At 44.1% G+C, this 144,179-nt stretch overlaps 1 protein-coding gene across 3 annotated transcripts; it reads left to right on the top strand.

The window, feature by feature from the left end:
• The first annotated feature begins 53,713 nt into the window (after positions 1-53,713).
• NOL8 (nucleolar protein 8) lies at positions 53,714-120,889 on the top strand. 3 transcript variants are annotated; one of them, XM_030207111.1, is made up of 18 exons: positions 53,714-54,054; positions 59,226-59,352; positions 60,690-60,867; positions 61,945-62,007; positions 62,676-62,754; positions 73,121-73,268; positions 76,839-76,907; positions 77,410-79,389; positions 81,975-82,094; positions 85,052-85,177; positions 91,273-91,363; positions 102,547-102,667; positions 107,933-108,016; positions 109,395-109,696; positions 111,716-111,839; positions 112,572-112,642; positions 112,833-112,915; positions 119,023-120,889. In XM_030207111.1, exons 3-18 carry the CDS (start codon positions 60,729-60,731, stop codon positions 119,074-119,076), a joined length of 3,654 nt encoding a protein of 1,217 aa, XP_030062971.1. In that variant the 5' UTR covers positions 53,714-54,054; positions 59,226-59,352; positions 60,690-60,728; the 3' UTR covers positions 119,077-120,889. The 3 variants fall into 3 exon arrangements, with proteins under 3 accessions (XP_030062971.1, XP_030062970.1, XP_030062972.1); XM_030207110.1 differs by lacking the exon at positions 59,226-59,352; XM_030207112.1 differs by lacking the exons at positions 53,714-54,054; positions 59,226-59,352 and adding an exon at positions 58,984-59,001.
• The last annotated feature ends 23,290 nt before the right edge of the window (positions 120,890-144,179 follow it).

Genomic DNA, 144,179 nt, shown 5'->3' with positions numbered 1-144,179 from the left:
TCCAGCTTTATCTCTCCACACCAGAAATCACTGCGGATACCCAGGCCAAAGTCTCGGCCTGCTTATCCGACATTGCTGCCTGGATGTCCAACCGCCACCTGAAACTGAATATGTCTAAGACTGAACTTATTGTTTTCCCACCCAAACCCACTTCCCCTCTCCCTTCACTCTCTATCTCAGTTGATAACATCCTCATCGTCCCCGTCTCATCTGCCCGCAACCTCGGTGTCATCTTCGACTCCTCCCTCTCCTTTTCTGCGCACATCCAGCAGATAGCCAAGACCTGTCGCTTCTTCCTCTATAACATTAGCAAAATTCGCCCCTTCCTCTCCGAGCACACCACCCGAACTCTCATCCACTCTCTCATTACCTCTCGCCTTGACTACTGCAACCTACTCCTGACCGGCCTCCCACGTAGTCATCTATCCCCCCTTCAGTCCATCCAGAACTCTGCCGCACGTCTTGTATATCGGTTAAGGCGGAAGATAAGACGTGCGCCTCACCCCATGCCTGGAACAAACTCCCTGAGCCCATACGCCGTGCCCCCTCCCTACCCATCTTCAAATCAATGCTCAAAGCCCACCTCTTCAATGTCACCTTCGGCACCTAATCACTACACCTCTTCTCAGGAAAACTTATCTACCCCAACTTGACATTTCGTCCTTTAGATTGTAAGCTCTTCCGAGCAGGGACCGTCCTTAATTGTTCATTTGTACAGCGCTGCGTAACCCTAGTAGCGCTCTAGAAATGTTAAGTAGTAGTAGTAGTAGTAGTAGTAGCAGCATACGATAGCCATTGCTGTGGGCCTGCATTAACGGTCAGTACATGCTAAATCCAAAACTAACTGCTTTCTACACTTTAGTAAATAGGCCCTTACACTTTTTTTGTTCTGGATCAGTGCGACATAAAAAATACATGCTGAAATGTGTACACTCGCAGTGTAGCATAATTGTGAACTTCCCTATCCTCCATTTGCAGATTTCAACATGTCTGTGTGGGGGACTTGGTTTCAACCCACAGCCATAGTAAAATGTCTCTGTTTAGGATAGCAGGGGATGTGTGGCTGGGTGGGCATAGAGTTAGCATTAGTGTTAGAGTGAGAGTGAGCGTGTGTGTCAGTCGATGGTATGATGTTCATATCTATTTCCACAGAGAGAAATTTAGCTGTTTATCTGTGAAAAATGTAAGGCTGGGGTGGGGGGGAGTATGTGTGTGTGTGTGTCTGTATGCCTGCCAACCCTCCTGCATCATTCCCTCAGAAATATTAAGTGATTAAAAGTTTAAGGGATATGTTACACACAGAACTGGTGTTCCAGGAAAAAAATGCTTAACTCAATTCACTCATTTACTCAATTTCTTTAATTGAAATAAACTCATATCAGTACATTTGACTAGAAAATAATCTAAATACTACTGTGATCATCTTATTTGAAATTGCGGTATATCAAGTATTGTAATAAGAATAAACATTTTAGTAAACAATGAAAGAGAAAATGACAGCCGAAAAAGACCACACAGCCTATCCTGTCTGCCCATCCAAACCAACAGCCCAGTCTCTATAGTCCTTGTCTCTTATCACCATGCATAACAGAATATTCCTGAGACTGTCCCACTACACCCTCATCCTATGACCTCATAACATGGCCTTGCTTCCACTGAAAGAGGCCTGACTCCTGTGTACTTATTCCTCTCCTCATTTCCTCCTTATTATCCACTGGTTTATATCTCCTCCTGGCAATAAGCATGGCATGAGCATTTCTTTGCCTTTGAGAAGACTAGCAGGTAGCTGGACTAGACCTGTGCCGAGCTAAGCATGAGTCTCCCTTTCTCTTGGAGATCTGTTCCCATCTCTTCTGTGTTTCTGGGGATGGGTATGTCCTCTTCTCTTTCCTGCCTTGTCTGTCTGTTGGGGGTGTCCTATCTGATAGGCCTTACTAGGGCTAGTCCAGAGATAGGGGGTTTATCTGCCCTGTTTTTCGGCTGGTCCAGCACTGGGTCATTATCTGAGTCTTCTCAGTGTACTAAATTCCAGCTGGCCTGGTTTCATACTAGCTGTTCATCTGTGCTACCTGTTTCCATGTTTCTGATCTGTGAAGTCCTGGTCCATACATCAGAGTTCAGCTGGCCTCGGAACCCAAATTACAGCTGGCCCTGTTCATTGTTCTCCTAGATATCTTGTCCTATGCCTAATCTCCCTTATGCGTCATGCTTTGTCTCTTTGTTGGACTTAATAGGGTCCTGAATGAGTGAGTGAAGTGCACTTGCAGTTGATTCCTAAGATTAGCATGTATTAAACCAGTATCTTGCTCAGGCTCAATGAAAATTACACTTGCCTTAAAAATATCTCTGTGGTGTTACTATGTTTTCATTAAAGGGACCATTACTGTAGCCACCCATGTCCCAGGTGGTTCTCCTCACACCCCAGTACCTTTACTTTCTGAATCTCAGAGATGCTGTTGGGATTTCTGCTCCCCACCCCCCTCCAATTATTCCCACACAGGAGGGCAGTCCAATTAAGGATTCCCTTTAGCACAATTCACTGCACAAGATCCTAATACCTGAATATCCTGTTTTCTGAAATGGTTCTGATGCCCTAGACTACAGGTAAGACTCTCCCTCCTTCCAACTGGTTGTACCAGGTGTGTACGTTCAAAGTATGACTTAACCACACTCTCCCTCTCTCTCTTTCATTCAAATAGGTATTCAACTTGATGTTGCTTTGGAACTCTACTACTGACTATCCAAAGGGTCACCAGACTCCTCTCCAATCTAGGAGAACTCTCTCATTGTTCTTCCTCTGGAACCAATAATTTTACATTTTCAAGAGGACAGTTCCTGCTCTCAACTTCTTCCCCACGACTATCTCTGGTAGGACTTTCTGCATCTCTCACCATGGCTTTATTCCGCTCTGACCATTCCATTCCATGGTTACCCAAAAAAGAGTAGCTTTAAGTACAACTGATTTTAGCAGACAATCTAAGGGATCCCTAAAAAATGAAGGATCCATATATGAGAGAAGTACTAAATCATCCATAAGTGGGCTTGATTTCTAATTTGTATTATTTATCCAAGAATTCTAGAAGTGGATCTAGTAGAGAAGGGAAGTTAGACCATCTAACTAGAGTTGATAGCTTAGAATTAACATCTTTTTTTTTTTAGTACACAACTCTTAAGGAAGGTTTTCCTCCAGTTGAAACTTCAAGTTGTAACAGCAGGAGCCACTTTTCTTTTCTTTTCTTTTTTAATGCCTTTGTAAATGGCTGGTCTCATTTAAAGGAAATTGCTATGTTTTCTTTTATCCCATTCAGTTGGAAAATTTCCTAGGGGAAAAGTTACCTCAATTATAAGGTTGAAAGAAACGCTATAGAAGTTCTTTTCTCTTTTTTTCTTCTCTTATACATAAGACTATGGGATTTAGTTTTCCTTTTCTTTTTTTTTATGGGGGGGGGGGCTTTGGGTAATATTGGTGTATTATCAGTCCCAATCATGTTTTCTGCTTCACATACTGGGTCAATGTCTCCCCCTCCCCCTTTAAATTAGGCCAGTAGTCTTATGATGATAATTTTCTTTTTCTTAGGTTGGATTGATTTTTCCTTTTATTGTTTTTCTTGTATTTACATTTTTGATGTGTAAAATCTTTGGAATTGTAATTTTTTAAAAAATGTAGGATCTAGCAAGTTAACATTCTCAATGACATCCCGCCTCAACTCAGGAACTCACTTGTAGATCTTCTTTCCCTTTATCATTTTTTCTACATCAAGCTTTGCTTTTATTTTTAATTTCCTTCAAAATCTCATAATTTAAATTCCTTTTCAACTGTTTTCCATTTACAACCTTACTCTCATTGAGCTCAAGATTGCCTCAATTATCTCAAGACTCTTATTTTAACAAGGTTCCCAAGGATGTGGCAGATCTTAAGAATGCCACTTCTACATTACTTGGCAATCCTGCCTCCTACATTTCCCTTTCCCGAATTTGGTCTCTGAGATGTAGAGGGGTATGGCTACACAGTATATTCCTTCTAGCCCCTCCCTTCCCCCACCATTCACTCCCATTTTTTCACACTCTATTCATCCTTTCCCTTCTCATCACTCTCAAGACTCCTACCCTCCCTTACCTTTTCTTCCCTCTAACGCCTCCTCCTCTCCCACTCCCATTGTTTCTCTTTCCCTAATCTATAGGCTAAACCTTCAGTGCTACCTTCATAGAGCTGGACTTTCCCTTTTCAGCAAGGAAAACCGCTCAAAGTAACATCTTTGAGCAGGCGCTGCAACCAGATGTCTTAGCTTTCTCCCAAACACTTTTAGCAAACTTTGGGCCCTGTTTACTAAGCCATGCTATGGTAGGCCCAGGGGATACAGCTTGGGGGGTGGGAGGCAGGCACAGGTCCAGAAGCATCGAGGTGAGGCTTGGTGGCCCAATGCTCCTAGGAAGTTAAATTTGACATGATATACAGTGACTTGAAGCACGCACCTGCAGTATAGCATCTGAACTGCAACTCATTACTATGTTGTCTGAAGTGACTTACAGTAAATAACGCTGCATTAGGGGAAGACAAATCTGAGTTAACACCCTTTAAATCACGGTAAGGGGCAAATAAGATGGGTTACTACCCAAATACAGGTTGATAACTTCCCCTTAAATTTCAGAGATGCTCATTTTATATTAAAGAGAAGAATCATGGTGAATAACAAACTTCAAAGTTCAAAAAAGCCCAAAATACTTTTTCTGGTACAAACTAAGTACCTGAATATATGTAAACCACTTTGAATGTAGTTGCAAAAACCTCAGAAAGGCAGTACATCAAATCCCAATTCCCTTTCCCTTACTTAATGTATGAAGCTTTTTTTAAGTGCAACATAAAAATATTTGCAAAAATACAAACAATCTCTGTTTTCTGGGACAAATATTTAGAACACAGGAACACTAGCATTTATTATTCATCATGATTGTTCTTTAAATATGAATGCTTTTTTACTCAAATATTTTCTGTAGATACATATTAGTGAATCTATTAGGCACTACTGAGTGGATTATGTGTTTAGAGATTGAGTCATATCTTCTTAACACTGGATTACCCATTAAGAGCAATTTATTTTTATTTGTTTTCAGACATTTGCTATACCGCAAATTGAGCCTATACAGGTGACTAGGCAGTTTACAACAATAAAAACAAAATTCTTCTTATTCTGAAACTGTGGGTGGGGGAAGGAGAGAGAGAGAGAGAGAATATAGGAGAGTACAATTAAGCAGCAGGAAAAGCGGAAGAGAAGAGGAAGGTTTTCAAGAGTATTTTGACTGAAAAGGCACTTCAATTCTAAGATAAAGGTGGGGGGGGGGGGGGGAGGTTGTTCTATAACCTGGGGCCTAAATAACTGAAGGAAGTATCACAAGAAAGCGATAAGTAAAGAGCAGTAGGTGAGGGAACACAAAGCAGACTGCCTGAAGAGAATTGGAAGGAATGTGAGGGAGTATAGGGAACAAGAGGCTTGTGCGGGTAAGTGGGAGTAGTAGGGTTGCAGCCCTTAAAAGCAAGCATAAGAAGCATGTGTCCGGTCTGGGTAGTGGTGAGCCCTTAGGTTCCCTGAGGCCCGGAGGACCTCAGAGGACTGCCGCGCACCCCGGATCTTCACCCGCGGCGACCGCCGTTCACCGAGGGTTGAGCCCCCAGCTGCAGGCGGCCAGCGGGACTGCTGGAACCGCGGGGTGACGGCCGGCCTGGCTGGACGCCAGCAACACAGTCTCGAAAGAGCAGCTAGCAGGGACGGCTAGCGCTGCAAGAGCACAGTCTCTGAAGGCGGCTAGCAAGGACGGCTAGCTGAAGGGAACACAGTCTCTGGAGGTGGCTAGCAAGGACGGCTAGCTGAAGGGAACGCAGTCTGTGGAGGTGGCTAGCAAGGACGGCTAGCTGAAGGGAACGCAGTCTCTGGAGGTGGCTAGCAAGGACGGCTAGCTGAAGGGAACACAATCTCTGGAGGTGGCTAGCAAGGACGGCTAGCTGAAGGGAGCACCGTCACTGGAGGTGGCTAGCAAGGACGGCTAGCTGAAGACAGTCACTGGAGATGGCTAGCAAGGACGGCTAGCTGAAGGGACGCAGTCTCTGCACTCCACGACGTCGGCTTCTGACAATCGAACCGGAAGCGCTGGGCCCTTCTTGCTTCGGGGTTTAAATCCCCCGCCCATCTCTCCTCTTCCTGGAAAGGCGCCAATCCCGCCGGCCCTGATAGGCAAGGAGCGCCCGGATTGGCGGTCCTGCCTACCAGGCGGAGACTCTCCTACCACGCGCCAATCCGGCGCGAGTGGGCGGAACTTGCCTGCTGCTGCTCTGGACGGGGAGACGACGACGCCGGCGCCGCCATCTTGGCCGGCGTCTCCCCTTCCCCGAGGCCGGCGTCCGCTCCCGCCGGTCGCCAGCCTCGGAGCGACCCGCGGTAGCGCTGGCCCCGTCGGGGACTGATCCCTGCCGCCCTGGAGCCCGCGGCCCCCGGCGATCATCGCTCCCCGCCGCGGGAGCACCGGTAAGGGCCCGGGACGGGACAGTATCCTCCCCGGATGCCCCCTTTTCCCCGGGCCCGGGTTTGGACGGATGCCGGGTGTGGAAGGCTTTGATCAGCTCCGGAGCATGTCCATTCGCCGCGGGTTCCCAGGAGTTGTCCTCGGGACCAAAATTCTTCCAGGACAATAAATAATATAGCTTTCCCCGCCGTTTCTTGGAGTCCAGAACCTCGTCCACTTCATACTCCGGATCGGGGTCAGCTTCTAGATCTTCGGTCTCCTGCTGTTGGGGATGCCATCGAGACCCTCGGAAATTCTTCAATAAGGAAGTATGGAAGGCGTTGTGCACCCGCAGGGTCCTGGGTAGTCGCAATCGATAGGTCACAGCTCCAAGTCTTGATTGGATTGCAAACGGTCCAATATACCGAGGTCCCAATCTACGAGAGGGCACCCGGAGTCGGAGGTATTTTGTGCTTAACCTTACCTTCTGCCCTGGTTGCAAGACGGGAGCAGCTCTCCGGTGACGGTCTGCGAAGACCTTGTATCTGGCAGCTGCCCTCTGCAGTTGCTCTCGGGTCATCTCCCAGACTCTTTGCAGGTCCGCCAACGTTACATTCACCATGGGGGTTGTAGATCCAGAAGGGAAAGGTGCTGGCAGTCGAGGATGTCGTCCATATACCAAGAAAAATGGGGAGTCTCCCGAGGCTGAGTGGACACTGTGATTATATGCAAACTCGGCTCACTGAAGTAGAGAAACCCAGTTATCTTGGCGCTTGTTGACAAATGCTCGTAGGAACCCTTTTAAGGTTTGGTTCGCCATCTCGACCATGCCATTGGTCTGGGGATGGTATGCTGAGGAAAAATGGGTCTTCACCCCCAAAGCGGAGCACAAGGCCCTCCAGAAACGCGAGGTAAATTGGGGACCTCGGTCACTAATAATCCGAAGAGGCAGCCCATGAAGTCGAAAAATGTGTTGGATGAAGAGTCGGGCCAACGCGGCCGCCGACGGAAGGCCCGGCAGGGGAACGAAATGGGCCATCCGGGAAAAACGGTCAATCACCACCCAGATCACCGTGTGTCCGCGGGAGCTGGGGAGGTCGGTGATAAAATCCATGGAAAGCTCCGTCCAGGGGCCTGTCGGTACGGACAGTGGTTGCAACTCGCCCATGGGGGTCCCGATCGTCGGTTTAGTTCGGGCGCACACAGGACAGGTGGTGACGAAGTGAAGAATGTCCCGCCTCATCTGAGGCCATCGATACTGTCTGGCAATGAGACGCAGGGTCTTGTGATACCCAAAATGGCCCGCCCACCTGGACGAATGCCCCCATTGCATTACCTTCGCTCGATCAGCGGCCGGCACTAGTGTTTTCACAGCCGCGACCTCCCCTACAGCCGCGCTGAGGCATGCCGGGTCCAACATGGACTGGATCTCCCTTGTCTCCTCTGGAACCTCAAATGCTCTGGAGAGAGAGTCCGCAGGGGTATTCTGAGCGGCAGCCCGAAAGACCAGTTGAAAATGAAATCTGGCAAAAAACAATGACCACCGGGCTTGTCGAGGATTGAGCCGCTGGGCCTCCTGCAGATACAGTAGATTCTTGTGGTCAGTGATCACCGTGAACCGATGTTCCGCTCCCTCCAGCAGATGTCTCCACTCCTGCAGGGCTAATTTCAAGGCTAAGAGCTCTCTATCCCCCACGGTATAATTACACTCCGCCGGGGAGAATCTACGAGAGAAGAACGAACAAGGCTGGCGCCGGCCCTGGAGTTCACCTGAGAGAGGACCGCCCCGGCTCCCAACGCGGACGCGTCCACCTCCACAATAAAGGGTTTCTCTGGATCCGGGGCTAGCAAAATGGACGCTGATTTGAAGGCCTCTTTCACCTGGCCAAAGGCCACTTGCGCCTCGGGCGGCCAGTCCCGGACATTAGCGTTTTTTCTTGTAAGGGCTGTCAGCGGCGCCGTCAGTTGTGAATATTGAGGAATAAACTGGCGATAGTAGTTCGCGAATCCCAAAAAACGTTGTAGTGCCTTCAATCCCAGCGGCTGTGGCCACTCTCGAATTGCCCGGAGTTTGTCCGGCTCCATCTGTAGCCCCCCGGGTAACAGAATGTGTCCCAAAAATGGTAGCGACCTCTGATGAAAAGCGCACTTACTGAGCTTAGCGAACAGGCGGTATTGCCGTAACCGTTGCAGCACTGCGCGAACATGGCTCATATGGTCCGTGGGGTTTTGGGAAAACACCAAGATATCGTCCAGGTACACAATCACTGTGGAGTTCAAAAAATCCTCAAGCACAAAGTTGATAAGTCGCTGAAACACCGCAGGGGCATTACACAGGCCAAAGGGCATCACCCGATACTCGAAATGTCCCTCGTGGGTGTTAAAGGCCGTCTTCCATTCGTCCCCTCGCCGAATTCGAACTAAGTTGTAGGCCCCCCGCAAATCCAACTTAGTAAACATTTGGGCTCCTCGCAACCTGCCGAAGAGTTCGGGGATGAGCGGTAGAGGAAAACGATCCTTTACCGTGATGGCATTTAACCCCCGATAGTCAATACAGGGCCTTAAGGAGCCATCCTTCTTAGTGACGAAAAAGAATCCGGCCCCGGCCGGGGACGAAGAGGGCCGGATGAAGCCTTTCCGCAGATTCTCCCGGATGTATTCCTGCATTACCTTGGACTCTCCTCGGGACAGGGTATATAGGCGACACCGCGGCGGCACGGTGTCTGCCATCAAGTTAATGGCACAGTCAAATGACCGATGGGGCGGTAGAACCTCCGCCTCCATGGGACTAAACACATCTGCAAAGTCTCTATAGTCCATAGGCAGGGAGCCCAGCTCTACCCGTGCCCCCCCGGGCACCACCGCCAGGGCAGGGCAGCTGCCGGTCCGGCCCTTACAACAGTTCCCCCGACAGGCACTACCCCAAGCCTGGATGCTTCCCCGGGTCCAGTCAATAACAGGGCAATGACTCCGTAACCATGGCAGTCCTAGGACCACTGGATGAATGGTCCGGGCTAGAATCAGGAATTGGACCTCCTCCCGGTGGTCCTCCCCCACCTGTAGTCCCAAATAGGGGGTGATCTCTGTGACCGGCTGCGGTAACGTCGTTCCCTGGATGGAGGTTATTTGCAGTGCCGGCCGCCGCGGGAGCGTGGGCCAGCCCATCTGTTGCAGCAGCTCGCGCCCAATGAAGTTGCCCCCCGACCCCGAGTCCACCAGGGCCCGGGTCTGGATCATGGTCTCGTGCCATCGTAGGGTTACTGGCAGAGTGATCAAGGCATCCGGTAGGGGAGCGGAATGCCCCAAGACCCCTCCCCTCAAGGTGCCTTGGGGGAGACGTTTCCCGCCCGAGAGGGACAGGCTCGGATAAAATGTCCAGCCTCGCCACAATAGAGGCACAGTCCTTCCCACAGGCGTTTCTTCCTAGCGGAGGAAGCCAGCCGTTGCCGGCCCATCACCATCGGCTCCTCCCCACTCTCCTTGGAGTCCCGGTTCCCACGGCGAGGAGACAGCCCCTTAGCAGTCCGGGACGTTCCCCGCGTCCACTTCTGCCGTTCTGCCCGGGCTCTGGCTCGCTCCTGGAACCGGGTATCTACTCGGATACAGAGCGAAATCAGGGCATCCAACTGGCCTGGGACCTCTCGTCCTGCCAATTCGTCCTTGATTCGTTCTTGTAACCCTTCCATAAAAATTGCCATCAAGGACTCCGGGTTCCAACGGAGCTCCGTGGCTAAAGTCCGGAAACGAATGGCATAATCGGCCACCGTCCCCTCCCCCTGATGAATTCGCAGCAGTTCCGACGCCACGGAAGATGGTCTCCCAGGAAGGTCGAACACCATACGGAACCGGCGCTGAAATTCACTATAGTCATCCAGGATGGGGTCCTGTTGTTCATTCAGTGGGGCCACCCAGGCCAGGGCCTTCCTTTCACATAGGCCCATGATATATCCCACTTTACTTTGGTCTGAAGCAAATGTCTCCGGTTGCATCCGGAAGGCCAGGTTGCACTGATTGAGGAACCCCCGGCAACCTCCGGGGGCCCCATCATATCGTGCCGGCTCAGGGAACCGAGGTCCCGTGCGGAACCCTCCCAAACGGGGAGCTGCTGCGGCCCCCGGGACCGCAGCGGCCTGGTTCTGTACCTGAAGCGTTGAAAGTTGAGAGCAGACGTTCTGAAGCGCCCCTGACAGGGCGTTCAACTGCTCCTGCTGCTGCTGAAGTACCTTGGCCAGGTCCCGTAGATCAGGCTGCGTCGGCGAGCTCATGGCTTCCGGTTCCTGTCCGGTCTGGGTAGTGGTGAGCCCTTAGGTTCCCTGAGGCCCGGAGGACCTCAGAGGACTGCCGCGCACCCCGGATCTTCACCCGCGGCGACCGCCGTTCACCGAGGGTTGAGCCCCCAGCTGCAGGCGGCCAGCGGGACTGCTGGAACCGCGGGGTGACGGCCGGCCTGGCTGGACGCCAGCAGCACAGTCTCGGAAGAGCAGCTAGCAGGGACGGCTAGCGCTGCAAGAGCACAGTCTCTGAAGGCGGCTAGCAAGGATGGCTAGCTGAAGGGAACACAGTCTCTGGAGGTGGCTAGCAAGGACGGCTAGCTGAAGGGAACACAGTCTGTGGAGGTGGCTAGCAAGGACGGCTAGCTGAAGGGAACGCAGTCTCTGGAGGTGGCTAGCAGGGATGGCTAGCTGAAGGGAACACAGTCGCTGGAGGTGGCTAGCAAGGACGGCTAGCTGAAGGGAACACAGTCTCTGGAGGTGGCTAGCAGGGACGGCTAGCTGAAGGGAACACAGTCACTGGAGGTGGCTAGCAAGGACGGCTAGCTGAAGGGAACACAGTCTCTGGAGGTGGCTAGCAGGGACGGCTAGCTGAAGGGAACACCGTCGCTGGAGGTGGCTAGCAAGGACGGCTAGCTGAAGGGAACACAGTCTCTGGAGGTGGCTAGCAAGGACGGCTAGCTGAAGAGAACACAGTCTCTGGAGGTGGCTAGCAAGGACGGCTAGCTGAAGGGAACACAGTCTCTGGAGGTGGCTAGCAAGGACGGCTAGCTGAAGGGAACACAGTCTCTGGAGGTGGCTAGCAAGGACGGCTAGCTGAAGGGAGCACAGTCTCTGGAGGTGGCTAGCAAGGACGGCTAGCTGAAGGGAGCACTGTCACTGGAGGTGGCTAGCAAGGACGGCTAGCTGAAGGGAGCACAGTCTCTGGAGGTGGCTAGCAAGGACGGCTAGCTGAAGGGAGCACTGTCACTGGAGGTGGCTAGCAAGGACGGCTAGCTGAAGACAGTCACTGGAGATGGCTAGCAAGGACGGCTAGCTGAAGGGACGCAGTCTCTGCACTCCACGACGTCGGCTTCTGACAATCGAACCGGAAGCGCTGGGCCCTTCTTGCTTCGGGGTTTAAATCCCCTGCCCATCTCTCCTCTTCCTGGAAAGGCGCCAATCCCGCCGGCCCTGATAGGCAAGGAGCGCCCGGATTTGCGGTCCTACCTACCAGGCGGAGACTCTCCTACCACGCGCCAATCCGGCGCGAGTGGGCGGAACTTGCCTGCTGCTGCTCTGGACGGGGAGACGACGACGCCGGCGCCGCCATCTTGGCCGGCGTCTCCCCTTCCCCGAGGCCGGCGTCCGCTCCCACCGGTCGCCAGCCTCGGAGCGACCCGCGGTAGCGCTGGCCCCGTCGGGGACTGATCCCTGCCGCCCTGGAGCCCGCGGCCCCCGGCGATCATCGCTCCCCGCCGCGGGAGCACCGGTAAGGGCCCGGGACGGGACAGCATGTAACTAATACGACTGGAACACCGGCTTCCAGTTTCCTAACAGAGAAGAGGAGTAACACGATCAAAACGATGCACACGATAAATGAGGGAGGGTAAAGGCAGTTTGTTGCCACTGATTTTCTTCTGTTTGGGTGACTGCAGAGAAGAACAAAAACAGCGGCTGTGCTGGCTTTTAAATGCTTGTGATGGAAGGGTAGGGTATTGGAATTGGGGTTATGTTATGGTAAAATGTATCGACCCTGCTATTCGTACTAGTGTGTTAATTGTACAAGCTGAGAATTGTAATTTGTTTGTTCTGTTGACTTTGGCGTTGGTGATAATAAAAATACAAATAAAAACCATGTATGCATATACTTCCAACAGCTCTCACAGGGATCCTTTTAGAAAGGCTCGCTAGTGGGTTTTTTTTTTTTGCAGTGCTAAAAATAAGCATGTGTTAAATGTTAGAAATGTCCATATAGTTCTATGCTACAAACAGAACCAAGACTCTACGCTTGCTACTAAAACGCATCAATGATGTAAATCCACACATATAAGCACCAGTGTGTGTAAATTTTCAAAATATTTTACTTTAACAAATTCTTTTTCATTTTTAGATTTTTTTGAAAACATTTTTTTAAAGAGTGCCCTCAGCAACAATCACTATTTTTAGGCAATACTGTTAAATTGTGAATTTTGGCTCTGGGATTTGCAGCACATTCCCTATTCGGAAATACTGTTTTATTGCCAAGTGGCACAGCACCTCTTTCATTGGGCTACTCTCATATATTCTTGAAAGTGCTACAATACGTGTGCCAGTGTGCAAAGTGCTACTCAAATAGCTAAAATAAAAAATACAAAAATGAAAAACAAAAACTTATCTGAACAATATTGTTTGACGACTATTACTTCGCCCTCATTTGCTCATGAGTAAGAACAGTTGGTCAGCTTCCCCTGGCAGCTAAATATCAGCAGCATAAGAATGTTACATACTGTAATGCCAAACCATTCAACAGCAGCAAGAACTGGATGTAGAAAAGTAAAAAGCAAAGGACAAAAGGACAGAGCCCTAAGATAAACCACATAAAAGTGGACTGGAATCTGATTTTTCCATTTTCCACACACTAGTTTGTGATCTCTCCTCCTCCAAAAAAGATTGTATCCAATACGAAGCTTTCACCTGAATGCTAATATGAGTAACTCACTGCGAAAAAAAAATGTATGAACAATAGCATTGACTGTTGCAGATGTTTGTCACGGTTGTGCCCATGTTTCGTGCTCTCCTTCCTCTCGCCACCTGGTGGCCAGACCTGGTGGCTGCAATGAACTGTCTGGTTATTGTCACCCGTTCCAGATTTCAGGCCAGTCCGGTCTGGATCTTCCAGACTTGCTCTGTTTGTTTGAACCTGCACAGCCCCTGTTGTTGCCTGGTGATTGCTGCAGCTGAGCCTCAACTGCTGCTGGGCTTATTAGTCAGTTGGAAATTCTCTGCCTTTGCATCGCCTAAGGCCCTGAGGTTTGTTGGGGTGCTGGTTGCACTTCTGCTCAGTCTGGTTCTTGCCTTGCTTCTTGTCTGTTTTAGTTAGTCAGTGGGTAGTTAGATTAGGTTGTTTGCTAGTCCTATGTTTAGTCTTTGTCTGTTTGTGTCTTAGTGGCTGTTCTGCAGCTTTCAGTTCTGTGTCTGGTTATTCAGTGTTTTGTTCCCTGTTTTAGTGGCTGCTTGCAGCTTTTAGTCTTGCCCTTTAGCTTTCCCTTCCTTGCCCTGCTGTCCCTGTATGTTCCTTTCCCTTCTGACCCTCAGTCCTGGTTCAGCCTAGTGAGTATCCAGTCCTGCCTTGCCCAGTAAGTCCTGCCGGCCACTTACAGCCAGGGGCTCAACTCTTGGTGAAAGGTGGCCATGTGCAGGTGAAGTCTCACTGTTCGTCAGAGTTCTGCCTTGCCTCTGGTGTGGGGTGGTTTTGCCTGCCGCTGCCGCTCCTCAGCAGTGGTCCAAGGGCTCACAAACCCAGTTCCTGCTTGGAAAACGTGACAATGTTCCAGAAAAACAATTAAAATGCATCCCTGCCTCCATCTACAACCATTCATACCCATTCAAAAATGATACTAAAATTGTGTCTGTCTTGTGCCTATGACAAAATCCTAGTGGGAAGAATGGAGCGAGCACTCAATGAAAGCAAGCACTGTTTAAACACAAAACTGAGTTGTACAGTATATACATGAATTCTGCAGTGTTGGGGAAAACAAACCAGAAGAATACAATCTGTTCATATTGTAAAAGAGGATGCTAGTTGTGGAGCAGGGCTAGGGAGCTTGAAGTGGCTGGCTAGCTAAGGGAGTGGCTGTGGCCTAGAAAAGTGGCTGGAGTGGAAAGGTGTATGGCGAGATTTGGGAGGGGGCTGGGGAAAGAAGGGAATAGTGAGTTGGGAGCTAGGAATGAGGATTATGAGCGAGGGAAACTGATGGACAAGAGAAGGAAAGAAAGATTTGAGACAGATACTGCAGAAGCAAAGCGGGTACAAATATGCATTATATATACATAAATATATATTTTTTTAAAAATCCTCACCTGGATACAAACGTGCTTAAATCAGAACATTCCAGTGACTCTAAGATTATACTGAGGTCAGTGACAACCGATGATGTACTTTCTTTGTTCTAATTTGAATGAAGAGAAATATTTGTAAGTTTCTCAGTTCTGGACAAAAGTTCAAAGAAATAACAAGTTACTTGTGCTCTATCAGTAGTATTGCTAATTGCACAGGATGGCAAAGATGATTAAAATAGCACAAAACTGTGACACCTGAATGTAATGTTACACTGGCAGCTAGTATAACAATATTTTCTTCACAAAGTGTTCACAAAGGCTTACTATTTACAGGAAAATAGGAACTGCTGTGATTAGCCTCAGTTACATTAAGAATCGCTTTACCTTTTTAACTCTTAGAAGAATGGTAAGCAAGTATCAGTAACTATCTGTATGTACTTTAATTCTCCTGCTTACACTTAATACCAGTAACCTTAAGACAAAAAGACCTGATTAATAAATATTTAATTTTCATCACACCCATAACACAGAATGGGAGAAAAATCATTCATTCTTCAGGTGTATAGTTTGCAAATATATATATATATATTTTTTTTTTAATCTGCAGGACAATAACCTTTATTTCTGTGCACAAAAAGAGGAAGTAATAAAAACAACATAAAGTGATATCTTTTTATGGGACTAACTCAGGCCTTGATAAGTTTGTTTGAATCTAGAAGCCAGCAGCTGAGACCACTTTCACATTCCCCCCTTCAAAGCTGAAGAGCTAAGGGAGAGAGGAGGAGGGGAAGCAAGATCTACTCTGAGGTTTGCTGTAGCTCCTTTAGGACCTAAATTTACTAAGATTTCTTCCCTTTCAATCCAGCATGGGAAAACAAAAACAAAGTAAATTCAGGCCTTTAATGCATCTTTACATGGTGCTAGTAAAAGCACAGAACCAGCAGCTCCCATCCTCTCCCATCCCTCTTTTTCAATAACTCCATCTCCCTTCTTGTCCAGTCTCTTATAGCCTCCCTCCCCCATATCCACAGCACTCACCCTCTCTCCTGCTTCAGTATCTCAAAGCTTTCTTTCCTTCCCTTGTCCATTAGTTTTCCTCTCTCATAACCCCGATTCCTAGCAGTTTCAGCTCCCAACTCACTATTCCCTTCTTTCCGCAGCCCCCTCCCAAATCTCACCAAACACCTTTCCACTCCAGCCACTTTTCCAGGCCACAGTCACTCCCCTAGCTAGCCAGTCACTTCAAGCTCCGCCCTGCTCCAGAACTAGCTGCTCCTCCCAAATCTGTTAGAAATTGCTGGTTCTAAGACAGGAGCAGTCCTTCCTGTAGGCACCACACAGCTCAGTTTGGACTGTGAAGTGCAGGAACTTCAGCACTGCAAGGCACAAATTCAAAATGAAAGCCTAAAAGTGCAAATGAGAAAGCTTCTGTTCCAACAGCGGCTACTAGAGATAAGGGCATGAAAATTCTGGGTGGTGGGGGAAATTTCTAGCCTTGGACTAACCTAATACATTTCTGACTTGAGGAAAGCTACTAAACAAATGTATTCTTTTTAATTATCAGCCTTTATCTCTGCATTCATGTGGACTAATAGTAAAGTACATCACTATCAGGCTCATTTTCAAAGCACTTAGCCTCCCAAAGTGCTTCGAAAATATGCCTCAATATCTGCTCTTACAAACTACATACTGCCACCTGGTGGTAATTGAAAGCCATGTTTTCCAGGTCATGAATGTACTGAAAAAAAATGCACAATATAGTTAAGTTTGGGGTCCATAAACCCGGAGCTATTAAACCCTTTTTCTCCCAATTCTTTCTTTATTCTGTGTGTCTGTAGTTGTACTAAGAAGAAACAGTTGCAACTTGTTTGAACTTTTCTTCCACAGGACTGGACTTGGCCACCTGATTATTATGGTATAAGAGGATATTTTGTGTTGGGTAGAACAAAGAGGCTCTTTAACAAGTCAGCATTTGGTAGATTCTGATTCACCAAGGGCCTCTTTTACAAAGCTGCGCTACCGATTCTCGGTGCGGCAAATGAAAAGAAGCCCATTCAATTCATATGGGCTTCCTCATTTGCCACGTGGGAATCGCGCTGCTTTGTAAAAGAAGCCCTAAGTTGTTTTTTTCCTCATAAGCAAAGGATGGAAGAATAAACCTTAGTAAAAGAGAGACGAGGCCATTTATGAATAGTTAACATGTGTAACTATGCATTATTTACTACAGAGACCAATCCACCCAGAAGCGGGTTGTGCCATCTTTTTTGGGAACGAGGACTACAGGAGAAGCCCAGGGACTATGAGACTTCTTGATAACACCTAGGGCTAGCATCTCATCAGTCTCCTGCTTCATTTACCTCCCCACCTCAGCAGATATTCGATAGGGACCCTGTTTCAGCGGGTCATTGCCACCTGTGTTTACATTGTGATTAGCCAAATGGGTAAGTCCTGGTTTAGTGGAAAACACATCAGCATACTGTCTGTTTATCTGTCTTATCTAGAATGTAAGCTCTTCGAGCAGGGACTTTCTTTTTGTGTATGGTGTACAGCGCTGTGTATGCCTTATAACATTATAGAAATGATAAGTAGTAGTAGTAGAAATGAGTGCAGTTACTAAGTAATCCCCTTAATGCATTATTAATGGAAACACTGAAATAACTTAGAAACAGCTATTTTCGTTAAAGAGATCTGTATGGTTTATCAACAGATTTCATTTAAGTGGATTTATGGTTGAAGGATACATTGGATAGTCTGTGGGCCAGGTATTCTTAAGTTCTATGTCATGATGAACTAATATTTTAAAGAAACATTAGTTTGCTTAACATGTAACACTTTGTAGTCAGTATTTATGTAGTCCATTGCACACTTTGTGGATACAGGAGTCTACAACCTTACAAACTATTTGCTTTTGTGTTTGACAACAGTATGTCAAGCCACAACATATGCATGCATATTAATACACCCTCATACAGGACACAAATGTATATATGGTTTGGTACACTTCGTCTAATGACAGGTACAGGTGAACTAAGGTACAGTTCGCCTAATGGACAATTGGTCAAAGGATACAATTCGTCTAAAGTCCAATTTCCCCAAAGAGACAATTCTTCTAAAAGTTAATTTGCCCAATGGACAACTGAGGAGGCATATTTTCAAAGTTCCATAGGTTTCTATGGAACTTTGGAAGGCTAAGTGCTTTGAAAATATGCCTCCAAAATTAGTCTAAAAATTAAATAATCAAGATGAAGATGTGAAGTCATACATTTGTCACGTGGCAGATCACTTTTTTTTAAAGTCAGCAATGAGAATACACCACATGCTATAATCTAATCAATATATATTAAGAAACCAATCCAAAGATATAAGCACAGCCCTGAAGTTTGGCATAAAGACTGGAACTGCATGACTTCTAAAGTGAAGATTTCTCGTCCCCGAGGAAGGATTGCTTTGTTGGACGACGCAGATTACTTTTCGTCTATAATCAAAAGATAAGAACCAGCTTTTTCATTTTTTGATTGGATTATTGTGAAGTTGGGCTTTAATCAAGGGTGGAGAAACTCTATTTACAGATATGGAATGTTGAACCGTCTATAATTCAAGCAAGTGGCGAATTTAAATTGTTAAAATATAAAAAAATATATATACACGGAAATTTCACCCTCAGAGGGAATTAATAATGTATGTGAGAAATTATGGCGGATCATATTTATGACAGTAGATTCCAATTTGAGCCCTAGGAGCTGTGGTGTCATCCCACATGCTGAATATTCCCGCTTTTCCAATATAGAGAATTTCGTCAAAAATAACTGTGTTTATCTTTGGATTGGTTTCTTAATATATACTTTTTAGTTACCTCTCCTTATTTGGGGGCTGTTATAGTTTGATTAATCTAATCAAGGCATTACCCCGGAAGCCAATTGGTATTATAATACAATAGGTAAAAACTTAACTGAATGCAACAAAGGTATAAAGTCACAAGTGTTTGATGTGGAAGAGTAAAGACTACTAAAAAATTGTTTAGGAAGCCAACTATTAAATATGACTGTGGATCTGAAGTAGGCCTGTTCATGAATGAGATGAAAACAAAAGCTGTGCACTGAAATTGTATCTTACAATTCTATACAAGATAGAAACTGTTATAAAAGTTTATGCTTCCAAGTATAAAATCAGAACTACAGCTGATGTTCAGTTGGAACAAAAAGTGTTTGTTTTTTTAGGTAAAATATTTCAGTTAAATCACAACTGTTACAGTGGATATATTAAGGAATGGAATTCTGAGACTTGGTAGATTCAGAAAAGAGAAGTTATTTGTCCAAGGTTATCTTCTGTGCCTGCGACTTAAGTGTGTCAGAAGGATGACAGGAGAAACTGATTACTACTGGAGATGCGAAGACAGAGACTGTAATGGGTTAGCAGTCACAATAATCATTAGCAGGTAGTCCCTAGAACCAGAGGTTATATTGCAAAGGGGAATAGTTATTAAGGGCTGCATATAATCAGGTGATCATGCTATATAATATTTGAAAGACCAAAACACAATTTAAAAATAATCCTGGCTTTAATGGGCAACCAGTGTAGCTTGCATAATAATAGAGTGGCTCTATCAAAACGTGATACCTTCAGGACGAGCCTAGCTGCTGTATTTTGGGCCATTTGCAGTCTTTTTAGGACACTCTCCTTACATCCAACATAGATGCAATTGCAGTAACTGAATCGAGTTAAAACCAAGGACTGAACTAGCAATCTAAAGATGTCAGGTGAGAAATATGATCCGATTCTCCTCAGCTTCCAAACAGACCTGAAAGGGTTTTTTTTCCACTACTGAGGAAACCTGAGGCTTGAATGTGAAGTGACTATCAATAATACACCAATTGGAGGCATATTTTCAAAGCACTTAGCCTTCCAAAGTTCCATAGGTTTCTATGGAACTTTGGAAGGCTAAGTGCTTTGAAAATATGCCTCCAAGTATCCTACGCGTAGAGTCTAGGGGATATGGCACATTGCCAATTGTAAAATTATTATATGTAGTACGGTCAAAGGGGTTGGTTACATCAAGAAATTTAGTCTTATCTCTAACTTAAACTCAAATTCGACAGCCCAGGATTCCAACAAATCCAAACCAAGCCTAATCTTAGGGAATCTTAGAACCAGACGCTGAAAAGTGTATCCATCCATCTGCTGAAGATACAAAATACTAAGGAGCAGGACTGGATGCCAAGAGAGATATAAGTACATAAGTATTGCCATACTGGGAAAGACCAAAGGTCCATCAAGCCCAGCATCCTGTTTCCAACAGTGGCCAATCCAGGTCACAAATACCTGGCAAGATCCCGAAAAAGTTCAATATGTCTCAGCTCAGTTTTCAGTTCTCTATCTCCACCTGCTGGTTGATAGATACCATTCCCACAGGTTCTGAACAATGGGAAGCTACATAATGGAAGGTGTCATAAAAATATTGGAGGTTGATTTAACTGTTAAGGCAATGTTTTTCTTCTGCATTATTAATTTGCTTGATTGCTTTAATAAAGATCACCTTTAAATTAAAAAAAAAAAGCTATAAAACATGTGAACAGAACACAGTAATAGAGTAAGTTGTATCGAATAACATTGAAGTGTCCTTCAATAGGTGCAAAAACCACATCAAAATGAAACATCAATCTGTATTAAGGACAGTGTTAGCATGTCCCATGCTTACCTGAACTTTCCTAAGTACAAATTCAAGCTGAAAAGGCATCAAGTAACAATTTCCTGTAATTCTGTGCTTCTCCGTACACTTATTTTCTTCTACAAGAAAAAAAAAAGTTTATAAAAATAAATTAAAAGCTATATACAACATAAAATGAAGATCAGGGTACACCAAGGCTATCTTTTTATCAGGGTTAGCTATACTGGAAAGTTTCTTAATCTTTGATTAATCGACCATGCATGATGCTGATATAAGTCAATAAAAACTAGTATATAGGTAACCACGCAGTAGTTAACGGTAAAATTATAGTTCATATACTGTCCTGGACATAATACTGGGGCAGATTTCCAGTAGACAGAGTAGGTAACCACCTGGGGGCAGATACCTTGCCATTGGAAATCCACCCCAACATGGTAAGTGACACTCCTGCATGGCCCTATCATTACTGCATGACTGTTGCCCATCTTAATTTTTCACTGAGAGACCCACAAGCACCACCATTTCCCCCCGCCAGCCATGATCTCAGAAAAGAGCAGTCAAAGGGTTAAAGCAGCCTCTACTGCCATTTACTAAGCTACGAATAAACATTATTAAGCAAAATGCAAGTTAAAAAATTCAAATGACAAAACTGCCTACATATTAGAAGTTAAAAGGATTTACTCAAAGCACAACATACATCTTTCTATCCCGGCACTCAAATGTCCAAGTCTCGCTCTTTCACTCCCTCTCTCAAATGTCTTGGCTTATCTAGAGTTCCCCAACCCATTTCCATTTTTATACTAAATTCTTAGATGTGATTCCACTCCTTTCTAATTATTTTTATTACATTAATTATAGTAAACTGCTTAGATAAGCGATTTATAGGTAGTTAATTAAAATGAAATGTATTCTTATAAGTATCATATCTAAACACACCAATGTTTTATGACCTACTCCAAGCCTAACCTCTAAGCCAAGACACCTCAGTTACTCTTGGTCAAAAGTGATAACCATAAGCAAAGGCAATCCATGCAGAGGGTGCTGATGCAATGAACCAAAGAGGACCACAATTATTCTTGAAGTTTTACTAAAGATGTACAAAAGAAATGCCTGCATTATAACAGTTTCTACAGCAGAGTGATGACCTGTAGGATTCTAAGTGGAACTTGCTTTTCTAGAACAGCCGGTACAGTAAATATTTAAATCCTCCCCTCTCCCAGTCCCAATGTATACACTCACCTAAAATGGCTTAATCATCATCCTCTGACTAGCACATACCAAATGTATACAGCATTGTACAAAAATATATAGCATGTTATTTCATAAAACGTGCCCAGGCTGACAAGGTACATACGAGTCTTTATAAAATAACCTACCTGAAAGCCTCTGGACGCAGTATCAATTAGGCTTGAGTATTTTGCTGATAGGAAACTGCTACATTGTGCATATTTTTGTAGAATACATTCATACATGCTGATCCCATCCTTGCTCTCTTTCTCTCAGGAAACACCAGTACTTATTGCATAGAAACCATAGCCACTGCTTCTGAGTGCCTACTTTTGTGTGTACATGCCCCTGGGCAAGTTTACAAATATTTATTTAAGCACATAAAGCAAAGATACTTACCTGTAGCAGGCATTCTCCGAGGACAGAAGGACTTATATTCTCACATATGGGTAACACGGTCCGTGTTGCCCTGTCCAGTGCTCGTAACAAACTTTGCAGAGCTCTTTTTGAGCACAAGTCTTGCTCCACTGCACGTGCACGAGTGCCTTCCCACCCACTGCGAGAGCGCGGGACCAACAGTACAATACTATAGCATATTTCAAAGAGGAGAGAACTCTAAGGGGTGGGAGGGTATGAGAGTATAAGGCCTGCTGTCCTCAGAGAATACCTGCTACAGGTATCTTTGCTTTCTCCGATGACAAGCAGGCCTATAATTCTCACATGTGAGAATCCCTAGCTACCAGGCTCACCAAAAACGACGACCGTCAATTGGACCTCGTAACGGCAAGGGCTAAATACAGATTAATCAAACTATATACAAACTGTGTGACAGTGAAGCCTCCCAAACGAGTCTAGTGTCTGAACCTCTCTACCTGGGGGCGTTGAGGTATGAGTCTTGGAGCTCCTAGCTCTTTTGAGGGTAGATTCGACCACCAGAGAGTGGTGTAGCAGTTGAGCCCTCTCAAATCAGGCAACCTTCTGGATACAATACAGTGTATCTACCTTCTTAGGTGCTACCTGCACTGACAGGGGAGATTCCTACTTCTTTGCAGTGCATCTTTGAAGATAATGCAATGGTACCATGACCCCTTCCTAGGAGACTTGTAGTCCAGGAGAGTTAACATTTCTGCCCTGGGCTCTACCTCCATCTCTAATTTAAATGGGATGGCAGAAGCCATCTCCCTGACAAAACCAGTGAAAGAGAGACCCTCTGATTGAGATTTACATCTCTCTTGAGGTGGGAAGGGATCAGAAGATCCCATAAGACTCTTCCTCCGAGAAGTAATGGGGGTCCTCTTCTGAGTCCCATGAACGGTCCCATTCAGACTCCTCACTGTTCTCAGATCGGGCTGAGTGAGTCTGTGCCTGCATCGGCTCAATGGATCCATGTCCATGCCCCAAAGAATGCCAAGGCACAGCCCTACCCTCAGAATCCAGGGAAGTTTCTTCCCACAACATTGAAAGAAGTACTGTATGTGTCAATGTCAACACCCTTCAAGGTGCCGGCATCGAGGATCTCTGCACAGGTATGGATGGCGCCTCAGAAAGAATTTGGGGCTGACCCGCAGCTGGCTCAAGTGCCCTTGATGCCTGAATAGTTTGAAGCTGCAGCATCTGAGCCAGCTCCTCCCTGAGCATGGCTCAGAACTGCTCATCGAAGGTAGGCATCAGCAAAGACGGGGGAGCTGGGAGAGAGGCATTCTGAGAAGGATTCCATGCCAGACTGGTAGCAGTGACCTAGCTGCCCGGAGACTTGTGCACCGGCACTTCTTCCAGCAATGCTGATGTCCCAGTGCTCCCAGCACCATGCGTCGATGAGGACTGATGCTTATCTTCTTGGGCTTCCCCTGATGCTCAGTATCGGTGAGGATGACATTGAATCTGTACATGCCCTCAGTGTCAGGTCCGATGCTGACCGATCCCAGGGCCCACTCTCAGCGCCTGATGTCGAGAGAGGTGGAGACCTTCTCAATACTGGTGAACTCCCAGTGGATGCTGAAGTCTTGAAAGCCATCGAGGTCGATGCTTCCAGTGCAGATGTCAAGGCACTAGTCTTCAAGAAGCCAAAAAGTCTCTCCGGTTAGACCTGCCACACCCTCTGTGTCCTCAACTGCATTTTCAAACAAACAGAGAGACAGTCTACTCCTTGATACGCTGTCTTCATTTGGATTCCAGGGCTCTGTTCTTTCCTGGTTCTCCTCCTACCTCTCGCTTCACACCTTTAGTGTACACTCTGGTGGATCCTCTTCCACTTCTATCCCTCTACCAATCGGTGTACCTCAGGGTTCTGTTCTCAGTCCTCTCCTGTTCTCCATCTACATTTCTTCCCTTGGCTCTCTGATATCATCCCATGGCTTTCAATACCATCTCTACGCTGATGACTCCCAGATCTACCTCTCTACCCCCGAAATCTCAACCAGCATCCAAACCAAAGTTTCAGCCTGCCTATTGTAACCAAGTACCTCTAGGTGCAGCCAAGGATAGAGCAATCTCCTCCAGCCACAGGCTCCTGGTACAGTCAAGAAATAAATGTCCACCAGCAACTTCAATCTTAAGGACTTTATTCCATGCAGGTTTCTAGTAGACCTGATACACAGTTCCAACAGCAGCATTCACTTTCCATTTTAAGCCCATATAATCCACCTGAAAGTGGGTGGCAAATAGTCCCCTTTAAGCAGTAGGCTATCAGCACATATCAGGATTCAATACAGGCTCATAGTCAGCTCCAGTCTGGGCTCTTTATCCAGAGCACAATAAGCAGTAGTTCAATTCCAAATAGAAGCAGTTCTTTCAGTTCATCATCACAGTTAAATCACAAAACAGCAGTTTCTACCTTCTACTCTCTTTACCTTCATGAGAGTTCAATACTTTAGGGACTCCTCATACCCAAGGGATTTCACCCGGCATCAGCTTCACTGGTAAATTCAATACTTTAGGGACCTCTCTTACCCAGGGATTTTCAGCCTGCCCTTATACCCAAGGGATCTCACCCTGCAACTGCTTCTCTCCCTCTGCTTCTCTTCCCTGGGACTCCTTCCCACCTGCCTAATCAATCCCTGGCTTCTGCTCTCACAACCGATCATTCTTCTTCCATTAGCTTCCCCCACACCCATACCAGCTAAGTATTAGACTAATGATGAGCTCCTGCACACAGGGTTTCCTATCTCTCTTTCCCCCTAGTGGCAGCCAATCTACACATCCTGCCAGCTTACACCCTTGTCTTCCCCTATTGCAGTCCAGTCCGGGTTCTTCATCCCACCCCCTGGCTCCTTGCCTGCAATGCCTTCTGGGACTTGTATTTCAAACTGACACTGCTTTAACTCAACTATCCTGGATGTGGCTTTATCACACTATCTGATATCGCTGCCTGGATGTCTCAACGTCATCTGAAACTTAACATGGCCAAAACCGAGCTTCTCATCTTTCCTCCTAAACCTACCTCTCCTTTCCCCCCTTTCTCTATTTCTGTGGATGGCACTCTCATTCTCCCTGTCTCATCTGCTTGGGGTCATCTTTGACTCCTCTCTCTCCTTCTCTGCTCACATTCAGCAGATTGGCAAAACCTGTCGTTTCTTTCTCTATAACATCAGCAAAATCCGTCCCTTCATCTCTGAGCACTCTACCAGAACCCTTATCCACACTCTTATCACCTCTCATCTTGATTATTGTAACCTGCTTCTCACCGGCCTCCCTCTTTAATCAGTCCAAAACTCTGCTGCGCAACTCATTTTCCGCCAAAGTCGCTATGCTCACATTAGCCCTCTCCTTAAGTCACTTCACTGGCTCCCTATCCATGTCCGCATTCAATTCAAACTTCTCTTATTGACCTATAAGTGCATTCACTCTGCTGCTCCCCAGTACCTCTCCAATCTTGTCTCTCCCTACGCCCCCCCTCGAGTTCTCTGTTCTGTAGATAAATCCCTCTTATCTGTCCCCTTCTCCTCTACTGCTAATTCCAGACTCCGTTCCTTTTATCTTGCTGCACCTCACGCCTGGAATAGACTTCCCGAGCCTGTACGTCTAGCCCTGTCTTTGGCCGTTTTCAAGTCCAAACTTAAAGCCCACCTCTTTACCACTGCTTTTGACTCCTAACCACTACTCACTTGCGGTCCTTTTATCCTCACCTCTTTATTCCCTTTTATCCTCACCTCTTTATTCCTTTCCCTTATTGTTCTGACTGTTTATCTGTCTTAACTAGATTGTAAGCTCTTTGAGCAGGGACTGTCTTTTGCTTATGCCTTGTAGCGCTATAGAAATGATAAGTAGTAGTAGTAGTAGAGAAGAGTTAGATTCATGGTTAGGCCCAAAGCACCCGATGCACCAAAAGTGCGGGTCCATCACAGAAATCACCCGATTACACTGGGCACACCTTTTGAAGTCACAGGAGGGGGGTGGGGGGTCTTCTAGTAGCCTAGTGGTTAGTGCAGTGGACTTTGATCCTGGGGAACTGAGTTCGATTCCCACTGCAGCTCCTTGTGACTCTGGGCAAGTCACTTAACCCTCCATTCTCCTGGTACAAAATAAGTACCTGAATATATGTAAACCGCTTTGAATGTTGTTGCAAAAACCTCAGAAAGGCAGTATATCAAGTCCCATTTCCCTTCCCCTTTCCCTTCTGAGACACTGAGAAAAGAACTGTGGACAAACTAAACTCCTCAATTGTAAACAGTAAAAAGGGGCAGCGTTCAAATTGAGGTCAGTGCTCTGGCCTAAATGGGCTTAGCTACTCACGAAGGAAACCTTAAGAACCAAAAACAAAACTACTAAAATTAAAGGGAAACAAAATAAAGAAAAAATGAAAAACTCAAAAAACAAATGCCCACACGGGAAGGCACTGCGAACGAGAGAAAATACGCACCGAGAGGAGAACATGATGGGACGCTGCTAGAAAGTTCTAAGTTAATCTCACTAGTCATTGTCCGCACAGGGCTCCATCAGATGACATCACCCAGCTATGTGAATACAATGACCTGCTTGTTCTCAGAGAAAAGAGGATTCCGGCACTAATCCTCTGCTTCAGTGAAATAGAGGTACCCTTGTCCGGAAATGTGATATTGTACAGAATATGGGGACAGGGCTATGATACAACTGGCAAGATAAGTAAAAATAGATTTGATACATTGACTGTGGTGCCTTTTGAAATTATTCATGTGGACTTCTGGTTGAGCCTCCATGCTGAGTTGACATGTGTAAGATCACTCTGTATCCCCCCTGTTGTATTCCCTGCCACCTGATGGAGATGGAAAAGGCTGGAAGTGTAAGACACTCTTCTGGGAGCTACTAGAAAGCTGTGGGTGCTTAAAATGAAAAGCACTCCTACTAGCAGAGAAATGTACGTGAGCAAAGCCCTGAAGCATGGTGCTCCAGTTGGAAAGAGTCCTGCCCAAAGTGCTTCCCTGGGGCACTTGCAAACCCCACCATACCTGGAGGAGAAAAAAAAAAAATCAAAGGATGTACTCGCACTTGTTCTTCAAGGGGTAACAGTGGTTAGTTATCTGGGTTTTAAAAAAGTTTCAGACAAGTTCCTGGAGGAAAGGTCCATAAACTTCTATAGAGATAGACATGGGGAAGTCACTGCTTCACCTGGGATTGGTAGCATGCAATGTTGCTACTATTTGGGTTTCTGCCAGGTACTTGTAACCTGGATTGGCCACTGTCGGAAAAAGGATACTGGGTTAGATGGACCATTGGTCTGGCCCAGTATGGATATTCTTATGCTCTTATTTGAGATCAACTAAGATGGAGATTGCAGACATGGTGGTGACCAAGTTGGAATCAACGTTGGATTCTCTTACAGAAAAAAATATAACTAGAAAGCCGCATGCACACCTTAGAGGTAGGCCAGGAGAAGGACATGGAACAAGTCATGGCGTGTCATAAACAGCTGGTGCTGATGTCCAAGTTTGAGGACTTGGAAAATCAGAATAACCTTAGAATTTATGGCATACCTGAAGGAATAGAAGGCTCTCAGCCTGGACAGTTCTATGAAATACTGAGAACATGCTTTCCAGAATCATCGGCAACTCAGAGATATGAGATTGAGCAGGCGGACCGTGAATTGCACCCGCAGCCTGAGCCCAACCTTTCACTGCAGGCTTTTATTATAAAGCTACTTCATTTCACTGAAGTGGATTGTGTTTTTAAAATGGCCAGGCAGCTCAGAACCTGTAAATTTGAAAACTGGAATATTTGGATTTTCCTGATTTGAGTGCGGAGATTATGCAGAAATGGAAAGACCTTTGGGAGTATAAGCAAGCACTGACGGCATACAGAATTCAAGCAGTGGTATGGTACCCTGCCAAACTGGTTATTTCAAGAAGGGAAATGCAGATTGTTTCAATCAATTCCAGAAATTGAAAGTTTTATTAAAATCACTGGATAAATATATGTCGGGGCAGCAATTGGCTCATGTAGATTTCCTGCAGGGGGCCACATGTGTTAAGTGCGGCCACTACCCACATACATTATATCATGCCTTCTGGGAATGCCCCGGAGTGAAGGCTTTCTGGGGGGGAGATTACTAAGTTCTTAACTCAACTGTTGGGGACCCCTGTGATAGGATCCTGGGACCACTTTGTACTGAATACGCAAGGGGCATTTAGTAGGCAATCTAAGACAGCTCGACTCCTGAGCCGTAAATTGTGCTTGGTGGCCCAGAAATGCATCTTACAATACTGGACTGTACCGGAGGCGCCAGCCTACTGGCACTGGAGAAATCAAGTACATTTGCTGGCTACTTGGGAGGCTAGGGGGGCTAAGGGGTCCCTGAAGTGTTTAGCGTGTTTTACACAGATTTGGGGCCCTTATTTACAGACATTGAGTCCAAAGGGGCGAAGCTTGCTTCTGAATAAGGGGTAAGATGATACTATCAGGAGCCCCAGAGAGCGTCCATACGATATATATGGCTCCACTAGGGGGAGGGGGGGTGCCCTAGGACTATCAGAGTCCAAGCCCTGGGGCACGAGAGGGAGGGGAGAGGGTGAAAAGGAGAAAGCAAAAAATGGATGACAGACTTTTTCACTAGCTTTTTGTTATGTATTCTATGATGTGGCTGTGTTATTTAGGCCAGATATGGAATATGTCTAATTTTGATTGTCATCAATAAAAATGTTGAAAATTAAAATCACTGGATAATATAAAAAAACCAAGGAACCAATTTGGACACCAACTGCATCAATATCAGTAGGATTAAAAACAGTGCAGCTCACAACCAAAAATAATATTTCTCCCACACTAGCGGTTTTAATAGCTAAGCAAAAGGCTCTGACCCAATTACACTCTGCAAAGCATCAAGCTGCTAAAGATAAGTTTTCAATTTTGAAAGCTCCCCTCAAGCAGACTGGGGGAAAATATCCTGATCTCCTCTACTCGGATACAGTTTCTCAGCTGGATGGCACAACAGAGGAGGAGGATAGATCCCAAGTAACATAGTAAATGACGGCAGATAAAGACCCGAACGGTCCATCCAGTCTGCTCAACAAGATAAACTCATTTTACATGATATGTGATACTTTATATGAATACCCGAGTTTGGTTTGTCCTTGCCATTCTCAGGGCACAAACCATAAAAACTGCCCCAGAACAGGTTCAGACCCTGAAGAGAGAGAGGGAGGAGATGGTAACACTCCAGGTTCCCAGCTTAAACTGGTGGATGTAATGCTTTAAGCACCAATGATTTGAGACTTGTACTGTGATACTCTCAAGACTAGAAGCGGCGAACATACAATCACTTATGGTAGGATTGCCCAAAAATCCACAAGTATAGGCGAATGGTATGGAACAAAATCAGAACTTGGACTGGCGATAACTGGAGTTTGAACAAGCAAACATACCTGTTAGGGCCGTTACCAAATTGGTCCATCAACGCTGGGCCACCTAAAAGGGTGTCTCATCTGCTCAAACTGGCTGCAAAAATGGGAATTGCCAGATCATAGAAAGATGAATCAGGCCCCTTGTTGACACTGTGGCAAGGGGTTATAAGAGAACTCCAATTATATGACAAGATCTGACCATGTTTCTGAGTTATAGAACAGACTATTGTTGATCATGAACAATAACTGCCAGTACAATAGAACTAACTGGGTTAAACCCCCCCCCCCAATACGATCAGGTTGTGTATTATTTCCTATGAAATTATTATTTATGACAGCACAGTTTGTTATCATACTGGATGCTGCCACTGTTGCAGGATTGCTTTCTGTTTACTTTGTTTGTATTTGGGTGGGATAATGTGGACTTGGGGTGAGCATTTTGTATTATCGTCATCTTAACTGTTCACCCATTGTATTCCAGTGAAACTGAATAAAGAATTAAAGTTTAAAAAAAGAAAGTATTCATGTGAGTTAAAGGTGTAATAGGACTTTTATTTGATAGTTATTTAAACCTGGGAATTTTATCTTTTTGTATAAAGTGGAGTTTTCTGACCTATGAATAAATGCTTCCACTCATACAGCCAGATGGCCACAAGTGTGAAGTTTTTTTTCTGAGGATCTTTTTCTCCACTTTTAAGCAAATAATAGGAGTGATTGATCATATACTGTTTCTTAATGAGATATGGTTAAGATGAGTAGTTTCTTGGTGGGATCTTCAATTTTTTTCTACTCAATTCTCCTATTGCGAAGAATAATGAAAAGGGACCTCCCATAAATACTTCCAACCAGCCTCTGAATTTTGGTTCCTAAAGTTACAGGGCTTCTCCAACACCATTACCTCTTGAAAAGAATGAAATTGCCTATCAAGTCTAAGATGATCCTGTCTGCCACCCTATGCAGGAGACCCAGAGATACGTAGCTGAAACACTGTGGCCCTATCTTGAACTAGTCCCAATCAGGCCAAAGGCGCTCTTGGTATCACTTTACCAGGCCACACATCTTACCATCTGCTGGAGCCAGAGAAATACTGAAGAGCTGAAAGCACCACCAGCTCCCTCTAAGGGAAGTGAAATCAGCTCCAAGCTGTTTTTCTCTAGCTCCATCTGCTGGCAGAGGGATTTAACCTTCTTGTCTGGACAGGCATGGCATGAATGATAAAGTATTTCTCCCATTCTTTTGGTCTCCTTCCATTCCAATTGATATGACAACTCCTTGGCCTTGAGCTTTTTATTCTTCTCAGATTCAATGCAATGTTGCCACTATACCAATACAACCAAGTAACAATTATCAAGGTGGAACCTTAGCTTGCTTCAAAATATGGGCCATGGAATATTTTATACTGTGAGAACAAACTTGTCAATACAACTCATTACTGTATGTATTTAAAAATAATCACTAGTATATGTACCTTTATCTATTGTTTGCTTGGAGTACCTTGTGAACTCAATCCCAGAAAGTTTTGTTAAAAATGAAAGTTCAGACTCCAATTGCTCAAGCTCAATTTTCATGTCTGCTATAGATTCAGGTGTTCTTGATTGGAAGTCTGTCTTTACACCGAGCCATTTTCTGGAATGAAAAAATTTTTTTTGCTAAGATGCATAAAAACTTTGACAGAGCTAGTAAATGAAAGGAAAACATAATTGACTCTTCAGGTCAGCCAACACCTAAATTTGAAACAAGTTATTTAGGCAGAACAAAGGGGGGAGGGAGGGAGGGGGTTTAGGGTTTGAGCATATTTGCAGTGCCTGGGTTACCTGTTATATTATACCAAAGAGTTATGGTATGACTTTTGTTTTGAATGCACTTTATATGTTGCTCTGTTGACTTTTTAATGAAAAGAAAAAAATATAGTTATTTAGGTAGAACAAGTTTCCTAAACATACATAGCTTTGAACATAGTGTTTTGATATGTACCCGAGACTTACAAGTTCCCACCTCAAAAGTACTCAGATTCCCTTCAGCAATGAGAAGGAAGACAAAGGCATAGCTCCAAGAAAAAGTAATTTTACCCTTAAGGATAAACACTACTCTTTCACTATACTGTACAGAGTGTATTCTGAATTCTGTACCAGCTGCTTGGCCCACCTGAAACAACCACAGCCTACATAACCTCCATACACTGCTGCCTGTAACCCGTGCTGTGGAGTCAGTATACCAAACCTTCAACTCAGACTCCTCCATTTTTCTACAATCTGACTCCTACTAATATTTTTATTTATTGCATTTGTATCCCACATTTTCCCACCTATTTGCAGGCTCAATGTGGCTTACAGAGTTTTGTTATGACATACAGTGGTGGAAATAAGTATTTGATCCCTTGCTGATTTTGTAAGTTTGCCCACTGACAAAGACATGAGCAGCCCATAATTGAAGGGTAGGTTATTGGTAACAGTGAGAGATAGCACATCACAAATTAAATCCGGAAAATCACATTGTGGAAAGTATATGAATTTATTTGCATTCTGCAGAGGGAAATAAGTATTTGATCCCCCACCAACCAGTAAGAGATCTGGCCCCTACAGACCAGGTAGATGCTCCAAATCAACTCGTTACCTGCATGACAGACAGCTGTCGGCAATGGTCACCTGTATGAAAGACACCTGTCCACAGACTCAGTGAATCAGTCAGACTCTAACCTCTACAAAATGGCCAAGAGCAAGGAGCTGTCTAAGGATGTCAGGGACAAGATCATACACCTGCACAAGGCTGGAATGGGCTACAAAACCATCAGTAAGACGCTGGGCGAGAAGGAGACAACTGTTGGTGCCATAGTAAGAAAATGGAAGAAGTACAAAATGACTGTCAATCGACAAAGATCTGGGGCTCCACGCAAAATCTCACCTCGTGGGGTATCCTTGATCATGAGGAAGGTTAGAAATCAGCCTACAACTACAAGGGGGGAACTTGTCAATGATCTCAAGGCAGCTGGGACCACTGTCACCACGAAAACCATTGGTAACACATTACGACATAACGGATTGCAATCCTGCAGTGCCCGCAAGGTCCCCCTGCTCCGGAAGGCACATGTGACGGCCCGTCTGAAGTTTGCCAGTGAACACCTGGATGATGCCGAGAGTGATTGGGAGAAGGTGCTGTGGTCAGATGAGACAAAAATTGAGCTCTTTGGCATGAACTCAACTCGCCGTGTTTGGAGGAAGAGAAATGCTGCCTATGACCCAAAGAACACCGTCCCCACTGTCAAGCATGGAGGTGGAAATGTTATGTTTTGGGGGTGTTTCTCTGCTAAGGGCACAGGACTACTTCACCGCATCAATGGGAGAATGGATGGGGCCATGTACCGTACAATTCTGAGTGACAACCTCCTTCCCTCCGCCAGGGCCTTAAAAATGGGTCGTGGCTGGGTCTTCCAGCACGACAATGACCCAAAACATACAGCCAAGGCAACAAAGGAGTGCTCAGGAAGAAGCACATTAGGGTCATGGAGTGGCCTAGCCAGTCACCAGACCTTAATCCCATTGAAAACTTATGGAGGGAGCTGAAGCTGCGAGTTGCCAAGCGACAGCCCAGAACTCTTAATGATTTAGAGATGATCTGCAAAGAGGAGTGGACCAAAATTCCTCCTGACATGTGTGCAAACCTCATCATCAACTACAGAAGACGTCTGACCGCTGTGCTTGCCAACAAGGGTTTTGCCACCAAGTATTAGGTCTTGTTTGCCAGAGGGATTAAATACTTATTTCCCTCTGCAGAATGCAAATAAATTCATATACTTTCCACAATGTGATTTTCCGGATTTAATTTGTGATGTGCTATCTCTCACTGTTACCAATAACCTACCCTTCAATTATGGGCTGCTCATGTCTTTGTCAGTGGGCAAACTTACAAAATCAGCAAGGGATCAAATACTTATTTCCACCACTGTAGTCATACCAAAGCTTTAAAGTTTTTGTTCTGGATCTCAAGTACTAGTAAATATAAGTTATTTACCAGTACTTTAAATCCCATGACAAAGATATACCCCAAATTGCTTCTGACTCCACAGCCCTGCCAGTAATCCTTGATCAGCAACTTTGAAGGCTTGCTTTTCAACAAAGATTCTGTTCTGTGATCTTGAGAGTCAAGTATTAAGACCCAAGGTAGGGAACCATCATCTTCTTCTGCATATAGAAAGCTTTATGCAACAAAAGACATACTTGATACCCAAGTGCTGAAAAACCTGACAAGACAGGAAACAGCTGAGGCAAGGCATTCCTACTTGACCCTGGAACTGACACCAAAGAGCATGAAAAAAGCTCCAACGAAAAAAAGCACACCTGCCCCAGGCAAACCAGCTGCAACCAGCATACTGAGGGAGGGAGAACCTTCCCCGAAACTGAGTATTAGTGAAATAGAGGGTGCATTTTCCTGGTGAAAGGTTTCACATTACAAATCCCACACCAACAGCATTTCTTTCCTTTTTCATTAAGTCTTACAAACAACACAACTCCAGCAAAGCAACAAATTCAAACACATCTACAGTGACAACAGTATTTCCACACAAGGCTAACTCTTCCTTTTCTCCAACTGCGGCAAATAATAACAAACATTCCACTTAACAGAGAAAGAAACAAGGTGTCTGTTGCACTGTATAATTAGTTTGGGCTTTCAAGAAAGTCCTGTACAAAAGTACCTACCCCTCAAAAGAAAAATTTAACACTTTTTTGTTTTATGTTTCTCAGCTTAAGCCCCCCCCCCTTTTTTTTTTTTAACTCAGTGCTTAAGAGACCAAAAACTTGCTTCCAAGAAAAAAAAGATAATAAATATTCCTACCAGACCACTGCAGACTGCAAATGATTGCTAGATCTACCACCAGCTGGACTAAGAAATACTGGTTGGCCAAGCTGCTGAACAGGGTTCAATGCTATGACATCACAACTCAGTTTCTCAGTCTTCATCTGCGAGCAGGATGGCACAAAGTCAAGTGTCTGGACTGGTCTGGCGTGATAAGGAATCCATGTTTTTATATTTCTGTCCTAACAATGCTGTGTAGTACTGATCTCAACTTTTCTTCCTGAGTCTAGTACTTTGTTATCACAAGCTTTGTACACCACATTTTTATATAGGTGAGGTTGATCTGTTTATTTCTGCCCTTCATTCTTGCATCTTTTTACTTTATCTGTCCTTTTTATTTTCTTGCTTTTTTTTTTTTTTTGCAAGTATGCCTCAGTGATTTGTTTTTATTTTTTGCACATCCTGGTTTTGTGGATTATTATATACATTTTATTTTGGTTTTTTTTAATTTTTCAGTGCTTACGTGTATGTACATTGTCCAAGTTTAATTTCCCCCGATTCACATAATATTGTGATGAAACATGTCCGGCTAATGGACATTTAATAAAGTAACTGGATGTTTGTATTTCTCACCACCTTTTTATACTGACATTTCAATAAATTGGTTTGAACGAACAGCCTCATCTACTGCTCCCCTGTTTTACTTCAGCAAAGTATACATCACATGCTACCCTTCTACGTTACAACCTCTTAGGAGAGCCCCTGATATGACTGCACAGCCCTCATTAACAGCAAGGTGGCAAGTAAATACAGAAGGTAACTGCTCAGCTACTGGAAAACAATTTCAAGTTGGCTAGATCACCTATAGAGAAATCCATTAAAACAGGGGTGTACAACCTGCGGCCTATGAAACCATGAGAAGTATACAAAGAAAGCAAACTGTACAAACGTCAGTGGAACTATGGAAGGATACAATAACGGGACAAGACTTGAATTCAAGCATGCTTCAGACAAGTACACTGGATCTCTAAAGAAGAGAAAAGGATAATAGATAGCATGGATGGCCAGACTGGATAGGCCACATGGTCTTTATCTGCCTTCATTTTTCTGTTTCTATGTTTTAAAGTTTATTAAAATGTTTGATATACAACAGACCATTCAGGTAATAATTTATGTTCACTCAGTCATCACGTTGTGTTTTTTTGGCAGTAGATTATATGCAATATTTTGTTTGTGTGTATGGTCTGCTAGTGATGTAATGACATTCAAGCAGCCCTCTGTGCATAAAGGTTGCTCACCCCTGCATTACAAGTTTTTATGGCTATATATATTCATAGAGAATGGACATACAAGTGAAATTAGTAACAGCTGACTGCAGTATGGGAAAATTAGGTTCTTACCTTGGTAATTTTCTTTCCTTTAGTCACAGCAGATGAATCCATTAACTGATGGGTTGTATCCTCCTACCAGCAGGTGGAGAAAGAGAACACTGAAAAACCACAGTGACCCTTGGATGGCTAGCCCCAACTGCCTTCAGTATTTGAGATTTCCAAAGCAGAGTGAACCATAAAGGTATAATAACATAAACTTTCCTCACAGCAAACAATCGCCCCATAACAGGAGCCTCAAAGGAGGGATGATCTCAACCTCCTGTAGTAGAACATCATGTAGAAATTCTGATAACTGTTTTCCAACTTCTCCCAATGAGATTTATATCTGCATGAAAGATCTGAACAAAAAACAAAGTCAGACAGGAGGGATCATGGATTCATCTGCTGTGACTAAAGGAAAGAAACTTACCAAGGTAAGAACCTAATTTTCACTTCCTTGTCATCAGCAGCAGATGAATCCATTAACTGATGGGATGTACAAAAGCTCTCCCTAAACAGGGCGGGAACAGGCCACACCGCAAGCAAGCACTTGTGCTCCAAAAACAGCGTCCTGCTTCGCTGCAACATTCAGCCTGTAATGCCGGACTAATGCGGCTACTTGGGCTTCTCACTCTCACTACAGATCTCTTGAAGAGAGAGTGCACTCATTTCAGCCCACGAGGAGGAAATTGCTCTCGTGGAATGCGCCTTAAATGCTTCAGGCGGAGACCGACCTGAAAGTAGATACGCAGAAAAAATGACTTCCTTGAGCCAGGACCTGACAACAAGACAAAAAGGCGTTCAGAAGTCCTAAAGTCATTTGACATCTGTAGATACTGCAACAGCGCCCTGCAAACATCCAAAAGATGTAACTGCCCAAAGGAGTCCGGGAACTCTTCCCTAGAAAAGGAAGGAAGAAAAATGGGCTGGTTCAGGTGAAACGCTGAAACCACTTTAGGCAGGAAGGAAGGTACAGTCTGTACCGTTACTCCAGACTCCAAGAATTGCAGAAAAGAGTCCTGACAGGACAGCGCCTGCAGCTCAGACACGCGTCTAGCCGATGTAATGGCCACCAAAAAGACTGTCTTGAGAGTCACATCCTTCTCCGAAGCTTGCTTAAGCGGCTCGAAGGGCGAACACCGGAGAGCCTTCAAAACCATCCCCAGGTTTCAGGCCGGACAGGGCAACCGGACGGGAGGACGGAGCCTAAGCACTCCTCTGAGAAATCGGGCAATGTCCGGATGAGCAGCAAGGGACAAGCCAGCGACTTTCCCTTGATAACATGATAATGCTGCCACTTGCACCCGCAGGGAATTGTAAGCCAGGCCTTTTTGTAAGCCCTCCTGCAAAAGGTCCAGCACTGTTGAGACTGTAGCCCGCGTGGGTGTGATCGCCTTTGAAACACCCCACGCCTCAAACTTGCGCCAGATCCAAGCATAAGCTGCAGAGGTGGACCACTTGTGGGCCTGCAAGAGAGTGGATATGACCTTGTTAGAGTAGCCCTTGTCTCTCAATTGCACCCTCTTAATAGCCAGGCCGTAAGACCAAATCGGCAGGGATCCTCCATAGGACACCAGACCCTGAACCAACAGGTTCGGCACCAGGGGCAAAGGAACTGATGCCTCCACCAGCATCCGGCGGAGATCCGCATATCACAGGCGCCTTGGCCAAGCTGGAGCGATGAGAATCACCAGACCTCAGTCGTGTCGAATCCGCAGTAGGACTCACCCTATCAAGGGCCAAGGAGGGAACACATACAGGAGGCCCGAGGGCCAGGGTTGAGCCAGAGCATCCAACCCCACCGAGTGAGGATCTCTCATTCTGCTGAAAAAGCTAGGTACTTTGGCGTTTCCACTTGACGCCATTAGATCCATTCCAGGAGTCCCCCATTTGGCACAAATCTGAAGAAAATCTTCTTCTGCCAGTTCCCATTCCACTGGGTCGATTTGATGCCTGCTGAGAAAATCGGCTTGCACGTTGCTCTGACCTGCTATGTGAGCTGCAGGTGTAGTTCGGCCCAGTGGCAAATCTGAGCGGCCTCCGCAGCCAGGGCCCTGTACCGAGTGCCTCCCTGACGATTTATGTATGCCACCGCTGTCATGTTGTCTGACAGGACCCGGACAGCAAGCCCTTCAGAGTCTTTTGAAAGGCCATAAGCGCCTGGAATATAGCTCTCAGTTCCAAGCGATTGCCGGACCACCTCGCTTCCATGGGTGTCCACAGACTCTGAGCATAGCTTCCTTGGCAATGCGCTCCCCAGCCCAGAAGGCTGGCATCTGTTATCACCAGGCACCAAGAAGGAAGTGCAAGAGGCATTCCTTGGCGCTGCATCCTGTCAGAGAGCCACCACTCCCTACTGAGCCGGGCCACAGGGAGCAACGTTAGTCTGCGTTGATATTCCTGGGACATCGGAGACCATTGTTGAAGCAGGGCAATCTGCAGAGGCCTCAAATGCGCTCTCGCCCAAGGAACCACCTCCAAGGTGGCCGTCATCGACCCCAGCAGCTGGACAAAGTCCCAAAGTCGCAGGCGAGGCATCCGCAAGAGCAGACGGACCTGATTCTGAAGCTTGCACCGCCTTTGGTCGGGGAGAAGGACAAACCCCGAGGCCGTGTCGAACCGGACCCCGACATACTAGAGAGACTGAGAGGGGGTCAGGTGACTTTTGGGTATATTGACCACCCAGCCTAGCGCCTGTAGGACTGTAACCACTCTGGCTGTGGCAAGACGACTCTCGGTTGCCAAATCCACTCTGATGAGCCAGTCATCGAGATAAGGGTGAACTCTGATACTCTCTCGCCTGAGACAGGCAGCTACGACCACCATAACCTTGGAAAAGGTACGGGGAGCTGTGGCTAGGCCGAAAGGCAAGGCCCGAAACTGGAAATATTTTCCCAACACCACAAAGCGGAGGAACCGCTGGTGTGGAGGCCAAATAGGAATGTGCAAATATGCTTCTTTTAGGTCCAGAGACGTGAGAAACTCTCCTGGCTGTACTGCCGCAATGACGGAGCGCAGGGTTTCCATGCAAAAATGTCATACTCTGAGGGCCTCGTTGACTCTTTGTAAGTCGAGGATCAGTCTGAAAGACCCGCCTTTTCGAGGCATGACAAAATAAATGGAATAGCGGCCGCAGCCGCGTTCGGCGGGAGGCACCAGGATCACCGCTCCGAGGTGCAGCAAGACTTGTAAGGTATCCTCTACCGCCGCCTGTTTTACGGCAGTGCCACATCGGGACTCCACAAACACGTCTCTCACTGGGACACCAAATTCCAGTCAGTAACCTTCTCTGATCAGGTCCAGGACCCACTGATCCGAGGTAATCTTGGTCCACTCCTCTAGAAAGAGGGAAAGAAGTCCTCCTATTGCAGGCATGGAGGAATGGACCGGCGTCCCATCATTGTGGAGGACGCCCCTGAACTTCTGGCCTTGAACCGGCCCCTGCGGAACGTTTGTCTGAGCGAAAGGAGTTCCTCTGCTGAAAATGGGCACATTAAGAAAACCCAGCACAGCGCCCCGGGCGATACCTGCGAGCTTCACGGAAGCGAGGTCTGAAAGAGGAGGGAAACACAGACCCCTTGGAAGAAGGCCTCAGCCTATCCTCAGGTAACCGCTGGGGTTTAGAGTCCCCCAGGTCTTTCACAATCTTCTCCAATTCCTCTCCAAATAACAGGAGGCCCCGGAAGGGTAGCCTCACCAGTCTTAGCTTAGAAGCCATGTCAGCTGCCCAATGCCACATCCAAAAAAGGCGGCGGGCAGACACCGCCACAGACATCTGTTTAGGCGAAGCTCTGACCAGATCATAAAGGGCGTCAGCCAAAAATGACAAGGCCAACTCCGTCCGCGGGGCAACCTCAGAAAGGGGGCCCGCACCATCGGCGGGCTGTTCCACCATCTGCTGTAGCCAGGAAAGACATGCCCGGGCTGCATAGGAAGTGCAAATAGACACCCCTCAAGGCAAGGCCCACAATTTCAAAGGACCGCTTCAGCGCAGACTTCAGCCACCGGTCCTGCATGTCTTTCAAAGCGACCCCTCCCTCTACTGGGAGAGTGGTCTTTTTTGTCACCGCTGTGACCAATGCATCCACTTTAGGCATCCCCAAAGGGGCCAAGTGCTCCTCATTCAGAGGGTAAAGCTGACCCATAGCCCTGGCCACTTTCAAAGGCCCCTCGGGGTCAGACCATTGAGCAGAAATAAGCTCTTGGATGGAGTCATGCACCGGAAAGGCCCGAGTAGGCTTCTTAGTACTCACCATCCTAAGATTAACAGAGGAGGCCTCACCTTCAGCAGGATCATCAATCGAGAGGCCTGCAAGGCGTCAGAAATGAGAGCTGGCAGCTCGTCGCAGTGGAAAATCCGGATCGCACTGGGATCATCCAAATCCAGTGGCAAACAAGCACCCTCCTCTGAATCATCCGTCCCTGAGGGCCTTCCAGACCCCTCAGACTCCCCACAGCCCGACCATGGGGGGGGAAGGATATGCGCCACTTTCAGACGGGGAATTTACCCATGTTTAGCATGTTTCCAACGCTCGGGGGAGGACATACCATCTGAAGCCATCCCCGGGGTCTCAACCCCCGGAGGGAACCCAGGATGCAATGCAGTGTCAGACACCTGCAACAGAGCTCTTTTCAGCATGAAAGCCATATGCATTAAAAGCACAAACTCAGGGGAGAAAAACTCACCCTGACCCTCCGCCTCTGAATTAGGAGAAATGGATGTAGGAGCTCCTCTGGCAGCCTCTAAATGAGGCATCCCCCTACACTCAGACTCCTCCACAACCGCGAGGGTCCAAAATGGCGCCCGCTGCCAGCTCCATCGAGCAGGAAGAAACATTGCTCGCCATGCTCATACTAGCATGAGCATCTAAGGAGCACGTTTTACACAGCCCCGCTGCTGATCTGCGTTTACCACAACGGAAGCAACGCTTAACTCCCTCAGCAGCCATCGCCCGACTGGACAGAAATATGGCAATAAAATGGCGGCTTCGCACCAAAACTTACCCCGATCGCAACGGCGTCTGCGGGACCTCCCCGGAGGAGCTGGGCACCACTCTCACCTCAGAAGACCGAGTCAACGAGCTCCGGTCAAGCTGCACAGAACCAGAATCTCTGGAAAAACCTCAGAACAGCCACGCAGTAAAAGCGAGATCTTTTTTTTTTTTAACGCTGTAAGGAATTTGGAAGCAGGCATCAACAGAGGGACTCCAGGAGGCAGGGGAATGGGTAAGGCAGGGAAACAGCGACCCTATATGCCTTTAAAGTGGGCACCACCAGCCGCAACACCCCTGCTCAACTGGCAAAGCACAGGAGCCACCCCAGGCAGTCTGAAATCCAGGAGCTGATCAAGCTACGTCCACACCTGCTGGGAGAAATACAGATACTGAAGGCAGTTGGAGCTAGCCATCCAAGGGTCACTGTGGTTTTTCAGTGTTCTCTATCTCCACCTGCTGGTAGGCGGATATAACCCATCAGTTAATGGATTCATCTGCTGCTGATGACAAGGAAAATGTAAATAGTGACTCACTGGCACATTGTTTTTGGGGATGTCTTGACATTCATAACATGGGGGTTAAATATGCAGATGCTCTATTGCAAGCTCAGCAGTATAGTCTCTTCAATGACTTGCAAGGCCTGTTCAGGAAAGCCTCTTTTATAATGAAGAAAGTCATCCTGGACCAACCATAACACAACAGAGGGATAGCTTTCATGAACTTATGGAGATCAAAATGAGAATAGGGAAAGTGTTGAGTCTTGCTCATGTTGAGAATTTGAGGACCTGAGGCAAACATACATCATCCAATCACTTCTGACTAGGGCATACAGCAGAATATTTAATATCTAACTTTGCTCACAACTATGAGAATTACTGAGTAAAAGGTGTATATTTCATTTGCGTCATATTGATGATTAATGCAGCCATGGGTTAGGGAGGAGGATGAGTTAGGAGCTGGATGAAAGGACATATACAGCTATCATCTGGAAAAGACAGTTGAACTACAAACAAAGCAGTATTTGCAGCCTTCAATGAGGTTGTTTTCTTTTGAACATGAAAGTTCTACATTTGGCTTCAAAAAAGAAAGGTTCTAGAAAGAGAAATCATCTCTGGATTTAGGTTCATTTCATTTGTTTGCAGATCATCTGTCCTTCAGACAGCTAACATTTTAAATGACTTTGGAGAAAACTACTACAAAATGCATACATGGTCTTTTCAATTTCTTCCTCAGCTAGTTGCCCCATCTGCTGGTTGTCTTCATACTGTTCTGTTAACTCTTGGATCTCTTGTTCCAAAGTCCTAATTTCATTTTCATACACTTGATAAAGGTCTTCCTCCATTTTTCAGATGCTACAGGAAAACAAATAAATTAAGTGGATTATTTATAGCTAGTAAATCACCATGAAACCAGTGCTTTGAATGCTGACAGCAAATATGCCATACATATAAGGACTCTATAGTGTTTTCTTGTCCTTAAAAGTACATCTGCAGTTGCTCTTTTGCAAAATTATAATGAAGTTTTATTATCTCATAAAAAGACCATTTGCATGGCAGTCTCCACTACTGATGGCTTAAATAAATGTCCCCCCAAATAAACAATCTGCAACGAGTGTGTAGTTATAACAAAGAAACTATCAAACACATCACTCCAATATAGTGTCACACAGGGGATTCAGATCTGAAGGATAAAATATATTAAATTTTAAAAAATAGCCTCAGTGTAACAGGGAGCCTGACTTTCATGCTCCACTGTAAATATTACCATCACAGGCTTCCACCACCTTCCGAAAAAAAACACAGAAAAACTCCCAGAATATTTCAAAAATTCTAAAGAAGTGGGAGAAAAGTCTGTGTTTATAAAAACAGAAGGGAGGGTAACACAATTTAACACAATACAGATCCAAATACCCACAATACTAAATCTCACTATGAATATAAATCACCCAAATAGACACTAATTAGCAATCCCTCACTAGACTAAAATCCTCATTCAAACAGAGAAGCCTTCCTGCAAGTAAAGAAAACTCAAAATAGAGCAAAAACTCTTATAACATTGCTAGAATTGCTTAAACTTCCATCCTTACTAATAAATGGATTCTAATTCTGACAAAAAGTAAACTTTACTTAGCTCAGAACACCCAAATTGTACTGACAGAAGTGCAGCCTCATAGGATTTTCACAGTCTGTGGGGTTTCTCCAAAATTAGTGTCCAAATTATATTATCCTTCTGGCAAAAAATGTCCAATTTCCTTGTTTCTCGACAGTAGGAAATCCTTATGTTTCGCTATCTTCATCAGGAGAAATACATAGCAGCGCATAAAAACTGCTTTACAAATTGCTTGCAGGAAGGCTTCTCTGTTTGAATGAGGATTTTAGTCTAGTGAGGGATTGCTAATTAGTGTCTATTTGGGTGAATTATATTCATAGTGAGATTTAGTATTGTGGGTATTTGGATCTGTATTTTGTTAAATTGTGTTACCCTCCCTTCTGTTTTTTAAACACAGACTTTTTCTCCCACTTCTTTAGAATTTTTGAAATATTCTGGGAGTTTTTCTGTGTTTTTTTTCGGAAGGTGGTGGAAGCCTGTGATGGTAATATTAACAGTGGAGCATAAAAAAGTCAGGCTCCCTGTTACACTGAGGCTATTTTTTAAAATTTAATATATTTTATCCTTCAGATCTGAATCCCCTGTGTGACGTGTTTAAATAAATGTCCTCCATCAAATAAACGGGTGACATCATTCATTAGTGCCAGGAAGTAGCAGTTCTCAGAGCTCTGTACGTATGGGAAATGAACGTGAAAAAGATTTACATGCTAAGAAGCATGCCCCTCTCTACATGTACCTCAGGTTTTTCTTATCTGCTCTACCAAACCGATGTAATCTATAGCTGTACCAACCCCTGCATTCTAGGTTCCTTTTTCCTCACAGATTTTTCTTTTTTGCCCTCTACCTCCCAAAAGCCCCCCTTTTTTTCCCCCTTTTGGGTCTCTTTTTTTTTCTTTTTGATAAGTCTAAGGCAAGGGGTTCTCAACCCAGTTCTCAGGACACCCTTAAACTAGGAGGTGCAACTCGATGCCAAAAAAAGGAATTGGGTGCATCAGGTGACATGCCGGTGGGGGGAGGCAGGGCAAGACTTCTACGGTCTGTGCCCTGAAAATGGCAGATACAAATCAAGGTAAGGTATACACAAAAAGTAGCACATATGAGTTTATCTTGTTGGGCAGACTGGATGGACCATGCAGGTCTTTTTCTGCCGTCATCTACTATGTTACATACATTGGTGAGAATTACATCAAATTAATGCACGTTAAATTATCACTTTAAGTTTTCAACATTTTTATTGATGACAATCAGAATTAGACATATTCCATATCTGGCCTGAATAACATGGCCACAACATAATATATATAACAAAAACTAGTGTATAAGTCTGTCATCAACTTTGCTTTTTCCCCCCCTTTTCATCCCCCCCTCCCACACCCTCCCCCCTCCCCTATCCCTCCCTCTCGTGCCCCAGGGCTTGTAAATTATCACTTTAAAAGGTACTGACGGTTATCAAAAAAAATGATTAAAGCAAATGCATTTTAACTTAATTATCACTTTAAAATGTACTAATGCACACCAAAAATGATTACAACAAATGCATGAAGAGAACTGAAAAAGTCTGGAGAAAAAAAACCCAAAGAAACTAAACAGAAGCCAAAAATGTTTGACCTGGGGATTTGGATTTAGTTCATTAGCTCAAAGCAAGTTACATTCATGTACATTGGGTATTATCATGCCTCAGGAAGGTTTGTACCTAAGACAATGGAGGGTTAAGTTACTTGCCCAAGATTACATGGATTCTGCTGCTATGACCATTAGGGTACTCCTCCATTCCTTACTATAGTGAATTTTGTTTATATGTGAAAAGTGGTGTGGTAGCCGTGTTAGTCCACTTTTAAAGGTAATAAACAGAAATAAAACAAAACATAGAAAAGAAAATAAGATGATACTTTTTTTTTTATTGGACAAACTTAATACATTTTTTTAATTAGCTTTCAAAGGAAACCTTTCTTCAGATCAGAAATGAGCAAATGTTGACAAATATGAGAATATATAAATGAAACATATGGCACAACCCTAATAAATTGTATTTTGCTTGTGGGGTTTGTTTGTTTTTTAGGTAGGGGATTAAATCTAAATGTATCCAACTTAAAAAGACAGAGGCCATCATTAAACCTGTAACAATAACAATAGGCAGTACCTGAAACTGAAAAGTCAATGAATAAAGGTTCGGTTCTCCCTCTCCCAGACTTCCACTTTGGCCTATAGCCAAATGTGAATGCAAGACCAGTAAACCATCCTACCTGCCAACCCGCTCTACTCTCCCCCCACCCCCCCCAATATGTTTTCTATTAGGCCAAAATAGTCTGAAAACTACACACCAACATATAGGTCTTGCAGCCACCAATGTTTTCCTGCTTTGGGTAACTGGAGATGTGATATTATGTTTTAGTTGTTGTCTCAAGATACATGAAAATATTAAAATAGGGTGGAATGGTGGATTAAAGTTTCCTAAAGCCTCTCAGTGAAAGGAAAAATGTTTGCCTCTCTGGACTGAAGCAATGAATAGCAAAAGATCCCCTATGGCAAGTCCAAGATGCAAAGGGAAAAGTAAGGGACGACACAATGAATTCCCAATGGGCAGATTAGTGTAGACACAAGCTTTACTGAATAAGCACAAAGATAGGACCAGACACAGGACGGTGTTTCGGTGGCAAAAACCACCTGCCTCAGGGGTCACAAACACTGTGCATGAAAAATGAAAAAGTCAATAAATAAATCAATAAAACTTAAAAATTTGCAAAGAGAGTTTTTGCAAATGAGGGAAAAGTCTCAACTGCTACGGCTATCTTTACACATTAGTGTTCATTGTATAGCACGTAGAAAAAGTCATCACTGACTCAAAAACCCTCGATTATTTGTTTTTTCTTTTTTTGTTTCAATTTTTAATTACAATGTCCTTTATATTAGATCATGTGAGTGTATTTTTAAGACTTAAAAAAACAGTTCGACATATCAAAAAGCATTGAACCCCTTCACTTATTCTTGCCAAATTTTCTTCTCAATACTGTGCCAATTCCTTCTTAGTGATGCGCTGGATCCAATTCCTACTTGGTAATACGCTGGTTCCAGACATATATGTAAACATAAAAACTGCAAATATAAATATATAAACAGCTAATGTTGAATAACAAACCTATGTTTTCATTTTTTTTTCGTTACATTTGTACCCCGCGCTTTCCCACTCATGGCAGGCTCAATGCGGCTTACATTCATCAGTGATCCCCATTTTTCACAGTTATTTCAGCTTTTTCTGTGTGTGCTGCTTTGGAGTTCATTCATTATCTTATTATTTTACACATTGTAATATTACATTGCACATCAATCACATAATTTGTTTTTATATGCAACAAGTTTATCTATTATCACCACACTGCATATTTAATACTGTATTAATATGTAAGAAAATCATCATTCTTTTTCATTTCTCATTTTGTACATTGCTCATTTTATTGTAACATTATGCATGAAATAATTCATTTATTCATTTATCTGTTACCATGGATTCTTAAGTTTTTTTGAATCACAGTCATACATCCAATGTTTCTCTTTTTTTCTTATACTGTCTGCATTATTTTACATATATTGTTTTCATATATATTTATGGTTGTTTATTCAACATCACTTGTCTTGTTTATACATAAATTATAAGCAGTATATTTATATCCATACTAGTATCTAAGTTTTTATTAATTTTACATATTTAGGGCCGTTATTCAACATTAGCTGTTATTTAAATATTTATATTTACATTAGTTTTTGGAAACGTTTATATGTTTTATTGGTTTATTGATATTTTCATTTTTCAAGTATAGTGTTTGTGACTCCTGAGGCAGGCAGTTTTTGCCGCTGAAACACAGTTCCATGTCAGGTCCCATCTTGGTGCTTACTCAATAAAGGTTGTCTATACACTACTCTGCCCATTGGGAATCATAGAGGGGCATAATTGAACGAAAACATCTATCTCCATGGGCGTTTATCTCCGAGAACGGGTCCGTGAAGGGGCGGACCGAACCATATTTTCGAAAAAAATAGATGTCCATGTTTTATTCGACAATTTGTGAGCTGGGCGTTTTTGTTTTTCAGTGATAATGGAAAATGAAAGCGCCCAGCTCAAAAACGAATAAATCCGAGGCATTTGTTCATGGGAGGGGCCAGGAGTCATAGTGCACTGGTCCCCCTCACATGCCAGGACACCAACCAGGCACCCTAGGGGGCACTTTTACAAAAACAAAAAAAAAAAGGTAAAAGAGCTCCCAGGTGCATAGCACCCTTCCCTTGTGTGTTGAGCCCCCCAAATCCCCCTCAAAACCCACTGCCCACAAGTCTACACCATTACTATAGCCCTAAGGGGTGAAGGGGGGCACCTACATGTGGGTACAGTGGGTTTGGGGGGCGGTTTGGAGGGCTCCCATTTACCAGCACAAGCGTAACAGGTGGGGGGGGGATGGGCCTGGGTCCACCTGCCTGAAGTCTACTGCACCCCCTAATAACTGCTCCAGTGACCTGCATACTGCTGCCAGGGAGGTGGGTATGACATTTGAGGGTGAAAATAAAAAGTTGTGAAACGGCATATTTTGTGGTGGGAGGGGGTTTGTGACCACTGGGGGAGTCAGGGGAGGTCATCCCCGATTCCCTCCAGTGGTCATCTGGTCATTTAGGGCACTTTTTGGGGCCTTATTTGTGGAAAAACAGGGTCCAGGAAAAGTGCCCTAAATTCTCGCTAAAAACGCATATTTTTTTCCATTATCGGCGAAAGGCGCCTATCTCTGATCGGCCGATAACCACGCCTCAGTTCCGCCTTCACCACGCCTTCGACACGCCCCCATCAACTTTGTCCGCATCCGCGACGGAGTGCAGCTAAAAACGTCCAAATTCGGCTTTCGATTATACCGCTTTATTCGTTTTTGTGAGATAAACGTCTATCTCCCGATTTGGGTCACAATATAGGCGTTTTTCTATTTCGATTATAAGCTGGATAGTGTCATCCCCTGCTTTCCCGTCATGCCTCTCTGGACCATCAAGTCTAGCTTTCAACTATTCAAACTGAACCCTAATAACGTTTGGAAAACTGAACGGGGCTCATAGAAAGTCTTGTGAAAGATCCAACACACAGCATCCCTGGCTTTGATTCTCTGTGTTCACACAGATTGTGGAAAATGCTGATATTTGATATGCATTAGGAAATGAAGAGTCACCAACATGTGACCTTAGCCTCCAGAACAGATTCTAAGCATTTCCCCCACAGAAACAAACCTCAATTCTATAAATCTTGCACATCTATTTCTGTACTTAGGGAGTCTTTTACTAAAGCTTAGCTCGAGCTATCTGCTGCAGGGCCCATAGGAATAAAATGGGTCCTGCTGCAGATAACTCAAGATAAGCTTTAGTAAAAGATCCCCTTAGTGTGCAAAATTGAACACATAGCATATAGAATCTTGCCACTTATGTATGTAAAAATAATGAAATAGTACATAACGACAGATAAAGACCTGTACGGTCCAATCAGTCTGCCCAACAAGCTAAACTCATATGATGTGATACTACATACGTATAATTGATCTTGATTTGTCCTTACCATTTTCGGGGCATATACTGTAGAAGTTTGCCCAGCACAGGCCTTGTTCTCCAGTTACTGAAGCTGAATCTGTCCAGTCATGATCAGGGCACAGAACATAGAAGTCTGCCCAGCACTGGCTTTGCTTTCCAATTATTGGTGTTGCCATCTAATTACAGGCCATGTTTCGCCCAACTGGGCTACATCAGGGCTAATATATATCTCTCTGTATGATATGATTTCCACTTAAATATCTATTTGTTGAGTTCACAATTGTGCAATGGAAAAGCACATTTTAACAGATGTCACTTTGGAAAGAAAAATCATTCAAAAATGTATTTATTTTTATTTATTGCATTTGTATCCCACATTTTCCCACCTTTTTGCGGGTATATGTCCAGTCGACATATACCACAATAAAACAGAAGTGTTATGGCCTTAATGCACATTAAGGGAATTAGCATGTGACTTATGGGTTTTTAACATGTGCTAACTCCCTTAGCACAAGGCCATAACACTGCAGTTAGCATAGGAGCCCTTGTTGTGGGTGCTTGAGCACTCCCAATACTGATAAAATTCCTTGTATATGTCCAGGGAGGGATTATTTCCACTGGGCTTAGCACCCCCAATAATTTTGAAAAGTTTGCTTCCATGGCAGCTAGCACATGCTGCTGCTGCTGCCACCAGGATAGAACTATAATCTGAGAAGAAACAATAACTACCTCCAACCATAGGCGCCCTGTATAAGAGGCTTGGGGAGAGCCCAACCCTGACCATCTTGTGTTTCTTCTGCTGCCCGCCGTCTCCGTCGTCATTTTTACTGAAGAGTTCTGCCTCGGCACCGGCGATTCAGAGTCAGCCTTCTGCCAGCGTCGGGGCTTTCTCTTCAGACTTGTCTCACTCCCTCCCAGCTCTGCAGAAAAGAGGACGTTACGTTAGAGTCCAGGACGCCCCTGAGGAGAAGCCCCGACGCTGGCAGAAGGCTGACTCTGAATCGCCGGTGCCAAGGGAGAACGCTTCAGGGCAGTAAAAATGACGACGGGAGACAGCAGGCAGCAGAAGAAACAGGGAGAAAGATGCAAGACTCCCAAGACGAGTGGAAGTTAGCCTTTCTAGCCCAGTAAGTAAACAAGGAAGCCAATTTGGTTAATGTGTTTCCCCAGCGTGACATCCTCACTGCCTTCAGCCCAAACAAAACAAACAAACTTTTGAGCTGCTGCATCCAGGTTGTTCTTGATTGTTGATCGTAACAAGGCTAAAGCTGTTTCTGTTAATAGGCACGTTATTGCAGCTGGTAGAAAAAGTGATTATAAACTCTGTAGTTTGTGCTTAGATATCCTGTTTCTGTTTCTTGAGAGTTTATCTTAACTGTTGTTGTACTCTGCCTTGGGAAGCTGGTGTTATTGAGGCAGTGGGCAAAGAATAATTCTAAGAAATCATATTTGTTAATTCTAACTTTCACTCTGCAAGTGAAGGAATGCCAGATGGTTCAGATTATTTTGAAAGTCTAGCTTGCCGAGCTAAAGGTTAGAAAGGTCAGTGAGAAATGAAACTCTGTCCCTTGTGATTGATGGATTGCTAATGCAAACACATATGTATCCTATTATGAACAAGGTATATTGCAGGCAATTTAAAAGGATTAGGCTGAAATGCTGTTTAGTTAGATTCTAAATAATTCTAGATATAAATGAGTTAGATTTTAGAAGTTCTTAATATGTAGATATGGCTTATAAGGAATACTGATTCTGCTTACTTTAGAATATGCTGTATTCTGTGTAAATTAATAAGTTTTGTTTCTGTGTAGAATGTCTGTTAAATTCTGTATTACTCTTTGTCTGCTGTTTAAGAGGTCAAGCATGTGGTTTGAATTATCTGCAGTCCTGGCTGGTTTGATGTATGGAGCTGATAGGTGAAAAGAGGTCAGGACTAGTCAGCTCTCTTCTCCTTGATTAATTATAGGTAAAATGTAGGAATGGATCTTGAAAGAAATAACAAACTATAGCTGTATGCTATTAAGTAAGACTGGCCCTTGACCCCTTTAATGAATGCCAGAGTTTAGTTAGTAGTTAGTATGAACCAGACTAGGAATATGAGAATAATAAATGTCAGATTGGCCCCTTCGCCCCTCAATGAACCTAAGTTAATCATAATAAAATGTAAGAGACTGGAGCCCAAATGTCTGGTGTGAGGGGCCCAGGTCACAGGTCAGTTTAGGATGTCTGGAACCTATGTAACTGATATTTGTATAGAGCTGATTGGTTGAGGCAAGGTAATCAATCTATTCCTTAACCAATTGGAGAGTAAGGGGGGCTAGGCTAGGCTAGATAGAACTGTATTTAAGTAAGAGCAGAAGCAGTTTACGTCAGAAAGAAGGACAGAAGGAACAGACAGAAGAAGGAGAAGACAGCATAAGGAGAGAAGCAGCTGAGACAGAAGCCACAAAGACACAGAGAGCTGAAAAAAGAGAAGAAGAGACTTAATGCTGATGTTCTACTTTGTTTGCTGGCAAATAAAGAAGATTTCTCTCTCATTCTGGTGTGCTGTTTGACTCCTGAAGTACCACAAATTCATGCATCCATTCCTGCAACATTATAAAGATGATAGAATACTGTATATTGAAATTAAATGGAAGTAGAATTAAACTCACTTTTCATTGGGGCACATGGAATCACATTCTAATGTCATCTCATTTGTAGGAATTTGCATTTTAGATACACAACTGGATTATTCTGTTTTAGGCATGTTTCAGGGACAAGTGGTTTTATAGGCCAAAATAAAAATAAATATTTTTTTAATACAGATCTCTGTTTAAACATAACTAAATGGGCTATAAGCCCCTAATGGTGTATTAGGTTCTGCCCAGTGTAATATTTTTGGTACAGTAAAGTTCTGAGTGTGTTTTTGCACAAAGATGTGCATAGTGTTTTGCAGTTGAGCGATTATGGTTAGTATATGCTTTGAGCAACCACTTTATTCTTTCACATATGATACATATCTAATATCTAAATTTAATAAAAGGTATTAATTGTGAATTTTATTTTATTTTCTGTGTTATCAGACAATTATGGATTTAAGCTCCACCCCTGGCCCCACCAAACAGTTGGGCCACCGACCGCCTATGCCTCCAACAGAACCAGACACTATCTTTGCCTTTACAAATTCATTTTATTACTATTGTTTTATAAGTTATTTCTTTCTGCACCACTCTATGCTCATATTCAGTAGTTCCACTCATTTAAATTGCAACACTCATACATGGATAAAATGATGGGATTCCCTGCTGGTCTATTTTAAAGAATGGAAACAAACATTAAAAAATAAAAACAATAAAGTGATCGTTAACAATCCATAAGCAGTAACTTAGTAACATAGTAGATGACGGCAGAAAAAGACCTGCACGGTCCATCCAGTCTGCCCAACAAGATAACTCATATTTGCTGCTTTTTGTGTATACCCTACTTTGATTTGTACCTGTGCTCTTCAGGGCACAGACCGTATAAGTCTGCCCAGCACTATCCCCGCCTCCCAACCACCTGCCCCTTCTCCCAACCACCGGCTCTGGCACAGACCGTATAAGTCTGCCCAGCACTATCCTCACCTCCCAACCACCAGCCCTGCCTCCCAACCACCGGCTCTGGCACAGACCGTACAAGTCTGTCCAGCACTATCCCCGCCTCCCAACCACCAGTCCCGCTGCCCACCACCGGCTCTGGCACAGACCGTATAAGTCTGCCCAGCACTATCCCCGCCTCCTAACCACCAGCCCCGCCTCCCGATCCTGACTAATCTCCTGAGGATCCATTCCTTCGGCACAGGATTCCTTTATACTTATCCCACGCATGTTTGAATTCCGTTACCGTTTTCATTTCCACCACCTCCTGCGGGAGGGCATTCCAAGCATCCACTACTCTCTCCGTGAAAAAATACTTCCTGACATTTTTCTTGAGTCTGCCCCCCTTCAATCTCATTTCATGTCCTCTCGTTCTACCACCTTCCCATCTTCGGAGAAGGTTCGTTTGCTGATTAATACCTTTCAAATATTTGAACGTCTGTATCATATCACCCCTGTTTCTCCTTCCCTCCAGAGTATACATGTTTAGTTCAGCAAGTCTATCCTCATACGTCTTGTAACGCAAATCCCATACCATTCTCGTAGCTTTTCTTTGCACCGCTTCAATTCTTTTTACATCCTTAACAAGATACGGCCTCCAAAACTGAACACAATACTCCAGGTGGGGCCTCACCAACGACTTATACAGGGGCATCAACACCCCCTTTCTTCTGCTGGTCACCAGTGTTGCCAGGTGGGCGGTTTTCCCACCCAATTGGGTGGTTTTCCGCGACCTGCCGCAGGAAAATTTTGCCCGCGGCGGGTTGCGGTTTTTTGGGCTTGTTTTGGGGTCTTTCGGCAGGTTTTTTTTTGTGGTTTTTCGGGCCGTGGGGGCGGGGCTAGTGGCGTTTTGGGCGGGGTTAGTGACATTCTGGGCGGGGCCGATGACGGGGAGGCGGTGACAGAAGAGGCAGGGCCGATGACAGAGGGGGCGGGGTTGATGACGGCGGGGCGGGGTTTGACTTTGGGCGGGTTTTGGGCTGGTTTGGGTGGGAAAAAAATTTTCCACCTGGCAACCCTGGGTCACACCTCTCTCTATACAGCCTAACAACCTTCTAGCTACGGCCACCGCCTTGTCACACTGTTTCGTCGCCTTCAAATCCTCAGATACTATCACCCCAAGATCCCTCTCTCCGCCCGTACCTATCAGACTCTCCCCGCCTAACACATACGTCTCCCCTGGATTTCTATTCCCTAAGTGCATCACTTTGCATTTCTTCGCATTGAATTTTAATTGCCAAACCTTAGACCATTCTTCTAGCTTCCTCAGATCCTTTTTCATGTTTTCCTCTCCCTCTGGGGTGTCCACTCTGTTACAGATCTTAGTATCATCATCCGCAAATACTTTAGGCAAACTTTACCTTCTAACCCTTCGGCAATGTCACTATCCATGCATATAAGATAAGATAGACCTTTTATTTAGTTGGCTTGTTATACTCAAAAGCAGCATAATTTCAGGCTCGACGATAACCTATCACAGCCCCTAGTATGCCCTCAACTACCCAACCAGCACAAATTAAAAAAAAAAAGAATAAATTAACTCCTGGTGCATTATTTAACACTTACTGCTTCGGGCAGCAAACACAGCAACAAGTTCTCCCGCTCGTCGCTTCAATAATTCAAACCAACCGCACTTGCGCAGCGCTCCCTGCCCATTTGCCCAAGGCTGAAGCAAGGAAGGACCAATCAATGACCACATGGGTGTGGCAACCCAAGTGGGGATCGCCACACGCATGCGCCAGTACATCAGGTGACCTCTGATGCTGCTGGCATGTGGATGTGTTTGTCAGTGTGCCCACTGCCCTTTCCCCTTCCATTTCAGTCATCAATCTTCTTTGGCTAAGCCTCGCTGTATCAGCTTCCCCCGTAGAGATGTGTAAAGCAGCCACCTATCCTTGCATACCTTTACGGAACACTACATACATCAATGTTGTTTGGTCAAGCGACTCCAGTTTCAGATGTGCCGCTGCGCTCTCCTCTGACGCAACTTCCTGTTTCCGGCAAGGCGGCGGGATGTAGTGAGAGGAGAGATTGTTGTGTGTGTAGTGATGCTCCTCGTGTGTAGTAGTGTATCGTAGGGGACTGTCACGGGGCACCGGAGAATGAAAACGGGATTGTTAGTGGGCGACTTCAGGTATGACTTTGATCGGGGGGCAGGGGTGTTTGAGGTAGAGGTGCTGTATCGCGGACGAGGAGGAGAGGGGAAGATAGCGAGAGAGACGGTAGATCATGCGGAGTGGAGTTCAGCTGAATGTGTGTGTGACTTTTAGTCATATTAGTATCTTTGGACTTGGTATACTAGAAATTACATTACTATCTAATGCACGTTATTTTAGGTAGTGTTTTATTTAGAGAAAATTACATAATTTAGCTTTAAAAGAGCTGAAGGTTTTCCTGTGCAACCCTATTTACAAATATTGGGATCATGTTACTAAAGCTTAGTAGGCGCTAATAGGCATGTTTATTGATTTTTGTTGAAATCGCCTTTTTTACAGCGATGTACAATACAAACAATTTACAGAAAAAAAACCTCCCTTAAAAATTATAGAATAATGTACAAACACAGACACATTCCAAAAGTATGTAATGGTCCAGAATGCTTCACACAGATCTAATTATACAACTGAGAACCAAAGAAATTTGGGAAGCAAAATTCAATTTCAAATGTAGGTAAATAGAAATTTTAAAAAAATATAGAAAAGAAAATAAGATGATACCTTTTTTATTGGACTAACTGGATACATTTTTTTGATTAGCTTTTGAAGGTAAGGGAAATGGGATTTGATATTCCGCCTTTCTGAGGTTTTTGAAACTTCATTCAAAGCAGTTTACATATATTCAGGTACTTATTTTAGTACCAGGGGCATCTCTCTCTCTCAGAAAAAAATCTACAATGACACCTAAGTACCTGAAGTGATTAATAGGCTGAATTGGCATGCCATATGATATGGGTGTGATTGAAAATGGAGGTTTGATCTGTAATCCAGAGAATGTGGTAAAAGCAGTTAGCTTAGTGGGGTTTAAAAAAGGTTTGGATAACTGCTTTTACCACATTCTCTGGCAACGAATTCCAGAGTTTAATTACAAGTTAAGTGAAGAAATATCTTCTCCGATTTTAAGTTTACTCTTTCCAAAAATACTAGGAGTAGGGGGCACACAATGAAACGGCAAAGTAGTAAACGGGCGATTCACGTCTACCCATTCCATTCCACTCCACTCATTATTTTATAGACCTCTATCATATCTTTCCTAAGCCCTCTTTTTTTTCTCCAGGCTGAAGAGCCCTAGCCACTTTAACCTTTCCTCATAGGGAAGTCATCCCATCCCCTTTTATCGTTTTAGCCTCCCTTCTATGTACCTTTTCTAATTCCACTATATCTTTTTTTTGAGATGCAGTGACCAGAATTGCATTATAACAGCCTCATTTTTGTTTTCCATTCCTTTTATAATAATACCTAACATTCTATTTGCTTTCTTAGCTGCCGCTGCAAGCTGAGTAGAGGGTTTCGACGTATCATCAACAGTGATGCCTAGATCCCTTTTAACCAGTTTTTAATCCACAAGAGAACACTACCTCCTATCCCATGACTCTCCGGTTTCCTCTGGAGTCTTTCATATGGTACTTTGTCAAATGCCTTTTGAAAATCCAGATACACAATATCAACTGATTCACCTTTATCCACATTTTTGTTCACCTCTTCAAAGAAATGTAGTAGATTGATGAGGCAAGATTTCCCTTTAGTAAATCCGTGCTGGCCTTGTCTCATTAATCCATACTGATGAATATGCGCTGTAATTTTGTTCTTTATAATAATCTCTACCATTTTGGCCAGCAGCCTTTGGAGATGCAGCCTTCAGAAATGAATACTCTTAGTGAGGTTTCACCAATAACTTATATAGAAGAAACGTAAGGTTTGACAGAGAGAGGAGAAAAGCCAGAGGTGGAATTTTAAGACTGAAAGGAGAGAAGAAACAATGGGTGGAAGGGGACAATGTGAAAGCAGAAATGCTTAAATACTAGGAGTGGGCATTTAGTACACTATTTTTATTTTATTTTATTTTTTAAATTTTAACTAGGAGTACATTTTTTAAATTGTTAAAGGGTCATAAATTTGATATACCTGTTACTGACCTCACGTGCAACTTTCTTCAAATCAATTACCTTACTTTCTAATTCTTCCTACTTTCTTACTCATCTATATGTTACAACTTTGCCTTGCCCTTCACTACCAATTATAATGTTCTAGTACATATTGTGTTGTCATTGCAATTAGTATACCATGCCATTCTTTGTACTGCTGTTCGAATATTTTTACTGCTCTAATTGCCTCCTCATGTTTGATCTATTCTTACTGTACACCGCCTTGAGTGAATTCCTTCAAAAAGGCGGTAAATAAATCCTAATAAATACTGCCTTTCTGTAGATACAACCAAAGCGGTTCGCATATACATGGTTTACAGTCCACTGCACTAGCTTCTAGGCTAATACTCTGTTCTTTCATAAGAATGCTGCCAGACTGACATCCCTGTACCTTGTTTTCCCCCATTTATAATTTAAATATTTCAGTTTGTAAAATGGCTGTTCAGGATAGATATCTCCAGCATAAGGATGTCCTCACTTATTTTTGAACAGGAAATCTGGACATCTTTCATATTCAAAAATTGCTGTGAGATGGATTGGGTTTTTTTTGGATGTTATGAGCAGGACGTCCCAATTCTGACTTGGACATTCAAACATGCCCGCTTCATGTATGGTTAATTCTTAACAGATTATTGTAACTGTGTATGTTTGGAGTTATAGTTTGTGTACTTTTAAGCCTCCTATTGTAAACCATCTTGTCTATTTGGTATAACCCTAAATTCAAAGTAGAAAACTATATAATGGAAGTTGGTCGTTAAATCAATTCCTATTGGAACAGGCTTTTTTTTCATTTGAAGATTTAGTTAATGAATATGACTTGCCTCGCAACCAAATGTTTCAGTTAATACACACAATCAAAAAAGTAATATTGATCTGTCGGCATTTTATAAGGTTCTGAGCTTATTCCATTTTCCACATTCTATTGGTATTCAAGATGTTTGGCTTAAGGACCTGGATATACAAATTTATAATATTGATTGGTCTCATTTATGGGCCAACTCATTCCAACAGCATGGCTCAATCCCTTAATGCTTTACTACATAGAGCCATTTGGACCCCTATGAAAAAATGGAAAGCAGTTGTCTGCCTAACATCCGAAGGTACATTAACCCCTATCATATATTAATGTCCTATGATTAAGTTGTTCTGGATACAGATTTGGAAATAAATCCAAGCTATATGTCATGTCAAATGAAACTGTCAATTGATATAAAAATTTTACGTTCAGCACATCCTCAATTAGTTGTGCAAGAGTCAGATCTCAAGCTTTTTGGTATTGTGATCTCCATTGCCCTGCAGATGATTCTAGGCAACTGGAAAAATGCAAACATGTTAGATGCTACATTCTGGTGGAACACAGTATGTATGGTATCGAAATCTGAATTAAAATCTGCTGAAAAAAAAGACAACTGACAGGCCATTCTTTGGACATGGAAACCTTTGGATGCATATTTAAAACAAGATTTGTAAACACATTGACATTCTATGTATGGATCAAAGGCTCACGGCAACCATTGTCTTATATCTACTTGGTATTCACGGAAAGCTACCAGTTTATTATGTCTCTATATAGCATTTACCTTTTTTTTTATGTTTTAGAGGCGTATTTTCAGAACATTTAGACTTATAAAGTTCCATAGTAAGCAGTGCTTTGAAAATGAGCCCCTTAGTATTTTAGTATTGTTTTTTCTATCATTTTTTTATAGTTCTAGTTCTATTTCATTTGAACATGTAATCTATTTCTCCGACAAAACATCATTTTGTATACACTAGGGCTGTACATTTTAATGCGTTAGTAACACAATTAACATGCTTGGCTTACTCATTTTAGATGGTTTGGAGCTCATGCGCCGGTCTCCTGCTTCTCTCTTCACCGTGGCTGTAGCGGCAGGAAGCAAAAGACAGCCGCAGGGACATTCCACTGGCTCTGACAGACCCAGAAGCAGGACGTTACATACTTCCTGTTTCTTGGTCCAGCAGATCCAGTGGCAGCACGCTTGTCTTTTGCTTGCTGCTGCTACAGCCACGGTGAAGAGAGAAGCAAGGGATCGGCTTACAAGGTCCAGACCATCTAAAATGAGTAAGCCAGTGGGAGGGGGAGAGGACAGGGAGACAAGACGGGGCAAAGCTGGATACGGGAGCCGGGGGAAGAGACAGGGTAACTCAGGATATGGAGGATGAGGAAAGACAGGGCAAGGCAGGCTATGGGGATGAGGTGAGACGGAGTGAAGAGAGACAGAGCAGTGCACACTATGGGGAGGGGAAAAGATGGGCAATGTAGGATATAGGGGAGACAAGGTAATAATAGATGGTTGGGGTGGGGCAGAGAGGTATGATGGTTTTGTTTTTTGGTAGTGGGAAAAGGAGGAGAGACGGCGTGATGGTAGATGGTTGGAGGGACGGGACCGAGAGACAGAGTAATGTAGGATGGTGATGGTGTATGAGAGGGAAGAGATAGGTGATACTGAACAGTGGGGGTGGGGGAGAGACAGAGGTGTTGGATGGTGAGAGGAAAGAGAGATGGGTTGATGGAGAGAGAGGAGCACAATGCTGGATGGTATGGAAAAGAGGGAGAGAAAGGGGTGATGCTGGATGGCAGGGGAAAAGAGAGAGAGATGTGGAAATGGATGAAAGAAAGAATGGAAATGGTGGTCATGAACAGAAGAGAGGGGAAATGCATATGGCAGAGAAAGGAAGAGAAGGAAGGATTTGCAGCCCATGAATGGAGAGAAAGGGAAGAGTTGGAAACTAGATACATGTGAGAAGGATGCAGAAAATTGGAAGAAAGTTGAACATGAAAGATGGATATAGATCAGGGAGTGAAGAAGAAAGGAGGACAGAAAAGGTATAGTGAATGGACAGGAGGTCTTGGAAACAAAGTTCAGAGCACAGAGACAGGGAACAAGATGATTAGAAAAATAAAATCACCAGATCACAAAAGTAAGAAAAATTATTTTTATTTTCAGTTTAGTAATTGAAACATGTCAGTTCTGAGAATTTACTTCTTGCTGTCTGTATTTTGTACTGAACAGGAGGAAATGTGAGCGGGGATTGTATATTCCTTCCTATGCTAGGCCTGTTACTAAGGTCTTACATTGCTCTGTTTGGTTCTCACATGTTAGCCTAATAACTCAGCATCTTTGTAACAATCAGTGTTTTCTCAGGAGCTAACAGACACTTCAAAGATGCACATTTGGCTGGAGCTGAGTATGCCTTTCATATAATGTGGATATAACCTTGGGACGTGCTGAGAGACTGAGGATACAGTGTGCCTAATGTTTCAGTCTTTGGGTGAGAGGACACAAGGGTATTGTTATATGTATTTTTTTGCTCTGTGACTGCAGACATGCAGAACTGATAGCTAATTAGCCAATGGCCACTGAGTGTTCATGTGAACACACATCAGGAGAGACTAATAAAATACAGGAACAATCCATATATGGCACAGGCTACCTAATGGTTCTAGTTTAGAAGAAATCACATGATTTAGGAGAAACTAAACTTACAACAGTATATATATGATGTCTGGCACAGTGTTAGCTGAGCAGTTTTTGTTATTCAGGATTTGCGTCTTGCTTTGCTGTCTGACAACCTACTTTGTATATGACTTAGTGAGATACCAATAAAGATTTTACTGGTTGCGCCTATATCTGAGTCTGTTTTGTCTCTTATTTTTTCAGCCCACAGGGCTGAAGTGTTGCCCCTCCCTGGGGGGGGGGGGGGGGCAAAGGGACTGGGAAAACACAGGATGTTTTACGTGATTAATCATGTGATTAAAAATTTTGATCAGTGGGCAGTCCTAGTATACATGTTTTTATTAGTTTACTTTAAAAAATTAATAAAAAGGATTTGAAATGAAAAAAAAAGTCTTGTTCAAGCAAAATGCCGTGTATAAAACACTGCATCAGAGATCAGTCCTGAGTCAGTTGTTTTCAATGTCTGTGTGAGCAACATTGCAGAGAGGTTAGAAAGAAAAAGTTTCTTTGTGCAGATAGCATAAGGAGTTTGGACAGAGTAGCACCCCGGAAGGAGTAAACAGAATGGAAAAAAAATGCTTGAGGAGTGGTGAGTTGCTTGGCAGTTAAAATTCAGTGCAGAATAAAGTCATTTATGTGGGTAGCAGTAATCCAAAGGAGCTTTATGAAATAGGAGAGAGGGGCGGATGTGTGCTGACCAGGATAGAAACCTGTGGCAGTGATGATTTCAAAGTAGCAAATCAGCATTCCTGTTACTAAATTAGCAGCACCAGATTAGAGTGTTCATGTTCCACCCCCAAGGAGGTGGTTTTGGTATGCCCCAAGTGGTAGCCCGCCTTCCCTGCCCTTACTGATCTCTCTTGGACTAGGGGAAAAGGGACTGCTGGCTATATGTTTCTTTCAGTAATGTGCATTAAGGGCCCGATCAACTAATCCTTTCCGCTGGACACACAATGTGAAAACAATCTTAATAAATCAGGACCGAAAGAAGCTGCAGCAGACCTCAAAGAGGACTTTTCACCCTCCCCTTCAATATTGTAGGAAAGTAGGATTAGAGAGAGGGGGTGAAGAAGGTCTCAACCATTAGTTCCTAAGTTTTTAGCTTAGTTCCTTAAAGAAAAACCGAACAAACTTTTTTATATTTTTCCATAGAACTTATGCATTCCACAGAAGATACCCACTTTTGCCAAAATGGAGAAAAATAAAATATTAAAGCGCCTATACGTTGGAGGACTTGGCCACACAATCTCTCAGACTGAGTTGAAAGAACGATTTAATAAGTTTGGTGATGTTACAGATGTGGAAATTATTTCCAGAAAAGATGAACAAGGTTGGTATGGAGTTTGTTAAATCACAGGAGTATAACAACCCTTCATTGCCTCAGGTACAAACTCCAGTCATAAGCTTTCCAGGGATATATTAAAGGACAAAGGATATATTTTTACAAGAAATAATTCATCTTGTTCATAGATGGTATTACAGAAGCTATTTATATACTGGTCAATATTCAGCCAGTTTTTTTTAAACATTGACTGCCACGGGCAGAGTTAGGCCCCAATATTCAGTGCCAGGCCATGTCCAGACACCAGCATTGAATATCGGGTTATGACCAGACTGAAAATAACCATCAGGACTTATGCAGGTCCTGGCCAATATTCAGCCGGGATCTGCATAAAATCCTTTTATGCGGGCCCAGCCAGACCCATAGGAGGAGACCGCACCAACACCCTCCCCTGGGCCTACATATCATCCCTGTTGGTCTAGTGGTCCATGGGCCAGGAATAAACCATGAATGTGAATTCTTTGACTTTCATTCTCCTATATCAGGGATGGGCAACCACGGTCCTTGAAGGCCACAACCCAGTCAGGATTTCCACAATGAGTATGCATGAGATTGATTTGCATGTTCTGCTTCCATTGTATGCAGATCGACCCCATGCATATTCATTATGGAAATCTTGGAAAACATGACTGAAGGACCGTGGTTGTGGTTAGTCGTCCCTATCTTTGGTTAAAGCTTTATACTTTGCATGCTGTAGGAGAGAGTATTGCATATTTAGAGGTCATATTTTCAAAGCCCACATGAGCTGATACGCAGTTGATATCTGGCTTTATTTTCTAATTTGGAGTTCAGTACCAGTGTGTGAGAAGAGAAGAAATGTACTTATTTAAAACAATTTGTAACCCACCTATATTTTCTGTTGTAACCATGGCTCCATTCCAACTACTTAAGAGAACAAGAGCTAAATCTCTTCTGGCTGACTAGTTTGAGTCTCATGCAGTGATTGAAGTTTGCATTGCACTTAAATATACTCTGGAGTATACCTAGAAATTAGAGACCAACAGATATAAACACAGAAGACAGATACAAACTAAAGTACCTAACTGTATCGGCATCATTTTGCAGGAAACAAGACAAAAACATTTGCATACCTCAACATCAACATTTCAGAAACAGATCTTAAAAAATGTAAGTATATGAGAGACTTTTTCTTACCATAGGACTGAATGTTGTTTCTGTGTCATGTTTTACTTGCAGTTAGTTAACTAACAACATCACTTGGTTATTCTAGTGAAAGCTTGTCATGAGTTTGGATAAGTAGGAAAGAAATATAGTAAATGTTAATAGTTATAAACGTAGACTCTTTTTGTTGTTTCTTTGTTTTGTTTTTCTTACGGTTTATTTCAAATTCTTGGGTGCAGTTTCCATTCACACCCCCACTAACTGCAAGAAGTGCCCTTCCTGAAATAGATATTGATTGGTGTTAAACTGCCTTTATTTTTATAAGAATTTGCTCTTCTTAGAGCGTAGTGTAAAACTGTTCACCAAGGCCCTGAATAAAGCTGGTGTGTTAGAGACAGAGTGCTAGAGTAAAGCTGGTGGTGCTGTAACGTGGTTTTCTTATCCTGTTTATAGACAGAACTAGCACAGTTCTAGCTGTGATGCTGGCATATGCTGACCAGAACACAGCAAGGAAAGCAGCTTTGTTTCCTTTCATCCACTCCCAAGAATTCCAGTCTTTCCTTCATTGACATGTAAATGGTAAATTACAAAGTCATTGCTCCAAAGCAGTGCTGTGATTTATTTTGCTCTGCAGTATGTATGTTTGTTTTCATGTAAATATTATTTGTTGACAGGTATGTCCATTCTAAATAAAACAAAATGGAGAGGTGGGACATTACAAATTGAACTTGCCAAAGAGAGCTTTTTACACAGGTAAAACCAGAGGAAAATTGCCATACAGTAATTATAAAAGAGAGAACAGATTACCAATGTCAATAAACTGTGTAAGTTTTACTTGGTCAGTGTAAATGGTTTAAAAGAAAACTCTAAATAGAAACCACATCAAAATAGGAAAACATCACTGAATATAACTCCCCCTGGCACTGAACCTGAGGTGGTCAGCATTTTATTTTTTAAACACCGGCCGCTGCGGGTAAAAATAATCCAGACATTCAGCAGCAATATCTGGTGGTTCTATCCAGTTAGCATTGATATTCAGCAAAAAGCCTGTCCTACATTTATCAATGTCTGAACATTGCTGCTAACTAATTAACCTCTGGCCCAATCTGGATAGTGCCAAGGCGGTTAAAGGAACTATTCACTCGGTATCCCTTTCACCAACATTTATCTGGGTAGGAACAACTCTTACTTAAATAACTGCCTTTTAACATTGACCCAACATTTATGCTAATTATTGAACATTTTCAAATTTTTAATAGGATTCAACCAAGTAAATAAGCACTATGTCCAGTTACCAGACTGATAGTACTGTGAATGCAGGATAGCGGTACAGAATGTATTTTAAATAATTTATATCCCATACCATCTACAATTCTAGTTAGCTTATATATTCATAATAAAATTAACAAACATGACATACAAATGTATCAGCAAAAGCTGGCTGAAAAAAAAGACTTTTAGTAATAATTTCCTGAGAGTACTGGTTGAGCTTGTTTTGGAGCTGCCACCATGAATATTGTTGCTCTGTATTTTTCCAATCTCACATTGTCAGAATGACAGAATTTCAAGTAAACTCTGGCTGTACGATCACTGGGAACAGGTAGGGGTGTAATTCCCCCTGATACTGAACCCTAGAAAGACAGAGGGGATTCGTCATGTAGTATTTAAAATTTTTTAAAAAATTTGACTGGTAGGAAATAGTGAGAAGCAGAACATAGAAAAGATGCCAGTCCCATATGTTTTCTAAAGTGTTGTTTCCTAGAGTTCTTGGCATTATTTGACCAATTACAACAAAGCTCAACAAATATGTTTGAATGACAGCCATCTCCTGCAGGCTACAGAAACTTAGAGTAAGCAAAAGGCTGAGGGATAGGAGAAAACCCACCTCCCCGCTCCCCCCGTTTTCTATTTCTGTTGATGGCTCTCTCTCATTCTCCCTGTCTCCTCAGCTCGAAACCTTGGGGTCATCTTTGACTCTTCTCTCTCCTTCTCTGCTCATATCCAGCAGACCGCCAAGACCTGTCGTTTCTTTCTTTACAACATCCGTAAAATCCGCCCCTTTCTTTCCGAGCACTCTACCAAAACCCTCATCCACACCCTTGTCACCTCTCGTTTAGACTACTGCAATCTGCTTCTTGCTGGCCTCCCACTTAGTCACCTCTCCCCTCTCCAGTCGGTTCAAAACTCTGCTGCCCGTCTCATCTTCCGCCAGGGTCGCTTTACTCATACTACCCCTCTCCTCAAGACCCTTCACTGGCTCCCTATCCGTTTTCGCATCCTGTTCAAACTTCTTCTACTAACCTATAAATGTATTCACTCTGCTGCTCCCCAGTATCTCTCCACCCTCGTCCTTCCCTACACCCCTTCCCGTGCACTCCGCTCCATGGATAAATCCTTCTTATCTGTTCCCTTCTCCACTACTGCCAACTGCAGACTTCGCGCCTTCTGTCTCGCTGCACCCTACGCCTGGAATAAACTTCCTGAGCCCCTACGTCTTGCCCCATCCTTGGCCACCTTTAAATCTAGACTGAAAGCCCACCTCTTTAACATTGCTTTTGACTCGTAACCACTTGTAACCATTCGCCTCCACCTACCCTCCTCTCTTCCTTCCCGTTCACATTAATTGATTTGATTTACTTACTTTATTTATTTTTTGTCTATTAGATTGTAAGCTCTTTGAGCAGGGACTGTCTTTCTTCTATGTTTGTGCAGCGCTGCATATGCCTTGTAGCGCTATAGAAATGCTAAATAGTAGTAGAAATGCTAAATAGTAGTAGTAGTAGAAAATTAAAAAAAAGAATATTCCAGCCTGACATTAAGAGCCCTATTTTTATCTTGAGAGAAATCCAAAAAAGGTTCCTGTTTTAAAGCCTGTCATATAAAGGCAATATAAATGCTTATGTGCTATTTTTATAAAAATAGTTTCAAGAACCAGTCCCAACAGTGTACAAATGCCAAAACACAAATTTCTCTCTGAGGACAAGCAATCCATTGTATTCTCACAGCTGAGACACGTCATCCGACAGAGCCTGGTGCGAATGCAGTCTAGTGAGATTAAGTTAGAAGCTTCTGGCATCATCCCACCATACATGTGCTGGTGCCTTCACACCTGATGCATGGGTTCCTCAGTCTTCGTTTTTCCAAGGAGCAGGGAGGACGCATCATTGTGTTCTCACAGTGCATATGTTCTCTATCATACGCAGTGCCTTCTTGTGCAGGTCTTTTTCCACTTTTATAGATTATTTTTCATTTCTATTTCATTTTGTTTCCCTTTAATTCTAAGTTTTTTTGGCTGTTCAGGTTTCCTTTATTTTTCATGAGTTGTTGGACCCATTTAGGCTGCAGAATCAACCTTAATTTGAACGCCGCTCTTTTTAGTGCTCAAAATTGAGGTTTATTTGGCCGCAATGCTTTTCTCAATGTCCCAGAAGACACCCCCTCCCCCCAATAGCTTCAAAAGGTTTGTCCAATGTAATTGGGTAATTTCCGTGACAAACCCGCATTTTTGGTGCATTGAGTGCTTTGGGTCATGAGCCTAACTCTTGTTCTCTCTATTTAAAAATGCAATTGAGGACACAGAGGGTGCGGCAGACTTCAGCTTCCACTGGGAATTCACCGACATCGAGAACGTTCCCACCTCGCTCGACATCAGGTGCTGAGAGTGGGTCCTGGGACCTGTCAGCATCGGACCCAATACTAGGGATAGGTACAGGTTCAACGTCATCTTAGTCAACACCAAAAGACTGTGTTTCTGAGTATCGGGAGAAGCATAAAAGCATAAGCATCAGTCCTCGATGCACAGTACCGGGAGCACTGGGAGGAGCACTCCTCCTCTTTGGAAGAGATGCCAGTGTGCAAGTCTCTGGGCAGAGAGGTCCCAGCTACTGCTTTGGCACATACACCTTCTCAGGCTGCCTCTCTCCCTACTCCTCTGCCTTTGTCGATGCCTATCATTGATGAGTGGTTCCAAGCCATACTCAGGGAGGAGCTGATGCAGATGCTGCAGGCATCGAGGGTGCTTGCTCCAGCTGCAGATCAGCCTCAGATCCTTCCTGAGGTTCTATCCGTGCTTGTGCAGAGATCCTCAACCCCAGCACCTCAAAGGGTGTCAACATCAACACATACAGTGCCGCTATCAACGTCTGGGGGAGGGAAGCTTCCCCGAAATCTGAGGGTAGGGCTGTAACTCGGCATTCTTCAGGGCATGGACATGGTTCCACTGAGACGAGGCAGACACAGACTCGCTCAACCTGGTCTTGAGTATGATGAGTCTGAATGGGACCATTCATGGTACTCAGAGGAGGAGTCATACTTTCAGATCCTTCCCCACCTCAAGTGAAACATAAATCACCTGAGGATCTCTTTCACGGGTTGTCATGAACTCAGGGGAGGTGAGCCCTTGGGTCGCTGCCAGTTTCTGGTAGTAGCTGACGAACCACCCGGGCAGGGAACAAGACTTGGCTGGAACAGGAACCAGGAATAGGGCTTCAGGAACAAAGCACACAGAAACAGGACTCACAGGAACAAGGCTTTCTGAACAAGGCTAGCTTGTTGCGAAGACAATGCATGAAAGTCCCAAGGTTCCCTATAACGGCCCTCACTGATGATGTCAGAACCTCTGGTGCCATAGAATGAGGCTTGGAACGCACAGCAGAGACACCAAGGAGAGGCTAAGATACTTGGATATCAGACTGAGGCTTGGATAGACTTTGTAGTGAGGCTTGGATGCCAAAGAGTAAGGCTTGAATAATCTCTGGAATGAGGCTTGAGGAACAGGCGACAGTGACATCAATGCAAGGAGCCTAACCACTAGAAGAAAAGGTGAGGCTGGACACGGCCGCAGCCGTGACAGTGCGTCCCCTTCAAGGCTCCCATGGACCCCATGAGAGTTCTTGACTTCCAAGGGTAACCGGTGGAATCTGCTGATGGGCCTAGAAACATGAACATGGATTACAGGACTGGAGTTTGAAGGCAAGACCAAGTGTACAGCGCTGCGTACGTCTAGTAGCGCTATAGAAATAAGTAGTAGTAGGTTGTAGCCAGAACTGGATCTTGTGAACAGGACTGGAGTAAAGCAGCAGCCAGTGGACTTCCACAGGCTGTCCTTGAGACCATAGGCTCCCCTAGAATCGGGTACATCCTGGACCCCATGTCTAGGGTACTGTTCTTCGGGCACGATGCATGACATCGGAGCTTGAAGTTCTTTCTTATGACAACCATTAGTCAAGGTCTGAATCTTGAATGCAGCAAGAAAAGAGGTCTTACTCTGAAGGATCCCTTCTGCCAGAAGGGGATCCACAGCCTCCTTTCTCTCTCGACGTGGTGACCTAGTAACCATTTGCTGCTTAGGACATGCCTTGGCCTGAAATCCACTGGCCGGGATGGAACATCAAGAACACCAGCAGTGGCTAAGGTTACAGCAGAAGACTCAGGTGACGTCCACAGGCATCAAAGGAAGTTGTACTAGAGACAGAGGCTGCGCTGGAACTGGAACCAGGCCTGGAAGCTGGAACTGTGCTGGAACCAGGACCATGGCTGGAAGCAGGACTGGAACTGTGCTGGAACTGGAACCAGGCCTGGAAGCAGGAACAGCTGAAGGCAAAGGCTGTTCTAGAAGCTGAAGCTTGGGCTGGGACTGGAACCAGGAATGGAAGCAGGAGTTGCACTGCAACTGGATCCAGGATACTATGCAAGAACTGAACTGGGACTGGAAGCAGGAGCTGTTCTGGAACTGGAAGCAAGAGCTGTGCTAGAAGCTGAAGCTTGTGTTGGAACTGGAACCAGGACAGGATGCAAGAACTGAGCTGGAGGCAAATGTTGTGCTAGAAGCTGGCGCTTTTGCTGGGACTGGAACCAGGAATGGAAGAAGGAGTTGCACTGCAACTGGAACCAGGACAGTATGCAGGAACTGAACTGGAACCAGGGCTGGAAGCAGTAGCTATGCTGGAACTGGAACCAGGACAGTATGCAGGAGCTGTGCGGGAACTGGAACCAGGTCTGGACAGCATCAGCTATGTAGCTGGAGAACCACTTGCTGAAGTATCTGCAGGGTGGGTGATTCTGCTGAGCTCATGGCCTTCGCAACTTGTCACAAACTCAGGGAAGGTGAGCCCTTGGGCCGCCACTGGTTTCCGGTAGCAGCTAACGAACCACCCGGGCAGGGCACAGGACTAGGTAAGAACCAGGAACAGCACGACTGGAGCAGGAACTAGGAACAAGACTTTGCTGGGGCAGGAATAAGAAACAGGACTACAGGAACATGGCTTCAGGAACAAGGCTCATAGAAACAGGACTCGCAGGAACCAGGCTTCTTGAATAAGGCTAGCTTGATGCAAAGGCAATTCATGAAAGTCCCTAGGTTCCTTATAAAGGCCCTCACTGATGTCAGAACCTCTGGTGCCCTGGAATGAGGCTTGGAACACACTGCAGAGCACAGCAGGGACACCAGGAGGAGGCTAAGATACTGGGACATCAGACTTAAGGCTTAGATAGACTCTGGAGTGAGCTTGAATACAGGAACATCATAGTGAGGTTTGGATAATCTCTGGAATGAAGCTTGAGAAACAGTGATACGGGCAACAATCGCATTAATGCAGAAGAAGGCAGTCCAGAGAAGCTGCAGAACCTGATCACCTGAAGGAAAGAAGAGTCTGGACATGGGGCATGACCACAGTCATGACACCAGTCTTGTTAAAGACTGAGAAAGGGCCCAGAGCAGAAATGTTGACTGTCCTGGACAGTGAGTCCCCTCCTAAGGAAGGGATCACAGTACCATTGCATCCTATCCTTAAAGACGCACGAACTAAAAAACTGGGGATCTCTCCTCTCGGTGCAGGTTGCACCTAAGAAGGTGGATAAGCAATATTGTATCCAGAAGGTTCCAGGATTCAAGAGGGCTCAACTGCCACACCACTCTCTGGTGGTTGAATCCACCTTCAAATGACCTAAGAGCTCCAGGACTCATGTCTCGGCGCCCTCAGGTAGCGAGGCTTGGACACTGGACTCATTAATTAATGTATTCAGTGGTGTGCTGGTAAATGTTTAACAGGCTCTTTCCCCACCCCCACCCAAAAAAAGATATGAATATGTGTAACTTTATTATATGTTTTATTGGTACAAAGGTACAGTGTAGCAACCAATTTACAAATATTAAAATATACAGTATTCTTTACTGTAAATTCCATATGGCCATGCAACCCCAAGAACCCTTCCCTTCCCTTTCTATAAGCCCTCCCAACTATTTCCACTCAACAAAATAACACAACAGATGGTACAGATCAGTAGGACCAAAAGCAGTACAAAACAAGTAAAGACAACACAGTTTATACCAAATTGTTTAACCACCCTTAGGTTTTGCCTTTGGGTTTAACAAACAATACCATGTGCATGTAAGGTCTAGATAAATGAATTTAATTTATGTTTTAAGGCATATGCCCTAAATATGTAATATTTGGTAGCAATAATGAAAGAGTGATGGAATATTCACATAGCAAGCAGCCAACAGATTTAATTTCTACTGAAAATAATTAACTTTGTATGAACATAAATGTCATTCAGCTCCATGTGTTCTACTGCTGCATTTCCTTATCCATCATCATTCCTGGGATTCATCTGTATACAAACACACATCCAGGAGACAAAGATTAACCCCCACCTCCCAAAAAACCATGCCTTTTACAACCAAACGGTCTTGAAGAAGAAATAAATATATACCACAGAACTGGAAAATGTTGGCACTTTTAGACTGGCTCTGGACTTCTGTATGAAGGTAGCTCTGCCCTCATTATTTAATCTCTCTCTTTTAAATAGTAGTAATAAACAATATTACGTGGTTTTTGTTATAATAATATACCACTGCATTCCAACAAAACAAAAGTATCAAGTTCCCACAACCATCTTCCTCTTTTGATCTAGGCACAGGGAAAAAAAAAAGATTGTAATGCTTCCAGGTTTCAATCTAATTCATGTTTAATGTGGGATATAAATGTCATAAGTAAATAAATAGAATCTTTGCATGTTGAGCACCTGATTCTTATAACATGATATCTGTTTTAGTGGCCCTTTACCAGAAGAAAAAAATTTTTGCGTGAATATAACAGTGCTAGGATGTCCCTATAACCAGCCCCTCCAAATGACATTTGTAAGAAATTACAACTCTACCTGTGAAAACTTATTCCATTTGTGTACATCCGTGTGCTGCACAAGCCGGCCTATTTGAAAATATAAGTGAGATTAAATTAAAATGCTACCAACAATAAAGAAAGACAACATGGATGCAGCAGCTCATAGGTTTACTTGTGTTTGTTTTGAGTTTTTGGCGAAGACTGCTTCACAGGGAAGGGGAAATAGAAACATAACTGCAGATAAAGGCCATATGACCCATCCAGTCTGTCCAACCTCTGTAACCCCTAATTCTTCCTGTTCCTAAGTGATCCCACATGCTTATCCCATGCCTATTTAAATTCTGGAACAGTCCTCGACTCCTCCACCGGGAGGCCATTCCACGCCTCCACCACCCTTTCTGTGAAATAATACTTCCTTAGGTTACTCCTAAGCCTATTCCCTCTTAACTTTGTCATATGCCCCCTCATTCCAGAACTCTCCTTCATTTGAAAAAGGCTCTCTTCCTGTACATAAATGCCTTTGAGATATTTAAACGTTTCTATCATGTCTCCTCTCTTCCAGCGTATACATGTTATAAGTAGTAGGTTCATAAGCCTGTCCCTATAATTTTTGCATTCAGGACCGCTTACTAATTTCATAGCCACCCTCTGGACCGACTCCATCCTGTTTATATCTGTCCGTAGGTGCGGTCTCCAGAACTGCATGCAGTACTCCAAATGAGGCCTCACCAGAGACTTATACAACAGCACTGTCCCCTCCTTTTTCCTGCTGGTCATGCCTCTCTTTATGCACCCAAGCATCCTTCTGGCTTTGGCCGTTGCTTTTTCTACCTGTTTGAAAGCTTTAAGGTCGTCAGACACAATCACCCCCAAGTCCCGCTCTTCCTTCACACACTGAAGCACTACACCCCCTATACTGTATTGTTCCCTCAGATTTTTGCGACCCAAGTGCATGACCCGGCATTTTTTGGGATTAAACCTTAGTTGCCAAATATCGGTCCATTCCTCTAGGTTTGCTAGGTCATTCCTCATGTCATTCACACCCTCCAGGGTGTCCACCCTCTTGCAGAGTTTAGTATCATCCACAAAGAGACAAACCTTACCAGACAGCCCTTCAGCAATATCGCTCACAAAGACGTTAAAAATAGCCGGCCCTAGGACTGATCCCTGCGGTACTCCACTGACGACCTCCTTTTCTTCAGAGCAAGCTCCATTTACCACCACCCTCTGTCTCCTACCATTCAACCAATTTTTTACCCAGTCAGTTACTCTAGGTCCCACACCGAGGGCACTCAATTTATTTACCAGTCGCCTGTTGGAACCGTGTCAAAGGCTTTGCTGAATCCAAGTATACCACATCAAGCGCCCCTCCCACATCCAACTGTTTGGTCACCCAGTCGAAGAAGACAGTCAGATTCGTCTGATACGACCTGCCACTAATGAAGCCATGCTGCCTCGGGTCCCGCATTTCGTGTAGTTCAAGAAATGTCACAATCCTCTTTAGAAGCGTTTCCATTAGCTTACTCACCACCGAGGTCAGACTGACAGGTCTGTAATTCCCTACCTCCTCCTTACTTCCACTCTTGTGCAAAGGAACCACATCCGCCCTTCTTTAGTCCACCAGGACCACTCCAGTTTCTAAGGAAGCATTGAAGAGGTCCGTCAGCGGAGCCGACAGAACTTCTCCAAGTTCCTTAAGCACCCTCGGGTGTATCCCATCAGGCCCCATCGCTCTGTCTACTTTTAGTTTGGCAAGCTCCTCACGAACACAGTCCTCCGTAAACGGGTCTTGGTCTACCATCCATCCATCCACTTTAGCCTTTGTTTTCTGCAGCCCTACCCCCGGTCTTTCATTCGTGAACACAGAGCTAAAATAATCATTAAGCAGTTCAGCTTTATCCTTATCATCTTCCACATATTTCTCTCCCTCAGCTTTGAGCCTCACAGTGCTATTATGACACTTCCTCTTGTCATTTACATATCTGAAAAAGGTCTTGTCCCCCAATTTTACCGTATTAGCTATCTTTTCCTCCATTTGCCGCTTCAATTTCCTGATAGCTTTTCCAGCTTCTCTTCAATTATTTAGGTGTTCTCTCCTGTCTTCATCTTTCTGAGTCGTCTTATAACGTGCAAAGGCTAGCCTCCTTTCCCTTATCTTTTCAGCTACTACATTCGAATACCAGAGAGACCTTCTTTTCTTCTTACATTTATGTAATTTTCTAACACAAAGGTTAGTTGCATTTAATATAGCTTCTTTCAGTCCATTGCTGTTCTACATCCTTCAGCTGTTCCCATCCCGCTAACTGTTCCTTGAGAATAGACTAACCTAATTAGCTTTAACTTTTTTTGAGTTCATGCTGTCTCCTGTTCTCAACCAATCACAGCATCATCTCCCTCCCCCCACAAGTCCATATCTCTCTCAGCTTTCAAGCTGATCTTTTCCCTCACCGTCCATTCTTCAAAGCTTACTCTTCCAGCAGCTCTAGCGGTAACGCGCTGCCTGCTCGACCCGGAACTTTTTCTGTGCCATGTCCTGCCCTGCTTATGCAACTTCCTGCTTACGCATGGGCAGGATCTGGCAGAGAAAAGGCTCCAGATTGGCCAGACAGCATGTTACCACTAGCACTGCTGGAAGAGTAAAGTTTGACAGCGGTGAGAGGGGATGGACCTGAGGGAGGATATGAGGTAGGAAACTGAGGTATGCTGGACTCATGGGTGGGTGAGGGTTTAGGGAGAGAGGAGCAGAAAAAAAAAACCCCAAATGTTTGTGTGCTGAGTGCCTGGCTCCATCAACAGCTGGCTCGCATAATTCAGTAAAATGCCAGTGCAAGCCACCTCCAGCACACCACTGAATGAATTAGTTGTTGTTTTGCCACTTATCCCCAATTAGCGATAATAGCTTAGGGGCTAGCCTTTGACTGAAGGCATCAGCTGATATTTTTAAATAAATAATTTATTATCTCTGGGCTCATAACCCTCTGCCGTATTTTATTCAGGCTGGTACAAGAGAGGCAAGAAGTGAAGGAAAAGAAAGAAAAGCCTCTCACAGACAGCAGATCAAGTCTAATGGAGTCCCTGAGAAAAGCCGGAGTAGTGGATTTTCAGCTGAAAGCAGTACCAGGAACTGAAGTACCTGACCACAAGGTGTGAAAATATACAATAATTCTATAGTAAAAGATGGAGGCAATGAAGTGGAACACAAGAATTTTGTAACATAACATAATCCAATATTTCCATACCACAAATACCTCCAAAAGTAATTTACTGCAGTTTACAAAATATAAAAATGGAAACTTACCTTCTATGAATACACAATATAAAAGATATTAAGATAATGATCTAAAAAACTAAATGGTCATCTGATAAAAAGAATTTTAAATCATTTCTAAAAGAATAATATTCACTAATCTGACGAAGACTACCAGGAAGTGATGTCCAATGTTTTGCAGCCTGAAACACCCAAATAAAGTTGTGTAGTACTTTGATTTGAGGAAATTATCACTGAAATCCTATCTTAGGTGCAAGTGAGATGAGGTTAAGTCTCTTTTCAGAGCTGGACTGTGGAGTCGGTACACCAAACCTTGGACTTTGTGTCCTCTTTTTTTCTACTTTTTGACTCTGGAGTGTGTTTATTCTCAAGCTTACTCTTATTTCATGATCTGTTTGTGGAATAAGGGTCCTCCCTCTGTGAGATCCATTAATGAGCTTTTAGGATGTCATAAGTTTGAGTTGTAATGGAAATTGTCACGCTGGAACTGTTATTTAATTTTATATTGTTTTGTTTTATTGCATTATGAATGTAATTCTGTAACCTGTTGTGGGTACTGTCAGGAAGACTAAATAATAGAATAAATAAATGGACATGGGGGGGGGGGGGGTAATTCTCTGCAGATGGCCAAAATTTAGGCGCTGGAATGATGTGCGCTAAGTATAAATTCTACATCAACAGTTGTGCATGCAACTGCCATTATAGAATACTAGTGTACGTCCACATTTAGGTACGAATGCTTATTCTGACCCAATGGCTAGTGTACGTGCTCGCATCTAACTGTAGGCTAAGTGCTATTCTATAATCTGTGCAATTCAGTGCTTGACACACCTCTGACCTGCACATTCCCCCCCCCTGCACATCCCCCCCCCAGGTCCACGCCCCCACCTCCCTTGAAGTTGTGCACTCTGGAATTTGAGTGCACAATTTATAGAATACTGACTAATGGCAGGTGTGTGTGTGTGTGTGTAACTGCTAATTGGAGCTAATTAGCACAAGTTAAGGCCAATCCTAGCCTATTGCTTGTTAGCACCCGTTATCGGCTCAAGTTACACGCACAACTAACGTTATTCCCTTATTCTGTAAGTTGCACATGCAAATTTGTGCATTAGTTTCAAATTTGAGCATGCAACTTTCTAGGATTAGGGGAAACAGGCTAATTTTAAAAAGGGTTTTTTTGTGCGTATGCATGTGTAAAATGCCACTAACTACTGGGCTAATCCTCGAGTGGAGGATTAGCCTAGTGGTTAGTGCAGTGGACTTTGATCCTGGGGAACTCAGTTCGATTCCCACTGCAGCTCCTTGTGACTCTGGGCAAATCACTTAGCCCTCCATTGCCCCTGGTACAAAATAAGTACCTGAATATATGTAAACCGCTTTGAATATAGTTGGAAAAATATAGTTGGAAAAATATAGTTGGAAAAACCTCAGAAAGGTGGTATATCAAGTCCCATTTCCCTTTCCCTCTTATAAAAATACCCCATATAAAAGTACATACAGTGAAAGAACATGTGTATTTTTATACAGCCTTTGTAGGCATGTTTGGGCAGAGCATGGACAAAGTCATGATGTACATGCCTAGGTTAGTGTTTCCCAAGTCCAGTCCTGGAGTACCCATTGCCAGTTAGGTTTTCAGGATATCCACAGTGAATATTCGTGAAAGATAATGGAGGCATGCATATTCATTGAGGATATCCTGAAAACTTGACTGGCAATGGGTACTCCAGGACTGGATTTGGAAAACATTGCCTAGGTTATAAAATATTTATTCATACACCATGTACTTCGGACACAAGCGTTTCCACCTGCAGCTGAGCAGATGGAAATGTATATGGCTGTATTTCAACTGCAATCTCAGCAGCTTTGGTGAGGCTGTTTTCTGAGCTTTGAGAGTTTTTCGACCTAGTCAGTCAGTTTAGGACAAGGGCACTCAGTTTGAGTTGTCTGTACAGAACCATGTCTAAGGCCTTGTTGAAATGTAAGTACACACATTAAGCATTTTTTTCCGATCCAACTTTCTGGTCACCATGTTAAGAAAAACTGGATCAGATTTCATCTGAGTAAACCTACCTCTATTTCTATGGAAATAAGTTATAGAATACTGTATTTCACAGAAGCTACAAAAGAGGGATAGCTTTATATATTGGTATCACTGCTAAAAATTAAAAGTGGCAAAAACCTTCTCGAGAATAATTTGATGTATTGAGTGTAATGTTGACTTGGCACTCATTTTCAAAGTATCTGAACGTCTCAATTTTTGCAAAGACACAATAGGGACATCCAGTCCTGCAGTACATCCAAATAGCAAGAGTGTTTGTTTTGGGTGGCACTAGGGAGGGCCTAAAATCTGGATGTCCAACAGCAATTACTAAAGAGGAAGAAATATTCATGTCTAAAAAAAAGGATGTCCTTATTTAGACCTGTTTCAAGAACATCCAGGTTACAGAAAGGTGCTCTGAGCAGCAGTCCACTGGAGAGATTAAGGTATGACGCCTCCTTAATTTCCCAAGTGGTCGCTGTCCCCTTCTCGCTCCTCTGAAAGTGAAACAGTAAGGAGATACCAGGCTATATGATAGTTTCAGGCATTATAGCATTCTTAACAGAGCATGAAGCAGGTCTAGTTAGTGCAGTGAACAGTAAAACAAGAGAGACAGGTTCAAAACTAACTTCAACTCTTTTAATTGTAGCCTTCCAGAAAAATACCTACTGTACCTAAGCCACCTGCAAGCCTGAAGTCTGTTGGTGTACATTCAGGTACAGTAGGCATTTTTCTGTTCCTGGAGAAGTCACAAATACAGAAAACAGAGTTAAAGTGGGATTTGAACCTGGGTCCATTGGTTTACAGTCTAGTGCACTAACCACTAGGCTGACCATTTGCTCTGCATGGATGTTTGTGTGGCTGTTTTCTAAGAATGCTACCATATCCCTTGTTTTCCCCCATTCAAAATTTGGATGTTTCAGTTTGTGAAATGTATGTTCATGCTAGACATTTCCAGTGTATGGACATGCATCTCAGTTTTGAACAGGCTGTATCCTGTTTGAAAATGTATGCGAGATGGACGTCCGTTTGGGGCATGCTGACGTGGACGTCTCTATTCTGAAGATCTTCTCAGAAATGCACCTCTTTTATATCTGAAAGTCCAAATGGTGAGAATACTTGAATTGGCTTTTCTGAAATTACTGACTCAAAGTGCCCATTGAGGCTCATTTTCAAAGCACTTAGCCTCCCAAAGTTCCATAGAAACCTATGGAACTTAGCCTCCCAAAGTGCTTTGAAAATATGCCTCATAGTCTCTGTTTCAAAAACAGAAGTTTCTTGAGCACTTGCAGTCTTCTCCATCACATCTCTGTCTGCTGTGGAATGATTTTGTTTTTTTAGTATACCTTTATAGTTAGCAGCATATCACTTTGAACTTTTATTGTTACATAATTTTTAATCCCTACAGGACTGGGTTGTCAGTAAATTTGGAAGAGTGTTACCTGTCCTTAATCTTAAAGGCCAACACAGAAGAAAAATATCCTTTCAGTAAAGAGGACAACCTTAAAATTGAATACTGCCTTGATGTTTCTCTTCACAGGTTTCATTAAGATTCACTTTTCTATTTGCATTCAAGTTTCACATTTAACATGTTTTCTCTGTATAAAAGACTTCAGCAAAGATTCTTTAGCAAATCTTCATCATTCGCCCAGAGTTTAGAATAGGATACATACCAATCATGACAAAGCATCTCTTTCAAGTGTTCAAATTGTACCCTCTGCTGGTTAGTTTTGGTAAATTACATTAATGGTGTTTGAGGACAATCTGTTCTCTAAAACTGTTTTAAATTTTAACCAAATAAAAGTTGATTAGCTTGAAAGATTAACCCCAAACTTAAGGTGCAATCATAAGAGGGGTTTTTTGTGCAGTAAAGAATCTGAGCAGGCGAGCTACAGTGGGCCAAATGTCTATGTGTACACACTTGCCTTTAGTTATAAAAGAAATAATTGTTTTGTTCTTAATCCTTAACTTGATCTAACTTTATAAAATATGATCCATCAAAATATTGCCACAACATTAACAAGCTGTTCTGTGAATCTAGTGACACAATTCCCATATCACAGCTCACATGGCAACTGGAAGCAGGAAATGATGACATAAGCAAAAAACGCCGTGGTGAGTTCACATCTCCAAAAATGCAACCTAAAAAGCTCAGGATCCAGAGCCATCAAGAAAATGAACATTCTTCTGGGTCATTAAGTTCTGTCAGTCATTTCAAATCCAAAAGACAAAATGAACAGAGAGGCAAAATGATCCAAAGACCAAAGATAAAGTTAGATATTCCATCTGAATCACTTCATATTCATACTCAGCAGTCAAACAAGCTAAAAAAGAAACCATTTCCAAACAATTATCCAAGCTTTAGGAACAGCATGTCTGACAGTGAAATTGATTCTGAAGAAGAAGTTAAGGCTATGGTAGAAATGGAAAAAAGAATGCAAAAGGGAATTCTAAACAGTGCAGATGAAGATTCTAATTTGGAGGTTGTTGGAGATACCTTTGAGTTGAAGTATAAAACTCACTGGGCTTTAACAGATCCAGCCAAAACAAAATCTGTTTCTCAAAGACAGAAAGCCACTGTTAAAGAGGGTATTGATGATGACAACGAGTATGATTCTGCAGATACAGATGAAATTATTGCAATGAAAAAAACTCCCAACCAGAACAGTCAGAAGAATGAATGCCCACAGAAACCAAAGTTAGGAAAAAAGGAGAAACATCAGACTGAAGCATCCAAGAGCATGAATAATAATGATTCAGTGATTACTCCTCTAGGTGCAACTCCAAATGAAATACAAAATATAGATCTTAGAAGTTCAGGACCCAACAAGAGAGATGAAAACAAGATGCGTTCACTGCCTGACACTGCAATTGATGATGAATCAGAGTCAAGTAGTTCTGGAACCGATTTGGAGGATAAAGGTAGTAATTCTGAAAGCGATGATGATGACTATGAAACCATGATGCAAAACTGCTATCACCTAGATCTGTCTTTAAATGATTTAGAGAGACTAGCCACAGAATCTACCAATGAAGAAAGCAGAGAAGGCATCACTAGCAGTGAGAAACTGTGTGACTCTAGCAGGAAAGTTAAGAAGATGAAAAATGGTGGGACAGTAGCTGAAAAATCAGCAATGAATAAAATGCCAACAAAACCAGAAGATATATTGTCCTCTATTTTAGAAGAGGAGAGTACAGATGATGAGCATAAGCCAAAGAAAAGAGAGCCATGTATGAAATTTCCAGCCTTCAAAGGATTAGGGTCACTGTTGGAAAAGAAGTCATCTGAAGCATCAATGAATGCAGACCCTGTGTGCTTATCTTCTAGTGACTCTTGGAGAAGGGAAGTGGTTTCTGATTCTTGTTTGGAGTCCACCACTCACAAGTTATGTTTCCATGAAGATAATGGTTTGAACAACATCCAGTCTGTATCTAGAAAGGTTCTAAAGATTCCAAGCACCATCAGCAGTGGGCTTGAGAAATTAAAACCTGGCACCAGTAGTTCAGAAGATGACAATGCTGTTTTAAGACTAGCTGCAGGAAAAGAGATTAAATCCTTTAGACTAATCACAAAGGGTGCTAAAAGTAACATAAGAAATGATGAAAGCAGCACCAAATCTGGCATGGAGGAGGAAACCAGCAGCACCACAAGCAGTGACTCTAGTACTGAAGACCAAAGTGATGGTACTAGTAGAAGTAAATCAAGTGCGAAGGAAAGCAGCAATACTCATAGCCTTGTGCCTGTCATATCATACCAGATCACCAAACCTGAAAGCAGAAGTTTTCCACTTTCTGCTGCACCATCCAGCGTGGATTCCCTACAAAAGAAAATGGAATCTCCGATCCCTGATCATTCTAAACAGGTGCTGGACAATCAAAAGAGGCTGGCGGCCGTACAAGAAAGACAGAGAGAGAGGGACAAGCAAAAGCAGCTCATCCAAGGGGCTCTCTCTAACCTGGTAAGTGAGCCTTCCGTTTGCTCTGATGAGGAGTACAAAGTATGCACAGAAATAGTAGCATATGAAACTGGTGTAAAGTCTATGCAGAAGACATTTAAGGTTGTGGTGTGTAGATCAAGAGCTTCAGCAATGCTTTCTATATGATGGCTGTTTCCCCACCTGCTCCTTCAAACTGATGTCTAACTTGGAATACCTGCCACCTTAAGCCACAAGGTTTATGTCAAAATAATCAGAAGCTTTGTGGTTTATATGGCCACTTATTCTTGAAACTTGTAGCTGTGTCAGGTTTGCGGCCATCATTGGCAACCTGCTCACTCGATTTCTGTCATACTGCCACTCTTAGCTCTATCAAACACTTTGATTTTTTTTTAGATACTTACATTCGTATTCTTTGCCGAGTGTTGTGGAGGGACATTTTCAGTATATCTAAGTTGGACTTTAGATATTTTGCATTAAGGGCCTTACTCTATAAAGGTTATGCTCCTAAAATTTATACATACTCTGTGCTCCAAAATAGATTATGCTCGTAATTTAGGAACATAAATTTAGGAATGTAAATTATTCATATAAATTTAGGAGCATAACCTTTATAGAATAAGGCCCTAAGGGCCCTGTCTGCTAAACCACGCTAGAGGCGCATTAACGTTTTTAGCATGTGCTAATCAGCGTGCTTTGACCTTGTAGATGCCTATAATGTTCCTATGGCATCTACACGGTTAGCATGCGCTAATTTTTAGTACACTAAAAACACTAGGGCACCATAGTAAACTGCCCTAAACGTCCAAAATCCAAATCGAAAACTTTTTTTTTTTTCTCAAAAAAAAAAAATACCATTTTTAACAAGGTTTTGTGGTCTGTATGTTTCCAGGCCATTTAAAAAAAAAAAAAAAAGGTACAAGTGAAAAATATAGAAAATCAAGCCATTGTGATGTAGGAGGGACTGACATTTTTAGCAGATTGTTCCCCAGACATCCCAGGAGAGCAAGGGGGCAATGCTGTGGACTTCATATAAATGCTCCCAGATACATATATCACCGCTACTCCCTTATCTTGTCTGCTGAGCCCTCCAAAACCCATTACCCCCAACAGTACACCACTAAAATAGCCCTTATGGTTAAAGAGGCACCTATATGTGGATACAGTGGGTTTCTGGTAAATTTTTGGAGAGCTCACAGTTTCCACCACAAGTGTAACAGGTAGGGGGAGGTATGGACCTGGGTCCACCTGTCTACAGTGCACTGCACCCACCACTACACCACTCCAGGGACCCACATGCTGATCTGATGGACCTAGCTATAACATCTGAGGCTGTCATAAAGGCTTGTGAGTACTATTTTTATTCACATTTTTGGGGGCTGGAAGGGAGTCAATGACCACTGGAGGAGTAAGGAGGGATTCCAGTGGTCGTCTGGTCATTTAGGGCACCTTTTATGTCATCTTCGTTATAAAAACAGATGTAGACCAATGGTTGAAGTTTTCACCCTAGATGTTTTTGTATTGTTTCATTATTGCCGTAAAACGTCCGCCCACCTTCAAAACGCCCCTCACATACCCCCTTGTGATTTGGACGCACTGCAGATGAATTCCATAGCTAAACATCTACAAAACAGGTTTTGACAATACCAATTTGGACATTTTGAGAAAAAATCTTCCAAATAGTGTTTTTTGACACTTTTTGACGTTTTTCTCTTTTGAAAATGAGCCCCAAAGTGTTCTATATATAACAGACCATATTCCATACTGTTGGGAACTCTTTCCTGCTTAATTCTGCAAACTTCTATCAAGCTGACCCCTTTTAAATGTTTGTAGTCTCTGTGTCTACAATTCAGTTTAAAAGTAAATTCAAACATAGCGGGCTTCATTATTTCTTTTATATGAAATATATTTGCCTGTTGCCTGAGGATAAAAATGTGTGACATTACAGCTAGCATATAGCAGAAGAGCCCAAGGCTATGTGTGAAAATTAAAACTCTGACAGTAGAACTTCATCATGCAGGAATGCCTCAAGGCCCAAGCAAAGCAAGGACATCCCTGGCATCGTGTTGATAAGCAGAGATTAGGAGTGCATAGTCATTAGCATATTTGGCTTGTTAATACATATTTTACTGTGCAGTCAATCAATTTCATGCACATAGAGTTCCATTGCAACTTATATAATTTGAAAAGTGCAGTTTTGGGTGGAAATCAAAATATTTGAGGAGGGGACAACCCTGTAATCTTGTTAAAAAAAAAAAAATTTTTTTTGAAAAACTCAGATTAAAGGAGTGGCCTAGTGGTTAGGGTGGTGGACTTTGGTCCTGGGGAACTGAGGAACTGAGTTCGATTCCCGGCACAGGCAGCTCCTTGTGACTATGGGCAAGTCACTTAACCCTCCATTGCCCGCCGCATTGAGCCTGCCATGAGTGGGAAAGCGCGGGGTACAAATGTAACAAAAAAAAAGTGTATCTTAGTTTTGAAAAATAAAGATAACTTTTCATAAATTCATAAGAAATTTCTTTGGAGACTGAGCAGTTTGGATAATACATTAAAATTAGATGTCTGCATAATTTCTATGAGTACCACTAATATCCGGTATTTTTGTTTAGGACTGTGAGTCAACCAGCAAAAGCAGCCACATAGTATTTGAATCGGATAGTGAAATGGAAGATAAGATGGAGGAAAAATCTAGTGGAGGACTTGTTTCAAGGGAAACGTCTGAAACAAAAGTAAGTACAGGGCCGGCTTCAGCGAAGAGAGAAACTTTCTGATATCCCAGAAAAGGGGGCCCCCCTACCATGTGTGATAAGGGTGATTGCTTGAGACCCCCCCCCCCCCCCCCCCCCCCCACCTGGTTAGGTTTCATAATCGACTTTTTACTCCCATCTCTAGGAGAGCCAAGGGAAAGAAATCTACACACACACCACTAATAGGTATATATGTGTATAGCAAAGGCCTTTGTGGAGAGAGCCCCATGTCTCAATCGGTGAATTCACATGGGAATGTCTCAAATCCTTCCGGTCCTCTGCTCTATTTTATTGACAAAGAGTCATGGGTTACTTCACACAGGAAAAACAAGACATTTGACAATGCTACTAAAAAAAAAAATGTTTTTTCTGTCCCATGGGGAAATTGACTAAGGGATATGTCCCTTTTCCACACCATCCCATAGGCAGTACTTTCCTTCTCAAGCCATACCCTGTTGATGTCTTGTTCCCCCGGTAGTCCATACACCAAAGTTCCCACTGAAAGACATGTCCTCCTTCCGTTGTGCACAACCTGATAGCTCCATCAGAAGTGCTTGCTCTAACTGCTGTCTTGTGTGGCCTAATATCTGGAATAGACATCTGCAGCTACTGGGACTGCCAGGATCTTGCAGCAGATTGCGCATGAACCCTGACAGGCCAAACCAACCAATTATAAGTCTAGACTTGTTTCACTGTGAATATGGAGGAAAAGGTTTCAATATTGCTTATGCCTTCAAAGATAAGATAAGTCATCCCTTTGTAATATCTATGAAGATATAATTATTATAATTAAATGAATATAAAGAAAGAGTTTGATTTATAAAATGCAATAAAAGAAGAAATATATGAAAGAAAGAAGGGAGAAGTTTTTTTTTTTTTTTTTACTAATAATGGTAATTGGCTGTATGCCTAATAAAATATCTTTGTAGGCATAAGCAATACTGAAGTCTTTTCCTCCATATTCACAGTAAAACAAGTTTAGACTTATAATTGATTGGTTTGGTGTGAGTCTTAAGCCTTTCAGCCTGTTTAGGTTTGAACCCTGACAGGCACCATTTACCCAATCCGAGCATATTGTATAGATTATTATTATTATAGCAGATGATGATGACAACATATATCACATAAGATAGCAAATATAGAGAATTGGAGCCCTTACTGAGATGTGGAAATATGTTTTTCGTTGTAGTCTACTGGGCATTTTGTAGTAACTAGCATGCACTGAATAAGCTGATTGAAGCAATATTTACAGGAATTTATATTCCGTATATTGTCTGCTCCAGACCATTCCCGACGAGTGTGTAATATGCACTCCTACCAGCAGAGGGAGACTGAGAATTGAGTAGTGACACCTGTATAAAAGGCTGTGCAACCCTGACCTCAGTATTTCTCAGTCTCCCAGCAGAGGTAGGTGAGTCTGTGGAGCCCTGCTCTTTGGTTGGCTGTGCCTATTTTAGTCTTTTTTTTATAACATGTAGACATCAATGTGTTTTTGTAATATGTTAGGGGCAAAACAGCAGAAATCACATCTAGATTGAAGTTACAGACATGATATTCACACACAAACATAGGCGCCCGGTATAAGAGGCCCCTAATGCAGTCCATTTGTTTTCTTATATTTTGTTCTTATGATGACTTATACTGTGCCAAAACTGAAAACTCTTCTCTATCTGGTCGATAATAAAAGGAACACTATCCACCCTAAAAAAGTTGTTTTGTGGCAGTACATGAGGAATTGTGATATTGGATAAATAAGTATATGTTTGTGTCCCTAGTCCTGCATCCTACGTTTATATAATCCTTTCAAGAAATCCAGTTAATTGTTTAACATTAGTGGAACATAGCCACAGAGTCTGACTTCTTGAGGTAACTTTCCAGTTCAGTATTTTGCCTTCATATCTGTTGTCATGTGTTTTTCATGTGTGATCAAGATGCAGTATTCTGCTAGCCTGTAGTATTTGCAGCCCTTTTTGTTTTTGTTTCACTAGGTTGTGTACTGGTGTTTTAGAGCCCGGTGTAATTATAGTGCTGCCTTTCCACGCATAAGGTTGTAGCTCGTCCTGTCCTTGGAATTAGTGCTGTTATGGTTTGGTAAGGTTATGAGCGTGTTTTTGCACAAGTTTGTGTATAGTGTTTTGCAGTGGAGAGATTGTGTGTTGGCTTTACTGAGGTGGCACCAAAACATCAGAAAAGGTGTAGAGCCTAAATCATGACACACTACTCTTGAAGGATCTACATATGGTCGTTAATAAAAGGAGCTCATTGTGAACACTATCCACCCTAAAAGGGTGTTTTGTGGCTCTACATGAGAATTGTGATATTATGATCCCTTGTTTCATATTGTTGACAGTCTGCATTTTACGTATGGGTGGTATATTGGTGTATTAGGGTCTGCCTAATGTAATATTTATGGTACAGTAAGGTTTTGAGTGTGTTTTTGCACAAAGTTGTGCATAGTATTTTGCAGTTGAGCGATTGTAGTTAGTATATGCTTTGAGCAACCACTTTATTCTTTGACATATGATACATATCTAATATCTAAATTTAATAAAAGGTATTAATTGTGATTATTTTATTTTTACTTATTTTTTTTCTGTGTGTTGTCAGACAATTGTGGATGTAAGCCCCACCCCCTTTAGCCTCCCCAAACAGTTGGGCCATCGACCGCCTATGCACACAAAGTACACATGTACAAGTATATTTTTATAAACAACTTGCATTAATCACAGCTCTGGCTGTGCTCTGCCCAAATTGCACTCCTGAACACACCTACATGTAGATCACATAAGAGTGTGCTGCTCCTTTACTCCACAGATACTTGATGTGCGTAACACAGCTGCAGAGTCATGCGACACTAGGGGTTCAAGTGATACCATTAATTTAACAAAACATATGCTTTATTTTTCTGTTAACTCTAATTGTTTTTATGTACTTCTAAGGAGTTTGCCACTAAAAGATCTGGAAAGCTTTTTGACGACAGCGAAGATGAGGATGATGCTTCAGATGCTGATGATGTCAAGAGGTTCAGAATTAAAACCCAGTTCGAAGGCAAAGCTGGAGAGAAGGTCAGTAAGCTGAAATAGAAGATTCATGACCTTTTATTGACCTAACATTTTGTATGTTTTGTCAAAGTAGTACATAGGTGCATAAAATGTGTTTCTTACTCAGTGCTCTGAGGATTTTTCCTCTTTCATCTTTTAAGTTGAATACAAACTAAGCTCCAGCACTAGTTAAAAGAGTGTAACGTAGGTAAATGACGTGCCATGAGATTTGTGGCATCTTTTGATCTGAGAACCAGAAAAGTGAGTATTCTGGTACTGCTTAGACTGACAACAGAAAAGAGCCACAAATAGTAAAAATATCTCCATTCCCTCAATATTTCTTGTTTATGTGCATAATTGAGTATTTTACAAATTACCACTCTTGGTCTGTCCGTGTTCTGTCCTGCTCTCCCCAATCTGTGTGGCCGCTCTATCTTCAACGCCTTCTCCAGCTTCGGTATATTCAACACTTTGGGCAGCCATGACTCCAGAAACCCAGCCAACTCCACCTCTCGTATCGACTCTGGCAAACCGATCAGCCTGAGATTATTCCGTCGCGATCTGTTTTTCAGATCCTCGACTTTTGCTTCCAACTTTTCCAGCCGGTCTTTCATGTCTTTTTGCTGGGTTTCGTATTGCTGACAGTGGTCCTCTACATCTGACATCCGCTGTTGAAATCCCGTCAAATCGGTGTGCAGACTTTCCAGCTTTTCGTCCATCTGCCCAATCTGATCAGATATTTTCTGAAGCTTTCGGTCTACAGATACTTCTAGCAGGGCTGAGACCTCTGCTGTTATCTCTGCCGCCCAGGCTGAACTCACGGACTCGCCAGTCACGCTAGCCTCCGCCATCTTGCTCTCTCCCACGCGGCTCCGGGCTCCCTCTTTCCGAGTTGTTTTTGCGGCCATTCCGACCGTATTTCGGATTGGCGTTGCAGCTGCTTACTGCGTGAGTGTTCCGGCCTCTTCCCTTACTTTTTGTGGGGTTTGTAGTGATTTTAGACTGCGCTAGGGGAAGTTGTTATCCGAGGGTACCCAGAGCTCTAACGAGCGGCGTCCTCCCCGTCGCCTAGCATCACGTGACCTCCACAAATAGTAAAAATATAAAACAGAGCGGATTATTGTGGTAAAAGAAAACGTTCCTTTTTTTTTTTTTTTTTTAAACATATGTGAAGGTAAAATTAAATTGTGAATGATTAGGTGAAAGGGAGCATCATATTCTTTAGTGAAGAAGCTAAATACAGTGCAGCACATGACAAATTATACTGGAGTAGAGGAGGATAATAAGGAAAACAATGCTAACCCCTTAAAAAATGCATGGAAACATACTTTATGCATGAATAACAGGCATCGGGTATATGTATTTAAAATATTGTTTATTAACACTAAACAAAGAAAAAAATTGTATAAAGCATGTTTGTGCTTCTTGTACAGCAAGCAATTTGAGCACAATTATTCAGTATATTTCACAATACAGTACAGTATTGCTCAAAACAGCAGTTGTACAGAGACAGTGTGAACAAAAATACAGAACCGAACAAGGGAACCATATTTATCTACTTCATGTTCAGCCTCACTAAAGTTGTCTTCTATAGCAGGCAATGTGAGCAGAAATACGGAACCAAACAGACTTCACTTCTTTGTCTTCTCCAGTCAATGACAGTATAAAGCAGACATCAAGACAGCAGAACTGAAACTGGAAACTTTCCACACTCCAGTTCAAAGGCAAAACAATCTAAGAGTGAGAATAAGAATAAAGAAAGTGCTGTAAATGTAAATGAACAAATGGGAATAGGTGTACATTACATTACTGCATAAAACTCATTGTACATAAGAATCTTACCATGATTCCGTTTCTACATGGTCTCAGATCAAAAATGATTCCCTGGCAGGAAAAGCAAGGTCTCAGTTCAAAACGTCTTTAATGTTCACTTTCTTTAGCATTTCCTTTACCATCATCCAGTGCCCAAACAAGCATTGTTAGAAGCAGCGTCTCGGATCAGAAACAGTTCCCTCGCTAAAAAAGTGGGGTGCTAGATCCAAAAATTACTGCATTGAATCATGGTCTCGAATCAAAAACAGTTCCCTCACTGCAAAAGCGAGTCCCAGGTCCAGAAATTATGGTTCCCTTTCATAGAAGTAATCAAAACAGTTCCCACACTGCAAAAGCGGGGTCCCAGGTCCAAAAATTATGGTTCTCTTGAAGAGAAGCATGATTTCAAATCAAAAACAGTTCCCTCGCTGAAAAAGCAAGGTCCCAGGTCCAAAAATTACTGCACATAGACTGCAGTATTGAAAAACTGGAAGAGAAGCTGCGCACTTCTTAACAACGATGAGGAGTGCATGAAGGAGTACCTGCTGCAAAGTATGGTTCCCTTGCTGAGAAGCACGGTCTCAGATCAAACATGGCTTCCTTGCAGCTTGTGAAGCAGGAAAACAGGAAGAGAAGCCGCACGCTTAACAGTGACGCGATGACTTCATCGGGGGTCTGTCGGATCAGTTGTTGGATAATCAAGACTGTACTTTATATATTTTGTCCAAGAAAACAAGTAGGCAGTCAATTTACAAAATCCAGAACAGGATAAAAAAGAAGCGAATCGCCAAAAAATCTTACATAAAAAGATGAATTTATTCACCACAAATTTTTTAAAACTGTTTTAAGCTTTTGTGGTGAATAAATTCATCTGTATATATTTTGTACACCACTTTGGTTGTACCACAGAAAGATAGTATATCAAATAACTTTTATTTCTTATCCACAAGCTTTTTATTATCCCTTCAAATGGTAACAAAACTTTTGACCTGAAAAATGATGTAACCCCTGCTACTGTCCTCAGAATATATAAAAGGTGCTGACCTGTAACAGTTTTTTTTCTGTAGGCAGCAGGATAGATACAGACACACAAGTGGGTGACGTCATCCAACGGCAATGGGGCAGAAATTCTCTCCCAAAGCTCAGAACTTAGTGTAGAATTCTGAGCATGAACAGCCCTTCCCCATCCAACTGTGCTAAAGCTATAGAAAGAAAAGAAAAACTATTGGAGAAGTGGGTGAGATTGTGTCCTTTTGTCAGCCCTGCAGTCTATGGAAAACATCTGTTACAAGGGGCACAATTGTTTTTTCCATCAAGAAGCAGGTTTGAGTCAGGCACACAAATGGGTGGCACCCAAGCTTAGGGCTGCCCAAGTTTTATATTGTCCTCATCATTTGAGTAGTCCACATAGTTGATTGCAAGAGTTGTCAGTTCATAGAGACAGATTGACCAGCACTGCATGACCAAAAGTACTGTCCTGTGCTGAAGCTTGGTCCACTAGTTCAAACACAATATGCAGTAAAAGTATGAAGATAAACCATGTAGCTGCTTTGCAAGTGGTATTCAGGAAGGCAGACTAAGAAGGTACTGTTACTGTGGTTGCTGTAATTAAGTAAGATTTGACTTTGGAGCTGAGAGGCACATTTGCTTATGCATAGCATAATTGTACACGTGAAGCAAGCCAACTTGGGGTTTTTTGTGTTTTTGAGATGAAAAGTTTAGTAGATTTTCTAAATGATTCAGCTCTCTTCAGGTAACAGGCAAGAATCCATTGACAGTTTAGAGTTTGGTGGAATTCTCATGAGGATTTGAACAGTTTTGAAGAGAAGGTGGAAAGCGCTGTTTCTTCGCTGAAGTGAAAAGGCATTGCCACTTTAGACAATAACTTGGCATGTGTCCAAAGAACAAACTTGTAATGATGGAATTTCATGTAGGATGTGTATGTTACTAATGCTTGAGATTCACTACTCTTCTAGCTGAAGTAATTGCTTCAAGGAAAAGTATGTTCAAGGTTAGGAACTTAAGGGGACCTTTTTACAAAGCTGTGGTAAAAAGTGGCCTCTGATAATGTGGGCATATGTTTTGGGCGCACACCCCGCCTTTTTTTTTTTTTTTTTTAAGTGTAGCTGGGAATAAGGGCTTTTTTTATGGGCCGGGAAATGGGCGTACGCTAAAATTAAAACTAGCAAGCACCTATTTATGGCTTGAGCCCTTACCACCACTCATAGACCTAGCGGTAAGGGTCACGCGCTATCAGCATGGTAACCATACAGCGCGCGCCAACTGCTGATTACCACTGGGAACACCCCATAATGGAAAATTATTTTCTGCCACGGGATTCGGCACACACCAGACTCAGAATTACCGCCAGGCGTATGCACTAGCTTGGCTGTAATTCCAATTTGGCACACGCTACCCACGTGTTAGCCAGCCCTCTAATGCCTTTGTAAAAGGGCCCCTAAAAGATGCAACATAAGTGAAGTAAGCAAAGCACTAAATTTAGGTCCCATGGAACAAGGGGTTTTTACAGTGGTGGCTTTACATGAATCAGACATTTCATGAAACATGCGACCATATGCAATTGTGATGCTGAATGGTTGGTTATGCACAGGGGCATAAGTGGACAGCACACTGAGGTATACACTAATAGAAGTGGTTTGAAGGCCAGGATGATATAAATGGTATAGATACGTTAATGTAATAGGAAGAGGATATAAGATGAGGTTGTGACCATTGGTAAAACACTGGATTGAAAATCTCCTCCACTTGAAAGCATGTGTTTTATCTAGTGGAAAGTTTCTGAGCAGCTATAAGAATGTCCTGGATGGACTCTGTGAAACACAGAACAGAAACTAGAGCTTGCTCAATTTCCAGGCTGAAGACTAGAGATTTCAAATCTGGATGAAGAAGATGGCCCTCCTATTAAGTTACTGGCTGTGAGAATTGGAACAGTTTGCAAGGAAGTAGAACTGCTAAGTTTATGAGAAGAGGGAACCAGTTTTGTCAAGGCCAGTAGGGTACTGTGGGATTGTTCGGATTTGCTGGAACTTGTGCAGAACTCTTAATATGAAAGGAATCGGAGTGGAAGCTGACCGAATTTCGGTTTCGGCACTAAACTGGCCTGAAGTCCATATTCAGCCAGTGCATTTTCAGCTGCAAATTAAACTTTGGGCTGTGTCCTCTCCCCTCTCCTCGGAGGAGCGCTTTCTGTGCCTCTGTCTCCCCCTCCCTCCATCTCAAATTTGAAGAGGCCCCCCACTCACTCCATCCTTGAGCCTACCTTAAACTCTGGTCTGGTAGACTAACCAGGGCAGGAGCGTACTTGCAGTGAATTTTGGCCACAGATTCTGTTTCATTTGAAACCGAAAAACTTGGTTTGATCGGCCTCTAAATTGGGAGGGTAAGTGTAGAACAATAATCGGGTCCATGGAATCACCAGAGTATCCAGAGCTACTTGTAGGGGAAAAGGAAGAATCTAACAATTAGTCAGAAAGCTTTGCATTTTCTTTGCTGGCAAAAAGGTTAAGTTCATGTTTCTCCTTAAAAGAGAGAACTCAGAAGAGTTGCATGCAATTCATGAGGACAAAACACCCTGCTATCTGATTCTTTGTATTGGGGATGTAGGTTGCCTGCATCTGAATGTGATTAGCTGTAGCAAAAGTACAGAGAGCCTATGCTCCATTGTTTTGTTCACATAAAACATTCCATTTGGTTGTCTGTCTGAATAAGTACAGAATGAAGGTGGTAAAGAAAACAAATCTTAGGGCATAGAAGATTGCTCTGAGCTCTAGGTGGTTCATGTGTTGAGTTGTCTCTATCTTGATTACATTCCCTGTGAATGCCAGCTGTTGAAATTAGTTCCCCATCCTCTGTTCGCACTTGTTGGGACTAACTGATGCTGCCACAGTGCAAAGAGAGCACCAACTGCTAGGGTTGGGTTTGTGAGTCCACTAGTATAACATAAGGTGCGGCTGAGAGAGTGCATAGTCGTGGGGGGGGGCAGAAGCTAACCTGATAGCACCAGAGTTCAGCACCTGCAGTCAAATTGGACCACATATAAGGCTGTCCTGACTTAACTAGATAACTTATCCAGTTAAGTTTAGGACTTCATATTCAGTGGTCCAATTTGATTGCATAATGTAGATGAAACCCCACTTAAAGATGACCAGATAACTCATCCAGTTTTCTTTTAAGTGTGGCGCAGGCTGCTAAATATTGACCCCACAGTTTCTTCCATTTAGAAGAGCAATAAAATAAAAATTGTCTTCAATGTCTCTTGTTTCTTTGTGGTGCTTCTGTGGATATAGCTTCTGCACTTACAGTCTCGGTTTGGCACAGATGATCGTTTCCGAATGGATTCCCGATTCCTTGAAAGTGGCAGCGAAGATAACGACGCAGGTAAAGGTGCTTTTCTTGCTAATGTTTGAAACCTTGTGATCAAATATGTTTTTGAATGTTTACGATTGTAACGGTGGTGTTAGTACAGTATTGTGTGTTACATTCCTTTATTGAAGATGCAAAACTCAGTGTCAAAAACAGTTTTTTACTGAGCTTAATTAGGTTGTTTCTGTAGGGGAAATTTTGTTAGCTAGTGTACCACCAAATTTGTTTTAGAGTTTAACCATTGTATGGAATTTGCATTCCTGCTATTGTGAAAAGTTCCATGGAATCTTGTCCACAGAGTGACATGATCTCAGTCCTAAAAAGAGAGCACCAGTGTAGTGCTTCCTTACCCCATACCAGGAAATTAGTTCTGTACTGGCTCAAATAGAAATGCGCTTCAATTTTGGTGGTCTTGGATTTGCAATCCTATTTACTTCTTGAAATCTAATGGGCTCAGAGTCTAAAGTGGTATGGATGCAGGCTTCCCTGTCCCTGCTTTTAATCTGCCATGTGTCTCAGTGGTGATGTAGCATAGATTCAAAAGGTTATAGTGCTGACATTGAGGCTGTTTTTCAGCAACTGCAAGAGCATTCTTAGGAGCATGGAGGGGATTGCATCCATGATCACTGTCCCGTCTAAGCTGGGTGGGAGTGTTCCAAGTGCATTGCAGTGTTGAGATAAGCAGAGACTGAACTACCATTTCTAGATATCTGGGGGAGAAGTGGTCACACAGTCTTATTTTTATTTTTTATTTTTATGTAATGACATTTGTACCCCACATTATCCCAAACAGAGTTCAGGCTCAGTGTGGCTTACAATCCAGATATAAGCAGGTATTATCTCACAGTCTTGGTTTTTGTACCTTGTAACTAGGTACCTCTAAGTGCAGCCAAGGATAGAACAATCTCCTTCAGCCACAGGCTCCTGGTACAGTCCAGAAATAAATGTCCACCAGCAACTTCAATCTTAAGGACTTTATTCCATGCAGGTTTCTAGTAGACCTGATACACACAATTCCAGCAGCAACATTCACCTTCAATCTTAAGCACATGTAAGCCACCTGAAAGTGTGTGGCAAATAGTCCCCTTTAAGCAGTAGGCTATCAGCACATACCAGGATTCAATACAGGCTCACAGTCAGCTCCAGTCTGGGCTCTTTATCCAGTGCACAATAAACAGTAGTTCAGTTCCAAATAGAAGCAGTCCTGACGTTACGTCAGGCGAGGGCGGGACACGGAAGGAAGGAGTGGCCTGCCCTGCTGCTGCTTGCTGCGAAGGTGAAAGGAGGTGTTTAAGGTTAGTTCCGGGAGCGACGGAGGGCGGGGGGGGCAGGCCAACCCCCCAATGTTTCCCCGAAAAATAAGACAGCCCCTGAAAATAAGACCTAGCGCATTTTGGGGGGCAAAAATTAATATAAGACAGTGTCTTATTTTCGGGGAAACACGGTACTATAACGTTAATTCTCCGAGGACAAGCAGGCTGCTTGTTCTCACTGATGGGTGACGTCCTCGGCAGCCCCCTCCATCGGAAAGTTTACTAGCAAAGGCCTTTGCTAGTCCTCACGCGCCCATGCGCGGCCGTCTTCCCGCCCGAAACCGGCTCGAGCCGGCCAGTCTTCTTTCGTCCGCGCTCGGTATGGTCGTGTTACGCCGTTCGTGCCCCAGAGAGTCGACCTCGCGCGTCCTTTTCGACGTGTTTTTTCCTTGTTTTTCGTTGAAAAAGTTCGGGAAGCGCTCCGGAAGTGTTCCGGAAGACCCTTTCGGGTTTTCTGCCCTTCCCGTAATTTTCTAAACTTTTGCCCCGTAAGTTTTCTTTCGTTGTCGGGGTAGGCCTAGTTTGGCCTCGGTCGAGATTTTTCTCCCTTTAAATTTTGGTGCTTCAATTTTCGCCATTTCGGCCTTTGATTTCGCCGGCGTGATTTTTCCGCCCATGACATCGAAGCCTTCCAGCGGCTTCAAGAAGTGCACCCAGTGCGCCCGGGTAATCTCGCTCACTGATAGGCACTCTGCGTGTCTTCAGTGTCTAGGGGCCCAGCACCGCCCTCAGAACTGCAGTCTGTGTTCCCTGTTACAAAGGCGGACTCAGGTAGCGAGATTAGCCCAGTGGAACGTTTTGTTCTCGGGCTCTTCGTCGGCATCGGCACCGGAGGCATCGAGTGCATCGACGTCGTCAGCGTCCGGACCATCTTCCTTGGCTGCTGCTCCATCGACTGCATCGAGGCATAGGACCTCTGCATCGGCGCCAAGGCATCGGGCGACTGCATCGACGTCGGTGGTACCGAGACTTCGTCTGCTGATGTCGTCGGACGGAGGTGCATCGTCAGGAGTGCAGGTGAGGGCTGTCCATTCCCCTGCTGGTGGCGGTGAGCCTTCGGGTGGGTCTCCTCCTACCCTGAGGGCTCCTGCGGTACAGCCCCCCCGGGATCGACCCTCTTCGGTCTCGGCCCCGAGGAAGCGACGGATGGATTCTACGTCCTCCTCGTCGGTGCCGGGGAGCTCCGGTGACATGCTTCGGAAGAAGTCGAAGAAGCATCGACACCGGTCTCCTCCCCGTGTCGGCACCGAGAGCTCTGGGTCGCCGAGGGAGTCGGCACCCAGCAGGCATCGGCACCGAGAGGACCGCTCACCCTCTGTTCAGGAGGTGTCGATGCGCTCCACTCTGGACAGCCCGGAACAGCCTCCTCGCCCGGAACAGGTTCTGACGTCGACGCCTGCATCGACCTCTCAGCCTTTTTCTGCAGCCACTCTGAACGAGAGCCTCCGGGCCGTTCTCCCAGAGATTCTGGGAGAGCTGTTGCGCCCTACCCCTCCGGTACCGGCGGTGCTTGCGCCTCCGGTACCGTCGAGCGTGGCGCCGGCTGGTCCATCGCCCAGGTTGAGGTCCCCGACGTCGGTACCGCGTGCGGTGCCGACCGCGGCCACCTCCCAGGAAGGCTCCCCGACTACGTCGGCGGAGGGAGCTTCACCGATGCGGGCGAGGGAGTCTACCTCTCGACGCCCCCATCGTGGACGTGGCTCCACGGAGTCGAACCGGGCGAGGTTGCAGACACAGGTCCGTGAACTTGTGTCTGACACCGAGGGTGAGGCCTCATGGGAGGACGAAGAAGACCCCAGATATTTCTCTGACGAGGAGTCTGGGGGTCTTCCTTCTGATCCCACTCCCTCTCCTGAAAGGCAGCTTTCTCCTCCTGAGAGTCTGTCTTTCGCTTCCTTTGTCCGGGAGATGTCTACGGCCATCCCCTTCCCGGTGGTTGTGGAGGACGATCCCAGGGCTGAAATGTTTGAGCTCCTGGACTATCCTTCTCCACCTAAGGAAGCGTCCACTGTTCCCTTGCACCATGTCCTGAAAAAGACATTGCTTGCGAACTGGACCAAGCCATTAAGTAATCCCCACATTCCCAAGAAGATCGAGTCCCAGTACCGGATCCATGGGGACCCAGAGCTGATGCGCACTCAGTTGCCTCATGACTCTGGAGTTGTGGATTTGGCCCTAAAGAAGGCTAAGAGTTCTAGGGAGCATGCTTCGGCGCCCCCGGGCAAAGACCCTAGAACCTTAGACTCCTTTGGGAGGAAGGCCTACCATTCTTCTATGCTCGTGGCCAAGATCCAGTCCTACCAGCTCTACACGAGCATACACATGCGGAACAATGTGCGGCAGTTGGCGGGCTTGGTTGATGCTCTTCCCCCTGAGCAAGCCAAGCCTTTTCAGGAGGTGGTCAGGCAGCTGAAGGCGTGCAGAAAATTCCTGGCCAGAGGAGTTTATGACACTTTTGATGTTGCGTCCAGGGCCGCTGCTCAAGGTGTGGTGATGCGCAGGCTCTCATGGCTGTGTGCCGCCGACCTGGAGAATAGAATCCAGCAGCGGATTGCGGACTCGCCTTGCCGTGCGGACAACATTTTTGGGGAAAAAGTCGAGCAGGTGGTAGAGTCTCTCCACCAGCGGGACACCGCATTCGACAAGTTCTCCCGCCGGCAGCCTTCAGCATCTACCTCTACAGGTAGAAGATTTTTCGGGGGAAGGAAGACTGGTCCCTATGCTTCTGGTAAGCGTAGGTACAATCCTCCTTCCCGACAGCCTGCGGCCCAGGCTAAGCCCCAGCGCGCTCGCTCTCGTCAGCAGCGTGCGCCTCAGCAAGGCCCCGCGGCTCCCCAGCAAAAGCAAGGGGCGAGCTTTTGACTGGCTCCAGCAGGGCATAGCCGACATCCAAGTGTCAGTGCCGGGCGACCTGCCGGTCGGGGGGAGGTTGATAGCTTTTCACCAAAGGTGGCCTCTCATAACCTCCGATCAGTGGGTTCTGCAAATAGTCCGGCAAGGATACACCCTCAATTTGGCCTCAAAACCTCCAAATTGTCCACCGGGAGCTCAGTCTTACAGCTTCCAGCACAAGCAGGTACTTGCAGAGGAACTCTCCGCCCTTCTCAGCGCCAATGCGGTCGAGCCTGTGCCATCCGGGCAGGAAGGGCTGGGATTCTATTCCAGGTACTTCCTCGTGGAAAAGAAAACAGGGGGGATGCGTCCCATCCTAGACCTAAGGGCCCTGAACAAATATCTCGTAAAAGAAAAGTTCAGGATGCTTTCCCTGGGCACCCTCCTCCCCATGATTCAGCAAAACGATTGGCTATGCTCTCTGGACTTGAAGGATGCCTACACTCACATCCCGATACTGCCAGCTCACAGACAGTATCTGCGATTTCAGCTGGGCACACGCCACTTCCAGTACTGTGTGCTACCCTTTGGGCTCGCCTCTGCGCCCAGGGTGTTCACAAAGTGCTTGGCTGTAGTAGCAGCGGCACTTCGCAGGCTGGGGGTGCACGTGTTCCCATATCTCGACGATTGGCTGGTGAAGAGCACATCCGCGGCAGGAGCCCTGCAGTCCATGCAGATGACTATTCGCCTCCTGGAGCTACTGGGGTTTGTGATAAATTATAAGTCCCATCTTCTCCCAGTGCAGAGACTCGAATTCATAGGAGCTCTGCTGGATTCTCGGACGGCTCGCGCCTATCTCCCAGAGACGAGAGCCACCAACTTGTTGTCCCTCGTCTCGCGGGTGCGAGCGTCCCAGCAGATCACAGCTCGGCAGATGTTGAGATTGCTGGGCCACATGGCCTCCACAGTTCATGTGACGCCCATGGCCCGTCTTCACATGAGATCTGCTCAATGGACCCTAGCCTCCCAGTGGTATCAGGCCGCTGGGGGTCTAGAGGACGTGATCCACCTGTCCACGAGTTTTCTCAAATCCCTATATTGGTGGACGATTTGCTCCAATTTGACTCTGGGACGTCCCTTCCAAATTCCTCAGCCACAAAGGGTGCTGACCACGGATGCGTCCCTCCTGGGATGGGGAGCTCATGTCGATGGGCTTCACACCCAAGGAAGCTGGTCCCTCCAGGAACGCGATCTGCAGATCAATCTCCTGGAGTTACGAGCGATCTGGAACGCTCTGAAGGCTTTCAGAGATCGGCTGTCCCACCAAATTATCCAAATTCAGACAGACAACCAGGTTGCCATGTACTATGTCAACAAGCAGGGGGGCACCGGATCTCGCCCCCTGTGTCAGGAAGCCGTCAGCATGTGGCTCTGGGCTCGCCGTCACGGCATGGGGCTCCAAGCCACATATCTGGCAGGCGTAAACAACAGTCTGGCCGACAGGTTGAGCAGGATTATGCAACCTCACGAGTGGTCGCTCAATTCCCATGTGGTACGACAGATCTTCCAGGTGTGGGGCACCCCCTTGGTAGATCTCTTCGCATCTCGAGTGAACCACAAAGTCCCTCAGTTCTGTTCCAGGCTTCAGGCCCACGGCAGACTGGCATCGGATGCCTTCCTCCTGGACTGGGGGGAGGGCCTGCTGTATGCTTATCCTCCCATACCTCTGGTGGGGAAGACTTTGTTGAAACTCAAGCAAGACCGAGGCACCATGATTCTGATTGCTCCTTTTTGGCCGCGTCAGATCTGGTTCCCTCTTCTTCTGGAGTTGTCCTCCGAAGAACCGTGGAGATTGGAGTGTTTTCCGACCCTCATCACACAGGACGAAGGGGCACTTCTGCATCCCAGCCTCCAGTCGCTGGCTCTTACAGCCTGGATGTTGAGGGCGTAGACTTTGCCTCTTTGGGTCTGTCCGAGGGTGTCTCCCGCATCTTGCTTGCTTCCAGGAAAGATTCCACTAAGAGAAGTTACTTCTTCCATTGGAGGAGGTTTGCCGTCTGGTGTGACAGCAAGGCCCTAGATCCTCGCTCTTGTCCTACACAGACCCTGCTTGAATACCTTCTGCACTTGTCTGAGTCTGGTCTCAAGACCAACTCTGTAAGGGTTCACTTTAGTGCAATCAGTGCTTACCATTACCATGTGGAAGGTAAGCCGATCTCAGGACAGCCTTTAGTTGTTCGCTTCATGAGAGGCTTGCTTTTGTCAAAGCCCCCTGTCAAGCCTCCTACAGTGTCATGGGATCTCAATGTCGTTCTCACCCAGCTGATGAAACCTCCTTTTGAGCCACTGAACTCCTGCCATCTGAAGTACTTGACCTGGAAGGTCATTTTTTTGGTGGCAGTTACTTCAGCTCGTAGAGTCAGTGAGCTTCAGGCCCTGGTAGCCCAGGCCCCTTACACCAAATTTCATCATAACAGAGTAGTCCTCCGCACTCACCCTAAGTTCTTGCCAAAGGTTGTGTCGGAGTTCCATCTGAACCAGTCAATTGTCTTGCCAACATTCTTTCCCCGTCCTCATTCCTGCCCTGCTGAACGTCAGCTGCACACATTGGACTGCAAGAGAGCATTGGCCTTCTACCTGGAGCGGACACAGCCCCACAGACAGTCCGCCCAATTGTTTGTTTCTTTTGATCCCAATAGGAGGGGAGTGGCTGTAGGGAAACGCACCATATCCAATTGGCTAGCAGATTGCATTTCCTTCACTTACGCCCAGGCGGGGCTGGCTCTTGAGGGTCATGTCACGGCTCATAATGTTAGAGCCATGGCTGCGTCTGTAGCCCACTTGAAGTCAGCCTCCATTGAAGAAATTTGCAAAGCTGCGACGTGGTCATCTGTCCACACATTCACATCTCATTACTGCCTGCAGCAGGATACCCGACGCGACAGTCGGTTCGGGCAGTCAGTTCTTCAGAACCTGTTTGGGCTTTAGGATCCAACTCCACCCCCCGAGGGCCCTGTTTGTTCTGTTCCAGGCTACACTCTCAGTTAGTTGGTAAATTTTTTAGGTCAATCTCAGTTATGTCCTCGCCGTTGCGAGGCCCAATTGACCATGGTTGTTGTTTTGAGTGAGCCTGGGGGCTAGGGATACCCCATCAGTGAGAACAAGCAGCCTGCTTGTCCTCGGAGAAAGCGAATGCTACATACCTGTAGAAGGTATTCTCCGAGGACAGCAGGCTGATTGTTCTCACAAACCCGCCCGCCTCCCCTTTGGAGTTGAGTCTTCCCTTGAAGTGTATTGTCTTGCTACATACTGGACTGGCCGGCTCGAGCCGGTTTCGGGCGGGAAGACGGCCGCGCATGCGCGGTGCGCATGGGCGCGCGAGGACTAGCAAAGGCCTTTGCTAGTAAACTTTCCGATGGAGGGGGCTGCCGAGGACGTCACCCATCAGTGAGAACAATCAGCCTGCTGTCCTCGGAGAATACCTTCTACAGGTATGTAGCATTCGCTGGCCCATCACAGAAACAACAACCTTGCTTGCAGTAGTCATCTCACACATGAGATGTTATTCCACTATGGCGCTGATGGCCTTTCTGTCTCTATTGGAACATGTTCAGGAATTTATGTAGAGGAACCCCATTTTCTTAGAATTAATTTCTAGTTACCTGTTCTCCTTTCTGGGGAGGAAGGAGTTACTATTCCCATTTTAATGCTAATAAAACTGCTTTCACAAATGGAAGAAATATTGCACATTGCTTGCTGGGTTTTTATTATTTTATTTTTTATCTGGAGGGGGGGGGTCTGTTTTTATCAGCCTTCTATCTCAGTCAGTATAAGAGAGAGGATCTAGTGTCATGAGCCTTCATTTGCAAATAACCAAGGCATTTTCGTTTTATAACCTCACCCCTTGATTGTGCTGATGCTTATCAGCAGAAATGCAGTGTAGTGGGCCCAGATGGAAACAAGAGGCAGAGCCTTGGATTGGAGGAAACAAATTTTGTTATTAGACATGACATGGCCTGCATTTCAGCTAAATGCCTGCATCAGGGGTCTATACATAAAAATACAAAAAAAAGAAAATTTTTAAAAAGAAAACAGGTATCTCACTTACCTCCAAATTCCTGCTGCCATACGGAGCATTCCTTTAGCTTCAGACTGAGCAAGAGGAAGGAGAAAACCAGGGCATGTCCCTCTGCTGCTGGCATTACCCCCCCCCCCCCCCCCCCACCCCCAAGCAGTTCAGAGCCCCATCAGCAGCCAAACCTGCATTGCCCTTGGTTCTATTGACAAAAACACCCACCAGCAACAGTATAGACGGGGGTTCCCTTCAGCCCTGTCAAGAGAGCAACTCCTTAGCAACCAGGAAGATTGGTTACAGGAGAGGAACAGAATGCGGGAGGTTTTGCAGTGCCTGATCTGTCCGAGGATCCTCTGATGCAGCATCCTTCCCTCTGCCTAAGAATTCTTTGGATTTGGAGGACATCTCTTTCAATTACAACAAACTGTGAGTGAAAGAACTTTTGCTTGGTGGGGGGGGGGGGGGGGAACCTTCCTGAACTTGATGTGAAGGAAATTTCAAGACTGGCTGTGACATACGAGTCACTCTGGGATGCAATACAAACTCTCAACTCATCATTCAGTAACTTTTCTAATAAGTCTGAAGACTTAAGTCTTGTTTCTGGAGCAGTTGTGAAACAATCCCAGATGATAGATGAACATACCACCAGGATTGATACCTTGGAGGGGAAATTTTGGAACCTTGCAAAAACTAGGACATAATTTTGGTTAGAGATAAGTTACCCTTACACTGGAAAATTGAATATTTGGAGAATCAGCAGAGAAAAAATAATTTAAGAATTTTGAAGTTCCCCAAGTCACCTCTGAATCCCCCCCCCCCCCCCCCCCCCCAATGGAAATGTTGAGAAAGTACTTTAAGGAAGTGCTTAAAATGCCACCAGAAGCCTTAGTTATTTATGCACCATGTATCTCCTCCATTGGGAATCTTCCCTAGAGGTGGTGACTCAGAGGTCCACACTGGTGGTACTTCACTCTGTAGTCAGACCGCAGTGCTGTTCTGCACTTATTCTTCAGATTCATGAATGAGCTGGGGGGGGGGGGGGGGTTCAAAATTACATATTTTTCCTGATGTATCTAAGATAACACAAAAATGTTGCCAAGAATTCTTGGCTCTGTAGCCAAGAGTTCAAGCTTTAGGCACAAATTTTGTTTTAAAATTTCCTTGTGTATGTAGTATATTTGAGGTTAGTAGTTATTTGTTTTTTTATATCAAACAGCTATTGGACTTTCTGTGTGCTAAGGAGAAATTGAAGGTTAAAGTATAATGGTCTGGCTAGGTTTGCTAGTAGGCTGATGTGCTTCGGAGGTTTTTTTGTTTTGTTTTGGTCTGGGGGTTTTTTTGTAAGATGTTTCTGTTCTTGCCTGGATGTGTTACCTTATTACTGTAAATGATGTATGATTTTTTTTTTTTTCCTGATATTGCAGTCTGGTATAATTCTTTTTTTTTTTTTTTTCTATTTGCTAACATTTTCTTTTTCACAATTTGATAATCTTTTTGTGATATACGTAATGTAAGTTAGAAAATTAAAATAAAAACAGTAATGTAAAATTACTAAAAAATACATGTAAACAGAGATACTGTTTTGTAAGGGCTTCCTTGAGCAATTCAAATCAGAAGAACATCCAAAGTAAAATACTGCTGCAAAGAGAAGTGAAAAGTTACCCCCCAGCAAAACATGAGCTCAAAGGCATTTCGTAGATATGCAGAATTTGCCGTTGAGCTCATGTTTTGTGTTGGCAGTAGTTTATGATTTATGTATGCTGCCTTTGAAATTGTTAGTTTGAATATTTTTTTCCCTTTCAAGGGACTATTCTCAGACACTTTGAGTTAGTCAATGACTTTTATTGTAATATGAAATAGCCACATATAGAAAAATGATTGCATCTTTGTTAAATTAAAATACTAATGGTTATCCTCATGACTTATGTTATAAAACAGTGAATTTATCTTGAGATAACAAATGTGAACAGAATTTTTATTCAGTACATCTTGATATATGTAGTTGTTCACTTCTTTTTGCAGCAGTATTTTTCCTTGGGTGTTCTGATTTGAGTTGCTCAAAGAAGCCCTTACAATACAGTATCTGCCTACATGTATTTTTATTAATTTTACATTGCATATTTTCTTTTTTGCATTTTCATGTATAGACCTGTGACGCAGGCATTCAGCCGAAACACAGGCCATGTTGGGTCCAATAATAAAATTTGCTTCTTCAATCCATGGCTCCATCTCTTCTTTCCATTTGGGCCCACTACACTGCATTTCTGCTGTTTAGTTTGTGTTGCTGGTTCGATTTGGTTTTTCACTCACCAATGGATCTTAGGCAAGAGCCACAGAGCACAGCGCCCTTCAGAATCTAGTAGAAGTACACTATTTCCTAATAGTTTGCACTCTTTCAGAAAAATGCTCACTCTTTCCAAAAGGGTGCACAGGATTGCTAATGATTACATTACATTATAGCATTATGTTATGGCATTTTTATCTCTCACATAACTTGATAAATAAGCAAGGAATGACAAGGAATTGGACATTACACATTTCTGTAACAACTCAAGACTTGCGTAGTACTAATTTCTGAAACGCGAATGTCTCTAACAACTTGTGAAACTCATTGTGATAACACCTTCCTCTTAAGTCCCTAGGTAGTAAATTCTACCATATTGCTCCTGAAAGAAGAAAAGTTTTTAAACCCCAACAAAATGAAATCTCCCTTAAATGAGACAAAAAGAAAATTTTTGCGCTACACACCCTTAATAAATATTGCCTTTTCAGTATTCTCATCCCCATCTGGTCTGGGGAGCAGAAGCCAGGCCCAGGAATCTAGCTTGAGTTTTTCTCAGCACAGCTGCTGAGTTACTAGACTGGACCCTGCATTGTGGACAACCTAGTGTTGAAATGCAAACTGCTGTGAGCCCCGTGCTGTGTGTACCTTCAGACTTGCAACTCTTTCATAAATGCCAACTGCTTGTTCTTTTCAGAAGAAAGAAAGGATGACATCACAACTGAAGAAGAACAGCTTGCTGCAGAAAAAAAGAAAAATCTGGAAATTTTGCAAAGTCTTATGCATGTCAAACAAACAACAAAAGCTAAGAAATTCAAGTATGTTTCCTGCTTTGGAATAATATTTAGTGATCTTTTTTTTTTTTTGTCTTTAAAAAGAATGGAAAAAGTTTTTGGATAACACCAAAAGACCAATGTTGTTCCTTTTTTCAGAAAAATGGTGGTTAAGTCAGTTAAAATAAATAGTGTTGACTTGTATGCAGATGATATAACAATTCTATTTCCATTAACAAAAGCAATTGAAGATAGCATTAATGTTATCTACCTATCTGGAGATTAAGGAACAATGGGCCTTATAAGTTCAAACTAAATACAGCTAAGACTTAAATTTTGTGTTTATCTCCTCCTACTTGGGTCCTTTCTAGTTCAATTTTGAATATTCAAGGCTCAAATTTTTTTCTGGAAACTTCACTAAAGGTATTGCAGAATTTTTTGGACCCCCATTTGACTATGAAGATTCAAATTTTGCAATTAAGAAAATGTTTTTCAGGTTGAGACAGCTCCAACGTATTAAAATGCCTGATGAGTAAAACTAATTTACAGGTTCAGGCATTGGTGCTGTTCTCAATCATCTATAAGACGTTTAGGGGTCCTTTTACAAAGGCGCGCTAAAAAATGACTTGCGGTAATGTAGGCGCGGGTTGGGACGCACGCGAATCCATTTTTTAGCACAACTGTAAAACAATTCCTTTTTTTTTTCCTGAAAATGGACGTGCGGCAAAATGAAAATTGCCAATCGTCCTTTTTGGGTCTGAGACCTTACCACCAGCCATTGACCTAGCGGTGAAGACTCGTACGGTAACCGGACTGTAATGACCTACGCTTGCCAAAAATGAAATTACCACAAGAGCCACGTGGTAGTTGGGCGGTAACTCCATTTTGGCACCGTAGACTCTTACGTGGCTTAGTAAAAAGGGCCCCTTGCAGAACACAGCTGCAAAATTGATCTGTGGAGGACATAAATTTGATCATGTTACTCCTTTGTTACAATCTCTTCATTGGCTTCCTGTTGAAGCGTAGTTGTAAATTTAAGCTTTGTGTTCTTATTCATAAATTATTTTATGGTTTTGTTCCAGGTTATTTATTGTGGGAACATCAGTTCGCTGTCTTAGATATAATGACCGTTTTGTTGCAATTTCCATCTGTAAAAAATTTGAGATACAAGTCTTACATAGCTCCAGTTTTGTATATTGCTTAGTGCAATGTTGGAATTCTCTTCCTTTGGAGCTGAGAGTGGTAACATCTTATTTAAGATTTTGTAGATTGTTAACGGCTCATCTATTCTCCACTTACTTACTACTACTGCTACTCCTATTTAACATTTCTAAAGCGCTACTAGGCTTACGCAGCGCTGTACAATTAACAAAGAATGTAGTTTTTAACTAAAGTACTGATATAAATAATATAGTTTGGGTTAATATATAATTTTTTTTTGTTACATTTGTAACCCGCGCTTTCCCACTCATGGCAGGCTCAATGCGGTTTACATATTATATACAGGTACTTATTTGTACCTGGGGCAATGGAGGGTTAAGTGACTTGCCCAGAGTCACAAGGAGCTGCCTGTGCCTGAAGTGGAAATCAAACTCAGTTCCTCAGTTCCCCAGGACCAGAATCCACCACCCTAACCACTAGGCCACTCCTCTTGTACTTTTTCCTGGTGATGGCCTAGTTTTATTCAGACTAATCCGCACTGATCCTTGGTGGGTAAATAGCAGAATATAAATTGTATTGTATTTCCAGTGCAAGAATGACAGCTATCTGTTCAGGCTTAATTTTGGAGTGAAATGGCCCGGAAAATACTTAACACCAGTTCTTTTCAGACTCCAGATGCAGAGCATCAGGAGTGTTCTCATCCAGCCCTTTCAGGCACCCTCCCAGGAAGAGGGTGAACTTGGAGAAGGACAGAACAGAGAAAAGCTCCTCTGTTCCCTAATCTACCCTCTCTTCTGCTGTTGTTTTCTCCTTCAACGATAAGGAAGGAAGGGGGTATTCCCTAAGGGTGTCTTTTACTAAGCCGCTGTAGCATTTTTAGCTCATGGTAGAAATCAACTGGCCCACAGCTTACTAAAACACCCCCTAAGCAAACACAACAGATGAGATTACAGAGCTCTCCCTTGTGAATCTACCACTCCCCCCCCCCCCCCCCCCCCCCCCCCCCCATCTGATTCTTCCATACGATAACTGAATCCCTATTTGGCTTTATAAAATACTAGCACAAATCCTACAGAAATCATGACTAGATTGAAAGTGAAATCCAAAGAGAATCCACGTATGTGGAGAACTCAAAAAGTCCCAAGGAGTAGCTCACAACGAGAAGAAAAGTGGGAACAGCGTCCACGGGTCCCAGAGACTGGATCACACAATATTTTGTGTTAAAAATCAAAAACGACTCGACACAACATTGTATTTCGGCCTGAGGGCCTGCATCAGGAGTCTGAAACTATATATATAATAAAAATAAAATATACATTAAGACTTTTATGACTTATAACCATAATATGGGAAAATGATACAATGTACAGTACCACAATCTATGTAAAAGATAACAAAATATACGTTGATATAGAAACACATAAATGAAAAAATACGTAAATACAACTGGTTCATTATGAACAAATACCATAAGCTGATGTATATACTAAAATGTCATTAATGTACTAGGATAATTAGAGTGTATCTTGAAAAATCAAATAATAAAAAAATATGAATAAAAGAAAAATATGTAAAAAAAACAGATCAACCTTTTTGTACTAACCTTTGTACAAACTCAGAATAAAAACATCAAATGGTGAAATCCTAAAATTCGCAATGAAAATGGAGATGGTCTATGAGAGGGAAGAGAACAAAAAAGTTAGGATTTTAGCACATCAGAGAAAGAAATGCTGAACGGAAAAAAAATGATAAACCAGAAAACATAGAACCAATGTGCAGCCAATGTGACAGTTATAAAGCAAGTGTGTCAGGGGAGAGTAAAAAGATATAGGGAAAGAAATAAAAACTGAAAATTAAATAAAAGGATACCCAATTAGGGTAAAAGCTAGATACAATGTTCTTGAGACCTGCAGTCTAGTGGGATGTGAAAAGACTTGAAAAATGTGCCGTTAATCATACGAGAAAGACGTACCGAGTGAAAAGGGCTAAGAAAAAAAAACAAAAAACCTATGGACGCTTTTAAATGCACAAATCGCCATGTAGGAGCAAGGAAAAAATTAAAGATATACTTTCGATACCAGATGTGTGAAATCTCATAATTGTGAAAACAGACTAAAATAATCCAACAGCTGATAGGTCAAAAGGCTAAAAGACTGAGATGCTTATGATTACAGGAGACCGAATGAAAATAAGGAATGTGGAACGCCATATGACATGAAGTGCATTGCTATACCCACATGACGGTGCTGGAGGGAGAGAGAGAGAAGGTGCTGAATGGAAGGGGGTAGAAAGAGAGAGAGAATAAGATGTTATATGGAGAGGGAAGAGAAAGATGGGGGAGAATTACTTCATGAGAGGGGTCAGAAAGAGGGAAGACATGCTGGATGGAAGGGGAGCAGAGAGAAAAATAAGATGTTAAATGGAAAGGGCAGAAAAAGAGAGGTGAGGTATACTGCATGGGAGGGGCCAGAAAGAGAGCAAGGAGATGCTACATGGAAGGAGGCAAAGTAAGAGTTAGTAAAAGACTGGAGAATAAGAGGGGAGGGTCAGGGTGAGGGAAAGAGAGAAAACTTGTAGATAGATTGAAAGCTGGATAGTAAGAATGAATGAAATCTGATACATAGGCAGAAAACTAAATTGAAGAAAGCTAAAATGTTAGAAATGGGTATAAAGGAAGACAGAAGGAGAGAGAAAAATGAGAAATGGAGAGGAGGGTCCGGAAAGAGAGTTAAGAGAAGACAAGAAAGCAAAAACTAGATCCTGGGACTAACACAATTAGAATAATTAAATGACCAGAAAAGGATTTTAGTTTTTACATTTATATCTGTTCTCTTTATATTTTGCCCAGTACTGGGGAAAACTAAGCTCTGCATCTGTCTAAAACGAGTCTCAGCAGAAGCAGAGATGTTTGAGTTTAGTAATGTGAGCCTGTGTTGAACACTGCTGAACCATATTTCTTGACCTCTGTGTCTACTTGGTGCAGATGGATCACAGGGATTAGCCAGAAATTGGATTAAGATATTTGGGAAGCTGAAAAAAAAAGGGGGGAAAGAACTTTGCAGGATAGATATTTTAAAAAGATGATCAGAAATATTTACGTTTGCGTGCTATATTGCCCTTCAATGAATATGTCGGTGGTTTAGAGTCAAATGAAAGGGGAAGGAACTTCCCCAATCAATTTATTCTTTAAGTCTAACAAATGAGTAAGCCATAAAATAAATGCTTACTACTATACAAATCATATTTCAGTTAATATTAAGCTAAGATAAAAATGGAGTGAAATGGGTAAATATGAATTGCTTGTTTACTCTTTCCAAAAATACAAGGCTTAGGGGACACACAATGAAGCTTCTAAGTAGCAGATTTGAAACAGGTTGAAGAAAATATTTATTCACTTAGGGGGCCCTTTTACAGAGTGGCAATAAGCCCAATACAGGCTTTCTGTTCGTTCTTTTGAAACTACCGCCGGCGGTAGTCCCGCCCTGAGCGCGTGTCATTTCCATGGGAAAAAGACCCCCCCCCCCCCCCCCAGAAATGGCTTGCGCGGTGGTAACCCAGCGGTAATCAGGCATCGCCATGTGCTGCCCGGTTAGTGCAGGAACCCTTATTGCCACATAAATGGGTGGCGATAGGGCTCCCTGTCGCATGACCATGCTGTAAGAGTTCTCTGGCTGTGTGTGCTGGGGTTTTTTTGTTTTTTTTTTTTTTACCTGCTGCAGTAAATGGGGCCCTGGCGCGAGAAAAATAGCCCCCAGCGCAGGGCCCTTTTTCCTGCAGCTTGGTAAAAGGGCCCCTCAATGTGTAATTAAGCTCTGGAATTTGTTCCACAGAATATGGTAAAAACGTTTAGCTTAGCAGGGTTTAAAAAGATTTGGACTAGTTTCTTAGAAGTCCATAAACCATTATTAAGATGAATTTGGGAAAAACTGCTAATTCCTAGGATAAGCAGCATAAAATTTGTTTTACTCTCTTTTGGATTTTGCTAGATACTTATGACCTAGATTAAGTAATTAGGTTGGAAACAAGATACTGGACGATGGACCTTCAGTCTGTCCTATATGGCGATGCTTATGTACTTATGTTTCTCTCTTCTCAAAATATAATGTGTGTTAAATGTATCTTCACTGCTGACACTGTTTCCTCTCACAGGGATATTAATGCTTTGCGCTACGACCCCACAAATGAGGATCATGCAGCATTTGAAACTAAAGTGGAGACTACTCTAAAAGAAAGGTATTTATACATAACAGTTTTTACTGGTTCAATCTTTCCAGCACTAGGAAAGAGACCACAGGAAGGTGTCTGGTTCCTGCCGGGTGAGGTCATTAGTAGTAATTTTATTAACACGGTTCTAGGAAATAAAAAGCTAATTTAAAAAATCCATAATTTTGTTATCCACTCTATAGTATCATTGATTGAAAGGATGGGTTATAAATACTCTAGTTTCAATGAAAACTACTCACAAAGCCATAAGTGGTATCTTTTAGACATAACCAACTCACTTCAGTTGCTATTTCTCTTTCAAGGGCTTCAGAGAATATGGTTTTGGGATCTTACCAAGTACTTGTGATCTGGATTGGCCACTATTAGAAACAGGATACTGGGCTTGAATGACCTTCGGTCTGTCCCAGTATGGCAATGCTTATGTTCTTATTTCTGTAGTAAAGTATATTAGTCCAAGCAAAATTATGTATTCACAACAGGATTAATGTGTATTAGCTTAAAGGAGAGCTCACATAACTAAAAATTCAATACAACTTAATGGTCCAATTAGGTGACTGTGCGTTTGACTAGACAACAATTTCTAGACCCATGTAGATTGGGTACAAGGCTCAGTACCACTTCTAGGAGCTGCTTCTTTCATCTGCAGCTGTAAAGCAATGATGTGAGTCTGTCCTTCTCCGCTGTACCAATAATTACTGCCTGCACAGCATTAAGAAAAGTAAGCTGAAGTGTAACCCACCTGCGTCTTTGTCCAGCTTGACAAGAGCTTCCACCATAAACTTTGCCTAGGAGAAGATATGAGCTGTCATTTTGAGCTTTGTATACTATGCAAGGCTGAGGCTTGGGACTTTTCCTACCAGGTCAACAATAACTGCAAAATTGAAACTCTTCGGACCTCTTCTGTTTAAAATTGAAAGAAAGAAAGAGTTGTTTTAAGGACTTTTGCAGTCTTGTGTCCAGCTTACCTGCTTGGGCAAATCTGTAAAATGGCAGAGCCTTGAGGCTGAGTTTTCAGTCCATTGAAGTTAGAGGGCTTGGTCATGTTTGAGAGGTAATGAAATTGAGTTGTAGGTTAATGTAAGGTAGGCAAGGGCAACCCCTGCTGAAGAGGGGCAGTGATAAGGTCAGCCTAGGAAGAGGGGCATTTCTGGCCTTCGTTTAGTCAGTCACTGTACACCTAATGTGTGTGGGTATGGGTTATGCATTTGATATACCACCTTTCTGTGGTACAACCAAAGCGGTTTACATATAATATACAGGTGCTTCGTCTGTCCCTAGTGTGGCAAGGAATTCAAAGTAAAATACAGGTATTCTTGGGAAGAATTAAATTTTCTTATGTAAATAGGCTGCTGATATATTGTTTCCATAAACTGACTTTTCATTGCAGCAAAGCGAAAAGAAAGAAGAAAAGGGAAGAAGCTGAGAAACTGCCTGAAGTCTCAAAAGAAATCTATCACAGCATTGCCATCAATTTCAAAGAAGTGTTTGGATCTGCAAAACGAATGTCTGAAGAAAGCGACATGATAATGCCGTGGGACAAAGCAGACAATCATCCAGATGGCACAGATGTGAGTTTGACTGCTGAACACAGTCTTCAATTGCTCACAGAAAGTGATAAAACAGAGGGAACGTCTGCGTTTACATTTTCCTTCTTTGGAGATGATACAGGCGAGCCTGCCCCAAAGGAAGGTAAAGAAACTGGCACTGTCTGACATCTTAAAATCACAAAACTAGAACTGCCCAGGGAAAATTTTGTGGGCATTATGAATCTTCACTTAATAAGGAATATGGCTAGAAAATTAAGTTATGCGTGCCATTGAGAGATTTTGATGATCCAATGTTATGAGATGGACATTGCAGAAGATCTTTTGATTCCTGGGGTCGGGGAGATTTAGTCTTTATTGTAGTTGTTAAAACCTTCTCTAGTGATATTTTACTGTCAAAATGGAGACTTTTGGGTTGCATGTAAGTTGATTCTTTGTGGCTTCCAGCTCTCCTGTTTACTGGATGAAATCACTTTTTGGTACATTCAGTCACTACAGAAAAATATAATGCAAAGCTCAGCTTGTGTACATTCTGGAGCTAACGAGATGAAATAACTGGCTCATATCATTAGACCATGGACATCAAACTATTCAAAACAATCTATTCCAAAAAGAATGCAACCTGAACCTCAATGTTCATTCCTAGTATGCCAAAAAATAACAAAAAACATTATTCTGAAACGGTATGCTCAGCAGCTAGAAACTAGAAGTCACAGAACAGCTACACAAAGATCACCTTACCACATGTTGTTAGACAAAACCTTTGTTTCTCCTCCTCTCCATCTTTGTTCAGGCAGCTTCAACAAAGTCTTTATGAGCATAGCAGCTGACCTAGGCCAACGTAGCTAAGGCACTTGGAATTATACAGTTTTTGTTAGAACTTGAGCTCATAATGGCCACTATATACCACAGTCCTGGTCAGGCAATCAGAGCAAGGGTCTCTCATCAGTTCAAAGAGCTACACGTCTTTTATATAAGAACATAAGCTATACCAAGCTTTGTAAGACCAAACATCCATCAGGCCCTACATACTGTCTCCAGCAGTGGCCAGTCTGGATTACTAGGGAATATCTGGGAGATCCCAAAGAGTAGATCCATTCCTTGCAGCTCACTCCTAGGGATGAACAGTAGCTTTCCCATGTCTGTTTGGCTAATAATTGTTCATGGGTTTTTCCTCTAGAAAATTATCCAAACCTTTTTAAAACCCAGCTATGCTAACTGCCTTGACTATATTAGGAAAATTTTCAGTGCTTAATTGTTCATTGAATGAAAAAAATACTTCCATTTGGTTTGAATCTGCTATGTGTTAGTGTCGTGGAGTTTCCCCAACATACTATTTGAAGGAGTAAATAAACATATCCTATTAACCTATCGCACCCCGTTCTTGATTTTATATATTTCTATCATATTTCCTCTGTGGTCAGTTCTTCAGGCTGTAGAAGCTGCTATGAACCATTGATAATGGTTTTATTTTATGTTGAGGGCTTATCACCTGTAAATAGTTTCAGTTCTTTATATATAAAGATTTGTTTACCTATTTTTAATGTACAGCTAGTTTCAAAACTCTTACCAACCTCCTATCTACTTTTCTGTCTTTACAAAAAGTGCAAGATTTAGAGAGGAGTTTATGGCAGAGAAAAGTGAACTAGTGAGAATTAGTGATTGGGTTAGGATCAGGTAGTCGGCATCGTAGGTATGCTTTTTATCCCCTCTTTCGTTAATTTATCTACCAGTAACCTGTCATGGTTGAGAACAAGATGAAAATATGACATTTGTACAAAAGTAAATTTTGAGTATGAATGGAAATTTAACAGAAAACACCTATGGCTCTAGTGATAGTGCTGCAGTTGTGCAAAAGGATCAGGATTTGGTTTTCTTGTTAGTAGGGGACATGGGATTGGGGCACACCAAGGAAGGGAAGACAGATACTGTCACTGTGGTGGCCCCCGCCAGCCATTGAATGGTACTGAAGGTCCACTTTGCAGAAGGTGGGCTTCCTGCTCTTTTGTTTCTGGAGCCACCCAGGCGTTCTGTTTTAAAAGGAGGATTCAAAATTAAAGGATGCAAAACAAACAGATTTTATCAATAGTGTGTAATTAAAAGAAAAAATATAAATCATTTTGTTATTCAAACAGTTCCAGTCTTGGTATGTTTTTCTTTATAGAACTGTATAAGATTGAAACCATGAAACCTGCAAAGGTGGCTTGGCAAGAAGACCACTTCAAAGACAGCAGCTCAGAAGATGATGATGAGATGGAAACAGCTGATAATGAAGAAGCCAGCACAGGGTAAAATGAAATTACTCAATGGCCACCTAAGGCTAGATATTAAAAAGCTGCAATTATCTGGATATTTGCGCTTACTGGAGAGATCCGTGGATATTCAGCAACGCTACATGGATAGTGCTGCTTTATATTGTTCCAGACCACCTCAGTAGTACAGAGATCAGCGATTTTCAGCCTGCTGTTTGGATAACTGGATAAAATTAAGTCAGAAAGATTGCTGTCTTAACTTTATCCAGATAGCAGTTTGAATATTGTTGCTGTCCAGATAGTGGTGGCAGTTGCCACTCTACCTGAATATTTGGTACTGCTCTCTATCCAGATGGCAGTGAATATCCATGTTTAGCCACCGTGGCTGGCTTTTATTATTCTGATCATAGCAGCTGAATATTGACCTAGTAGTTTGCTGTCAATAAGATTTGATTCCTGTGGTATAGTTTTATGATTTTGTGGGCTCTGTTGGAAAATAATTTGCACATGGCACTGTATTACTTATAGAAAAACAGTAATGCAGTGCAGTTTGCAATACAGAAACTCAAATGGTTGAAATTAGATTTCTCCATCTTTCGACTCATCAGGGTCAGATTGTTATGGGAAACAAACACAGAGGGAGAAGTCTGAACTATAACGAATGCAGTTCTATCAGTCCATGAAACTACTTTACATTTCTCAGGACTACAATAGCATAATTTTCTTTTACTTTCGTATGTCTCACCTTTCCTTTCTGTATCATTGCAGCACTCTTCCTTTGCCTGAGAAAAATACTACTAGATTCTTCTTCTTCTTCAGAGATGATGAAAGACTGAAAGGTAAGCATCAGAACATTTTCCCTCTCTCCCTGGGCAGCAATATAGACAATAAGCAAAAAGTATCAAGACTTCCAACTTCAGACAAAAAATGTTTCTGGCTAAAGATTGGGAACTGTATAACTCTTTGCACAAACAGCAAAAAAACAAAAAAAAACGTATAACTTATTCTCATGTATCTTGCTGTGTTTAGTGGGTCCCAAACTCTTCTATCGTTCGTCAAACCTTGATGATGAGAGAGAAGCATGGGAAGAGAGATCTGCTCTGTTGCTGGAGGTGAGTAATGTTAAAATTCTTTTGCTGGTCAGCAACTGAAAACAGACTAGTTTGTTGTCAATTAATATGAGAGTGAGCCCTGCCTTTTGTATTACTTTAATTATGATAGTGCCTTTACTGATGGACTTCATTTTCAGACTAGCTTAAATGCCTGTCAAACATGATAGGTTGCAACTTATTCATTAATATAAGTGTTTTTTTAATTCCAGTTTTTTGCTATAGTTAGCTAAATAAAATGTCTGTCTATTGACAGTTTCATAGTAGAAATATTTCCTGGTATAGTACATGAGTAGACTTAAAAATAAGTATTTATTATGGAAACCAGCATTTGCTATTTTTGCAGTTAACATTAAGCAATATACTTCTCTGGTTCTGGCCAAGAGGGACAAAAACAGCAGCAAAACACTCTGCAAACACACCACAGGTAGCAAAACAAAGCAGAGGTAGTCCAGAGAAGGAGAAGAATCAAGTTTTGCCACAAATCAATTCTCAGTAAATCGACTTGTAGCAAAACTTAAATCTTCTCCTTCTCTGGGCTACCTCTGCTGTGTTTTGCTACCTCTGGCCAAGAGAGGGGCCATTGCACAAAATGAGTTGGTGCCTAATATAGTCTGTGCTGGTTTATATGAAACAGGGAGTTGGAACATTGAGGTCCTTTATACACTTCAATTATTTCCCTACATGCAGGAGAACTTAAAAAATTTGGATAGGGGTGATAAAATGGGGTGTGAGTGTAAGCATGAGTGTAGGAATGTCAGATGTGGAAGGGGAATAAAATCTCCAAAGGTTCTGTACTCATTCTCTGGACAAGAGAACTAGGAGGGATTCCAGGTATTGTATTGTGTTATCCCTCGTGACTTGTTCTGTTCTGACTGTTGAATAAAAAGAACTTTTAGAAAAAGTGCTTGTTGCTATTATTAATGCAGCATGTTTAAATTAGTTCAGTGTGATTTACCTGGAGCCATAGAAGAAAAATATGCAAATGCTCCAGGTAACCCCAGACTCCGTTCCTTTTATCTTGCTGCACCATATGCCTGGAATAGACTTCTGAGCCAGTACGTCAAGCTCCATCTCTGGCCGTCTTCAAATCTAAGCTAAAAACCCACCTTTTTGATACTGCTTTTAACTCCTAACCCTTATTCACTTGTTCAGAACCCTTATTTTATCATCCTCACTTTAATATTCCCTTATCTCTTGTTTGTCTGTCCTAATTAGATTGTAAGCTCTGTCAAGCAGGGACTGTCTCTTCATGTTCAAGTGTACAGCGCTGCGTACGTCTAGTAGCGCTATAGAAATAAGTAGTAGTAATTCAGAATTGACCCACATGCTCATTAACAAGTCATAGGCTTAGAGATCCTTTTTTTTTTTTTTTTTTGCTTTGTGAATTGTACTAGCTGCTAGTTGAGGCTCAGATAAAATTTAAAGCATCTCTTTTTTTTTTTTTTTTAACTGCTCCAAGGCTGGTCCCCAGCATCAGATTAAAATATATAACCCTACCCACCACACCATTAAGTAGCACAAAACTGTACAATACTAATACCAAAAACCTAAACAACTCATTGATACGGAAATTTAAAAATAAACAACCATCGGCTAATGACCCACTGGGTCCTGCCCATCCAATAGCAATTTGGCTACATAAGGATCAGTTTCAAAGGAGACTTTACAGAATCTAGGTAGGACCTTCTTCACTTTGAGAAACCAAGCATGGTCCAGTGGCATCTCCATTGTTCTCCCTTGCTCTTCAGATACTTTTGGACTGAAAAATATCTGTTTACTCCTCCAAACTCAGGATAGCCTTATTGTCTACTCTGAGTGCTTCATTTCTGGGAAAATGGCCTGGAACGCAGACTGTTCTGCTTCAATCTTTCCCTTCCAGGCAGCCTACAGGAAAGTTCAGAGAAGGGAGTGAGTCTGGAACAGACAAGGCAGAGATCCATTCTGCTGTTTAATCCAGACCCACTTCTGTTCTGTGCCAGGAGTGTGTTTATGTATTCTTGTGTGTATTTGTGAACAGTTCACACCTAACCCTGGACTGTCCCCTCTTCCATCCACAGTTCCACTTCTTTTTTTTGTCTGCAAATTAATCCCGGTCTACCTCTGTCTTAGTACAAGTCTCTCTGCAAGATTACCATAACTTCCACCTCCAGCAGGCAAGTTGTGCAAATCTAAGGAACGATACTGGATAGTTAGGTTTCACATTTGTGCACTTATGGACCGATGATCAGAAACAAACGCAAGCGCTAGAGGTTGTTAGCGCCATACTAGCGCTTGCGTTTGCTACCACCCCATGATCAGAGCCCCCAAGCATTTAAAACAACGTGCTCGCAGGCTCTGAACGCAACTAGTATGCAAATGCATGTAAAACAGGGCTCTTAGCACAAGTAGCATGCAAATGCATGCTAAACCTATTCCTCCCCAATGATCAGCAACCAAACATTGGCCCGCTGGCCGCAGCAAACCCTACGCCAGCTCGGAGCTGGTATTAGGGTTTGCAAACCATTGGGGAGGAATGGTGAGCCCTGTCCAGCGTGCATTTGCATACTAGCAGGCCCCCCAGTGCAACTCCCTGCGCCCCCCCCCCCCCCCCCCCCCCCCCCCCCCCCCCCGAGCGATATGGGGGCTGGAGGTCCGGCAGACCTCCAGTCCCCCTGACTTCGCGCCTTCTGTCTCGCTGCACCCTACGCCTGGAATAAACTTCCTGAGCCCCTACGTCTTGCCCCATCCTTGGCCACCTTTAAATCTAGACTGAAAGCCCACCTCTTTAACATTGCTTTTGACTCGTAACCACTTGTAACCACTCGCCTCCACCTACCCTCCTCTCCTCCTTCCTGTACACATTAATTGATTTGATTTGCTTACTTTATTTTTTGTCTATTAGATCTGAGCAGGGACTGTCTTTCTTCTATGTTTGTGCAGCGCTGCGTATGCCTTGTAGCGCTATAGAAATGCTAAATAGTAGTAGTAGGGGGGCTGGAGATCCAGTGGGTCTCGCGCCCCCCCCCTAACCCCCCTGGCATCCCTTCGCACGAATGGAGCCCTGGTGACCCAGTGGGACATGAGTCAGTCCTCTCCCCACCCACCCCCCTGGTGGTCTAACAGCCCCCCCCCCCCCCCACACACACACACACACACACACACACACACACCTTCGGTGGAGGAGGGAGGCGGCCTCCCTTCTCTTCCTTTGGCGCCACCTTGAAAATTGCGGCGCCTGGCCCTTCCCAGAAGGTAGGTGGGTGGGGAAGGGCCGCTAAGACCATCAAGGGTGGGGTGGGGAGGGGATTGACTCTCCACCAGGGCTCCATTCAGACAAGTGCGGGAGGATATAGAACTGTCAAACGAGTGCAGGATTGTGCCCGAGTGCATGCTCAGGCACAATCCTCCCGCACTTCTACCCTATGATCAGAGTGATAAAATGCTTAAATTTGCATGCTATTATCTCTGATTAAAGGGGTGGTAAAGGCCCACGCTATTTTTAGAGCGCTGTTTGGAACAGCACAGGGTTTTCGATCATCTGCCCATTAATAAAAGCGATTTGTTATTAGAAACAGTTTTCTAGTACCATTGTTAGCAATGGAAATCTTGCCTGCAAAAAATACTTTTTATCTGCACTCAAATTTTTGTTTTTTTCCAAACCAACTGAGTGTTGGAAAGAGTAAGCAGATAAGAATAGCCATACTGGGTCAGACCAATGGTCCATCTAGCCCAGTATCCTGTTTCCAACAGTGGCCAATCTAGGTCACAAGTACCTGACAGAATCCTAAATAGTAGCAACATTCCATGCTACCGATCCCAGAGCAAGCAGGAGGTTCCCCATGTCTGCCTCAATAGCAGACTATGGACTGTTCCTCCAGTAACTTATCCAAACCTTTTTTAAAACCAGATACGCTAACCGCTGACCCTACATCTTCCAGCAGAGGGTTCCAGAATTTAATTATTCATTGAGTGAAAAAATATTTCCTCCTACATTCAAAGGGATTGAGACTGTCTAACTGAGGGCAACATAATTCTCTATGGGCAAGCCAGGAAAATGGATCCACACAGTTGGGTGATGTTGTCAGCACTGGCCTGGATCCAGACTTTTTGCTCTCCAGTAAAGCTCAAGAAACCCCTGCAGACAGCCTAAGCATGTGCAGCAGCTCCTATACCAGAGACGCTAAATCTTCAAGCTTAGTTATCTGCATGACCTCCTGGACACAATTTGATATATTTATAAATGATTTAGAGATGGGAGTAACTAGCGAGGTAATTAAATTTGCTGAGGACACAAAATTATTCAAAGTCGTTAACTCGTGACAGGATTGTGAAAAATTAGAGTAGGACCTTACGAGACTGGAAGACTGGGCAACTAAATGGCAGATGACGTTTAATGTGAGCAAGGTGATGCATGTGGGAAAAAAGAACCCGAATAATAGCTACGTCATGCAAGGTTCCACGTTAGGAGTTATGGACCAAGAAAGGGATCTGGGTGTCGTTGTCGATAATACACTGAAACCTTCTGCTCAGTGTGCTGCTGCAGCTAGGAAAGCAAATAGAATGTTGGGTATTATTAGGAAAGATATGGAAAACAGGTGTGAGGATGTTATAATGCCGTTGTATCACTCCATGGTGCGACAGCACCTTGAGTATTGTGTTCAGTTCTGGTCACCGCATCTCAAGAAAGATATTGTAGAATTGGAAAAGGTGCAGCGAAGGGCGACTAAAATGATAGCTGGGATGGGACGACTTCCCTATGAAGAAAGACTAAGGAGGCTAGGGCTTTTCAGCTTGGAGAAGAGACGGCTGAGGGGAGACATGATAGAGGTATATAAAATAATGAGTGGAGTGGAACAGGTGGATGTGAAGCGTCTGTTCACGCTTTCCAAAAATACTAGGACTAGGGGGCATGCGATGAAACTACAGTGTAGTAAATTTAAAACAAATCGGAGAAAATTTTTCTTCACCCAACACATAATTAAACTCTGGAATTCGTTGCAGGAGAATGTGGTGAAGGCGGTTAGCTTAGCAGAGTTTAAAAAGGGGTTAGACGGTTTCCTAAAGGACAAGTCCATAAACCACTAGTAAATGGACTTGGGAAAAATCCACAATTCCAAGAATAACATGTATAGAATGTTTGTACATTTGGGAAGCTTGCCAGGTGCCCTTGGCCTGGATTGGCCGCTGTCGTGGACAGGATGCTGGGCTCGATGGACCCTTGGTCTTTTCCCAGTGTGGCGTTACTTATGTATTTTATGATAGCTCCAGAAATATCAACAAAGTGGTGAAGTTCTTTTACAAATCAAAATGGTTGAACTGCTTCCCTTAAGGGACTGATCCCACTTACCCACAGAGGTCAGTCAAAAAATCGACGATAAAATACAAAATCTCCTCAGGGACCCAAACCAGGTACCTGCAGGGGCAGCTAGGCCCAAGACCCGACGGGATCCAGTAAGGCACTATAGTTTACAAGCCCTAAAAGAACACAGCATTTTAAAGACGCTGGTAAACTAAGCAGCCACGCCTCCTTCTCATCCACTCCCCTCTCAGTGACACCTTACCATCAACAGCTGCTTCCTCAGCAGGCTTAAAGGGCTGGAGTATGAAAAAAACTTTAGGATAGACTGAGTTTGGATGAATTAGTGTCGCACAGGATCTGCCCTTCATACTCAGGAAGGCCATAGGTCTCTCCTGGGCTTTACCAAAGAGCAAAATGTCCAGATCCAGGGCAGTGACTAGGACCTCACCCAGATATGTGGCTCCATTCCCCTACAGTCCATGGATGACCCTTAGGTACGCATCTCTCTTTTCTCTCTCTCTCAACAGAATTGAGATGGTGGTTGCCACGTTAAATGTGCAGCTACTGCGCAGTAAAGTCCCATGTTAAGCCAAAATAACCTGAACATTTTACCACAGCTTAGAAAAAAAGGGCCCCTTAATCTTTATTTTGCTAACTCTCAGATAAACCAGTCCTGAATTATCAGTTAGTTAGGTTTTTCATACATATATTGGATAAATCAAGCACATATTACCACAGATGTGGTTATATAGCATCTCTGTTATTTTTTTTGTTTGGAAATTTAACTTGCTTGATACTCACTAATACATTCTTTTATTTTATTTTTAAGGAATGCCGGAAGAGACATAAGGATGCAAAAAGAAAACTGAAAGCCAAACAGTAATGGGTGTTATCTCCAAGTTGATAGGTTCTGACAGAATAATTATTTATTTTCTTTAAATTTAACATTTAAGAGTCAAGCCTTGAACTACTGAACATTCAGAGATTTAATCAGAAAATGACAATGTCAGCAGGTCTAAAGGCTAAGGTCTGGGGGTCAATGTTTGATTATAACCATGTGTTCTTTTTATATTTTCATAAATCAGTTTGTACCGCTACAGTAAATGAGAATTATCGACTTATTTTGTAGTGATTGAGCCAACAAGTCAATGCATCCTCTATTGGCCTGGAAAATTAGCCCCATAGCCTAATTCTTAAGGTAGCAACTAATTGTTAGAGGCTGTAAACTAGGCAGCCTTCTAGAACCTTGGAGTCACAGGCCCTAAATCCAGCCACTAGGTGTCACTGTTGCCTAATGACCAGCACTCCCCCCCCCCCCCCCCCCACACACATTTTGAGTACTATCTCTACAGCATCCCCCAACTATCCAAGACATTGAGGCAAGCTAATGTCTCCTTTGTATAAATTCTTGCTGTTTTGTATAAGAGGTCCTTTGTGTAAATATATTAGTAACAAGTATTTATAAACCTCAAGGAGGAGTAATAATGCAGCATTTTCAACCAATACAAACTGGCAGGTGCTTTTGAACTTAAAAGACTGTAATTAATTTCACAGACATGCAGAAGACTTCTTTGCCTTAGCAGCTCCCCAATGCAACAGTAAGATCTCAGTACCTAAATTATTGTAGACAGGAATATACAGACGTTACCTTAGGAAAGATTGGGATGCTACTGCTTTGAAGGATTCTTGCATGTTAAAAGCACAGTTTTCTACCAAAGCTTTTTAACATGAAGATTTGCAGATTTGGGATCATGTTTTCAAAGTAATTCCATGCAGTGCCTCATGTTAGCACATATCCAAGCACCATGGAACTTAATAATCTTGTATCTGCTGTTCTTCATTGTTTCCCAAAAAAAAAAGCTCATGTTTTCTTACTTTTCCATTTGATTACTGATTGTGTGTTGTGTATTCTATCAGATTAATTTTTCATTCAAATTGCTTTTTTTTTTACCCAATGTGAAGTAACAATGTAATAATTTCTTTATGGATCAGTGTTAAGGATGCTTTTTGTTCACACAAAAATATTGATATAATTTAATATTTAGAAGTGGAAAGGCACAGGCCCCTGAACTCTTTATACGTCGCCCAAATTTGGGCATAGATCTCAGATTCACACACAAACTAATGAGCCGTTAACAATAATTGGTGTTAATTGGCACTCATTTGGGTTTACATACGGATCTGCCCTGTGCCCTATTCTATAGTGTGTGTGCCTAAATTTTATAGCATATAATTCAAAAGGGGGCAAGGACATGGGCAGGTCAGGAGCATACCCAGATATTAGGTGCAGTGTTATAAAATAGGTCATTTACGCACCCAACTGCCAGTAGTTGCACACCAGCATTTACACCAGAGTTCAGCAGGCGTATGTGCCGTGCCCAAAGTTAGACACAAGATCCGTGCTAAGCTAGTATTCTGTAACGTGCTCCACACAGAGCGAGCGCCCTTTGCAGAATCCTAGTTTAGCGTGGATCTTCCCATCACTTTGGGCACTATTCAGAGAATTTTGCCCCCCACCTCCAGAAAGCTTTTGTATACATTGTAAATGTGAAAATTGTGTAATAATCTTTACAGAAACCACATGGCATCTACTCTGCTTTTTAAATGCATGAAAAAATGAAATTAACATCTGCCAGTCAGTGAGCATGAATTGACCAATAGTTTTTGCCATTGGTGTGATGGCTTAAAATAAAATATTCAACCTGATATGTTTATAAATACATTTTGTTCTGTTTCCTAAAAGAAAGGTTTGTTACCAAGGGCACAACCAGATAAACTGCACTAGCTGTGTTGATGAGTTAGAAATAGCAGCAAGGGAACCACTAGTACATTAAAAAAAAAAAAGTTACAGGTAAAACAATTTATTCTTCAATACATTCTATACAGTCAAAAAGAACAAGCAATAAATCATGGCAACAAAAGTATTTAAAATCCAGAAACAACATGGCCATGCTTTGGCAATATGCATGCATCTGTGGTATATAAAATCAATATCAAAGTAGATTCAATAATATATATATAGAGAGAGAGAGAGTTTTTTTTGTGCAGGCCATTTTCTGATAAATTGGGGCTATTGTGCAGGATTAATGAAGACAGGTCAGCAGCAGTTAATGTTCGTTTTGTTGTGTTTATGATATTGTATATTTTTTCTCCGAGGACAAGCAGGCTGCTTGTTCTCACTGATGGGTGACGTCCACGGCAGCCCCTCCAATCGGAATCTTCACTAGCAAAGGCCTTTGCTAGTCCTCGCGCGCCGATGCGCATGCGCGGCCGTCTTCCCGCCCGAAACCGGCTTGTGCCGGCCAGTCGTCTTTTCTCCGCGCTCGGGACGGTTGTGTTTCCGTTTCGTGCCCCGTAAAAGTCGACCTCGCGCGTCGTTTTCGACTCGTTTCGCTTCAAAAGTGTTGGAAAAAACCTCTTTTGGCTTTTTCCCTTCCTCTAGTTCGAGTTTTTCACCCTGGTAAGTTTTCTTTCGTCGTCGGGGTAGGCCTTAGTTAGGCCCCGGTCGAAATTTCCTTCCCGCTTTTTCTGCTGGTGCCAAATTTCGCCATTTCGTCTTTTGATCTCGCCGGCGTGATTTTTCCGCCCATGACATCGAAGCCTTCCAGCGGCTTCAAGAAGTGCACCCAGTGCGCCCGGGTAATCTCGCTCACTGACAGGCACGCTTCGTGTCTTCGGTGTCTGGGGGCCGGGCACCGCCCTCAGGCCTGTAGTCTGTGTTCCCTTTTACAGAAGCGGACTCAGGTAGCGAGGTTGGCCCAGTGGAACGTTTTGTTCTCGGGCTCTTCGTCGGCATCGGCACCGGGGGTATCGAGTGCATCGACGTCTGCAGCGTCCAGACCTTCATCCTCGGCGGCCAGTGCATCGAGGCATCGACCCTCTGCATCGGCGCCGAGACATCGGGTGACTGCATCGACGTCGGTGGTACCGGGACCTCGTCTGCTGATGTCGTCGGACGGTGGTGCTTCGTCTGGAGTGCAGGTGAGGGCTGTCCACTCCCCTGCTGGTGGCGGTGAGCCTTCGGGTGGGTCTCCCCCTACCCTGAGGGCTCCTGCGGTACAGCCCCCCCCCCCGAGATCGACCCTCTTCGGTCTCGGCCCCGAGGAAGAGACGGCTGGATTCTACGTCCTCCTCGTCGGTGCCGGGAAGCGCCGGTGACGTGCTTCGCAAAAAATCTAAGAAGCATCGACACCGGTCCCCTTCCCGTGTCGGCACCGAGAGCTCTAGGTCGCCGAGGGAGTCGGCACCCAGCAGGCATCGGCACCGAGAGGACCGCTCACCCTCTGTTCAGGAGGTGTCGATGCGCTCCACTCTGGACAGCCCGGAACAGCCTCCACGCCCGGAACAGGTTCTGACGTCGACGCCTGCATCGACCTCCATGCCTTACATAAGTACATAAGTAGTGCCATACTGGGAAAGACCAAAGGTCCATCTAGCCCAGCATCCTGTCACCGACAGTGGCCAATCCAGGTCAAGGGCACCTGGCACGCTCCCCAAACGTAAAAACATTCCAGACAAGTTATACCTAAAAATGCAGAATTTTTCCAAGTCCATTTAATAGCGGTCTATGGACTTGTCCTTTAGGAATCTATCTAACCCCTTTTTAAACTCCGTCAAGCTAACCGCCTGTACCACGTTCTCCGGCAACGAATTCCAGAGTCTAATTACACGTTGGGTGAAGAAAAATTTTCTCCGATTCGTTTTAAATTTACCACACTGTAGCTTCAACTCATGCCCTCTAGTCCTAGTATTTTTGGATAGCGTGAACAGTCGCTTCACATCCACCCGATCCATTCCACTCATTATTTTATACACTTCTATCATATCTCCCCTCAGCCGTCTCTTCTCCAAGCTGAAAAGCCCTAGCCTTCTCAGCCTCTCTTCATAGGAAAGTCGTCCCATCCCCACTATCATTTTCGTCGCCCTTCGCTGTACCTTTTCCAATTCTACTATATCTTTTTTGAGATACGGAGACCAGTACTGAACACAATACTCCAGGTGCGGTCGCACCATGGAGCGATACAACGGCATTATAACATCCGCACACCTGGACTCCATACCCTTCCTAATAACACCCAACATTCTATTCGCTTTCCTAGCCGCAGCAGCACACTGAGCAGAAGGTTTCAGCGTATCATCGACGACGACACCCAGATCCCTTTCTTGATCCGTAACTCCTAACGCGGAACCTTGCAAGACGTAGCTATAATTCGGGTTCCTCTTACCCACATGCATCACTTTGCACTTGTCAACATTGAACTTCATCTGCCACTTGCACACCCATTCTCCCAGTCTCGCAAGGTCCTCCTGTAATCGTTCACATTCCTCCTGCGACTTGACGACCCTGAATAATTTTGTGTCATCGGCGAATTTAATTACCTCACTAGTTATTCCCATCTCTAGGTCATTTATAAATACATTAAAAAGCAACGGACCCAGCACAGACCCCTGCGGGACCCCACTAACTACCCTCCTCCACTGAGAATACTGGCCACGCAATCCTACTCTCTGCTTCCTATCTTTCAACCAGTTCTTAATCCATAATAATACCCTACCTCCAATTCCATGACTCTGCAATTTCTTCAGGAGTCTTTCGTGCGGCACTTTGTCAAACGCCTTCTGAAAATCCAGATATACAATATCAACCGGCTCCCCATTGTCCACATGTTTGCTTACCCCCTCAAAAAAATGCATTAGATTGGTGAGGCAAGACTTCCCTTCACTAAATCCGTGCTGACTTTGTCTCATCAGTCCATGTTTTTGTATATGCTCTGCAATTTTATTCTTAATAATAGCCTCCACCATCTTGCCCGGCACCGACGTCAGACTCACCGGTCTATAATTTCCCGGATCTCCTCTGGAACCCTTCTTAAAAATCGGAGTAACATTGGCTACCCTCCAGTCTTCCGGTACTACACTCGATTTTAGGGACAGATTGCATATTTCTAACAGTAGCTCCGCAAGTTCATTTTTTAGTTCTATTAATACTCTGGGATGAATACCATCAGGTCCCGGTGATTTACTACTCTTCAGCTTGCTGAACTGACCCATTACATCCTCCAAGGTTACAGAGAATTTGTTTAGTTTCTCCGACTCCCCCGCTTCAAATATTCTTTCCGGCACCGGTGTCCCCCCCAAATCCTCCTCGGTGAAGACCGAAGCAAAGAATTCATTTAATTTCTCCGCTACGGCTTTGTCCTCCTTGATCGCCCCTTTAACACCATTTTCGTCCAGCGGCCCAACCGACTCTTTGGCCGGTTTCCTGCTTTTAATGTATCTCTGCAGCCGCTCTGAACGAGAGCCTCCGGGCCGTTCTCCCAGAGATTCTGGGAGAGCTGATGCGCCCTACCCCTCCGGTACCGGCGGTGCTTGCGCCACCGGTACCGTCGAGCGTGGCGCCCATCTTCTCCCGGCGCAGAGACTCGAATTCATAGGAGCTCTGCTGGATTCTCGGACGGCTCGCGCCTATCTCCCAGAGGCGAGAGCCAACAACTTGTTGTCCCTCGTCTCGCGGGTGCGAGCGTCCCAGCAGGTCACAGCTCGGCAGATGTTGAGATTGCTGGGCCACATGGCCTCCACAGTTCATGTGACTCCCATGGCCCGCCTTCACATGAGATCTGCTCAATGGACCCTAGCTTCCCAGTGGTTTCAGGCTGCTGGGGATCTAGAAGACGTGATCCACCTGTCCACGAGTTTTCTCGAATCCCTGTATTGGTGGACGATTTGGTCCAATCTGACTCTGGGACGTCCTTTCCAAATTCCTCAGCCACAAAAAGTGCTGACCACGGATGCGTCTCTCCTGGGGTGGGGAGCTCATGTCGATGGGCTTCACACCCAAGGAAGCTGGTCCCTCCAGGAACGCGATCTACAGATCAATCTTCTGGAGTTACGAGCGATCTGGAACGCTCTGAAGGCTTTCAGAGATCGGCTGTCCCACCAAATTATCCAAATTCAGACAGACAACCAGGTTGCCATGTACTACGTCAACAAGCAGGGGGGCACCGGATCTCGCCCCCTGTGTCAGGAAGCCGTCAGCATGTGGCTCTGGGCTCGCCGTCACGGCATGGTGCTCCAGGCCACATATCTGGCAGGCGTAAACAACAGTCTGGCCGACAGGTTGAGCAGGATTATGCAACCTCACGAGTGGTCGCTCAATTCCCGTGTAGTGCGACAGATCTTCCAGGTGTGGGGCACCCCCTTGGTAGACCTCTTCGCATCTCGAGCCAACCACAAAGTCCCTCAGTTCTGTTCCAGGCTTCAGGCCCCCGGCAGACTGGCATCGGATGCCTTCCTCCTGGATTGGGGGGAGGGTCTGCTGTATGCTTATCCTCCCATACCTCTGGTGGGGAAGACTTTGTTGAAACTCAAGCAAGACCGAGGCACCATGATTCTGATTGCTCCCTTTTGGCCGCGTCAGATCTGGTTCCCTCTTCTTCTGGAGTTGTCCTCCGAAGAACCGTGGAGATTGGAGTGTTTTCCGACCCTCATCACGCAGGACGAAGGGGCGCTTCTGCATCCCAACCTCCGGTCCCTGGCTCTCACGGCCTGGATGTTGAGAGCGTAGACTTTGCCTCTTTGGGTCTGTCAGAGGGTGTCTCCCGTATCTTGCTTGCTTCCAGGAAAGATTCCACCAAGAGGAGTTACTTCTTTCTGTGGAGGAGGTTTGCCGTCTGGTGTGACAGCAAGGCCCTAGATCCTCGCTCTTGTCCTACACAGACCCTGCTTGAATACCTTCTGCACTTGTCTGAGTCTGGTCTCAAGACCAACTCTGTAAGGGTTCACCTTAGTGCAATCAGTGCATACCATTACCGTGTGGAAGGTAAGCCGATCTCAGGACAGCCTTTAGTTGTTCGCTTCATGAGAGGTTTGCTTTTGTCAAAGCCCCCTGTCAAGCCTCCTACAGTGTCATGGGATCTCAATGTCGTTCTCACCCAGCTGATGAAACCTCCTTTTGAGCCACTGAATTCCTGCCATCTGAAGTACTTGACCTGGAAGGTCATTTTCTTGGTGGCAGTTACTTCAGCTCGTAGAGTCAGTGAGCTTCAGGCCCTGGTAGCCCAGGCCCCTTACACCAAATTTCATCATAACAGAGTAGTCCTCCGCACTCACCCTAAGTTCTTGCCAAAGGTCGTGTCGGAGTTCCATCTGAACCAGTCAATTGTCTTGCCAACATTCTTTCCCCGTCCTCATTCCTGCCCTGCTGAACGTCAGCTGCACACATTGGACTGCAAGAGAGCATTGGCCTTCTACCTGGAGCGGACACAGCCCAACAGACAGTCCGCCCAATTGTTTGTTTCTTTTGATCCCAATAGGAGGGGAGTGGCTGTGGGGAAACGCACCATATCCAATTGGCTAGCAGATTGCATTTCCTTCACTTACGCCCAGGCTGGGCTGACTCTTGAGGGTCATGTCACGGCTCATAATGTTAGAGCCATGGCAGCGTCGGTAGCCCACTTGAAGTCAGCCTCTATTGAGGAATTTTCAAAGCTGCGACGTGGTCATCTGTCCACACATTCACATCTCATTACTGCCTGCAGCAGGATACCCGACGCGACAGTCGGTTCGGGCAGTCAGTTCTTCAGAACCTGTTTGGGCTTTAGGATCCAACTCCACCCCCCAAGGGCCCTGTTTGTTCTGTTCCAGGCTGCACTCTCAGTTAGTTGGTAAATTTTTTAGGTCAATCTCAGTTATGTCCTCGCCGTTGCGAGGTCCAATTGACCATGGTTGTTGTTTTGAGTGAGCCTGGGGGCTAGGGATACCCCATCAGTGAGAACAAGCAGCCTGCTTGTCCTCGGAGAAAGCGAATGCTACATACCTGTAGAAGGTATTCTCCGAGGACAGCAGGCTGATTGTTCTCACAAACCCGCCCGCCTCCCCTTTGGAGTTGTGTCTTCCCTTGTCTTTGTTTTGCTACATATGAGACTGGCCGGCACAAGCCGGTTTCGGGCGGGAAGACGGCCGCGCATGCGCGGTGCGCATGAGCGCGCGAGGACTAGCAAAGGCCTTTGCTAGTGAAGATTCCGATTGGAGGGGCTGCCGTGGACGTCACCCATTAGTGAGAACAATCAGCCTGCTGTCCTCGGAGAATACCTTCTACAGGTATGTAGCATTCGCTTTATGTAAACTGCTTTAGGTGTAAGTGTGTTAGGGAAAAAAAAAAGGACAGCAGAGGAGAAGGTAAGGTAAGGGGCTTGGGTAAGTATTTTTCTCTGGCAACCAGTACAAAAACTCCTACAGCTGAAATACTGTATGTCAGGGAAACTTCATCATCAGCAAAGCTGATGCCCTTGTTAAAAGCTTCTACTTCTATCCAGATGGAAAGCTTGATCTAAGGTGAAGAACTGGTTCCAGGTGCAAGATGTATTGAACCAGAATACGCTTCAAAAATACATGAACAGTTCAATATTTGAACAATTTCAGTCCCCCCCCCCCCCCCCCCCCCCCGCCCATCCAATCCCTTTATGCAACAATTTATTCACCTAATAAATAAAATACTTTTAAACAAAAATAATAAACTAATATAGTTCAGTAGTTACTTTCACTGTCCTGTACCTCTCACCATCATGTCTGCAGGTTAAAAACTCCCACAACGAAAAAGGGCCAATAAGTGACGATAATGGGAGAACCAAATCCTAACATTTCTTGATCAGTCTTTCTGGTATTATATCATGAAAAGAACCGCTTGAATCAAAGAAACCAACTGTTCACCAAATGGTAAAAGAAACAAGTCAAAGGCTTTGGTGTCGTCGTCTACTCTCCCTTAACATGTGAACACAGGGGCGTAGCCACGGGTGGGCCTGGACGGGCCCAGGCCCACCCACTTGCCCTCCAGGCCCACCCATCCAAATCCTTCATCGCTGTCGCTGCCTTTTCTCCCGCGGCTTCCGGGAGGCAGCGATCAGCGTTACCTGTCAGTGCCTGCCCTGAAATTATGCTTCTCTTCTCCCCAGGCTTCGCCCCGCTCGTTTCTTCGCTCGTCGGCAGTGCTACGCTGCGCTGCTATTCAAACAGGCAGCTCCGCTCCTCTCTGCCGCGTCCATCCGGCCCTACTAAACAGGAAGTGCATCAGAGGGCCGGAGAATAAGAGGAAGGGGCATGGGGAGAACAAGGGTGATAAAAAGATGAAAAGCCATAAGTAGATGAAGGAAATTAAAGAATGGATAGTAAGAATGAATTAAATCAGGACAGAGAGAGAGAGAGAGGCAGAAAAATATTGAAGAAAGCTAAGAAAAAGGAGAGAAAAATGACAAATGGCCAGGAAACCCTGGCAGAAGAGTTAAGCAAAAATGAAGGAAAGCAGAATCTAGAGACTGGGAGCAACACAATGAGAAAAAGTAAATGGCCATACAACAAAGGTAAAGAAAATAATTGTATTTTTAATTTAGGATAAAGTAATATGGTGTTAATAAAGTTTCAGAGACCAATACTTCCTTCCTTAGGTCAGGAGAGGATACCGTAACAGCATTATACTGACCTGAGGCAGGAGGTTTTGGCCTCTGAAAGCTCACTTAAAAGGATTAGGCTATTAAATAAATTGTCTGAAATCTGATGCACTGAAAAGCAGCACTTTACCCTGTGTGACAAATGCATCTGAGTGTGACTAAATTTTGCTTTGGGGGGGGGGGGGGGGGGGGGGTACAGAGAAAATTTTGTGCCCACCCAAAATTGGCAGTCTGGCTACGCCACTGGAACAGGTAGAACTTCTGAAAATGCTATAGTGATGATGATGGGTTTAAATCTTTCTCTCAAAATGTGGAAGTTTCTTTGCACTGCAGAGGTACTCTTTCTAGCTGGGAGGATTTACGGTGCCATTGTATAACTTGTCTCAAGTTAGGCACCTCGATGTAGGGCACCGAGTGCCAATTCTATAACAGCATCTTGACGCCAAGATTCCATTATAGAATGCTAACTCAAGTCAGCATTGGTACACTTACATTAAAAGCAGCCACTGATGCCAAGTCTATGGCACTTATGGTGTTCTATAATTGACGCCATGCCTGTGGGCCCCCCTTGCATTTATAGCATTTAAACGCACTATCTTATAAAATAGTGTGTACTGCATTTGGGCACACGAGTAACATCCACAAGTTGCACGTAACTGCATGAGCCCAGTTAAGAATTGCTTTTTTTTACTTTTTCTGGCCTTTGAACTGTATTTCTAAATGAATGTCTCTAATGGGGTCTCCCAGCAGTAGCAATTATCTGTTCAGAGATTTCTGATGGACTGGGTGTCACCTCCTGTCTAGTGCACTTTAAACATGATATGCACAAACATCAGTTTTACGTTAATACGTGGAAAGTCAATTTGTACATCTTAAATTCTGAGTTAAATTTTTAGTAATAGATCAGTGAAATAACTGGAAAATGTCTGAAAATCAAGAAACAAGGAGAAAAATCCTAAAACAGAACATTTTCCCAGTGTACATCCCTATTGCCTAATTATTTGTTATATGAATAATACATTTGTTTTGTATTGTGTACGGAGAATTTGCAGTCATGTCCTAGGTCCCTGCTTACAAAGCCGCACTACCGGCTGCCGATGCGGTAATGCCGACACATCCCATTCACTTTGAACGGGCTGTGTCGGCAGTGCCACGCAACTTTGTATTTAACAGTCCCAGTTGCTGCACCTCCTGCTGTAGGCATGCAGGTTGCATTTCCTGTTCTCATAAGCATGCTTGTGTCGCCACATTCATTGTCACCACGTTTTGGTTTTTTTAAAACTGGAATAGGTTCCTGAAACACAGTATTTGAAGCCATGCTAGCACTAAATCATTCATCTCTGTTATATACCCACATTACCGTTTAGTTACCTGGTGTTCTGCAGATAAAGCACAGCAAATGGATTTTCAAAGAATCCTTATGGCCAAATGCACATTTCCTTCTAATGGCCTAAATTAGCTAACACTTAATGTTGGATTAGTTAGCTGCCACAAAGTCCATTTTATGCAGCTTTACAGAATTTATGAAATGGACTTTGTGGTAGATATGATAACAATCCTATCATGTGCTTAGTAGATCAGGACCAGTATGAATTAAGTGCATGAATAAACATTTTGCAGTTTTGCTATGACATTCTAATAATGGTCATTATAATAAGCAGGAGTAGGGGGCGGTAAAGCCCCGTGCAGTTCCAGCGCTATTTTTAGAGTGCTGTTTGATGATCTGCCCAAAGGAGAATAATGGGGAGTAACTCAGGGAAAATGAATGGGGAATGACTTGGGAAGATGGTGAAAATGATTGATGGAATTACAGTCCGCAAAGCTATGCTAGAAAGACTGGATTCTCTCACACAGCCCGCGGTGCCAGAGAGGGAAGGCTGGTCTTAGTTCAAACCTGTGAGCCAATAGGGAAAGCTCACAAGGAACCAATCACAGGAAACTACAAACTATAGGGAAAACAGTCCTAATACACAGTGCTATCTATTACACAGACAATGCAATTGAATACAAATAATACTCATAAGAAATACATAAGAATAGACCCTGCCTCCATGAATATGGGGGCAGAACAGTCATTACCACACCCTCTTCACTCACAGCCCCTAACTCTTACCCACACTGCACATCCCCATCCCCTTGCTAGTCCACATATATGCATTCCCCCTTATACACAGAACTATAGGCATAACCTTAGCAGACCCTCTCCCCCCAAATAAAAACTCAATATCTACTACTCGACCAGTAACACAAATTCTTCATACCTCTTCCTGTGTGCAAATGTAAAAAAATGAATAACGAAAAAGAGGAAATGCACCACTGTATCACACTGCAAGAGTGTATTTGCTGCTTTCTTTTTTTTAATTATTAGAGTAGCCCAGGAGTGGACCAGAAGCCCATCAGGTTTTCAAGATTTCTGCCATAAATATTGTTATGCATTTTACAATGCTATGAAAATGTACAACAGTTTGTAAAGATTTGAAAACTCACTGTTTTGTTAAGGCTCTTTAGTAGAGTACAAGTTAGTATTTTTAAAATAAATGAGATTGGATTTGCATGTACTACTCCCATTTTATACAAATAAGATCACTTGTATATTCATTGTGGAAATCTTGAAAACCTGGTTGGTTAGAGCAACAGGCTGAGAATCTGGGAAGGCAGGGGTCTAATCCTACTGTCAGTAATGGTGAGCTTGGGCAAGTCAGGTAACCCCCCCCCCCCCCCCCTCCACACTAAGGTGGACAATTCAGAAAGCCACAGCTTGACCGTAAGTGGGTGTCAGCTTCTACCACAAGTGTAATACTACAGCATGCAGAAAGCTGTCTGCAAATTTTACACACCCAGATCCTGCATACAAATTGGGGGGGGGGGGGGGGGGGGGGGGAGGCTGCTGGATGAAAGCATACAAGGTTTTGCACATGTTACACCACAACTGGAAGTGTCTGTACATATCTGTGCCTCATAAATATGAGCCTCATAAAACTTTCTTACATTTAAAACTTGTAAGGCTGATATTTCTGCACAGAAGGATAGGCACCAATGTGTGCTGATACTTTTGTTTTTGTTCTGACATGTACACAAGCTCTGTTAACTTTCTGTCAGTCATTTATGGTAAATCTTTTTATTAAACACAAAGAATAAAAACATTCACACTAAATAATACATCTCAAGAAACTTCTCAAATGTTGATGTGAAGCCAATGCAGAATAACTTACTTTTTTTGTAAATATAGCCCACCTATCCCCTCCCATGAGTCTTTTAGATTCCAAATGCTCATGAGTGGTCTTTGTTCTTATAACTTCCCATAGTCCTTCCTATCCCAAACCCTGAACCTCTTTTCTCTCCCCCCCCCCCCCAACCAATAAACCCTCCTCCCTCCCCCCAAACAAAAACTCCAGGGATAACAATTAAACATCCAAGTCATTAAGCCTCCTGTCAGTCTTTTAAACTTGCAGGAGCTTCTGGCTGCAGAAGACAAAACTGGTAGTTAAATCTTAGGGGTGTAGCCATGGGTGGATCCACGCCTACCCACTTATACCCAAGGCCCACCCAGAAATGGTGCCCGCCGGCCACCCATGATCCAGCATCCCTAGCTGGCTCACTCCCTTTTCTCTGCTCCCACCCCTGTCCTGTGGATCTGGAACTTCTTTGTTTTTTCCCTTCCTTGTTTCTGCCATGATGCTTCCAACTTAGTGTTGACATTACCTGGCAGCGATTCACACAGGCTGACTCTGGGGCCTTCCCTCTGCTGCCTCCCACCCTAAACTGGAAGTTGTGGCAGAGGGAAGGCCCCAGAGCCGGCCTGTGTGAATGATAGATTTGATCTAGGTTCTGAGTGACATATTACTTTACACTATACCAGCGAGTATCTAGCTTGGTTACCACCCAGAGTGCTGCACCCCCCCCCCCTTCCTGCTACCTTCCTCCAAGCAGTAAAGGGGTGCAATGAGCAGTTGTATAGCTGTCTGCTCTGATGGTCCCCTGCTCCCTCTGACATCAACTTTCTGTTCCAGGGCAGGGGACCAGCAGAGCCAACAGCCGTGCAACTGCTCAGTGCACCTCTTTACTGCCTGCACCCGGGGCGGACCACACCCATTGCCTCACCCTTGGTACACCATTGTACTGTGCCTGTTAATGAGATTACATTAGAAACATTTGTTTGTATGGTAAGTTTTATGGGGAAATGTTCTAGCTTTGCACCCACTGTTGAGGAAGAGCCAGGGGGTTGCAGAACGTATATGACTTCAATACTACATGAGGCAGAGCTTCCCAAACTGTTGGTCAGGACATCATATGGGGGTCACAAAACCCACATCTGGGGTTGCGATGAGTAGGCTTTCCATAGGTGCATTGTTGTTCTGTACCTCCAGGGGGTCACACAATTTTATTTGGCCACGATTATGGGGTCGTAGCCACAAAAGAATTGAGTCCTGATATAGGGGAAGCATAACGTGTACTTAAACTCTGGAATTCGTTGCCAGAGAATGTGGTAAAGGCGGTTAGCTTAGCAGAGTTTCAAAAAGGTTTGGTCGGCTTCCTAAAGGAAAAGTCCATAGACCATTATTAAATTGACTTGGGGAAAATCCACTATTTCTGGGATAAGCAGTATAAAATGTTTTGTACTTTTTTGGGATCTTGCCAGGTATTTGTGATTTGGATTGGCCACTGTTGGAAACAGGATGCTGGGCTTGATGGACCTTTGCTCTTTCCCAGTATGGCAATACTTATGTACTTATATATGTGTGTTAGGGGACCATGGTGTAATAGGGACTAAAGAGTGCAGTCTGTTGGACTTCCCCTAGCCTCAGTGTGGCCTGTGCTGCTACCCTTCTTTAAGTTATTGGGGGTGGGGTGTGGGCACAGCATGGGTGCATCAGGTGGTGGGGTTTTCTCTTTCAAAACATTGGTAACCCTTGTGCCCACTCATCCAACCTGTTTACCCACCCAAAACTTGCCTTCTGGTTATGCTGCTGCTTAAAACCACTACAACCAGTGCTCCCTTCTCTTCCTGCAGCAGAATATTTAATGCCCTCATTACCATGTAATACAATCTGCAGCCATGCCTTCCACATGAGTTAGAACTTACACTCAGACCCCTCTGTGCATTGCTCAGCCATTAACACGTGCATACCAACCAAGCTGGCTTTCTGCATTGGCCCCTTTTAATTGAAAGCTCTCTTGTACCTGCTTGTAACTTGCTTTCAGCTACTACTGAAAAGTGGGAGCTAGATCCAAGCTCCCTTTGCTTCCTACTCCAAAGATTTTAATTGAAAATATCTTAAAAATACATTAAGCTTTTAAGTATCAGTACAACCTTTTTCTACCTGCAGCATAGACACATTACTTATTTATTTTTTAAATCCTGCTCATACAATTTCATTACATTTTTATAGCTGATTTGTGACAAATACATTTCTACAACCCAGTTTCAAATTTGCTAAACATTTGTAGTGAAATTAATTATTTCCTAAAAACGGTGCTTCAAAAAAATGTTACTGGCAAGAAAAGTTATTTCTCAATTTATGCAAAGCAGGGGGTAGGTACCATTGTCCATAACTGGGACCACCTGAGATTCCCCTCCCCCCCCCCCCAGGTTGTGACATTGCACCAGCTCACCCCCACTACCAGTCCTCCATATGCTTCAGAGAGAGCATTGAAACCTGCATTTCTGGCTGGTGGGCCTTTTCCTGTGCGCATCCCACCTCTCTAATGCAACTTCCTATGTGCTGGATGCACTAGTACTACTACTTAACATTTCTAAAGCGCTACTAGGGTTACGCAGCGCTGTACAATTTCACAAAGAGAGACAGTCCCTGCTCAAAGAGCTTACAATCTAATAGACACGTGAACAGTTGGACCGATAGGGGCAGTCTGGATTCACTGAATGGTAAGGGTTAGGTGCCGAATGCAGCATTGAAGAGGTGGGTTTTAAGCAAAGACTTGAAGATGGGCAGGGAGGGGGCTTAGCGTAAGGGCTCAGGAAGGTTGTTCCAAACATAGGGTGAGGCGAGGCAGAATGAGCGGAGCCTGGAGTTGGCGGTGGTGGAGAAGGGTAATGAGAGGAGGGATTTGTCCTGTGAACGGAGGTTACGGTCGGGAACGTAAGGGAAGATGAGGGTAGAAAGGTAGTGAGGGGCAGCAGACTGAGTGCATTTGTAGGTAAGAAGGAGAAGCTTGAATTGAATGCGGTATCTGATTGGAAGCCAGTGAAGTGACCTGAGGAGAGGGGTGATATGAGTATATCGGTTCTGGCGAAATATGAGACGTGCAGCAGCGTTCTGAACAGATTGAAGGGGGGATAGATGGCTAAGTGGGAGGCCGGTGAGGAGTAAGTTGCAGTAGTCCAGGCGAGAGGTAATGAGAGCGTGGACGAGATGCACACAGGAAAAGCCCCATTTCCCAGGTTTCAGTGCTATCTCTGCCATGTATGGAGGAGCAGCAGCTGGAGCAACACTGGACCCACACAGTTGCAGGAGGGAGGGGAGGGGGACAGGAAGGGAAATAGGCCGGGTACAGGTGGGGGGGGGGGGAGGAGAGGATTAGGGATGAAATGGGACTTGATATACCGCCTTTCTGAGATTTTTGCAACTACATTCAAAGCGGTTTACATATATTCAGGTACTTATTTTTGTTCCAGGGGCAATGGAGGGTTAAGTGACTTGCCCAGAGTCACAAGGAGTTGCAGTGGGAATCAAACTCAGATCCCCAGGATCAAAGTCCACTGCACTAACCACTAGGCTACTCCTCCTTAGGAAAGATGCTGAACTGGCCAGTGGGCGTCGGACAGAGAAATATCTGGAGTAAAGAGAAGGGTGAAGAGGTGGGAGAGATGGTGGATCAAGGTTGGGGGAGTAGAGGGGAGAGAGAAAGAGATCTGGAGCAAAGGGGAGGGAGCAGATGCTGGATTGTGGTGGGGTGGGAAGCAGAGATAGAGACAGAACCAGAGGAGAGAGGGGATAGATGCTAGGCCAATGAAGGGAGGGGGAGACAGATGTCAGACCACAGAGGATCAGAAGGGTGCAGGATGAAGAGAAGCTAAGCTGGACATAAGGACAGGGAGAGGTACACAGAGGGGCAATACTCGACATAAGGGGAGAGATAGGGACCCAGAGCAGAGATATTGGGTGAAGTTAGGGACAGGGACACAGAGGAGAAAGCTGGACAGGATGGATAGTCACACAGAAAAGACAAATGCTGGACATAGAAGAAATGTCAAAAGAACAGGAGCCCTTGAAGAAAAGCAGAAGAGAGACACTAGGACCAAAGCAATGCTGAGACAACAAAGGCAGAAGAAACATATTTTTCTGAATTAGTTGTAATATGTGACCTTTCTGAAATGCGCATCCTCCCTCCCTCCTCCTCAACCTGGTCCCAACTACCTTGGGACCAATGGTATCATAGGGGGCCACTGGTGCAAAGAATGAAAGATCCTACCTAACAAGAAGGTATCCTTGGAAGGGAATTGATGATAATTCCAGAGGGCAGCCCTTTTTGAATTTACAGCATGAAAAGTGTCAAGGTTTGTCTGGGATCCTTTTTCCTTTCATATATACATGCTTTACCCTAGAGGTGGCGCCATATGACAATATTGCATATTTACAGAAAAAAAGGTGCCCTGGCCTGTACTAAGGAAGCATAGCAAACGTAATCACTTAAAACAAACATTTCAGAAATGCCTCACTCCACCCCCAAAATAAATATATTTCTCCGAGGACAAGCAGGCTGCGTGTTCTCACATGTGGGTCCACGTCCACGTCGGCCCAGGAATTGGCATTTTGCTAGCAAAATATTAAAAAGTTTTGCCAGAGTCTTCTGGCGCGCATGCGCGGACTTATTTCCCGCCCGTCACATGAGCGCATTCCCTCAGTTTTCTTTTCTCCGCGTTGAGGTGCGGTAGTTTTTTTCTGCGCTCCTCTCAGGCCCAGGAAAGAGTTTGAGTTTTCGCTTTTTTGTCCTCATTTTTTCTTTATTTTATTATTATTGTCATTAAAAAAAAAAAAAAGTTCCCGTAGTGTACTTTCTTTTGTCCCCTTTCAAGTTTTCTTTTATTTTCGTTGCAGCCAGTTTTTAGGCCATGCAGTCGGGTTATTCCCTTATTTTTGTGCTCTTTTTTCTTTTATCAGGCGCAATCACGTCTTTTGATTTCGCTGAAGCTGTTTTTCTGTCCATGTCATCGAAGACACCCAATGGCTTCAAATGTTGTACTCGGTGCAACCAGACCATCTCAGCTACCGATACCCACACCTGGTGTATCCAGTGCCTTGGGTCCGACCATAGCCCAGCCACTTGCAGTCTTTGTCTTCGTATGAAGAAATGGACCCAAGCGTCTCGAGAAGCCCAACGAGAAAAGCTTTTTGGGGCTCAGTCCAGTCCTTCCACATCAACATCGGTACCAAGGGCGGCAGCGTCAACATAGAGGGAAGCATCGACGTCGGGAGCGGAGGTAATGGCTGCTAAAAGACCAATTTGCGCTGGGAGCAGTGAGGCATCGAGTGGGTCTCCACCTGCCTCGAGACCTCCTGTTTTGCAGGCCCCGTGGAACTGACCTTTGGACCCAGGACCGAGGAGGCGTGAGGATTCCGCGTCCCCATCGGTACCGAGGAGTCTCGACGACGGGCGTCGAGCGAAGGTGAAGAAGCACCGTCATCGTTCTCCTTTGACACACAGTGCCGGGAGCTCAGGGCGTCAAGGGAATCGGCACCCAAGAAGCGTTGGCACCGAGCGGATCGCTCCCCCTCTATTCAGGAGATGCTGATGCATTGGTCTTCTCACAACCCGGTACCTGCTCCCGAGCCTTGACAGATTCTGCCACCGGCTCCTTTACTGACCCTGCCGCCTTGTCTGACGGCGGCTGTCGACAAGTGCATCAGGGCCCTGCTTCCAGAGCTTCTGGAAGGATTGGTGCGCCAGTCTACTTCGGTGTCGGGGTGCTTGCGTCTTCCGTACCGTCTGCTGCAGCGGCATCTGGTCCTTCGCCTGTGGTGAGTTCCCCGACCTCGGTGCCGCCTGCAGCATCAGGGTCAGCTGCAACCCAGGTCAACTCTCCTTCGACGTCTGTGGAGGAAGCTTCACTGCAGTCCAGCCGGGCGTCGACTTCTCAGCACCGCCATCGAGGACGTTGCTCTTCGGCGTCGAGACAGGTTTAGTTTCTGACTGCTCTGAGGGATGTCTTGTCTGATACTGAAGATGAGTGTTCCTGGGAGGAAAAGGAAGATCCCAGGTACTTTTCTTCTGACGAGTCCTATGGGATTCCCTCTGAACCTTCCCTTCCACCAGAAAGGAGACTTTCTCCACCATAGAGTCTATCCTTTACCTCCTTTGTCTGGGAAATGGCTGCGGCTATTCCCTTCCCTATGGAGGTTAAGGATTAACCCAGGGCTGAGATGCTCGAGGTCCTGGATTATCCTCCGCCTAGAGAGGCTGCAACGTCTACTTTGCATAATGTACTGAAGGAAGTCCTTATGCAAAACTGGTTGTTTCCTCTATCTAATCCCGTGATCCCCAAAAAAGCTGAATCCCAATATTGGATCCACGGTGAACCTGGATTGATGAGGTCTCAGCTACCTCACAATTCTATGGTGGTGGACTCCGCCCTCAAAAGAGCCGAGAGCTCTAGGGACTATGCCTCGGCGCCCCCCAGGCAAAGAATCTAGAATCTTGGACTCTTTTGGGAGGAAGACGTATCAGGCCGCTATGCTCGCTGCCAAGATCCAGACATACCAGCTCTTCACGAGCGTCCACTTGCGGAACTCGGTTGGTTGATGTACTCCCTCCAAAGCAGGCCTAGCCTTTTCGCCAGGTGGTCAGGCAGCAGAAGGCGTGTCAAATTCCTGGCCAGGGGTACATTCGACACTTTTGATGTAGCAACCAGAATCGCTGCCCAAGGTATAGTGATGCGCAGACTCTCATGGCTGCGTGTCTCTGACCTGGATCATTTGGTCCAGCAGTGGATGGCGGATGTTCCTTGCCGGGGGGATAACCTTTTTGGTGAGAAAGTAGAGGATGTAGTTGACCAGCTCAAGAAGCACAATGATGATATGGATTCTCTCTCCCGCCTGGCGTCTTCTGCTACTACCTCCTCATCTAGGAGGTTTTTTGGAGGGAAGAGGAGTGCTCCCTATTCCTATGCTAGGTGTAGGTACACTCCTGCATCTCGGCAGCCTGCCCAGACTTAGTCCCAGCGCGCTCCTTCTCGTCAACAGCGTTCGCCTAAGGCCACTGTGGTTCCCCAGCAAAAGCAAGGGACGGGCTTTTGACTGGCTCCAATTCAGCATAGCCTCAGTAAATGTGTCCTTACCGGACGACTTGCCGGTTGGGGGGAGGTTAATGTTTTTCCACCAAAGGGGTGGCCTCTTATAACCTCTGACCGGTGGGTTCTTCAAATTGTCCGGTTAGGGTACACCCTCAATCTGGAATCCAACCCTCCAAATTGCCCACCGGGAGCTCAGTCCTACAGCTCCCAGCAGAAGCAGGTACTTGCAGAGGAACTCTCCGTCCTTCCACAGGCTCAAGTGGTCGAACCCGTTCCACGAGGGGAAGAAGGGCTGGGATTCTATTCAAGTACTTCCTTGTGCAAAAGAAAACAGGGGGGATGCGTCCCATCCTAGACCTAAGGGCCCTGAACAAATTTCTTATCTGAGAGAAGTTCAGGATGGTTTCCCTAGGCACCCTTCTTCCCATGATTCAGGAAAACGATTGGCTATGCTCTCTGGACTTAGATGCTTACACACACATCTCGATACTTCCAGCTCACAGGAAGTATCTTTGATTTCGGCTGGGAACACAGTACTTTCAGTACCTTGTATTGCCTTTTAGCCTGGCGTCTTCGCCCAGAGTGTTTACAAAATGCCTAGCTGTAGTCACAGCATCGCTACACAGACTGGGAGTGCATGTGTTTCCTTATCTCGACGATTGGCTGGTGAAGAGCACCTCGAAGGAAGGTGCTCTGGAGTCCATGCGAATGACTGTTCAGGTGCTGGAGCTACTGGGGTTCATCATAAATTATCCCAAGTCCCATCTCATCCCAGTCCAAAAATTGGAATTCATTGGAGCTCTGCTCAACACTCAGCTCGAGCTTATCTCCCCGAGGCAAGGGCGGACAACCTTCTGTCCCTGGTGTCCATGATTCAAGCTTCTCAGCAGGTCATGGCTCCGCAGATGTTGAGACTTCTGGGGCACATGGCCTCCACAGTTCATGTAACGCCCATGGCACATCTACATATGAGATCAGCTCAATGGACCCTAGCTTCCCAGTGGTTTCAAGCTGTGGGGGATCTAGAGGATGTAATCCAACTGTCCACCGACGTTCGGAATTCTCTTCAGTGGTGGACGATTCGATCCAATTTGACCATGGGACGACCATTCCAGGTTGGGAGTGCAAGTGTTGAGTGGGGGTTGTCGGATGCGGGATAGATCAGGGTCTGGTGCATCAGAGCTGTCAATTGCATTTGACAACAGTGTCAAATGCATTTGATAGCTCGGGCTCACAAACAGCGAGCAATACACAAAGGGTGATCTGTGCATCTCATTTGCATGTGATTCCCTTTGTGCATCGCTCGCTGTTTGCAACTTGCTGAAGTTTGGCGAGGCAGCTGTATTTTATGGCTGTCTTTGTGCATCGGGCCCTCAGTCATTTCATGTCTTTAGGAAATTCGAAATCATATGCCAATTGGACATGATTCTGGGTTTGTTGTGGGTTCTCTTTCAGATATTTCTGTTTGATTTCCTTGTTATGCAAGCTTTTTCCAGCAAATATACCAAAACAGAGGCAATGAGTGTGAAAGATACCATACTTTGTAAGGTCAGTGACTAACGCCCATTTTGTAATACAGACATATTTATATTCACCCATACCAGGGTAATTGAAATGCATACCTCAGACGCAGTCAGACTTCAGTAAAGTTGTTTCTTATAAGCGAGATAGAAGATACATCGAACCTTATAATTTATTTTTAAAATGTGCTGCTATTGTGAGGATAAGCTTTGAAGGCTAGTGAACACCACAATTTCCTGTCTGATATGGACACATACTAGTTAACCAAGGTAAATGCAAGGTGCAAGTTGGAAAGAGGATGTTTGAGTTTGTGGATAGGCTCAAGTTTCATAGTTGCATAATGGTGAAGGATGTTACACTCAAACACTCCCCTCCCCTTGACTTTAATGACTTCAAAACCAAGCATGAATTTCAGATAGAGAAAACATATAATATTCAATATGCAAAAAGTTACTCTTGGGATTCTTTGCAAACATTTAGAATATTTTCTGCACCAGTATTTTAAAATCCTGCAAAATTCTCCATTCTTTGTAATTTTTGTGAGTAGTATTCCCCCATGGTAAAGGTGTAGCACTTCCCTGCCCCAACCCTGTGGCCTTTCTAACTCTCTCTAGCTTGATTGATCCCCAACCCACCCCCTGCAGAATATAACCCTCCCCCTCCATAACTCTTTCTTAAACCTCACTCCCACATAGCAAATATCCTAACATAGCTTTCTCAAACTATCCACCAACACACACGACCATAGCTTTCTTCCTTCTAGGGTTGCCATATTTGCGGAGACAAAAAAAAAGGCCACGAAAAATAAAATGCAGCCCTGCCTCACCCTGAGCCCTGCCATACCGCACAATCACCTTGGCCCCTCAAGAAAGACAGATTCTATAAGTAGTGAAAATACTGGTAAAAGTAACAGAAATGCATTTTCTTCCATTCTCTACAAAAATACAAAATGTACATTTCCAAAAAAAAGCAAACATCCATAAGCAGCATGTCCCCCTTTCCTTTCCCTCCCATCCATGAGCAACTTATGCCCCTCCTCTCCAACCCCTTCTATCCATGTGCTGTATTTCCCCCCTCCCTCCCTACACCCATACTCCATCCACCTTTTTTACAGCCCTCTTCTTCCTTCACCCACCCACCTACCTACACAATTCCATAAATACATACATACATCTCCTCTCCCCAAACATACTTAAATGTGCCCTGGTGGTCTAGTGGCTTCTTTGGGGCAGGAAAGAACCCCACTCTTTCCTGCCCGCTGCTGCTGCTGACCTGCTCACTGCTGCCACCATTTCAAAATGTCTGCCGTGATTTCAAGCGCTGGACTCGCAAGACTTCCTGGCTTGAAGTCTCGGGCAACCATTTCGAAGTGGTGGCAGCGAGCAGGTCAGCGGAAGTAGGCAGGAAAGAGTGGGGTTCTTTCTTGCCCTGAAGCAAAGAATCTACTAGACCACCAGGGCGCGTTAAGGTACATTCAGGGAGAGCACCCTGAGGCCCACACGCCAGCCAGCCAATCTGCCCTTCCAGAAATCTAGACAAACAGGCAGTCTGTGGAAAAAAACACCTGGACCCCCGACAGTCCCCTGAAATGGAGGACATATCTGGGGAAATCCGGATGTATGGCACCCTACTTCCTCCAGGCCCCTCCCCCCCCCCCACACACACACACACGCACCACCCACCAGCACACACAGCATAATACAGCAGTTTCTCAAACCCACACATATACACTAGAGGTGTGCATTGGGACAGGGACAATGGGAACCTGCAGAACTCTGGGGATGGGGGACAAAAAGCTAATTTACTACCGCGGGGATAGGAGGGGATGGATCAAAAGTGAATGTGAACTGGAGGGGATGGGGACCAGATTATGTCCCCATGCACACCTTGACTCAGAAACTTGACACTAACAGAGATGCTCACCTTGATGAAAATTGTTGCCAACCTCACTTATTTCTTGTGAGTTTGGGCTTTTTGTTTTTTGTTTTTTTTAACCCATTTTATTTTTTCATTTGAGGGTAGCTTTTTTTTTTTTTTGGGGGGGGGGGGGGGGGGGGGGCTTTTTTCCCACTAGCAGGAAATAAGTGAGGTTGACAACACTGAAAGTGAGTCCGAGCCAGGCGCAGCCCTGGTACACCAGCCCCCTCCGCTCACTACAGCGCCGAATGACTAGGGTCAGCACGCCTGCGCACTGTGCAGTCCCAGGGGGAGGCTTGAAAATTTCCACACTTCTGTATACATTGGTGTGTGTTCAGAGAGTAGGAAGTGGCAGCTACGCTTTTCTCTTCTGCTGACACAAGATCAGTCAGCAGTATTTTGTTAATGGTCCTGGGAATCTTTCTACTACCTGACAGTAAGATTTTGTAATGTCTGGAAAAGAGATGCACTTACTGCTGTATTTAATGGTTTTGATCGGGAAGCAGTTTGTAGGAACATTAAATGTATATAGGTCGATGGAGGAAGGGTTGGGTAACAAATGCTGTGTCCTTCCAATGTAACCATCAGCAGTTCATATTCAACGAGTAATAGCTTCTCTTGGGTCACATGCTGAGAGCTATTCAGAATGTGTTCATTACCCTGCCTGCCATTTTGTAGATGATGTTAACTTGTTGAAGGAGTAGAGATTGTGTTAACAGAGCATTGGCAGATGTGAAAATCTGCTTGTATGGAGGCACAATAGGCATGCTTACCATTAGGCTAAGCACTGTCAGGGCTGGAATTAGGTGATGCGATCAAGGAAACTACCCGTGGCTCCCATGCCACAGAGTACCCAAGCCCTCTTGCAGCTGAAAAAGGCATAGATTAGTAGTGGGCTTAGTTCACCAAAACTAAATCATCATTCGCATACTTACATTTATAGAATACTGCCTTTCACACAGTACATAGCAGTAACACACCTAACCGCTATTCTGTAATCATTAGGTAAAATGATTTAGTGCGTAATTGCAAGGGGGTGTTCACAGAGGAGGGGCATGGGTATGCCATAGAGATGGACAACATTTATGTGAAGAGCTTATAGAATCACCCTCCTCTCACCTACCAACACCCATCCTGTTAGAATATCAATGAAATGCTTTGATGTCCCCATGCATACCCCCACCCTCTCACACTGTCAAAGTAATGCTTTGATGTTTCTCTTATATATACTATCTGCTACCACATTTGCTTATTTCCGATCTGACGAAGAAGGGCAACCTTCGAAAGCTAATCAAGAAATGTATTAAGTTATGTCCAATAAAAAAGGTATCATCTTATTTTCTTTTCCATGTTTTATTTTGTTTGATTTCTATTGTTAACCACCTTGATGAAGAGACTCAAACAAGGCGGTGTCAGTAGCGTACCAAGGGCAGGGCGGTGGGGGCTGTCCACTCTGGGTGCAGGCAGCAAGGGGGTGCGCAGAGCAGGTGCACGGCTGTCAGCTTTGTTGGTCCCCTGCCCCCTTTAATGTTACTTCCTGTTCTGGGGCAGAGGAAGATCCAGATACAGAAGGAATTACACCTGATATTCTCTGGGAAGGGCTTAAATCCGTACTACACAGTAAAATTATTGCTCTAAAGGCCCATGTCATTCGGACCAAACTTTTGGCAAAACAGACCTTGCTTGCCTAGATACCTTGGAACATAAAGCTAAACCTCAAGGGTCTACCTCATCTTTGAGGACTCAGCTACACTGCATACACCTGGAAATTCAGGAGCTACAATTGGCTGGGAATGCAGAGAATCTGTAGTGGGTGCATCATTGGCACTTTGAATTTGGTAACCATGCTAGTCGTTT

The sequence above is a fragment of the Microcaecilia unicolor genome, chromosome 6, assembly GCF_901765095.1.
Source record: "Microcaecilia unicolor chromosome 6, aMicUni1.1, whole genome shotgun sequence".
In the NCBI taxonomy this organism is placed as follows: Eukaryota; Metazoa; Chordata; class Amphibia; order Gymnophiona; family Siphonopidae; genus Microcaecilia; species Microcaecilia unicolor.
The sequence above is the reverse complement of the archived record's forward strand: the minus strand, read 5'-3'. Positions and strand labels throughout refer to the sequence as shown.

Excerpts from the sequence above, each read along its gene's own strand:
- NOL8 (XM_030207110.1), top strand. The coding sequence starts at position 60,729 with ATGGAGAAAAATAAAATATTAAAGCGCCTATACGTTGGAGGACTTGGC. Across the intron at positions 82,095-85,051 it reads GGGAAACGTCTGAAACAAAA|GAGTTTGCCACTAAAAGATC; the intron begins GTAAGTACAGGG and ends TGTACTTCTAAG. Across the intron at positions 85,178-91,272 it reads AAGGCAAAGCTGGAGAGAAG|CTTCTGCACTTACAGTCTCG; the intron begins GTCAGTAAGCTG and ends CTGTGGATATAG.